Source organism: Thunnus thynnus, chromosome 17 (genome assembly GCF_963924715.1).
Source record: "Thunnus thynnus chromosome 17, fThuThy2.1, whole genome shotgun sequence".
Classification (NCBI taxonomy): domain Eukaryota; kingdom Metazoa; phylum Chordata; class Actinopteri; order Scombriformes; family Scombridae; genus Thunnus; species Thunnus thynnus.
The window spans coordinates 25,928,064-26,043,680 of record NC_089533.1 but is presented as its reverse complement, the minus strand read 5'-3'; the positions used below and the strand labels follow the sequence as shown (position 1 = coordinate 26,043,680).

General features: G+C 37.9%; 4 protein-coding genes and 1 long non-coding RNA gene across 6 annotated transcripts; all 5 read right to left on the bottom strand.

Annotated features, from left to right (window-relative positions):
• Positions 1 to 2,469: 2,469 nt before the first annotated feature.
• Positions 2,470 to 11,274, bottom strand: pyya (peptide YYa). The gene is made up of 4 exons (XM_067616007.1): positions 10,563 to 11,274; positions 7,614 to 7,801; positions 2,968 to 3,048; positions 2,470 to 2,856 (listed from the first exon to the last, which is right to left on the bottom strand). The coding sequence occupies exons 2-4, from the start codon at positions 7,799 to 7,801 to the stop codon at positions 2,832 to 2,834; spliced, it is 294 nt and encodes a 97-aa protein (XP_067472108.1). The 5' UTR covers positions 10,563 to 11,274; the 3' UTR covers positions 2,470 to 2,831.
• A 21,649-nt stretch (positions 11,275 to 32,923) lies between these two features.
• On the bottom strand, positions 32,924 to 34,105 carry hspb9 (heat shock protein, alpha-crystallin-related, 9). Its single transcript, XM_067616005.1, has 2 exons — positions 33,684 to 34,105; positions 32,924 to 33,573 (listed from the first exon to the last, which is right to left on the bottom strand). Exons 1-2 carry the CDS (start codon positions 33,905 to 33,907, stop codon positions 33,111 to 33,113), a joined length of 687 nt encoding a protein of 228 aa, XP_067472106.1. The 5' UTR covers positions 33,908 to 34,105; the 3' UTR covers positions 32,924 to 33,110.
• A 2,987-nt stretch (positions 34,106 to 37,092) lies between these two features.
• LOC137201098 (deleted in malignant brain tumors 1 protein-like) lies at positions 37,093 to 82,605 on the bottom strand. 2 transcript variants are annotated; one of them, XM_067615990.1, is made up of 12 exons: positions 82,342 to 82,605; positions 80,579 to 80,614; positions 80,173 to 80,484; positions 78,378 to 78,692; positions 76,572 to 76,886; positions 46,185 to 46,499; positions 44,588 to 44,902; positions 42,492 to 42,785; positions 42,061 to 42,354; positions 40,314 to 40,637; positions 38,186 to 38,320; positions 37,093 to 38,058 (listed from the first exon to the last, which is right to left on the bottom strand). In XM_067615990.1, exons 1-12 carry the CDS (start codon positions 82,370 to 82,372, stop codon positions 37,673 to 37,675), a joined length of 3,072 nt encoding a protein of 1,023 aa, XP_067472091.1. In that variant the 5' UTR covers positions 82,373 to 82,605; the 3' UTR covers positions 37,093 to 37,672. The 2 variants fall into 2 exon arrangements, with proteins under 2 accessions (XP_067472091.1, XP_067472093.1); XM_067615992.1 differs by lacking the exons at positions 76,572 to 76,886; positions 78,378 to 78,692; positions 80,173 to 80,484; positions 80,579 to 80,614; positions 82,342 to 82,605 and adding exons at positions 46,594 to 46,629; positions 48,463 to 48,601 and having other exon boundaries at positions 37,096 to 38,058.
• LOC137201118 (uncharacterized) lies at positions 53,473 to 55,758 on the bottom strand. The gene is made up of 3 exons (XR_010932127.1): positions 55,673 to 55,758; positions 54,268 to 54,402; positions 53,473 to 54,102 (listed from the first exon to the last, which is right to left on the bottom strand). It is a non-coding gene; the product is annotated as an uncharacterized lncRNA (long non-coding RNA).
• Positions 82,606 to 86,859: 4,254 nt separating the features above from the next.
• LOC137201103 (uncharacterized) lies at positions 86,860 to 95,793 on the bottom strand. Its single transcript, XM_067615997.1, has 5 exons — positions 95,422 to 95,793; positions 92,152 to 92,454; positions 89,765 to 90,085; positions 88,359 to 88,493; positions 86,860 to 88,193 (listed from the first exon to the last, which is right to left on the bottom strand). Exons 1-5 carry the CDS (start codon positions 95,789 to 95,791, stop codon positions 87,910 to 87,912), a joined length of 1,413 nt encoding a protein of 470 aa, XP_067472098.1. The 5' UTR covers positions 95,792 to 95,793; the 3' UTR covers positions 86,860 to 87,909.
• Between the last annotated feature and the right edge of the window lie 19,824 nt (positions 95,794 to 115,617).

Here is a 115,617-nt window from a genome sequence, read left to right as displayed (position 1 = left end):
TGCAGCATCATCAATTTAAAGCGGTATACTCCAGCAATTTAGTGTTATTTACCATTACCCTTGTGCTCCTGTGGTAAAATACTCCTTCTCATGTGTGCTTTTATGTTATTTACCCATTATTTCCTTATATGACCAGGAAAGTTTTCACGCAGCACTGTGGTTAGAAGGATGCTGTAGCAGCAGACATGCTGTATTTTTCCTGTATAAACAATGCAACAGCACGGTGCAGTGGAGAGATCGGAGTATTACATTTGAGTTGAGTCAACTTGTGATTTGATGGGGTGATGAGTGATGGGTTGCACTTTTTATTACAGCTCAGTAATAACAATTAATAAGGGGACAATGGGTTAATATCTTGGGAGCAATACTGGGAAATAATACCATGGTGAATACAGATATTTAAACTAGGTAATATCTTGGTAATAACAATGAGACTATTTGTAATACTGGGATTTTATTTCTGTAAATGGGACAATATAAAGTGGGATCTCACGGTGATAATGGGGCGGAACCTCTTAGTAATATCATGGAAATAATGAGGTGATAATGGTATTATCTTTGCAATTATTGAAACGTTCTTCTCATGTTTTTGCCTTTCTATTACCATATTACAGCAAATAGACCCTAATATTACCAAGGTGATAGTGCCACAATATTACCCAGTTATTACTACTGTAATTAATATGATATTATTCCACTATTACCCCTCACATGAGTTTTCAGTGCTCATAGACTAGGAAAGTGCACTCTATGAGAACATTTAATTATGATTCATTCTAATATAAAGGTGCAATGTGTAGCATTTTTGAATATGACCATAGAATTTAACCATTTGAATATAGTAATTATTGGAAAAACTATAGACCATGGTCTCAACATGTTTTAATTTCACAGCTCACAGCTTTTGCTCTGTTTGTTCTCAGAGGAGAGTGCCCTGTTTCATTAATGTGCTGGAAAATAACCTGGCAGATGTTCCTGTGAGTGGAACCCATTGGCTCACAATGTGAAATGCAGGTTAGATTACTGTAGAGGCTGCCAGTTTTCTTCAACAACATTTATGACTCTCAAACCTAATGCAGTGATGAAATCTTAAACCTCTAATGACTGATTTTTTGGCCACTTGGGCGCAGTGGAAAAAAGCTGTAAACAACACTTATGTTATCAACTTATCAACTTGCTATGTAAGTTGATATGGCAAACACTTGCCTTTTTACCCATCCAGCAGATATGGAGCAACATTATCATTCATTTGGAGTCATGTTTCTGACTGCCATCTTTTAGCTCTGTTTTTGCTCTCCAATAACTCCAGGGAAAAAATCTGGCTCTTTAGCTGCTAAATGCTCCACTATGTTCACCAGCTCTGCTGTTGTGTGCTGGGCAGATAGTGTACACTAGCTTTAGAGAGCTTCTTCACTGAAAGCAGCTGTCTGCCCCTGCCAAAAACTATTCTGTGAGAGCAATGACACTGAACAAAAACAGTAAAGGCCGGAAAACCAACACGATGAGCTGAAACACACTATAAAGCTACATTGAGCTGAAAGGAACTGCAGAGTCAAGTGAAAATTTCCTGCATTTCATCACTACGAACGACTCATTTTACATAAAAGTAAGTTATGTAATCCACTGTTGATCTACTATAAATACTGATTATAGCCACTTTAACAAAGAGGAATGTCCTTTACTTTTTTGCACTGTAAAGCAATATCCCTCTGTGCCATAAAGCGACACAGATGAGTTGTGCTATCCTCACTATAGAACATGTGTTCTATATTTTCCTCATTTTTAACAAATCTCATGAAGGGAGCCAAACTAACAATGTGTAGATCTACTAACAAGTATTGTATGTGTATCCAGAGCCTGATGCATCTTATTCTTCTGTCCTGTAGAACTCTGTTGTTGTCCAAAAGCTATTAAAAACACACCAATGAGCCACACGGTTGCACTGAGTGACATGTTCCTTCATTACCGTGAACATACACACTGACAAATGTATATTAATCCACAGCTGAAAACAGTCTCTAACAAATACACTATTTCCTCCTGATCTAGTGGTTGCTAAAAACTACAATGCCCAGCTGTTTTAGGAAATACTGAAGCTTTTTTTTTTTTTTTAATGATTGTATATTTCTGAGACAGACTAGCGTGTTGTTGATTTTTGTCTTTTTATGGGATTTGTTGACAGTAAGAAAAATATAGAATAAGACCAGCCTTATCATTTAATATGTAAAGTAATGCCTTGGTTCTCCCTTTCTTTTAAATTATACTTAAGTCCAAAAACTGCTGTGGTAATGCTCAGGTCATAACAAAGTATGCCATGTTGTAACTTTAATTATCTGTTATCCAGAGGGGTAAGGCTAGAATAGAAGATGAATGTGAACTCTGCACACTGACAACATCATTACATGAATCTTAAAAGAAAATTATTCCAGGTCATCCAGCAAATTTTAATCACACAGAAATTTTTTTATTCACTTATTCTGATGTTACTTTTTACAGTAGCAACAGTAAAACAAGAATTTCCTCCTCTAAACACTGTTGGACAGTAGATGCTCACTCACACACACACAGACACAGTTCCAGCTTCTGATTAGTAGCTCTGATCTCATATATATCTTTATTTCAATAATAAATTATGTACAATATTGTTGTCATGAGAGAGATGTGAGACAATGACAAGAGAGACAGAGGGAGCTTGTGTTCCGGTCAGTGATGGTCATTGGTTGGGGTCAGGTTCGGGGGTCAGAGATGAGAGGCACATGTTGGCCCCTCCACGTGCATTGTGGGACGCACCCAGAGGGAATGCCCGATGAGGAGGGAGAGAGGTGGTGGAGTCACCACATGTAAGAGTCGTCATATCTGTGGGAAGACACAAACAAAAATGTAAAACCACTTAAATGATCAAATCATTCCTGTGTGTTCATTACAGTTCACATGACTCATTCAGCTTATGTGTTTCATGGCCTCTACCTTGATCTCTGGTCTCTGTTGTTGTCACCACCAAAAAGCAGCTCTGCAACCACATCCTCCTGAGTTGAACGCTTTCCATACCTGCAAGAGAGATAAGAAGAGGAGTTCTTAAAATACATCTTACATCCTGTCTCAACTCAATTACATCTTAAAAAAACACAATACGATTTTAAAATTCCCTCATTATCATTTTACATATGCTGTAAATATATAGAGAGAAAAAAACCTAAAAGTCTACAGCCATGCTAGCAGCTCTGTAAGGCTGCACTTTGCTAAATGCTAACGTCAGCATGCTAACATGCTCATAATGACAATGCTAACGTGTTGATGTTTAGCAGGTGTCACGATTACCATGTTTGCCATCTTAGCTTAGCATGTTAACCTGCGAACATTTGCTAATTAGCACCAAACACTAAATACAACGGAAGCTGGAATAGGAATGTTATTAGATTTCCAGGTATCTGGTCATTGCAAAAATATTGGATAAATTCAAATTTTGAAATGATGTTGGCGCTAGAGGAAAGTTAAGGGGTTCACCAAAATTATTACAATACATCCTGAGGGGGACATGGATGTGTGTACAAAATGGCATAGCAATGCATCCAATAGTTGTTGACATATTTCAGTCTGGACCAAAGTGGTGGACCGACCACCATTGCCTTCCCTAAAGCCATGCTAGCGTGGCTAAAAATGGAACAGTAAACAGGGCAGGATTTTTACTAAATTACTAATTACCACTAAATTGGAGGACTTGAAAGAGATTAAAAAGAATAGTCAAAAGTGACACAGCAGATGTCGAGATATCCTGACTTTTAGTGCCTAGTATGGGTCAAGTTCCAAAAATCCCTAAGATCCTACATTTCCCATAATGCAAGCAATACCATCATTACTTGAGCCTTGCTGTCTGGTAAATGCCCCTCGTCTGTCAAACTCCCTACCTCCAATTAGTGAGGCAGGCTAATCTGTAGTCTCCATGCTAGAGCCAAGACAACCTTAATGACATCATCAGGGTTATTATCTCAGACTTGGCAGCTCCTCACACAGAGGACATTATGAAATAGTTTGCACAGTCTGAGTAGCACTAACCGTGACTAATAAACTGACCTTTATGTGTAGAATCAGCTGAGTTCCTCTTTAAACACATGAGTCTTTGGTTGACACAAATGAAAGCAACACTGTCATGTTATGTCCTGGTTGTGGTGGCTCCCAATGTGCACAGAGGCTATGTTATAAATTCAGAAACACCAACCATGTGCCTTTTTGCCTTCTTGTCTGTCCATCGTTTGGATTCTCTTAGTTCTGTCTGTCTGCCTTTCCAACATAGTACACTTGTTCCCCTTCCTTGTGCCTAATGGTTCAATTTCAGAGCCAGATTCAGACTGTGTGTGTGTGTTTTAATGTGTGTGAGTACAAATTGTCATTTCCAAGTCTGGATGATTCTTATCATTCTCTTGATAAGGAAACTAGCGGTCCAAGAGAGCCGCAATTGTAAAATCACAGAGCCAGAAAGTTTACTTGGTAAAGTGTGTTTGCTTATGTGTGTGTACGTACGTGAGATGACACTATTCAACACAACTCCCTCAGAGCTACCCACACACAGTTCCTCTGTTTCCCCATCAACCACCTGTTCCACCTCCCTCTAAGACCCCAGCACCTAATCTTATGCTTCGTTTCTCCTGAATGTGTGTGTGTGTGTGTGTATCTTACCCTGTAGGAAAGCAATCAAACAGCTGAAATGTTCAGTCTCAGCTGTCACACAGTGTGACACATCAGGATGTATAATGCTTTCCTGTCTGATAATGACCTGTTTCCACTCATATGTCTCCATTATTCTCCCTGGTCGGTCCTGCTCTTTATTTTCTCTCTGTCTGACTGTCTTTTACTATCTCTCCATCTCTGCATTTTTGGATTTATTTCTCTGTCTGATAATCTTTCTTTCTTTATTTCTTTCTTGTTTTCTCTGCAGTGGTCAGTTTGCCCTACTTGACTTTTGCTCTCTCATATGTAGGAATCTTCATCACAGTTAGAAATATAGCCCCCGGTTGTGCCTCTCCTCTACTACTATTACATTCAAGTCACAGAGCTTACATCAGATTTTCCAAAAAATAAATCTAACAATATTTACCAGTGTTCTGAAGGAATTTCCAGAATCCTTAAAGACTCTTCTAACCATACGGATGAAAAAATATTTCATCCACTGCATGATAGAAAATAATTTTTGACCCATTTGTCAAGATGTGACTGTATTTCCTAATTCAGGTGCCAAAAATGTATTTGCTCTTTTTGCCAAACACAAGCAAAATATTAGTACATTAGTTTGTATGTGCAATATAAAATATTGGAAAGTAACATCAATATACACTAATATAACAGATGATCGAACTTTAAAGAGTTACATCTTGGGAAAACTGGTTAAAAATCTTTCTTGTCATGCAGCAGACGGAATATTTTTTCATACCTTCAGAGCAGCAGCGAGTTTTCAAGATTACTGGGTTTTTATTTTTTGCAAAATCAGATGCTTAGCTGTGTGACTCGAATGTGAAGGTGGTACCATATATGAGAGGCACAAACTAGAGCTAAACTAAACTAAACTCTCCCTAAAATAACTGCCTCAGAACTTGGTCTCTATTTTTCTCCATAATTAGTATCAGATTACATACTTTAAATTATTAGGAAACGAGAAAGGCTAAATTCTCTAAAGGAAATGTAAGTGTGCTTGCTGAAAATTGTGGAAGATGACAGTGTAAATTGGTCTTAAAATTGTAAATGTTTGCATAAATCAGTTGAAGTGTTGCTCGAAGTTGAACCACTGAAAGGGTTTAAAGTGTCTTTTGAAGTGTAATTGCTGAAAGCATGTGGAATTTCAAGTTGGCAGGAATAAGATTCTGTTGGTGAAATACAGAATCCTGGTGAACAAATACTCCCTTCCAGGTTGCTTGAACCCTCAAATTCCCAGAAAAAATACAGTGGTCACAACCTCAATGATAGCTATAGTCCTGATTTCCAAGTCTTTAATAGACTCCAGTATATCTGTACACAATGCAATGAACTGCCATATATAGTTATGCACCAAAGGCACTAGACTGCCCAGATCCATCAATTATATCTGGAGTGCCCTGCCTAAAGCTGGCAGCCATCACATTCTCCAGCATTTTATTTGATACTGCCAAACCTTTATACATCCATTAGTTGTCTTTATCACATGTGTCTTCATCTGCATCTCTCCAGTGAAATGTAAAAAAAACTTTATTGACTTGTTACGGCACCAGGAGTCTTCTTTAAACCAAATATCTAAATATCAATGACCTATTTGACTTTCATGAATAACAACAGATAGCTCATGAGCCATGCTTCCCTTCCCCTATCAGCCAGACTGCTGCCAATTCCATACCAGTGTCTTTTATACCTGAGAGCAGCAGGCCTCAGCTCAGGCCACTAACTGGATTTGGGATTCTTTCTTGGGTCCATCTGTACCATTTTTATTGCTCTGGTCCTGTTGATTTGGAGGCCTGGAGGTTTTGGAAAGTGGCCAGTAATCTAATCTGCTGAGCTGCCATTGTGTGTGGGCAAAAGGTTGGGAGCTGAGGTAGATCAGGGGGGAGTGCATCACACATAGACAGAGCTCTGGGCTGAGGTATGAGCATGAAACTCATACAACAAAAAAGAAAAGAAATCTGGACTAAAAGAGAAAACGGGAAGAAGCAAATAAGGCTAGGTTTTCGGGGATCCATGTGGTTCATTACATAGAGGACAAATAGCTGAACAATGCAGTCTAGTCACAGAATTAGCTTCTATCTTCATGATGAACCTCCACTTAATACGTTCACTACTGATCGTTAACCTTAAGATTTAGGGACTGTATGAAAATTATTATTGAGGGAGGGGCAGTCAAAAAAGGGAGATTGTATTGTCATTTTACTTTTGGCCAAAGGGAGGTTAATCTTAATTTTATAGGGAGCAAGGGAGGGCCTTTTATTTTCATCAATCCATATAATATGTTTTATTTCTGCCTTTCCTTGCAAGATTTGTTAGGATAAAAAGAGATTGCAATGGGTCATTAAAGAACCCATTTTACTCAGGAGGCAGTAATAACCCTGTAATAGGCCTTTATTCAAAAATGTGGTTGGAATATTTTATAATGTTTGCAATGTTTGCCTTGAATTTGCCTTGATTTTGGCAATTTTTAGTTTCACTCGTAATGTGTGCATTGGTGGCTATTGCAAAAATTATTATTCAGTTTTGATGTTGAGATCTGATTAAGAGTCCATCAGCTTAAATTTGGTAATTGTTTCTGTATCAAGGTATGAGTCCAAACAAATATTCAGTAACTCTGGAGGGGGTCTTGCTTTATTAAAAAGTTAAATATAAACTTCTCCCCTCCTCTCCACCCCAATAATTTTCATGAAGTCCCTAATCTAAAACTAATCCTAGTCTTAAACTCGAACCTGAACCTCTTTTCAAGGCATTCACAGTTTCCTCATTATAGAAGATTGTCTGACTCATCTATATGAGGTTATTTGGCTGTCAAAAAACAGAAATACAAGACAAAACAAAACAAAGTGTATATATATGTATGTATATATATATATATATATATATATATATATATATATATATATATATATATATATGCTCTGTATTTGTACCTCTGCCTGGTGATCAGATTGATGTAGTGTCTCAGGGCGGTGTAGTACTTGGCCAGCTCTTCGGGTGGGGCGTCTTCACCGGGGTTCTCAGGTTTGGGGGGGTAGGCATCTGCCACCATTCCCAGACACACCAGCACACACAGCACAACAGCCACCAGCACTGTCCATGGCTTCAGCATCACGGCCATCTGGAACAGGGCGACAAAATGAGAGGAGTTATAGATGCTGAGGGTCCAATGTTGTGAATGAACACCTAATAAGATAATGAAGATCTGAATTTCTTTAAAATAAATATTTTTGTAAATTGATTTTTTTCTGTTGATGGTTGATTATGGTCATTGAACAGTCCCATTGGTAAGAATTATGAACAGGATAAAAAGTTGGAAATGACAAATGTATTTTGTTAAAAATCAATACGTAAAAGAAAATATCACCTCCTATTACAGATGTTTGATTGAATTAACCCCAGAAATTGAAAAAAGGAAAGAGAGAGTGATGGAGACATGAGGGCTGATAAAGACATTTTCTCTTTCTCCCCTAATGAGAAAATCATTTGGTGTGTGTCAAACCTCTTCTGAGGGGTGCAGAGGGAAAAAATTTGTTTTCCTAGGACATGTCTGCTCAGTCTAAGTTGTCCGATGAGTAAATAGAGGTGTGTGAAGCAGTGAAACAAATCAATATAATGTATATTGGGTAAAGAAAAAAAAAACCTTCAGCCTGTGGATTGACATATTGTCAGACTCCCCTGGCTGAGTGTTGTTTAGTTCCAGGGAAAGATGAAGAAAATGGATTGACTCCAGAGGAGGAAACTAATTTCACACATCATCAAGGAGGCAGAGGGCTTGATGGTTGGTATGAAATGGACATAATTTATGATAGCATGCTGCATGTGTAAGATGTGTTGATAATATTTGGTACGCTGTTGTGGTAGCTTGATTTCCATTCCAGTGTATGATGAAGCAGTTATATCTTTATAAGCTTTAGGGATATTATCATCATGACTACACAACTGCTACTAGTACTACTACTACTATTACTACTAGTAATAATAATAACAATATCAATAATGTTTAGGAATTGAATATTTGTCGCCTGTGTGAATCGGTAAAATCTTAGATGTGTTCACTAGCAGGGGCAGAATGGGTCTCACTTTCACCTTGGAAGTTAAACACCCAAGTGAGCAACCTCAATTGGATAATGGTTGTTGATGAGACAATAAAACCTCCATTATGACACAGCATTCATAAAAACACTCTAGTTTTTGAGATAATAAATAAATAAACAATAAACTCTACATTAACTCTTAAGTCACACCATCTGTATCCTAAAGAAAGCTGACAAATACCTAAATTGCCAATTTTATTTTGTGAAAACTGCCACAGTGATAAACTATATGTCCACGTTTCATTACTCAGTCCCTGCACTTTTTGATCATTTGCCATAATGTTAATTAACTTTTTAAAAAAATGTTTTAACTTAATTTCATGTGATAGGTAAGGAAGACGGCTAATAATAACATTTGAGAGTTGCTTGACTATTTGAAATGTAAGAACAATTATTTTAGCATTTAATTACATTGATTAACATTTGCACTTCTACTGCCCATCTGCCGTTATTTTAATACACTTGGCAGCACCCCGATCCAGTTGGTCCAGTTTTTTTTCTTTGTAGTGCGTTAACTATTCCCTTTCTACCGCGTTTTGCTCCCCGTTTGAGGACAGATACTGTCGAAATTCAGTAGTCTGGGCATGTCAGGTCATTGTAGGACTGTACTAATTTGGGGTGTGTCATCTTGCCACTGTTCACAAGCAAAACATCCTAAAATAATAACATGAACTGTATAAATATATAAATACTGTAATACTTCTTCCTATTTTTAAAAACTCTCAGGATATGTAACAAATAGAGCTGAAGGTGTAAAAATGTTAACACAGATTAAGTCTAGTTACGATTAGCAACAGGTCGACTTATCGTTTTCCTCAGTCACATCCCTGTATACGCTTCATGCGCTCTTCAAAACCCCTCTCATTCTTCTACAGAACTGTTACAGGTTGACCGAATAAATTACCTTTGCGCTTCGTTTTACTTAAAAAAGCGCAGGTCAGCTACTGTGTATGTCTGCAATAATGTTAGGACAATGTTAAAAATGCCAGATAAACTATCAACAGATGCCTTGCTGAAGTATTTGGTTCGGATGTAGTCTGTGTTTGGTTAAAATGCCAGCGGCGCTGTCCGCGGTGCTGAAAGCTGCCAGCATCACCTCATGAAGGTGATCTTACTTCAACTTAACGCACAAACACATTCTCTCAAAGAAGAAATATTATGTTTGTTTAAACAGTGAACACATTAATTTCACAAAAGAAGCTAAAGGTTACGGAGCCCTTTACATTTAGCCGCAGTGTTAACTCTTTTACAAAGTCGTTTTACAAATTGTGCATCCTAACAAATCATTTAGTCTCCTGCAGTTTGTTAGGGGACACTGGAATGCGTACTTGTGTCATGCCTTTGCAGAACGTTAGTCTGACCGCAAAGATGTGAGCTTTATGGAGTCAATGACAATAATATTACGATATGCATTTTCCTATATGTGCAAAAGTTGATTGAAAAAAAGGGAATCTGGTAAACAGAACATATCAACATCCTGTGTTATCTAAAGGCTTTAAATCAAAAAGGTTTTTCACACAAAAGTTGAAAATTGTCTTATATTATTCGTTCTGCATGAATTTCTGTATAAAGATAAACTTTCTTTCCAGTGCAGTTTAACTTTTTTAGGACCAGTGAACCCCCTTTTAAACAGAACACAGCAGATCAGCCTAAACATGATTGTCTCAGTAAAGTAAATTAATAAAATAAATGTGCCTGCCTCATCACAATGCATACAATTTTCTCTCGCTTAAAAATGTGTTGTTAAGATGTAAATCAATAACAATGAGAAGTGTGAAGACTTACTTTGAGAAGACTTTGGAGGTTACAGGTAGTAGTCGGAGCCACAGGGGGTTTCTGACAGCTGCAGGGTCCTGGCTCAGGTCTGTGTTCTGCCGTCAAGGATGTTTCTCGTCTTTCCTCTTCGATCAGTTTTTACTCTGCAGTTCGCTGCACCTTGGTCTCAAACTCCGACAGAGGTGATTTATATGGTTTACCAGCACTGGAGGAGGGAGGGGTTATACCACAGTGCGTGCACGATTGTGTGCGTGTGTGCGTGCGCTTGTGTGTGAAGGAAAAGGGTGGGTGAAGAAGCCGAATGCGTCAGATGGTGATGATGATGGAGACATTACTAACGCACTGGTCACGCAGTCAGCCCTCCGTTTTTGATAAAGTTAACAGATGACATTTTGGGCCATGACACTCATGACAGCTCCATCAGTGGAGAAAAAAGAACGTTTGCTGTGGATTTCCATCTGCCTCCTCCAACAAAACTACACATACCCCTAAGTAGGTTCCTGTCTCCATCCACCCTCACTGAATTGTCCCATACAGCAACACTGTGAATTCCTACGCCTCTAGCAACATCTTGACCTATGACCTCACCATTCAGAACAAAAAATGAGCAATATCTCCTTGGGAAAATCAATAAAATATTACTTTACATGTCGAAATCACTCAATCACTGAACTGGAAAATGTTTAAAGGAAGGATAATTATTTTTTGTTTGTCCATGTGCACTCTTGCATCTGCACTTAGTGTGTTTTTTTTGCAGTGAACATGTAAGACTGACTTGCACACGGGCAGCAGCTGTGTGGAATTACTCACTGACTAGAATCATTGTAATGTGTTTTTCTGATCAGCTCAACTGTGTCTTTAGTGAGAAAATGTATTTCATTTTCATTGGATTAGATATGTCTAGACATTAGCCACTGTATGCAAGTGTCCAAATCCTATATTTGATCTCAAAAACATGGAGCTGTCGCATAATTATGTAGAGGTGACACTTATTTTCTTTGCCATGCTCCTAATTGTGCAGACTGTTAAATTTGGCCGAGATTGGGTTGGAGATGATTAAACAAGATGTACCTGCTCTGGTACCCACCACTAGGTGGAGCTCTGGTCTATGTATGACAGTAGTGAGGCTGTCAGACATGCATACAGGTATTTCATTGGAAAGTAGTTGTTGTGACGCAAAGTCTCAGCTCTCCAAGGCTTTGACGCACAAACACATGTGTACTATGTTTTTACGCGTCACCTTGTTTCTATCCAGTCTCCCTTGACTAATCATCCACCTCCTCTGTCTCCTCCTCTCTGTGATTTTTCCCTTTGATATAATGACATCATCGCAGGAGTGTATATGATCATTCATTCTGTTTGTAGGCCTGCGGTGGCTTCATGTCCAGCCTGTGTCTGCAGCAACAAGCCATATCTGGTTCCACCATGTCATCTGTGAAGAATATTTAAAACTCTGTAACATTATTTTTATTTTTTTATTTTTATTATATATCAATTTAAATGTCTGAGGCATCCATCTTTTCTACCTGATACAGAACTAGTTGCCAGATGGTGTAAAAGTTGAGGGCACAGCATATTGTAGCATAACAAATTTTTTCTAGGGTCAGATAATCCATAAGATCTATAATCCATAGACTGAAGGTTGAAGGAAATCTTTCCTTACATTTAAGCAGTTTAAGTCTCCTAGCCAGGAGCGTAGCAAAGGCTATCATGTTTTTGCTGCATTGGTTGAGACGGAGATCCTGCGGTAACATGCCCAATATTGCTATTATGACAAGAAGTTCTATGGATATTGCTAGCATGTCAGAAAAGAATTTGAATACAGATTGACAAAAATCTGTTAATTTGGGGCAGAGCCAAACCATATGTGATAAAATGGCTGGTGTTGTTCTACAGCGATTAATATTTGGTGTCCATTTGGTCAATCTCGTTTTAGACCAATGCGATCTATGTACAATCTTGAATTATATAACTTTATGTTTTAAACAAATTGAAGATGAGTGTATCTTATCTAATGTAGACTGCCATATATCCTCAGAGAGTTCTGTATCTAATTCTTCTTCCCATTGGCTTTTTAAATGTGTCGAGGTTCTAAATTGTAAGAGTTGAGTAAAGTGTAGATTTTGCCAATAATCTCTTTAGGGTAGGAACTGAGCTCCAAAACAGATTGAAGGAGAGAGCTGGGCAGTAATAATGGAAAGTGAGCAGAGTATGAGGATACAAAGCTGCAAAGTTGCAAGTATGTGAAGCAGTGGGTTAGGAATTTTAAATTGTAATCTCTGCTGCTCAAATGATGCAAAATTATCATCAACATATAAGTCTTTTAATGTGACTAATCCATTCTTGGCCAGGTATTGAAGAATCCATCTACAATAGAGGGTTTAAACATGTTTCTTGCTATAGGGGCATTGATTGATTAATTATTAAGTGACAGGCTCATCTGATCTGCCCAAACCTGAACCAGTGCTTAACCATTGGGTTCATAGAGTGTCTGGGTACAGGTTCAGGCAGTGGGAACAAAGTTAAGCATGTGAGGAGGCAGGTCCACGTGACAAGTTCTCTAACTGTAACCAAATGTAACCACATTCATTTTAATGGTGTCAATTCTAGCTCCTAATGATAATGATACCAAGTTCTAATGTTCAAAATCTTGTTTCAGAGAATGTGGGGGGAAGTTAGCTTTGTAAAGGTGTTTAAAATTATGCGCGATCTGTTTAGCTGCAGGGTTAATAGGCATAAGTTCATTTTTTATAACCTGATAATTTTCCAAATGTATCTAGTAAGGTAAGTGTTTGTGGCAGGCTGCTTAAGGGTTCAGATAAGTACACGAACATATCATCCACATAAAGGGATACTGGTCCCACGACATAGTGAAAAGAAGGAGGATAGAGTATTACTCGTAGAGGGAAGGAGTAGAGAACCTGAATTCATGATGTAAACTTTACATCAAATCCAAATCTTTTTAGGGTATAGAAGAGATAATTCCACTCCACCCGATCAAATGCTTTCTCAGAATGTCAAGTGGAGTGGGATTTTAAAGGATATTCAGTAATCTACATAAATTAAAAAAGGAATGATCATTTTTAATAAATCCAGTCTGATCGTCAGAAACTGTCGGGGGTAAAAGTGTTTCTAAACAACAGACTAACATTTTAGCAAGCAATTTGCTATCAACATTCAGTAATGAACTGAGTCTACATGAACTCCATTCTAGGTTGCTTTTTTTAAAATCTTTTTCAGGAATTAATGATATAACCACTTGTCTCAGGTAGTCCTCCTAATATAAGGTGATGTGTATCTATATTGGGTAGACGTGAAAAAGAAGTAGTAAAAAATGTACTGGGACTTTTTTTCTGAAGATATCTGTAACCCACAAACTAATGTAGTAGATGAGACTGATGTGCTCCTCTGCTTTGGAAGTAACGATTGGTTACTGCTAGTGGGCTAGTTGGCCGGGCATGCTAATATATGCAGTTTATGTTATAGCAGAAAAACACATTGTTTAATCCATTCCTTAGATTTATTTTTCACTTTTGGTTTTGGCTAAAAAATAACACAACCACCCAAAATTGTGTTGCTAAGCTATGACTGGACAAATGCTGTTTAAGAGAGGGTTTTTGTGTGCAGCCAATTATGAAAAGAATAAGGAAATAGCTCTCTGACATCACTTTGTACCTTTCCACCTCTCTCAAAACTGTCTGTCTCCTCTTCCACCAATCCTCAACATTGTCCTTTTCCTCCACTTCTTCCCCTCACCTCCGCCATGTCTTTTTTGTTTTCCTTTCTCCTCTCTATTCTCAGACAAAAGCAACATGCAAATGGTAAATGGTTGCATTTCCATAGAGCTCTTATCCAAATTGCTTTCCAATTTGCATTCACCCATTCAGCAGAAAGTTACTGATACTGATAAACTCTAAACTCGCACCATACCATCAACACATACTTTTATTTTATCTAGCTGAACATTTGTTGTCCTTAGTTTTAGTGAAAAAGAATAAACATTGAGAAGATGTTTAAAGATCCCCTTAAGATATGTTTTAGGTCATCCTCTGCTTGGAATAATAAACTATGGCTGAAAACACAACATTTAACCAAACAACAAAACAAATACTACAACATATATTATATCAGACATTATGATCAAGTGGCTGCAGTGCATCAATTTAATCACTTCCTTTAACATTCAGTGTTTAGTCCACACAGGAACACTGAGACCTACTTAGGACCCAAACTCTGATTTAACAGTTTGACAGACTGAGTTGCCAAATATCTTACTTCAAGCTGTTTAGGAGAATAAATGTCACCCACATGCCAGTCCATATTGACCACATAGTGTGTCTATCTGTTGCACTTGCAACCACAGTCCACATAACAGAAAACCAATAATCCATGTGTGCATAAGTTCGACTGTGAGGAAAAACATATTTTCCAGTGTACACATAAGACAAAATGAATGCTAAACACAAAACATCACATCAAAACATAATGACTGAACATGGTTTGCATTGCAGCTTTACCGAAAAGTCCATATTCAGTGTTTGGCACTAGAGGTTTCAAATTCACGATTGGCTCTTAACTAGTTGTGATGTCACAAATCATGTTCATAGGCCCGCCCCTTAAAATTAGATTTTCAATGAGCACAGAGAAACTTTCAGCAGATGAATGTGAAAATAGTCATCTTGTATCAGACTCACATACTGCACATCATTCTGTACAGTGAAGCTCAAATATTCAACTGAAGGAACAAGAAGAAAAAAATATTTTTGCTTAGAGGGGACTTTAAATACAGATACTGCACTTATTTATGGTATTAAAATACAATACAATACAATACAATGCAATGTGCATAGCATTATATGGAAGAGTGATGAAGAGGGATAGCTCTGCTTCATGTGTGAACACATGACATTAAACAGACCAAACACTGCTGCGGCAGAGAGAAAGGTCCCATCCTCAAGATTCACTCCATTTGCACAAATGATTTAATTAGAATGGTCACTGGTGGGACATTTTTGTGTGAAATCATCTTGCCACACAGGAAGTGACAAATCATGCACAGCAGAAATCTTCTGCTGAATGAGGCCCATGATACCCATGGAACATCATCATCATCAACATCACATAATCAAGTTCTACTTATCTACATTCTCAGCTACAGCTACCTGACTTCATATCATTTTCAACCACTTCAGTCTAACACAGCCGCTCAGCTGCTCTACAAAATGAGTGTGAGAATGTAAAGGGGAGCCCTGTTACATGTACAGTACAACACAAATTGTACAGGATCTAATGGAAAAAAAGAAAGTGATTCTAAATCAAATAGACATGCTCAAGCTGAACACAGATCACTAACATATATTGATCCTCCCCTCTGCACAGAAGCTTGTGAGGAGTAATTATCATACCGATAAGTAGACAATGCAGAGACAATGCATGTGAGTGAGATTGGTGAAGAGAATGAAGTCAAAATGTTTAGAGAGCTACACACAGAATGAGGCTGAAAGGCTCATAGCTGTATGTCTGTGTTATGGTTTCATGCTGTACTCTTCCCAGCAGTGAACCAGGCTATGAGAGGACAGAGCCACATGAGCTTTCACTGCAATACATCACTGAGTGGGCTGACCCAGGCTGTCATCCAGGCTTGACTTATCTCTATATTCAAATCTTTGATAAGACCATGGACAACATGAAGTGAGAAAGCCTTTGCTTGTGCCTGAAGACTCATTTATATATATATAAAAAAATAGTTTTAGCATCCTTTTTTTCACTTTTTAAATGTCCCAAACCACATGTGCACTCCCATTCACCTGCTTCTATGCACATTTTCAGTTTGTGCACAAAAACTTGGAAATGCTGGAAAGGGGAAAAAATATCTTTAAAAAGTTTTATGCTTGGCTGAGGTGGAAAAGTTGGTGTATCGATAAAAAGAAAATGTGCAATGGAAACAGACTTAGCAAATAAAATCATGACATAGGCCTACATTAAGCATAACATCACGTGTACGGAGCGTTGAGGAGACTGTAATGTTCTTCAAATGAATACATGAAACGAACAGAAATGTCCATCATGTTTTCCAGATGGTTTTCCATCATTTGAGCTTTGACTGGCGCTCTTTCAATTACGTCATCTTGTTGCATGCTCTTCTTCGGCAATAGTTTAATGGCACCTGACTGGAAAATTAGTGTCAATATTAACATAATTGTTGTGGATCACAGTAGTAGTTATTTTATTTGATTAAATTTGGCACAACATTAGAATGGTAGCTTGGCTTATGACTACTTCCAGAGTTACCGTGGCTAGCAAGCTCACTGGTATCATGCTAGCGCTAGCCAGCCATAGAAGCCTGTCAAGCTAGCTGACTTTTTTTTTTTTAAATCAGATCATCTAGTTTGATAATATCTAGTAATTCCCTGTATCAGAGCTGATAGTTAAGCTGGTAGTTGGTAGCAACAAGTAGGTTAACAAAGTTGGTTGTGCATAAGTTGTGGGTTCAGATATTGTCTCCAACTGCTATAAGTTATTGTTTTGCTGTACTCAGTATTACAAAAGCACATATTTCTGCAATAGACATGTGGCATATGATAAACCACATGTGTCTTTATGTAAATTCATCACATGTGAAATGTTTTCACACATTGTTTCCCACATGTCACACATCAAATCACACTGGCATCCTGTTGGGATTGATGCCCACTGACACAAAATAAATATTATATGCAGGAATTGGAAGAATAACAGAATACATGATGCAATATTTTTAACACTACTTGCAGAAAGAAAAGAAAGAAAGAGACATTTGGTTTTAATGATTCTCAAATTGCTGTGAATTGTTGACAGTGACTCTGGCATTTGGACATTTTCTGTGACGGGACTGCTAAAGATAACAAACCGTCTGTCTTCTGCCTGTGTGCAGTTGCCGTATTCTTTCAGCAGTTTATGGGCAGCATGGTCTGAAAATGAGAGCAGTTGACGTTTCCAGATATCATTTTAATCTACTTCCATTTAACATTTAGCCAGTGAAGATAATGTTACACAGTCTGAAAACAACGTGCTGTGAGGGCTGGTCCAATATATTTTAATTACAATGAGGCATCACATATCAGATTGAAGAATGATGACAATCTGATATCATTAACACTCAACTAATATGAAAAAGGTATAAATAAACAAAACCTACCACTCATTTATTATGTCATAGGTAATCAACTTTCTTCCTCTTATTACTCTGTGGGAATAAATAAAACATTATAGTCTTTAAAAGCACACTCAGAGGGTAGATGTGTAAAACCTGACATATGTAATGCAACACCATTATTACTATAGTAGTGAAAAATGCAATCAGATATCAGTTTCCACTGCGAAGTGTGAAACTGAATCAAGTGAATGTAATTATTCTGCTGGATTATGACATACTGTAGCTTTCAAAATGAAAAAAGAAAACAAATAAAGGAGATAATTTGCTCACTGTGATGGAGTACCTGTAAGCAAGTTTACAAATTGTTTTTCATGCCGTATTTGTATGAAGTGAATCTAGTGGCTGACTGGAGGGCAAGAAGTTGAACTAAAACGTTCGGATGTGTTTTAGCCAATGTAGATGTAGGAAATGCCCACTTAGAACATGCAAAATCACGGTAGCCTCCTTTACAGAAAGGTGACTTTCCTCTGAAAAGCACAATGTAAGCATACCAGATCAGAGTGAAAGTTGCAGCGCTAAAATTTAAAAAATAGAGAGTGAGTCATTTTCTCTCATGCTGCATCTTTCTTATTCTCTCTCACTCACACACACAAGAATGACACATGTTTAATGTCAGTCTCTTTTTTACTAATAGTTTACCCTGAGAAACTGGATAAATAATTGTTTTCATCCCTTAATCACTCTCATTCTTTGTCTCAATCATCTTTTTCCAAACCTCACTTGATTAAAAAAACATATGTTATTCCTCAAATTTGGATACTTTTTCCATTCTCTCTCTCTCATTTTCTCTGTCTGTATTAGACACACAGAGTCAATAAAAGCAGTGCAAACATGTCAGAGATTAGCTCTCAGCCATAGTCTATTCCCTGAGCAAACACGGGAGCTACTGCTTTCCTTTGTGTGTTTGTGTGTGTGCGTGTGTTTCTGTGTGTGTGTGTGTGTGTGTGTGTGTGTGTGTGTGTGTGTGTGTGTGTGTGTGTGTGTGTGTGTGTTTGTGTGTGCGTGTGTGTGTGCTTGAAGGGGAATGTAGGTGTGTTTGGAGAAGCCAGAACACCATAGTTCCTTCCACAAATATTTTTACCTGTGATAATGCTTTGCTAAAAGGGCAATTACTGCGGATAGTGTGTGTGTATGTCTGTGTGTGTGCTTGATTGTCTACCCAAAGGCCACATTGAGGCTGCTAATGACCCTTTTTTCAAGAATCTAGCTTAATTTATGAAATGAGACAAATAAAAATGATGGAAAGGATTTCATCTCAGCGCCAGTAAAGAGAAGAGAATTGAATGACACTGAACAGAATAAAACTGAAATTGAATTGAGATGAAAACATGCAGACAGACTGGATGATATTCATTATGAAATAAATCGAATGGCCCATTAAGTATTGTATCGTGAGAGTAATATTGAGCCTGATGAACACATTGATCAAACTGAAGTGACCTTTTCCATAAGCTGATATTGATTGACAAGCTAATATCGAATGTTTGCATCTTCTTCACAATCATACTTATCAATACAGGGTTAGCTGGCTGCTAATCAATCCTCATTAAAAGTGGCTCCATAATTATGAAATTGGTGTTTTCCAGTTAAGTAATATTGTTAATATGCTTGTATGACACTTTGACGTGATACCATAGTCGACAGTCTGAATGGAAGTTATTCAGTCATAAGACACTAGGCTGACATCAGTTCAGACACAGGTTTTGGGAAAAAAATAACATTAATGTAGTGCTTCTGTACAGCCTTCACAGTGTGTGAGTTCAATGACTGTCTTGCGTCTGGTTAATCAGGGTTACTATGTTCACTTTCTTAGCTTAAAGTTTTATTACCATTTATTTTCACACAGCTGTTGTGTGTTACTGTTGGGGGCTTGGGAAATAATTTTTGCATATACATGAGGCTTTGTGTTTTACATGAGCTTGTTTTAGTGCATTAAAGAATAGGTTCCACTACTATTATGTTAATATTAGTAGTTTGGCACACCGAGATAAACATTTGGTGATGCTAATTTTCCAGTCAGGTGCCATTAAAGATATAGTTTGACAGTTTTTCAAGTTTGTCCTAAAACAAGAGTCAGGCGTCCATATGAACAGTGAGAAAGGTTTCCTCATTGTAATCATTCCTCCTGTTCACACTGACTACTAAAAGATCCCCCTCAAATGTGTGATGTCTGATGACTGATTGCAGACTGTGCTACATCTCATCCCATTTCATAGAACGCTTCATACTCCTGAAGTGCAGGGTTATATAAATTCGATGGTGTGACACAGCAAAGTTGAACTCCAAAATCCACTGATTGCAGCAGTTTCCTTGAGGTAAAATTGATTTTGGTTTGAAATTTTGCTGCTCTAAATATTGGTGTGACTGTTGGTGGCTCATGGATGGAAATTAGAGGTGACAGCTCTCTCTTTCTCTCTCTCTCTCACAGCCCTGGGCTGTCTGTCTATGTGTTGCAGCAGCACCTGCTGCAGGTCAGCCTCAAGGCAATCACACATGTGCACACATTGGTTTAGAGAACATCACAGACCCACGTCATCTAATCACAAACCATTTTACACTACATTATGAAGTGTACCTGAATTATTTAGGTGTTTGAGCCTGGGTTGGAGAGGGGAGCACATGAATGATTTAGTTATTAATTTGTATCATTTAAAAATGAAAGATCCTTTCTGGACATGTTTTAAGACATTTGTAATACTCTGCTGTCAAACTCTGCACACATCTTCATGAAGTAGCCCAAAGTGGTGCTACAAGCTTGGAGAGGAAGTGACAACTTGCACTTTTGGTACCTAGCTAGCTGCACATCAAGTTCAAACAATTATTTCATAGCCATACCATCGACTCATGTCTCATGACTGACTGTAAACTATGCAGCATCACTATTGTAGAACAGGTCATACTCTTGGAGAGCAAGATTATGTAAAATAGGATTGGGCGACTCAGTGGTGCTTTAAACTAAATGCTAACATCAGTATGCTAACATGCTGACAATGACTAAGCTAACATGCTTAGTCAATGCCAAATATAATGCTTACCATGTTCACCATCTTAGTTTTTACTAATTTGCACTAAACATAGAGTATTATATACTCTATATCAGGGGTTCTCAACTGGTCTCACCCTGAGACCCACATTTTCCCATGGTCATTAAGTCGAGACCCACTTTTATAGAATTCAAACCAAGCAAATTTATTTTTCAAAAATATCCTTCAAAAACACAAGTATGTCATCTTTTTTTCAACATAAATACATTTATTTACATGTATAGTGAATGTAAAGTGAATTTCAGAGTACATTATTAAGAAACTAAGGAGGACCATGACAACTGCATATACATTAAAATAAATATCAAAACTGCACAAAATAAATAAGGCCACAAAATTAGATATTTTCACTTATATACTTATATCGCTCAATCAAAGCTAAAACAGCCAGGATGTGCAATTGCTTCTTTCCACAAGCCATAAGACTTATAAACAGCCAAGCACCTTAAACCTGTGCATGCAAAAAAAAACGTCTCTGATGTATGCCTGTCAAAAAATGTTTTTTCAAAATAAAAGACAAGTCTAACATCAGATGAGCATTAAATATTATTTATTTATTTTTGACCAGCTGTCCACGACCCACCCAGAATGGGTCCGCGACCCAAAAATGGGTCACGACCCAGCAGTTGAGAATCACTGCTCTATACATGGAGTGTATAATAAAGGGAATATCATTAATTTTTCATTAACCAAAGTATTGGACAAATAAAAACTTTGACCTGATGATGCCGCTAGATGAATGATTATCTTGTTGGGGAATTTCTGTCCAAAATTTCATGGAGAGCCATCCAATAGTTGTTGAGGCATTTAACTGGACAATCTGGATTCGACTGATATCCTGAGGTTTTGTTGCTACTGGCTATAATTTACAGTCAACATAAACAGGACTGAATCATTGACAGAAGAAACCTGGACTTGACTGGTCTTGAAGTTCTGTTGCTGTGTGGGCCTATCAAGAAAACACCAAAGAAGGAGGGTGCCCACTTGACGACCCCAGTGAAGCATTTACTCCCTACCCCCACTCGAGGAATGATTGCCAATTACAATACAGGACTGTAAAGCCAAGTCTTATGAGCTCAACTCTGAACCAAAAATGTCAACCTCATGATGGTACAAGATTAAAAGTCAAGTGGTTTACCAAAACAATTAGGGTGCATTGCCTGGCAAATATAAATGTTTGTACCAAATTTCATGACATTCAAACCAATGGTTGTTGAGATATTTCAGTGTAGCTCTAAGTAGTGGACCAACTGACCGACCAACATTGCTATCCCTAAAGCCACACTGCTGCTGTGGCAAAAAATTACATAATAACAACAAATAACTTTTTAGCAACTTGCAAACCAGGGCAAATAAATCTGACATGAACAACAGCACATTGGCTGGTTTTGAGTAAGCTGCCTAATACTGGTCCTCCTGCAGAAGCAGACCGTGGTCATACCAGGAAGCTCCCAGCTGTGAATCTGAACATACAGTATGCATTAATAAGAAAAAAAAACATGTCTGAGAAAGAGCATGTCAATGCGTCAGTGTGTTTACGCATCTGTGTTTGTGCCTGATTGTATCAATAGCAGCCTTGTAAAGGTTAGCGTCGCTGAAAGCGCAGAGGAAGAGTGGCAGGAAACATTTAACCAGCGCTGATAAAACACACAGTGCTGTCGCTGTCACTGCATGTCACTCAGCATCATCTCACACACCTACACACACCTGCACACCCTCACATGTATACACTTGTATCTTAAAATATACAATATTTGTTCAAATTACTTTTAAAAATGGAAACTTTTTCGCTGCAAATCACATCCTGAGGAATGTTAACCAGTGCTATATATACAGATAACTAAGCACATCAATAGGCACATGTATATTCTCTCACTCGAACAAGCACAAAAACATGCACTCAAACACACACACATACACAAATGCTTTTAAAGCCCATATCCTGTCCTGATGTGTGGGAGCCTTTCAATGTTTATTTAAGTCTGTGATTCTTCTATCTGTATCTCCGCTCTGTCAGGACAATATGACAGCCAGACTGATAACCAGCCGTATCAGCACCAAGAACAACACATCACTCTAATGGACCCTGCTGCGAGTTTGTGTGTGTGTGTGTGTGTGTGTGTGTGTGTGTGTGTGTATATCCCTCACTTTGCCTCTTTTTATATATTTTTGTGTGCATGTGTTTGCTGAATGTGTGTATCTGTTTTACACTCAGTTCTCTTCTTCTCTACACCTCTCTGTTCCTCAGGAGAGCCGTTATGCTATTTATATAGGTTAGACTGCAAAGTCTAAATCCCAAAATGTGTCACAAAAAAAAACCAGTGCCTCAACCCCTGTATGAAATATAATTAGATATAATATAATGACTGAGATTAATGAGCTCAAGTTTCATAGCTATATCATTACACTGTTGTTTTCCTTTTCAATACCAAACAGTAAATGAAATTCTAACTAGCTGCTAACTCCATTACCTGCTGCTATTGATTAACAATGTAATGCTATCATAGTCTCTCATAGCCTCCTTTAAAATCAGCATCACATGCATGGAATGAAATGGTACGATACATAATAAAGAAGGATTGTGAAGGTTGGCTGAATAGCCAGGAGCAAGAAGTCAACAAGAATTCAGCAGTCCAAGTGAATTTTATTCAACCTCAGTGGAGTCCCGTGCAGATATTTACAGTGGACATAAAGAATATCTGGCCAAAGTGACAAAAATAAAAAAAATAAAATAATAAACTAAACAGAAATAACCCTTTTTCTCAAAAATAGGGGAATACAAATAAAAAAAGAAAAGAAATCAACTCTGAACTGCACTTTGGCTATGCCCCCTGAGATTGGGCCCAAGGCAGGAGCTGCAGAATGAAGCTTCTCTGAATGACTAGAAGTGTCGAGCCACCCCAGCCTCCTCCCTTTTATACAGGTGGACTCCACCTAGACAAGAGAAAAATATCTCTTACAAAACACTCACAGGGACAGCAGTATTGAATAACAATATATTATCAAATAGAAATTCATTTAACACAACTGCAATGTCTGTCCTTTTTTTCTTAACCACATTTTAAATGTGTGCATTGTACATGTCGATTTTAGCATCAACACCTACACAGTAGGTAAACAAGCTGTCAGATAAAAATCTCTGACCAACAACAAGATTGAGAGGAGAGTGCTGCTGATGCATGTATATGTGGTGTATGCACCTTACTTTAGGGCATGGGGCTTCATTTAAAGGACACATCTAAAGAAAATATTCTTCATGCACAGTCAACATTAATACACATGTAAGTAAAATGTGACCTTGAGAAGTAAGTTTTGATATAAAACATGAACTGTTTGTTTCTATCTTCAAGTAACTATTTAGACCTGTTAGACTTCTTTGAACCAAAATGCTGTATGTCAACATCATAATCATCATCTTTTTCTTGACATTACATGATAAATCTAGAGTCATTGTATACTGTTCTTATTGCATTGGACTGTAGCCGGCTAAACTGTTAGCAATGATAGCTTAGTAGTGACACCAAACTGGCGTATTCTCATGTTAGATAGCCAAAAGGTTTTATAGTTTATCGGTCTGATAGTCCTACAAACAGTGATAAGACCCAAGATAAGTTTTATGATCAATCCAACTTTTTTTCTGATCATGTCATACATGGACGGCTAAGTAACCATAGCCTCTATAAAACAAAACTTTAGGCTACTAGCTGAACTGATTATGTTAGTCAGTTTAAAAAGTTGGCTCTCATGAGAGATGTCAGATTAAACTAGGAAATAAACACTAAATCTCAATGATTTAGATGTGTCACACACATTACTGTAGGTCAGGTGTAATATACAGTATCCAGTGTAATCATTTATTGTGGTTCATGTCAAGTATATCCATCAGCAATGATTTCGCAACCAAATTATAAAAGTTTGCTCTGTCACTTTGAGTTTTTTGCTGTTTTTCAACTCTCATTTGTGAAATTACCATAGTATTATGGGTTTTGAAGATTTTCTTTCATGTGGGCCTAGTAATAATGGTTGTAGGTATCTGATATGACTCATTTTGATTTGAGACATTCGAGTGGCTGGAATATTCATGTGCAGATTATATGGTAAATCAAAGCCAAACCCTTCCTTCCTTTTCCAATTTTCACATTTTTATGCAAGAAAAAAAACCATGGAAACAGTCTATTTAGAAGTACATTCTTAAAAGTTTTTGGATGGAGAAGAATCTGGGCTCAGCCCCTGATGGTTAACAGTCTAGCCAACACCCCTGTATATCACATTCACAAATAGCATATGGAAGAGGGCCACTTCAGGCAATGATGCGGAAATGCTGGCCTTCTTCTGGCCTGGACAAAATGGATGTGAACCTGAAATGGCCCACATGTGAAATAGCAAATATGGCCCAAATGTCCCCAATCAAATGTGGGCCTTTTTTAGGTAAAGATGCGGTGCTCTTAGGCATGTGTATTCTGGATGTGGGCCAGTTCTTGTTTATCTGGTTTGTTCTTGGTTGACATACAGCTTGCTTGTGGCCCAGATCTGGGAAACACAAGTGGACCACCCAAGTGCCATCATTCCACGTGGTATGTGGGCCGGATGAAAGTGCAGCAAGTGTTGGTTGTGGTCTGGATCTGGGCCACAGCAATTTTGCTATCTGTGCTAACATTTTCAACTTTCAAACATACAAGTGAAACCAACATAAGGAACAACAAAAATCTGGTACAGACTGTTGAATCATTTTACCATGTTAGATATTTACAGGACATCCACCTTCTGCCCACCTACAGATTCCCCTTCAGTCTATCCATAAACATTGATAGAGGACAGATCAATATACACAGAGGACATCTATGGCAATGCAAGATCACAACACAGGATTAAACAGTCGGTTTATCTTAATATTCAAAGTATTTGTCTTTTTCCCACTTAGTCCAGACTTATAATCAAAGGGAAAAAAGCTGAGGGTCTGGTGGATAATGGCAGCTAAGGAACATAGAGCCAAACTGGGACAGAACCATAACAGCTTCCTCCATGACTGGGATCTGGATAAACAGCAGAAAATTGATGTACTATTATTAACTTAAAATGAAGTGTCCAGACAATCCTTTGATTTTCAAAATCACAAAGAGTGGTTGACATTTTTGCACTTGACAGTTACTGTTGGTTGGTTTGTCCAGATGGAAGGCCTTGTTTTTCCCCTGGGCACGGGGCTCTGCCCAGCATAATACAGGCTGCTCCTCATATTTATGACATGTCAGAAACAGCTTTAGTGCTGTCTTGTGTCCTGCTGTAACTCCTCTTATTCGATGCTGGAAAGCCAGGAGTGTGAATGTGTTTGTGTGTTTGCAAAAGATTTAAGTCAGAAGAATCCCAAGGGTCCATACAGGTTAGTTTTCATCATTGGAAAAGTGAGAAATATCTAGAAAATATCTATGCAGACACAAGGAGAGATCAAATAGACAGAGGAGAGGAGGGACGGATCTGAGAAAGGAAAAAAGTAAAAACACATAAAAAAAAATAAAATTCTCAAAAAAAGACAGAAACCAGAGAGAAATAAGAGAAGGGTTAAGAAGTGAACAAGGAGCCCCAGGGCTTCTCCATTTGATAGCTTATCATCCGATCAATAAAGCTCATTTCTACCATCGATCTCCCCACATCTTTCACACACCTGTTGGCCTCTTGGAGAATGGAGGCAGAAAAAATAAAGAGGCAGACAATCGAGAGAGCAACAACACCTTAAAGACAATGAAAGAAACATCTAAGTAGACCACAGGGAGGTAAAAGAGCGGATGGGGAAAAGAAAAGAGAGATATAAAAAGTAGAAATAGCATAAGATAAAAGAGACATCTACCTAATGCTTAGCCTTTTGTCAAAAATCCTCTACTCCTTGTCTTCAACTAGATGAAAATGCAGAAGCACAGACAGACTTTTTTATTCTTCAAGCTGGATGTTATTTGTTTCATGACTGATACTAATGATGAAGTTTGTTTCCATGATCTTATTATATTTTATGGCATTTTATTTTATTTTACTTGGTGTTTTATAATGTGCTTACTTTTTATGGCTTTCAGTTTGTTTTTACATTTAAAATGTGTTCTGTTTTTTATTGTAAAGCACTTTGTAACTGTGTTTTGAAAAGTGATATATAAATAAAGTTATTTTTATTGTTATTATTATGATAACAAATTGATTATGATCATTACCGTATCAAGGAGCTTGGTAATGGGATGGGTTGGATGGAGGGCAATGGACATTTTGGTTTCACTTTATTTTTAGTGTTTTAATTCCTGAAGTTTATGTTTCTTGGCCCTAGTACAAAAAGACTCATTGTTTTTAACTAGTGTGGTGTTGGGCAATCGCTCAGAAATTAAAATATGTTTTAACAAGGTTGGGAGGGATTCTTACTGACCTTTGACATCTAGAGCAGCTCCAGTGACTGCACACATGAAGCATCCTCATGAAGTTGCAGGGTTGAAAAAAAAATCCAAGTGATTCCTGAATGAAGTCTTATCAGTGGCTAAACTAGCCAGCTAAAATAAACACAACATGTAAATATTAGCCCATTTTCACTGCAGGAATTGTCCCAGGGGCCCAGAAACCTTTCTTAATGACTGAGGAAAATCCTACATTTTGACAGGAAAAACTAAGGTCTACATTTACCTTAGTTTCAGGGCTGGGGGTCTTACCTTCTAAAAAGTCCCTACCAGGGGGGCAGTACTTTCTGATGACCCAGAAGCTATTGGAATGGGTCTTGCAGTACCTGAATGTTGACAAACATAAACCTTTTTTTTGCTGTCAGTAAAGAGTTTATATCTTCCATTTTTTGCTATAAGCAACACTATCATTGGCTGTATGACTCTATTTACTATGTTTTTCTGCCTTCTACCTGTGACATTTTGAGAAAGACTCCAACCCACAAAGAGAATGCACAGTACTATTAATGAACTATGAATACCATGAATGGTTCTTGTTTTGCGGTGTAAAGCAGCCCAACATATTTTCTGCCACAAAATGTAAAATGCAGCTTCATGACCAGTAGAAGGCTTCTTTGTTTACATTTTTTTCTTCTAATATGTCAAAATTGTTAGTACATAATGCTACATTTGTCACCTTTTGATGAATCAGTTGTCACCATGTCATAACTCTAACGCCATTTGGTGGACATCTTGATCCAAAATGACTCACAATGGCTCACAAAAGCTCATCCACTTTTAGCTAGGATGGCCCAGTGGGAATCAAACAGCTAACCCTGGCTGTGTTAGAGTGTCTCACTCTTCCCACATAGTACTGCAAATAAAGCAGCATCTAACCATACCAGAAGAGTTGTCATTCATGAGAAATGAAATCTGTCAAAATTAAGGTTAATATCAGCTGTTTGTTTGATTGATTGATCAGGGAACAGAATTAGTCTGTAATAAGTTGTTTCACAGTGAGCTTGCCATGAAGTGCTTCCTCCAGGCCAGGTATGCTGATCTAATGTTTATTTAAGTCATCAATCAGATTTTGGCAGTTTGTAGGGGGAGCAGCACACACACTGATGTAAAAATTAGAGTGCTACCTGGAGAGACAGGAAAGGATCACAAAATTAAGCCTGCAGGATGAATTGCTCATCACTGCATACACTAATGCTGCTGTGATCTTAGTGCATTAGTCTGGTAGGATAGAGCTGTAGGCAGTGTTGTGGCATTAAAAAGAAACAGCCCAGAGATACACAACATGTGTAGCTGAGTTATTGTGCCATCCCTCTCTCTCCATTTTTTGAAACTGTATGTCCTTAATGTAATGTTATTGTTACTATTTTATACACTGGCCCTGAGATCTCAACACTTTGCAACTTAAAGGACCAGTATGTACGACTTAGTGGCATCCAGTAGTGAGGTTGCAGACTGCAACAAACTGGAAGGCCCTCTCTAGAGCCAGTGTTTGGTTTGTCAGTTCTGGGCTACAGTAGAAACATGGTGGTGTTACATGGTGGGCTCCATGGAAGAGGACCCATATAAAGGGCTCATATAAAGGGCTCATTCTAAGGTAATGAAAACACAACAATGAATGAAAAAACACTTATATTATTATATTCAATTTCTGCCAGTATATCCCCCTAAATCCTACACACTGCTCCTTTAAGAAAGCACATACAAATAGACAATAAACTGCAAACGCACAAAAATGCACAATCAAATACAGAAAATACAACCAAACACAGAGATGTGTAAACAGAATACAGACAACACAACTTGACTACAGATGCAGGTTATTTTGTCTGTATATGCAATGTGTTTCTGTATTCGGTTGTGTTTTCTGTATTTGCTGCATATTTTTTATGCTGCATTGTCTCAAATTAGAAAAGATGTTTTCTTCATTTGATTGTGTTTTTTTTTCTATTTGCATGTGTTTTAATAAGTTGCAGTGCCTTGAGCTCTCAAGATCACTGTCGTTTTTATATGTAACAGAAGCAGCCGGTAAGCAGCAAGTAAAAAAAATGGAATACCTCAACTTGACTTTGACTTCAACACCAAATCAGACTCCAAGGTCTATCCTAAACAAAGCACAAAGATCACAATTTATATCACAAAGTGCAGCAAACCAGCTCTTAATTTTCCTCACAATTAATATACTTTTAAGCAATCCAACTGTGGCCAATCATGTGCAAGTAGGATGGAATGGTGCATTTGACTTAGTCCTGATTTGGTATCTGGTATTTCTGTAAGCAGCAAAAGGATTTTTCACCTTTGGTGAGAAATCAACCGAAGGACCTCCCAGACTGCAGCACACAACAGCACAAATCAGATTATTGAGATGAGAGTTTTGTATGTTTAGAATGAACTGGCTGCCAGTGTAAACAGTGTCCTCCGCTGAGGAAGTCTGTCTCCAGGAGAAACAAAGTTTACCACCTCACTGGACTGGAGAATCCATCATCATTATGACCTCATATCTGTCACCATGGAAAATGTGCAGTCATTTCCCGCCAAGTGTGTGTGTGTGTGTTTGTGTGTTTGTATATGTGTGCTGGAGTCTTAAGTGTTGGGGTGGGGAGGGGGACAAAATATCATGCCAAGGGATTAATTATCATCTGCAAGTCTTGCACACTTTTCTCCACAATTGTGTGAACGTACACACACACACACACACACACACACACACACACACAAACACACACACATATACACTTGCATCTATATCACTTGTTTGTCAGCAAAATGCCTTCACTCTGGAGGACGTCATTCTACGTGCATGAGCACATTTGGTCCTTACGACTGTAGAAATGCAAGAACTTACGCACATGCACACACTCATATACAAATAACACAAACACATGCTCAGTCACAATCACATACACCTACACACAACAACCCCCTGTGGAGCCTGTGAAGACATTTCAGTCCGTGAGGACAATTACCAAGAATTTGACGAGAGGAGGACACAGTGTGAGAGGCATAAAAACAGATCATTGGAAAGAAAGAAAGGAAAACTTTGTGATAATAACCTACAAACTAAAGGGGTAACTGTAAGGCAATGGAAACACTGTATTCAAAAAAGAATCCTGTTTTATTTTAGTAGGGGCAGAAAACAGATTGACAAAAAACTAAATAAAATTTAAAAATTATATATATGATTATGCATTTGCATCTGAGAAAGAAAGTGATCATAAATATTTCCCTTTTTTAGGGCCCGGATCGTAGGGTCAAAGTGTGGAAAAGACACGGAGAACGCTATGCTGATTGCTGCACCGATAGAGTAGCATATTTGGTGGAGGCAGTGTGATGGTGTAGGGCGGCATCTCCCTCACTGGAAAAACTAAGCTTGTCATCATTGGAGGCAATCTCAATGAAGAGAGATATTGAGATGAGATTCTGCAACCAGTGGCAATCCCATATCTCCACAGTCTGGGACCGAACTCTATCCTCCAAGATGACAATGCTCGCCCCCACAGAGCGAGGTTTATCAGTGAGTACCTCCAGAATTTGGGAGTGGAGAGGATGGAATGGCCTGCCAGCAGTCCTGACCTCAACCCCATTGAACACTTGTGGGATCAGCTTGGGCATGCTGTTCATGCCAGAGTGACCAACACAACCACGTTGGCTGACTTGCAACAAATGCTGGTTGAAGAATGGGATGCCATCCAACAGCAGTGTGTGACCAGGCTGGTGACCAGCATGAGGAGGAGGTGCCAGGTTGTTGTGGCTGTGTATGGTTCTTCTACACACTACTGAGGCTCCTGTTTGTTAAATGAATAAATTGATAAATTGCCAATATGTCTTGTTTCTTCAAACTTCAATCATCCAATCCACAAAACACCAAATAATGTCAATGGCAGAATAAACTGTTTGGCATTGGCAAAAAAGATTTGGCAAATTTTTCATGGGCACAACCCACATACTCAGCTCTGCTGCTCATCCCACATATGCATGTTCCTTACAAATGTGGCACCATTTAAAAGGGAAATAAACAGGCTTTCCAACAGTATAAGATTTATTGCCAAGAAGCATTGTTACAACAAAGAAATGATCTACCAAACACAAATTTCCTTACTTTTTGTGCTATGTTTATGTAGCTATAAAGGGCTCATTCTAAGGTAATGAAAACACAACAATTCTTATTTTCAGGTGATTATACACTCTGCCAAGTCCATTCCACTAGATGCCACTAAATCTTACACACTGGTCCTTTAAATTTGATGTTGGCACTAGTTCCAACAGTAGAGGTGGTAAATTTATTGCATAACTGCCACAGTATGGTCCAATGATCATCATTTTGCAATGTAACCACTATGCTTTATGTTATAGAGTTGGGATATACAGTGAGTGTCTATAGGTGTCACTGTTTTTGTGTGTGTTTTGTCACAGTGGCTATCAGTACTCATGTGTTTCTTCCATGTTCTTCCCAGTCACTGTGTTTATAACAGCAAAATGGATGAACTTCCTTAAATGGTCAGTTCACCCAAATTACAAAAATAAATAAATAAAAAACTTATGTTCTTACCTACCTCTAGGGGTATTCAGCCATGCAGATAGCTTCTTCTTTTTTCTTTTTTTTTAGCCAGCTTTTGAATAATCTGTCTCAGAGATTTCTCCAGTGTAATAGAGGTCAATGGCATTCACAGCATTGAAAATTGATATAAAAATAAATTAATTAATAAACTGCTACATGGCTTTAAAAATCAGTGTTGCTGTTATTCTGGATAATTAACAAAACATACTTTTAAAGCTTTTATAGATCCCTACTAAAACTGTTAACAGCATGTTTCCGTCGACTATCCAGAGTAAAAGAAACACTGATTCTTGAAAAAGATGCTGCCGTTGGCATTTTTAAATGTACATTTTCTATATATTGCACATTACAAACAAAATTAAATTTACCTCCTTTGGGATGCAAGCAGATATCTCAGACACAGGTATCTCAAAATCTGAACAAATAACACCAAAACTATCCGCATGCCTAGATACCACTAGATGTAAGTAAGAACATGTTTTTATTTATTTCTATTTATAGATGTACTTATTGTAATTTGGGTGAACTGCCCCTTTAAATACTCATTCTAGGTTAAAGACTGAATCATAAGATGCAATAATATTACTTATAGCAGAAAATAGCAGGACAGACTATTATTTATATTAAAAGTTATAAATTTAATATATATATCAATTATATATATTGCTCTTCTCTTCTCTTCTCTTCTCTTCTCTTCTCTTCTCTTCTCTTCTCTTCTCTTCTCTTCTCTTCTCTTCTCTTCTCTTCTGGCATTTCCACTTCTTTTCTCCTAATGCCTTTATTTCTTCTCTCCTCTGTTGTGAGCCCCTCAGGGCAGGACTCATAAAACATTCAACTGCTGCTTTTCTTTGTCACCTGCTGCGGCGCGCCAACAAATAACTTCTCCCCATGAAACCAAATGTCACTGGAACCTTTTAAAGTTAGTAATTTAGTCACCTGAGGGGAGTTTAATGCACTGCTAGCAGTTAGGACTTTATCTTATTCTTCCCTCCACTTTCTGTCTCCCTCACTCCCTTCCTCCTGCGTGTCTGTCCTCTGTGTAAATAGAATGCTGGCGCCATCATATGGTCACACAAGGCCATTATATATTTATTTATCTATTTCTTTCATAAATCCCTGCCCCATGTACACAGTAATGTAGGCTACAAATATTATTTTCTGAAAATCAAAAACTTTATTTTGTTTCATCAAATTATACAAATTACAAACAATTATAAAATAAATAATCTCTTCATTTTGTTATCGTAAACGTTGCTCATTGTAGACAGTCTTTTAGTGGAAGCGTGTGTGTGTGTGAGCATAAAAACATATGCATGTTTATTTAAGGTCATGTGTGTATTAGTTTTTGTGGTCCTCCTCTGTCTTGTCCTTGGTGATGGGAAATTCCAACGATGTCCTGAACCGAATGGGCACCTCATGCTCTTCACTGATTGGCTGTTTGGCCACAGGGGCGTGGATACGCAGCTGTCCGTCATCCATCAGGGAGCAGGATAGGCCGGACAGATCCAGGTGAGGGGGCAAGTCGATCTTTTGGGCAAATCCCATCTGAGAGGAGGCCGAGGAGCAGAAGGAAGCGCTGGAGGAGGAGGAGGAGCAGGACTGAGTCTCCTCGGCTCCGGCCTGCTTCATGGCCACCACTGCCAGGCTGCGCCCCTCCAGTTTGACTGTGATGTCATTGGGAGCATAACCGCGTGCATCTAGGGTCACCAGGAGGTCACTGTTGTTTTCTGTATCCTGCAGGGCTTCCTTTTGCAGCTCTGAGCTGGGAGTTTCTTTCAGCTGCTCTTTACCGTCACTCAGCCTGAAAGAGAATCAGAATCTGGATCAAAATCAGCTCCCTGACTCTACTGGTCTAAAACATAAGCCAGGCAAGGTGTAGCTACTTCTGAGATAGCCAGTTACTGTACATACCTGGAGAAAGAGGAGGAAATGAAGGGCAAAGGGCTAAGTTTGAGCAGGTGGGGCCCACTGTGAAGCTCCCTCAGGAGGCTGTTGGCCAGCGTGACTCTGCGGTTGAAGAAGTCTTGCTGCAGCGAGGAGAGAGACTCATGATGCAGCGGCCACAACAGCCGCTCCTGGCTGAAGAAAGGGTCATTGCCGAACAGGCTGTTCAAGGCTGCGTGCTGGGACATCATGTCAGAAGACAGTTCTTGATAAAAACCTTGTTTATAAGGCAAGCTATGAGTGTTGCGTATCCTTGCCGCTTTGGCTTGAGATTCTTCAGATTCCCCTTCTCAGACTTGATATCTCCAGGCTCCAGTGAAGAGTAAGAGCTGAGAGTCTCTTAAGTTTCTTCTGTGTTGTTAGTCCTCTTTCAAGTAGTTTGGGACATCACACAAGACTTCTCTCCTTTATATACTCCAGCTGCCCTGCTTCGTCCCTCCCACTGAGCTATTTACAACCCATGAGCTCACTGCTGTTAGTTCGCATGTGCCAGCGAGGTCAGGAATGCCCTGCAACTCATCAAAAGGCTAAAGACAGCTCATGGTCATACTCCTGGCTGTTTGAGTTTGTGTGCATGTGGCCATGTTCACACTGCTATCCTAATTGTGTTCTTTTCTCTCTTAATATATGATGCAGATACAGATTTCTAAAGTGTGTGAATATAAAAATGGTTAGCTTGTTGGCCATTTTTAATTCTGCAGAATAAGAATATCTGGGATGATAGTGAAAAGAGTTAATTTGTGTGAAATAACTGAAACTGAAACACTTTATTGAAAGCAAAAAAACAAAACAAAACAAACAAACCCTCCAGCAAGTGTAAAAAAGGTTTATGTGATACTGACATTTAACTGGATATCATTGTTTCCTTCCAAATTTGTGTGTGTGATTTTAAATATTTGATGGCTACCAAAACTCTGTTTGTTTTCAGTTTTCATCCTGAACAGATGGGATATAACATATATACAGTATATATCATAACCTCTTTAGATCCAGCATCCACTGTAATAGGCAGTTCAGGTTCAGGCTTAAGCCAATAAAATTGTACTTTTTAAGATTTGACTTCTGCATAGTTACTAAGTAGACTCTAACCAACTATTAAATGTCAAGTTTTGTGTCACTGGATTAAAAAAAGAATGTACATCCCAATGGAAATTAGTATAACATAAAACAAAACAGAAGACTGAGAACAATATTATTCTGATGGTTAATGAAGAAAGGACAGCTGATTTTTTCTTGCAACAAAGAGTTATTTTAGATGATATCAAGATAATCTTCAAGTTATCAAGTTATTATAATATTTTACTTTTAGTTACAGAGGTTCTTAAGCTAAATGTACATTCTCTACTTGGATTTGGAGAACAAGGAGGAACATTCTGTCAAGACTGAGATAATTTTGTAAATGTGGACATTAGATAAATAGTTCCTGAAAATGGTAACAATGTATGACATGAGTCATTGAATTTAGGGTAAGACAATGACATGCATGTACAGGGACAAAATGGCTAATGAGAATAAAATAGTAGGCCTACAAATGTATGTAGTAAACACTTGGAGGGTCTAAAGAAAGATTGTAAAGTTTATAATAACATTTAATTCTACACCATCTCAATGACAGTGTCCATTGATGTTGACATAAAAGGTTTAATTTAGCCTGTATGGAAGTCCATTTCTACCAGGAAAAGGGAAAAAATAAATGTTTTGCATGATAAAAATATATATATACTTCTGTTGAGTCAAAATTACGGGTTAGTTAGTTAAAATTTTGTATTTCATTTTTACCGTGCAGAACTTTTCATCCAGGTAGACATTATGTTGCCTCTAAAGCTCAATAATTACTGCAAAACATTATATATTTTGTTTATTTAAAACATCTTGTCATATCTTATTTATTTAAAACAAGACATAACAGACACATAGTCGTTTTATGGGTTGGATGGTACGCAGATGTTGTTACTTTTGGACACAGCCAGGCGCTATTTCCTTGTTTGTGCTATGCTAAGCTAACCCAGCTGTTGGTGGTAGCTTCATATTTAGCCTACAGACACAAGAGTGGTATCAACTTCCTATCTAATTGTCAGCAGGAAAGTGAATAAGCATATTTCCCAAAATAGCAAACTATTCATTTACAGAATATATGCTGAAACTATAGTATGTCGGAGCTGCCATGACAAATGTTGTCATCCAAGCTAGTATTAGTTTGGACAACAAGACAAAAAAACTGAAATTCACTTTATTGCTGATGAGATGCCATTAATTGAAAAGTTTCACTTATCTAAAATATGTTCAAATCAAGTTGAAAGTGTAGGTATTAGAACAGATGTGTGGTCTTCTGCTGCTGTTACAGCTCACACACGTTTTCATTATGTATGTGTTATATGCTCTATTTACATTTTTCTCTGAACAGATGCAAACTGAAATGCAAAAATCAGACCTGAGCAGCTGTTCAGAAATGAGCCTGCAGACCAGCAGTGTGAGCGAAGCCTCTCTTGTCTCAGGTTACAAGGCTTCATCACTGGTTCTTCGAGGGATGAGCTCAGTGCACTAACATCCCCTAGAGAGTCTGTCTGCGTGTGTGTGTGTGTGTGCGTGTGTGTGTGTGTGTGTGTGTGTGAGGACAGTGTGCTAACATTACAAGGTGCCTGTGTCATATCTATTTGTGGCTGCCTAGGCATCATACCGTAAACCTGCCTCCACATCATTGGCTCAAACTGTGATGTAGCTCGCATGTGATTGGCTCATTGTGGTTTTTGCCACCTCTGCTTGTCACAGTGTGTTGAGGCAAAATAGACAAATTTATATCAATCTATCTATTGTTTCTATATATTTTTGTTTAATCAATTGAACATTTTGTCAACAGTGTTGGTGTGGATGAATTCAATGTAACCTAATACAACTGCTAAGCATTTAATATTACTAATGTAAAATGTGTTTAGTTTTTGTTGACAGGGTCACAGAGGTGTTGTCACTTTTATGGCTTTGTGTTTTAGTTGTACTGGAATGTGATATCTGTTTATGGTCATGATGTGGATACAAAGATTTTGACTAAAGTGGGACAGATTAAGACATCATCAGACTGAAGAAAAGACAGATAGTCAGCTTTGAGTCATCAAGAGGGCTACTGCAAAAATAAGGAAGTGTGTCAGTGAACCAAGGGATGCCAGGAACAGAAATAGAAAGGGAGGTTCAAGATGGCTGCCTTTTCCTCAGCTATAAATTACTGGACTATTATTACACCACCAGTCTGGTCAGTATTTATGGTTGTATGAGACCATCCTGCTTAAGACTCCCCATGGTTATATCTGGGTTATGTGTGTGTATGTGCATGTGCAAAGAGATGGACAAGAAAACAAATGACTTCATTAAGAATTTTTTTTTAAACAAAATAGGTATCTATAAGTAAGCTATGTTTTCAACATTAATCACTTTAGATGTAGCCTTTAAAACAATATTTCAAAATAAAAATGTACAATTTATGTATTTGAATTATTTCTTCAAATGATTTCATACAACAACAACAAAGATATTACCCAGCAAAAGAAAAACACTTTTTCATTACTGATCCACTTCTCCACACCTCAACCCGAAACTCTGATAACATTATGCCTGATCATAAAAAATGTCATTTGACACAATAATTATAGTATGTTTATATGTATATATATGTCAATAACACTAAGCAATTCGACATAAGATTAAAGATCCCCTCCGGACATGTTTTAAGAAATATAAAAACACGAATAAGCTTGAAATAATAACCATGTTTTGTTCAGAAAAATTGTTCAGTTACCATGTTAAAAAAATCCTCAAAATTACATCTACTCCTTCATTCTCATTGAAAAATCCACAATCAATGAATATACAAATATATTTTCATTTCAAAAAGTTTAACTGCTGCGCATAAGATGTCTCCTGCTTCACTATAAAGTCCAATCTCAGTGTCTAGCTAAATGACTAGCTTAGCCTACATTTACATAGTCATCTTCATCATCACTGGTTTCTTCTTCATCATCTTCTTCCTCTTCGTTGTCCTCTACACCGTGACAGAACTCTTCGGCATTTATGTAATTCACATCACTGTCCACGTCTTCATAATCATAACCTTCGTCCTCTACACTGTGACAGAACTCCTCGGCATTTATGTAATTCACATCCCTGTCCACGTCTTCATAATCATGACCTTCGTCACTCTCTGGCTGCTCATAATCATCACTCTCCTCTTCCTCCACTCCGCATGCTTGCTCTTTGAGTTTCATCTTGGTGCTCACTGGCTCAACGTTCTCATAGTCTTCCTCCTCCTCCTCATCCTCATCATCGCCGTAATGGTTCTCAACACTGACAGCCACTGGAAACCCGATCATTGGAACAAAAATGTGTCATGAATGTGAAATCAGTTTGTTAAAAGCACAAAATTCTTTGGATGACAGTGTGTATTGAAAACTGAGGAATTGTGTATCCTGGTGAGCACAGACCTGGAGTCAGAGCGAGGGCTACGGGCTGTTTGGCTTGTCGTCTTCTCCTGCGGACCAAACAGACCACCAACAAGACCAGCAGGAGCAGCAACAGACTCCCAGCGGCTACTGAAGACATCAGCAGCAACAGCGGCACTATCGGAGGAAAAAACATAGTCAAGGTTATGTTCGTTCTTCAAAACATACCTGATACTCTACAAGTATAATTTACTCCACAAGTAACTGCTGCAAGATCGTTTCACTGACAGAACTTCTACACTTTTTTATGAGAGTACTTCACTACTGTTTGGCTCACCTGCAGTTGTCTGTCAACATTCTCAGTCATCCAAACTCAACTGGACTTGCTTTACATTCTTGAAAACCAATCATCTCTCATCCTAAAGACTTTTTCAGTTCTGACTGACTGGGGGGAGTCCCAGGCATTAACCCTCTTCAGGATTAACACATTGGGTCATTCACACAGTTGTATATGAATAATTTTTTTTGTTGGTTTGTTTTTTGTTTTTTTGTAGAACTGAGTTTCTTTGTGTGTGAACACACCTTAACAACAATACATAGGCCTACGTTTAGAAAATTTTAATGTAATGTAGTGTTTGAGTGCAATGAGGAAGCAGTTAACCATTTAGAGATATTTTATATGGTATTTATTTGCTCTTTTTTCCGTCTTTCATGACTATACAAAACTGCATCCTCTGCATACACTTGCACTTTAGTTCCAGAACAGTCTGCAGACAGGTCCTCTATACCAGTGGTTCTCAAACTTCTTCCTGTCAAGCACCCCTAAACTGACACAAAATAGACCATGGACCTCCATTTGATAAGATTTTGTCCAAGGGTCCCCGATGTGATAGGATTTTTGCTTTTAGATATTTTATTACAGAAAGTCTATAAAACCCTTGACCAAAATAGTCAGACATTCTGTCATTGTGTTACTTATGGATGGAATTATAGCGAAAATAAATTATTCCATTTTTTGCTTGGGACCCCCTGGAACCCTCTTAAGGACCCCTGGGGGTCCCCAGACCCCACTTTGAGAATCACTGCTCTATACAGACCGTAAACGGATTGTGTAAGAATAAGGTAAATTGGTGGATCCCAGTGTTGTACAGGAGGGACTATTTGGTCGCTGTTAATGAAATAAAATTTAATCCAAGAAAGTGCTTCATTAACCTAACATCCAGTTTTTCCCTTTTTTAAAATTTCCATTTAAATAGCTTTTTAAGGTTAGATAGAATTTTAAGGTTAAGGTAGAATACTTCACTCTGTCTGACAGTATTGAATATATTGTGCCTCATCCTGTTTTATCTCTTCATTGAAACTATGTATGATGTTAAGACTCCCAGTCCCCCGCCCATGGACCAGTGGCAGACCATCAAACATTTGCAACCAGGTCACAAGGAAATAATATTTTGGGGTTTTGGGGCAAAAAACAATGAAAAACAATTATGTAACATTACAGTCAAGTAAACTAAAGTCAGCTCTCAAAGGGCTTTACAATCTGTACAGCACGACACCCTCTATCCTAGGTTCAGTGAACATGGCACAGTCCGTACTGCGTTTTTTCTCATCACTACTCAACCATTCACCTAACAACAATAACTGTCACCACCATCTTTACGCACGCAGCAGTACATGAAATCAGTATAAGGCCATTTGTTTGCTGAAAGGTCTATTTGTATTTTTTTTATTTAGTAAATAAACACAATAGAATACAGACCACACAAGTTCAGTTTCTGTTTCTTGTTTAGTTTCGTTTTTATGCTCGCCCACGCTCTGTTTTGTGTGTTCCTGTTTCTGTGTGTGTGTGTGTGTCTCTATGTTGTTCTCTAATTTATATCAAGGCTTTTCTGTGTGGTGGGAGGATAAATGGAAGGAGATCATGCCTGAACCAAAACTTCGGTGGTTGATAATTACAGTATGTATGCAAACCCACAAACTTTATCTTCCAGTGTGCATACTGAAAGGGTATGAGGAGTAGTTAGCACCAGTGGGTCAGTCAGCATATTTAGTTGTGTTTAAGTTAACAATATAAATAGGTTATGTGACTCTGGTACATTGGCAAATGTATCATTCAGCTATTGTTCATAAAATATAACAATGCGTAGTTTAAATTCTACAGTCTACTTACATTTAATGATGACAATAATCGGTGCTGTCTCTGTTGAACTGAACTTCTGCCCAGACAGAGTGACTTCATAAACACAGCTGTAGTTGCCCTGGTGTTCATACTCAGCCTCAGGGAAGTTAAAGGAGGCTGAGAGGTTGACTGCTGGCTTTGTGTAATTAACGTTGGAGCCAGAGAAGATGAGAGAGAAATGGCCTTCACGATAGATGGAGTTAATGGAGCAGGTGAAGACAAAGCTGGAACTCCTGGTGACCTCTGCACCCTCAGGACCCCAGACCAGCTCTCCATTAGGAGACGTCAGGGAGATGCTGGGCTGCTGCAGTCTCACTGGGTAGAAAAAAGGGTACACAGGATTTAAAAAATATACATTTTTTAAAAATGTAAATTTAAAAAATATACATTTTTAAATCAGCAAAGATGAGATTTATTCTGAATTCTGGATATTCGAGCTAAATTATTCTAAAAAAAACATTTCACAAGACTAATATCAATGCATTTTTCTAAAAATGAAAGAAAAATGAAGGTAAAAACAAAGAACCGAGGATAAGTGATGATACTATGATTTTCACTTGGAAAAGTGTGTGTAGCACTGGAATAATTATAGACTTTTTAGTTGATGATTATTATCATTCGATACACTGATTTGCTTTGAAAAACATAAATGTTAAATAAAATTAGTTTGCTTATGTATTAATAAATATTGGCAAAACATCTTAAAATTATCATTTAAATGCCAATTAAGAATTTTACAATACTATTATTCTAATAAAATAGTGAAAGGAGAAAAAATTGACAGAATTAATAAAAAAAAAACATACTTTTGAACATATCCAGAGGGCTTTTATATTTTTCTTGCTGTTCCATTTACTAACATGCCTTCTTCTAATAATAATTAAACAATCTGATCTGTTGTAATGTTTAGTTTTTTAAATAACTATGTGTTATAGGTATATAGCTGCTACCTTAGTGGCAGCTAATAGGGATCCAAATAAAGAATAAGAATTTTCCTTTTTATTGCTTTTCATAGAGCTTGACTGCTTCCAAGTCTTTGTACAGAGAGGTGAAAATGAGATCGGTCTTCTCATTAAACTCAAAACAGTAAAAAAAAAATATATAATTGTTGCCAGAATGCAGACAAAGACAATGCGATTTTGTGTGTGTGGTGTTTATGGACATTATTGTTCCATATTGCAATGTGCAACAGAAAGGGAACCACTTATCAATGGAAAACAGTGAAATCTCTGGGGTCACCTCAGAAAACAAAGCAATGAAGAATAACAATGAACCTTCTTGGAAACCATTTGACTGGTTATTTGTTAAGATTTCTATTTTGAAACTTAAGCGACATTCCAGTTGCAGTTTGACTTCTCACTTTATACTAAAACATGTCCATTTCCTCTTGTTCTTTAGGTTTTTATATCCTTAATGACATGTCACTTTAATTTTTCAGCAGCTATATAAAATATTTTGAAGGGAGATTTTAGGATTGTCTTCACTCTTACTAATACTAATTACTTCTAGTGCTGGTTATATAGTATTTTTGAGTTCTTTCAACAATAACTTTTTGAAACACAATTTTTAAACATGACAGCAAAAACACACCAAAATGCATCATAATTTGTTTTGTTATGACGCTAATGCCTTTTATCTTGTGATGTTTTCAGACAGATTTGATGGTGTTGCTGCACTACTGTTGTGTGATTCTTGTTTGTTTTATGAGTTAATGTATTGATTAATTTGCTTTTCTTACCAGTGACAGAGAGTCTGACAGAGTCACTTAGAGGGGAGTTGAAGTTTTGTCTTGAACCACTTATCTGATACTGACACTGGTACGATCCCTCATTATCAAAGTTCACATCAAGGATGTCGAAGGTTGCAGAGTTGGTACTTGATGTTTGAGTCTGTCTGTATGAACCTGAGGTCTTCTTCAGAATAAATGTTCCACCTAAAGCCTGAGTCGAGATCAAACAAGTGATGCCGACGTTCTGACCCCAGTTAACCTCACCAGCAGGATTCATGGAGATGCTGGGCTTTGGGAAGCTCACTGAAAAAGCAACACAATATAAGAGTATTAAATGTGTTGCCTTTGAGCTGAGCTTTATATTCTGCACTCTTATGAAGTTGCTTGATTTCCATTGATTATAAACACAAGTGAATAAAACATCAAGACTTAGATCTTACCAGTAACAGAGAGTGTGGTGGAGTCACTCGGGGAGGAGCTGAATGATTGACTTGAAATGCTTTTCTCATACTGACACTGGTATGATCCCTCATTATCAAAGTTCACATTAGGGATGTTGAAGGTAGCAGAGTTGGTACTTGATGTTTGAGTCTTTCTGTATGAACCTGAGGTCTTCTTCAGAATAAATGTTCCACCTGAAACTTGAGTTGAGACTGAACAAGTGATGCCGACGTTCTGACCCCAGCTAACCTCACCAGTAGGATTCATGGAGATGCTGGGCTTTGGGACATCCACTGAAAAAAATAGCACAGTAATCAATGTGAGTCAGAGTATTCAGTGTTATATCCTTGATTCACATTTGTTTTTCCTTTTATTTCAGAGCTCAGTGAGCATGTAGTGGTGAAACAACCACAACTAGCATGAGGCAACTATTGTGGGCAGAATTTGACACACATCAACTATCAAATAATCACCAAGTCACAAGCTTTGTTTAACCAATCCTTAAATTGGATTCATGATAAATTATGGAAAATAATAAAAAAATATATGTATAAGGCACTCCCTTCTCTTTTGGCTTTATTATATTTCAGCCTCTTAACAAGTTCTGAGGGGAGTCGTGATCATTTACTTTTTATATACAGTGACAATAAAAAGATATAAAACATAAATGTTCTGCATTGAAAATCCAACTTCAGTGAAACTAAACAAGTAGTACATGTACTTAAAGTATTATTAAAAAGTATTGCTTCTGCACTGATATATTCTGTATATTGTATTATTAGATTGTAATACGGTTGCGTCAATGTGTAAGCAGTTGATGTAATCTACTTTAAGTAATTTATTCTTGTGGTTGCAAACCTAGAGGTCAGGCCCCTCCAATAGGTCATCAGATAAATATGAGGGGTCATGGCATGATTAACGGGAGAGGAAAGAAGACAAAACAAAGTTCTGCCACACAAATTGATATTCTTTTCTTTCTTTTTTTAAAAGGGGACATATTACTACATACCATAATTATATTCTGGGGCTCTCCTAGAATATCTTTGCATGATTTATTTATCTCATACTGCCTTTATGCAGCCCCTCACTTCAGCCTCTGTCTGAAACAGGCTGTTTTAGCTTCTGTCTCTTTAAGGTCCCCTCTCAATGAGCCCACTCTGTTCTGATTGGTTAGATCCCCAAAACTGTGTCTTGACTGACTTCATGTGGTTCAAGAGGTTATACACATACTGCAGTAGTAGCAGTAGGATTTCATTTCTTTTTCTCCCTCTTTACTAGTGATGGAAACTTCTCAATTACATCCATACATGTTTGAGCTGGAATGTGATTCCAAGATATGAGAGAGGACAACGTAAACAACACATGAAAAGACCTTAGCAATAACCTTAGCAACCAAGGCTACAGAACAGACAGCGTTTGTGAGCATATCTGACCTCATCATGAGGAGGAAGTAGAATTAACTATGCAGACGAAGTGTTCAGGGTAGGTTGAAGCCCTGGCTTTTGACTTGCAGGGAGTATTTTTTACTTATGTTCACCTCAAGTTTTGGAACTTTGACCATGTTTAACATAAACATCCGACAGCAGTATATAAATAACAGAAAACCACAAAAAGCAGAATATGTACCTTTGAACTTTTATCAAATGTTTACTTTTTTTATGAAATTTTCCTCTTTGAGTCTCAAACTGTTAATTACTTTAAATTTTGTTTATTACTTTTAATGAAATTGCAGCACTGGAGAAAATGTTCTTTGGGTGATAGTTCAAGGATAGACTATCAGTGGAGAATTCCTTTAACAGTGTTTCTTAACAGTAACAATGAAAAACACTTTCTATATTGGTCCACTTTGGGGAACTGCTTGGTTTTCCTAAACGTCAGCTTAACATTGGGCAGACTTTATAAAAATCTTGTCAGTGTAGCTTTTCTGGTAAATTAGAAAAGAGTCATTTTGCAACTATGTGTCTCCTTGTATGTAACACTTTGAGATTAAAGTGATCAGTATTGTGTCACATGGCCCCTCAGACTGCCAATCAGTCTGTTTTTATATTATTATAACATACAGTATATCATGTAAGTGATTAAAATGTTTTCTCACCTGAACAGACGACACCAGCGTCCTCACCGTGTCCACAGTCGTGTGTCCCAAATCCTCTGTGTTGACACTCAGTTAGAGACCTTTCACTGCCTGAACAGCTCACATCATCAAGCCAGATTTGTCCTTTTCCTTGACCAAAAAGAGCAGATTGAGGGGCACTTACAGCTGTCCCACAGGTCAACTGTCTGCAGACCACCTTAGCATCATTTGTGTCCCAGTTGTCATCACAGACTGTTCCCCAGACGTTGTTGTGATAGATTTCAACTCTTCCAGAGCACCGAGTGGACCCAGGCCCAGCTAATCTGATCTGATCACCTAGGCACAGAACACAGAAGACAAACTATTAATGGATAGAACAAGTATCTCTTGTGTGTGTATCTTGGAGCAGTTTTACCAAAACCATTATTATTGATTCTATTAAATGACAGCAAACATTATTAGCAGTAAAAAGGGTGATACATGCAGATATCATCAACACTAAACCAACCACTAGTAATATGAACATGCACAAACGATTCCAATACATGATATTATATTATCCATTTCACAAGTAGGTTTTCTGAGACTTGTGGCAGAGTTTGGTGAATCTTGGAGGGAAACAGTGTCAGAGTTTCTGTTACTTGGTTTTTATGTCAGAAGCCTTGAACCAGCAGGGCTTTGAAAAGAGGCTCTAATGAAAAGCAAGGCAAGGCAGCTTTATTTGTATAGCACATTTCATACACTGGGACAAGTCAAAGTGCTTTACAGAGTAATAGAAATACAGTAAAGGTAAAAGATTTACAATCAAAATGTGGAAAAGTACATACAAGAGATACAAAAGATAAAATACTTAAAAAGTATAAAAGATAAAGCAAAAAAAGACAAAGTACTTAAAAACCAGCGCAGTTCAAATCAAGTGAAATAGAAAGATCACTGTGTTTTGTTCTAACTCTTGAGACAGCCAGTAGGCCAGCCCCAGATGTGCGGAGGCTCATATGGCACAAGCATGTCAGAGTTGAACAGTATTTGGGACCAGAGCCACAGATTTGTAGAGAAGTACTAAGGGAGTTTCCTTATATAGTCCTGTTTGTGCTATCAGATGCTCTTTTCACACACACTCACATCTTGTGCTACAGCCTTGATGCATGAAGAAAGCAGAAGAGGTGAAGAGGCCTGAGGTCTGGTTTGGTGGTAAGAGAGAGGCAGGTTGTATGTACTACATACATGACTGAAAATATTTTGGTTGAAAACATTTTGCAAAAGTTGTCATTAATATTCCTGCTTGGTATCACTCAAGTAGTAGTTTGTTTCTTCTGTTGAAGAAACAAACTACTATAGTTACAACTGCCAGTAAGATATAATGCTTTTCACAGTTATCAAATGCTCGATCCACACTTACAGTTTGATTAACAGTGGATTAAGAAACATTTCACACTTGCTACTGCACTTGCACTTGCTGCTATTCAATACTGAAAACACGCTGCAGAAAGTGGTTACCAGCTGTTTTTCACCACTGAATAGTATTAACACACATCAGAAGCCACACTGACTGGATGACATAACTGTTATAAATAAAGGTTTACAGTTATTATAAATACTTTATTCCAAAGTTTCTCACCTGAACAGACGACACCAGCGTCCTCACCGTGTCCACAGTTGTGTGTCCCAAATCCATTGTGTTGACACGCAGTTAGAGACCTTTCACTGCCTGAACAGCTCACATCATCAAGCCAGATTTGTCCTGTTCCTTGACCAAAGCGGGCTGATTGAGGGGCCTCCAGTGATGTCCCACAGCTCAGCTGCCTGCAAACCACCTCAGCATCATTTAAGTCCCAGTCATCATCACAGACTGTTCCCCAGGTATAGCTGTGATAGATTTCAACTCTTCCAGAGCACCGAGTGGACCCAGGCCCAGCTAATCTGATCTGATCACCTATAAGGCACAAAAGACATAACACACAAAATTTTACAAATGAAGTAAACACTTAAAAAAGGATTTTATGCATCACACAGAGGAATGTACTGACCTGAAGCAGTTGAAGTTGAGGTGAGGAGAAGATAGACTATAGGAAAGAAAAAACACAACATGGCTCATTATATAAGCTGAAAAGTGCTGAGATGAAAATTGCCCTTTTTCTGATTTAGGTTCCTATTTTAATGAAACAAAGTCAAGAATCTTTAAAGTGAATTCCAAAAGTCTTCCTTCTTCTAAAATCTGTATACAGAAAAACAGTTTTTTAGAACGACATTTTAGAAAATGCATCAGGCTCAAATAGCAACGGTTTCTCTGTTCTCTGTTGTACCGACGACAGAAAACTGAACTAAAAACCGCCTTGTACGGAAACATATCACACTGCTTGTCCTTCCTGGATCACTTCCTCTTTCTCTTTCTGGTAATTTGCTTCTTTTTTTTCTTCTTCTCACATTAAATATTCTGGAACCATAATGTGCAAGGAACAAAAGTTGCAACACTCAAGCAACACATTTGTGTACAAAACTCACTTTTAAGCAAGCACTATACTTCTGAGTTATTACCTATGTCTTGTGTATTATGTCATCCACATTTTTACTATACAGTATATTTACTTAAACTTTTAATGCTTAAGATTTTTGTAATGAAGTCAAACCTCATTTTTGATACTATTTGTGGACTGCATTTTTTCTGCAACAGCCATTCAATATATTTAAATTCAGAGATTTTCTCTCTATATAGTGGCTTTTATTGGTAGTGGTGGAGTCTGCCATGGCAGCGCTGGATTCAGAGGCAATATCATGAGGGATTCACAGTAAACAATGCATGTATGTAAGCACAAGTTTATCTAATTAATAACAGCCTCATTGTATATTTCTCACCATATCAGAGCTATATTAAGTTACTGCTAATGCAAAGTAAAGATTTCCTTCTGCTGCTGCTTCACATTAAAAGTGTTCAACTGTCAAAACACAGGGTGGCTTTTATTGTGAAGCAGCCACAGGAAACACAATGTGTTTGTCACCACAATTAGCACTGACAGCGATTGTTCATCAAAAGTGAGCTACAGAAGAAGAAGTCATTTTAGGCATTTTTGTCATTTTTGTCATTCAGATAACTTTCTGCATTTGTAACACTTTTCTGTTTTTAGCTGTGTTTTCTCAATTTGCAGCGTTTTGTTTTTTTTTTTGGTTCGTTTTTCTTTTTTTTCTAAATGTTATGTGTGTTGTCAAATTGGTGTTTTCTTCATTTGCTTTTTGTTTTGTCTATTTACATGTTTTCTATGTTGCAGCTCTCAGAGCCACCACAGGTTTCTTTTTTCATCCTTTCCAAAGGCAAAAACTGAAAGAGCAATGTAAGAGTTTGTTTGTCTGCTCTAACATAAACTGCAAATGTTAGCATATCTGGCTAACTGGCTTATGTACAGTAGTGACCCAGCGTTACTAACAAGTCCACGGCCATTTCATACCACACTTAGAAGTCTGCTCTTGTCTACCTCTTTCTACAGGTGCTGTGAAATCTGTTTTCTGTTTGCTGAACCAGCAAATGTACAGATATTTTAATCATTAATGTTGGAAACCTGCAGCTACAACCTGAATATCAGCAGCAAACTATCTGAAAGGCTGAATATGTATGATTAAATACACATACACAACTTTTACGTACAAGTTAACATTTTTAGTTATTTGTAAACTTTCCAGCTGGCTCCTACAGGTTGTAACAAAGCATTTAGTACAATTTAAGAACCTTCACAGTAGCATAATCTGATAGTTTATTGTTTAAGACCATCAGAGGTGGAACAGACTGAGGTTAGTAATTGTGCCCTTGATATACTGTAGCTATGACATAGCCAAAATAGAAGTAGAGGTCACATAGCCACACACAGCCAGTAACAGCAGATCATCTTTAAGCATGTTTTACTCACCACAAACCAGCAACATCCTGGTTCTTGCAAATAGTGCAGAGAAGCATCTGGTCTCAGGAGGGCTGGTACAGACACAGAAAGGCAGCACTACAGTGTACTGCTTGTGTTAGCAGTGACAGGATCTTTCTCACTGACACATTTCACTTTCATTTGCTGCACTGAAGCAAATCAAGAGGAATTGTAGGCTAGCATTTCACAGCCCATCCCCATGTTTTTAACACTGACATTTTTTTCCAGGCCACAAAGACAGCAGTTGCTTCTTTCCTACAGCTGGGAAAGTCAGACTGAAACCAGCACTAGTTCCTGCTCAGATATTACAAAATTATCATTAAGACAAAATTCAGCTCCTCAAAGACTGTGGACCTGGAGGAGTATTACTTCTTTAGAATTATTTATTTTCTTATTAGTTTGTGTGTAGCTCCCAGTTTGTAGCCCCAGGGCTGGCTAAAGCCATAGGCCATATAGGCATTCGCCTTGGGTGCCACCTTGTCTGGTGGGCACTGGTCACCCTCAAAGAAAAATAAATAATTAAATAAACAAATAAATAAATGAATGAATAAAAATTCACCAGTGGACGCCCTTCCTCATTTTCTTTCCTGAGGTAACAAATGAACAAATAAAGAAAAGAAGAAATTTTGCACCTCTGTTCCTCACAATTTTTCATCTGCCCTCCACCTGAACTATGCGCACTGAAAGAGAGTAGTGGGACACTGCTGATGTGCATCACAGCTCAAGTCCGTGAGGAGATGTCAAGAAGCAGATATTCACATTTTATTTCATAATGAAAAGGTCCAAACCTTCAGGTGCGCAAGGAAGAAAACAGAGAAAAGAGGAGGAGGAAAATAAAGCCCAATATAGAAGTATATTGTGTTATGTTAACGTTAGACGTTTCATTTGTAGTAGCCTGCTAGCTAAGTAGCAATAAAGCTAATGCTAGGTAATGATACTACGATAGCTGCTATACTCGGATAATGTTACAGATTGAAGGATATGAGACTGAATGGCAAGCCAGTAGCTAGTTATCTGGAACCTGGAAACTGTTCCTTCCTAGAACGTAAGACATTGTTCTGAAATTTCACTGACCAACACTATATCCATAAAAACATAGAATTCTGCACTGGGTTGCACCAGCTATATATAAGCTGGCATGAGGCACTTGGCATTGTTGCACATTGCAATAAGCTAGACCAATATTGACATATTATATCAATAAATTAGGTTTATACTGGATTACTGTGTTGTAAAATGGCAGCAATTAATGAAAAAAATGATGCTGTGAGGCAGAAAAACTGCTGTTTTACCATCAGTGAGTTCTGTGACATTTTATGATTGACACCTACCCTAGGAGCATGTGTGTAACTATTTAGTTGTTACTCAGAGTAATGTTGGAACTTCTCCGTGGTGCAAGCTTTTATTTTAGTAATGCAAATCCTGATCTCACCTAGGGCACCAAAATGGCTACAGCTGGCCCTGTGTAACCCTCTGCCAGCAAATAACCGCTGTTCTCTCTCTCTCTCTCTCTCTATCTCTCTATCTCTCTTTCATTTTTTCATTTCAGAAGACATGATATCTGAAAATCTAATTATGCACCCACATATGTATGCATATGTGTAAATGGATGTGTATATTCATATGCATTTGTGAGATGGATGACATTTTTTACTTTGGCTCCATTAATTGTGGTTTTTGACAGCAGAACAAGTTGGAAATATAACAGTTAAGATATTATCATCTTATAAAATTGATTTGGCTAATGTGTAATGAGTTGCCTATTTTCACATCCAACAGACACAGAGCAACACTAGCAATTATTTGGAGTCATGATTCTGGCAACCTGGGAATTGTTCAATGTTCACTCTCCTTTTAGCTCTGTTTTAGATTAATTGTTGTAGATTAGTAAGAGTTTTTTGCCTGCTGTGTCTGGAGAGTGAAGTTACAGGCCATGAAACCAAAAAGATTAGCTAAAAGGTGCTAAAAGTCTCCATAGCGCTGAGGGAAACTGTAGAGTTTTGGCATTTTTTCATTGTTTTTGGGGTAATCACGCCAAGCCATGCCGGGAGCACTCAGGTCGAGCTGGCAAGCTGCAAGTGTTCTATTACACAGCATGGCAGGTAAAAGAAGTTGTTTACCTGCTGGGGATGTGCTGTTCAAATATCTCACTGTGGCTGTTTGTGCAGTGCAGCTCACTAAAGTTATCCACTGAGTGAGGATGCAGTGGAGATGTGTTTCATTGTGCGTTGGCTTGGCTTGGTTTGGTTTGCTAAAGTGAACCAACCCAGTATAATGGAAAAACTGTCATTGTGATCATTCTAACAAGTTGACCAAATAAGTCATTTTTCCATGCACTCCAGGACTACACATATGGGCGCTTTCTACTCTGGCACCCCTATCGGCAGTAATCGGCAGGACAACATTTGTCTGTGCGTTCAAAAATGGTTACAACTCATTGTTAAAAAATAATGTTTTATGATGTGACAATACTACAGTTAAGGTCTTATTAGGTTTAGGCACAAAAACCACTTGTTATACTTTTTACTTTTTATTAAGGAATTTTTTTAATGTTTTGGGTTAAAATGATCAAATTGTTAAGGGTAGAGAAATGTGAATCAAAGTTACCTTCGTTGTCATGCCAACCATAATAACCACGGGGTTAAGGTTAGGGGACAATCGTAGTTAAGTTTTTTTTTAAAAACTTTCCTGACTCACAGTTGGACATGTGACAATTGTGGTTGGAAAAGGTAAAGGAAGAGTGGTCTCTTTTGGTAAAGCCCACAGTTGGGTTAATACCTCCATGCATGCCACGCTAGATGGCAACTGTCACATAAATTTAACTACATGTCATTTTTAGTAAGCCATTTCACATGATGCATTTTCATTTCTCCATTGTTAAAATGAAGAGATTAATAATATATGTATACATATACACTCACAGAGCAATTTATTAGGAACACCTATAGAATCTAAAGAATTCCAATATGACAGCTCTGCCATAAATTCTGCTTTGACATCGTCAGAATGGTGATTATTGTATTTTATGTTTATTATTGAGGTTGTAGTTGGTGGTGATGGTGTACTGGAATGCATTATATTGAAATGTGTTCCTAATATTTTGTCCACCCCATTAACATACATGAGGGCAATAAAACATTTTCAATGTTCGATGTTTTCTTTTTAGTAATGTATAGATCAGTATAGACTTTCTGTTTATGTTGTAGCTATTTTTGTCATTATATATATGTAGTTTTAAAACAAACCTCCATTTAATGGCTTGTTTCAAACCACGTTGAGACTTTTAATGTGAGGTTAATTGAGACTCATGTCATTAACTGCCCTACCAGCATGTGTACTGATGTGGTGTGAAGAGGTAAGTTTGGAAGAGTTTTTTCCGCTGCCCCCAAGTGGTCAGAGAAATCAGTTATTGCAGGTTTAAAGATCCCCCTCCAGACATGTTTTAAGGCAAATAAAAATACTCGTTTGAATTATTACTCGTATCTCGTGTTTTTTTTCACAAAAAGTTCAATTACCTAGTTTAAAATTCTTGAAAAATGTCTTAAAATGCCCTAAAACGACATTTATTCCTTTTGCCTCATTGAAAAGTTCAGAATCTATGAATATGGAAATTGTTTAATATCAAAAGTTTAACTGATGGACACAAGATGTCTCCTACTTCACTGAAAAGTCAGTGTGTATGTGCACTGGAGGCTTCAAGTTTCAATATCACACTTGTATTTGCATATTAGATCACGATTGTCTCCATACTCGTCATAAATCATGGTCTACTCCTCCTTCAGTAGGCAAAGGTGAAAACAGCTTTATAACTCTGCACATACAGTACATCATTCTACAAAGTGAAGCAACAAGAGGAAGAACTAACTGAAAATTAACTTTTAAAGTCAGTAACATATCTTGGAGGGTTTTCTATCACTTGCAAAAATATCAAAAGTTAGAAGATTTAAATATCAAGACGATTCAGAGAAACAGGCTCATGTATTCAAGTAAAACAGGTTTGACTATTGTAAAACTCTATGTGTGTGTGTGTGTGTGTGCGTGTGAGTGTGTGTGTGTGGGGGGGGGGGGGGGCTGTGCCTCTGCCACAGCTGCAGCTGTGTGCATGATATGAACCATATCATATACCAGCTATGTGCAGAAAATTTGACTGGCAAAAAACAGACAGATCTGCCAGTCACCGATGGCTGATCAGCTGAAAACAAACTGTTTTAGATCAGTGGATGATTGATCAGTGCGCCTCTAATTAATATAGCTAATATCTTATGCCAAATTAGAAGGGCCTATTACAAAAAACTAACAAAAACAAACAAACAAAAAAAAACTTTTACTTCTTTATCAATTAACGAGTCCGAGTCCGAGTCATCAGTGCACAAGTCCAAGTTGAGTCACGAGTCCTGAAAATTAGGACTTGAATTGGACTCGAGCACTACAACACTGGCTCAGAGTGCAATAAATTAACTCAGTTCAAACTTCTAATAATAGTCTCTAACACTTAATTTTTTCTTCCTCAGTACATTTCCTACCAGCTAACAGACTACAATTCATTAAGTGATGGTCTTCTAACTGTACACACTGTATAAGATTCACATATGGTGAGGATGCTTTTTGTTATTTTGCTTTTCTGTAGGAAACCTAATGACAAGCCTGAAGACCTGAGATCTATCACAACTCTCTGATGTCATGTAAAATGACATTCTTCTGTTTTCTGTTTGAGTGCAGGTGTGCTTCTGTGTTTTGTATGGAACGCCACCAGGATCACTATTTGCTATAAATGGCTGGCATTTTTAGGGGCTTGGGATGCTTGAAAACTCATGAAAATTGGCACACATGTCAGAACTGATGAAATTAGCAAAGTTCTGTAGTGATTGGACTCAGGGCATAGCCAGGGGCTCCATAGTGCCCCCAGAAAGCAAGGTCATGTTGGGATAAAGTTCTTTGGATGTTCATGAAATTCGGTGGGATCATTGCTCTCATCATTTTTGGACGTGATACATATTTTTTGAAATTTTTTTGCCAAACAGGAAGTCAGCCATTTTGGATTTTGTGTGTCAATTTTCATCTTAGGAACACGTTTGAGGCCTTTAGGATACACAAAAACTCACAAAACTTTGTACTCATGTTGCACCTTGTCTTGTCTTCAACATCATTCAGCATTTTAAAAACACAGAAATCTGCCTGATTCGTTTGACTGGTTAGTTGTCACTTATTTCTTTTGTCTTGGTATATTTCCAGATTATATCAAAAGGTTTTCATTCACTGAACACTATGTACTTGCTTAGTTGCTGATATGACCAAAGAATGTAAATAGATAACAGTGTAGAAAGGACGTAGCCTGACATGAAGACACCTAAGTCTTTTGATAAATATTCTGATGTTCTCCAAACATATCCACAGTTTGTTCAGCTAAAGGCTGGGTAACATTTACATAGTCACTTTCATCATTTTCTTCTGGTCTGTTGCCGTCTACAGTAACAAAAGCCTCCTCAGCTTCTACATAATTATTCTCACTCTCCTCTTCCTCTACTCCTCCTGCTTGCTCTTTCTGCTTCCTCCTGGTGTCCGCAGGCTCAATATTCTCACAGACTCCCTCGTCCTTGTCTTCCTCATCTTCACAATGGTTCCTGACAGTCACTGAAACACAAGCATCAAACCAAAGTATCAAATCACTTCTCCAAATATCCAGCAACTCCTTACATACTGTGAAAAACAAGCACTTAGATGAAAGTGTGTCTTAAAAATATGAAAAACAAACAGCCACACTTTTATGTAATGTACCGTGTCAATGTGAGCACAGACCTGGAGTCATGACGAGTGCTCTGGGCTGTCTGGCTCGTTGTCTTCTCCAGCGGGTCAGACAATCCACCAACAAGACCAGCAAGAGCAGCAGCAGACCCCAAGCAGCTACTAAGGACACCAGCAGCAACAACGGCACTGTAGGAGGAAGAACATTTGACAGTTTATCTATAATAACATCCGTTATCCCGTCATGCTTCAGATGATGTAAACAGGAAGTGCAATGGAGCAGGTGACGTAGGTGTGGGCCACACCTGAGCTGCTAGTTTTACACCTTTTAATTTTGGCAAATCTGCATCATAGAAAATTATGCTGCATGAGCTATTAGCACTTCCTGTTTGCACTGTAACCATGGATATACAAACTACAATCATCATATCACTAAATATGATGACTAGGACACTGCTCTCACTGGAGAGAATAAGTTGTGCTGATTCCAGCAGGCTGTGTATGATGTCTGTGTATTATAATGCCACCAGCTCTGAGCGTCTCCTCAACACTTTCAAAGCTCAGGTGATGAATATTAATACTCCACCTCCAGCACCAGTTTTAAAGGGGAGATCCACATTTTCAGCACTATATTTATATTTCGAGACTTTACTGGAATATCTTTCCATGATGTACAGTTCATAAATCTCCTTATTTATCTTACACTGGCCCTTTATGCAGCCCTTCAGTCCAGCCTCTGTCCGAAACAGGCTCCTGTCTCTTTAAGGCCCCCTCTACCGATGAGCCCACTCTGTTCTGATTGGTCGGCTTCTGGAAGCCGCCGCATCGCAGACTTCTGCCAGCTATGTAAACAAATAATAGTAGTAAGGTTTCACATCTTTTTCTTCTTTTTTACTCGAAATGTCAACTTCTCAGTACATGTTCAAGCCTGAATCAAAAGAGGAATATGTGAGTGGACAACATGAACAACCTCGAGACTACAGAATGGATGGTCATTTATGGGCATGCATGATGAGCTGACATCATCTTGTCAGAAAGGTAGAATTTTTTGTAATAAGTACAGGCCTACTTTAAAAAATCAGTTTTCACTCCTTCTATTCCCTACTGTTATTTAAAAGTGACAAAATTCATTCATTCATTTAGACGAGGGCCAGCTGATTCTGAAGTGAAACCGACAGCTGATAACAGCAGTGATGTGTTTTCACTCAGGTAACAAGAGTTCCTCTCTGAGTACTGTGTGGGAGCTGTATGCTCAGATAAATGTCAAATCTGGAGGCTGAAGAATCTCAGTGGTGAACTAAAACTTTACTGATCTGATATAACATTCAGCTAAGCTGTGTTCACAATACATCAGTACATTAGTAATTAGCATCAGATGTCTGGTTGTTAAGAACAGTAGAATTGAGCTGTTATTCATAAAATACAACAATGCTTAGCTTAAATTCTACAGTGTACTCACATTTAATGCTGACACTAATCAGTGTAGACTGTGTAGAAGTGTACTTCCGTGTGGACCATGTGACTTCATAGACACAACTGTAGTGTGGTACAGGGAAGTTAAAGGTGGCTGAGTGGTTGATGGCTGGCTTGGTTTCAATGATGTTGGAGCCAGAGAGGATGAGAAAGAAAACACCAGTGGGACAGTGGGAGGAAATGGAGCAGGTGATGAGAAAGTCATAACCCCTAGTGACCTCTACGCCTTCTGGACGCAAGACCACCCCTGTGTTGGATGTCACTGAGATGCTGGGCTGCTGCAGTCTCACTAGGTACAAAAGGGTACAAGATACAACAGTATAAAGGCAATATACAATTCCTTACTTCCAAACCAGAAACTATGAGATCATGATTTATTCTAAACATACTAAGGCTATACTGTTCTGAAAAGCAATGCACAACAAGACTGATCTTTATGCAAATATGTTGGATCTGTAAAATTAAAGAAAAGTATTTAATTTTTAAAGCATATAGAGAAAAAATATACAATATATGATACAATAGCCCTGCCCTGCTCCCTGTGTCCTCCCCAGCCAATCAGCTCCCAGCCTACCCTTGTATATTACCACCTGTTCCTAATTGTTTCATTAGATTAGTTTGTATTTAAGTCCTGTTTTTCAGTTCAGTTTTGTTGGATCTTTTGTTCTGTATTCTGTTCGCTCTGATCTGCCACTTTTGTTTTTGCCTGCATGAGCCTAAAATAAAGTTAATCTTCAGCCTCGCTCAGCCTGCATTTGGGTCCACTCCACTCCACATAAATTATAATTAGCCTATAATCTAATCTAATTATACAATCTATACCAAATCAAAAGTAACATTTTAAAATAATCTTTAAAATAACTAATTAAGAACATCTCAGAACTATCTCTGCATTGAAAGTGCAGATAATGGAGTTTGTCAGCTCTGTTACTGATTTAAATAGATTTTAAATAGAGTTTGGAATTTGTTTTATGTTTCCAGAACAGCTGCAATGTTTAACCCAACAGCCATTAATTCACATTTGGCACTGTTTGGGACGCCCAAGCTCTAAGGGACAGTACGAAAGTTATTGGGGTTGGGAGGGGTGAATCTTATATTGCGCTTTATTAAAAAATGCATGATCCTCCCCAGCTATATCTATATTTTTGTTGTATCCTGCAAAAAATGCAATACTCCTTCCCGCAACTTCTCAGAACAATAATGCCAATTTGAGCATTCCAACACTGGTTATTATTATTATTATTATTATTATTATTATTATTATTATTATTATAACTGAACTGAATTACATAATTATTAGTGTGTTTTGGAGGTGTGGAAATTTCTCAATTCTAAGATGCATCATGATGTGGACGTGGATTATTCTGCATTCACAAATTTCAAAAATCAATTTTCTAAATGTTAGTTAATTACGTGATGTTGACGGAACGAACAAGGCGGAACTCAACTGGGCAATGCAGCACCTGGACAGTCTACAGCGCACACATGCTTAACATATCTTGTAGTTCATCTTCAAAAAAGGCAGCGGTTGCAAGCATTTTTTGATTTAATGACTAAATAATTACTGTTGCGAGACGAACGTGAAGTATATTGTGAACTTTCTGTGCCGTCACTCAGAGATTCACGTTAGCAGAGCGGAGCAGCGATCAGTAGTAACAAATGAGACTGGCAGACCAACACACACTGCAGCATTAAAGAATTTAAACCAACTCTGAGGTGAAGAAAATAACTTGGTGCTCAGTCTGTTTCACCTCAAAAACCGTGTGCCCACTCAACGTCTTGGACATCAATGTCTTTCCCCAGAGCTAACGGTGCATCAGAAAGGCTGCTCTCCACTACTAGAGGCATGATGTTAATAACAACACAGCAGAGAACATTTTGTCATTCTCATACAGGCAGGAGACTGTAAGATGCTTTCAAATTAATTAATTCATTAACTAATACAGTTAACTTTTTAAAATAAAAAGGCTGCGGACCATTTATCTTAATCGCCAGTTATATTTCATATTGTACTTCAGTGGACTGATGACACCAGTGAATGGTTCAGCACACAGTATACTGGAGCAAGAGAGTGCATTCAATCGAGAATCGGTTTTGAACACATTTTCCCACAATTTAACACAGCATTAGCACAAAAAACTTAAGACCGTGGTGTAATTACACTTTTGTGCGTTTCTTGTTTTTTTTTTTTCTTTTTTGTTTTTTTCCTGTTTTATTTCCACCTTTAATTTACTTACCAGTAACAGAGAGCTTGACGGAGTCACTAATGGGAGAGCTAAAGTCTCGACCTGAAACACTTGTTTGAAACTGACACTGGTACAATCCCTCATAATCAAAATCCACTTTATTGATGCTGAAGGCAGCAAGGTTGGTACTTGGTGTTTGGTTCTGTCTGAATGAGCTTGAAGTCTTTGTCAATATGAAGTTTCCAGGTAAAGAATGTTGAATTTGTGTTGAAATAGAACAAATGATGTCAACGTTCTGACCCCAGGTCACCTCACCGACAGGATTCATGGAGATGTTGGGCTTTGTTAGGCCTTCTGGAGAAAGAACAAAATAATAAAATGTTAAATGTACTGTATCTTTGATTTGGATTGTTTTTACATTGTTTGAATTCTTTCTATTTCAAGACTCAATAAACATGTACTGGTGAAGCAGAATCAGAAATATGACTGATGGAGCAGCTAGTGAATATCAAATACACAGTCAAAAGCCACTTAATTTGGGCTTTTTATGTTGCCCCTATTTAATAAAATAGAATAAATGAATAGTCTATATATCATCATTTATCCCCATACAAGTGCATCACAGCAGCAAAACATGTTTGGCCTTTGTGTTTGTCAAATAAGCCAGGCTATGGTTAAATGAAGCACGCAGCAGGATACAGTAGTCATATTAAAAAACAGACGGGGCTCACTGTGTAGGATGAATCTGAACTCATAGTGATTTGGACAAGAGATGTGGTAACATCAGTGGCTGTATTCATATCTATGACTGAGATTTTGTTTCGTCTTCATTTACCTCTGCAACCTGGGAGGAAATGTTGGAAAGGGAAACAGATGTTGTATTGGTACAAGTTGCCCAGAAGCTACCTGGATACGGCTTGCAGGCAGGTAAAGGCAGTATAGGGACCTTAGAGGTCTTGAGGAGGCTTAATTGTTGATGAAGGTGACCCAGAGCTGCCAAGAATTCTTTATAGTTTGCAGAACTGGGTAAAGAATTGTAATGCACCAGAACAGCTTTGTTTATCTGTTCAAATGTGCTCCAAATACATGTAATCCCCTTTTCTTTTCACTGTCTCTCTCGAGCTCTTAAGAGCTCAGGTGAGATAGGTGGTCAGTGGTTGGTTGTTGCCCCATTTAACAACTGGTTGAAAAAATGATTGCTTATGAACCCAGTGCATTTCTCCCTCCCTTTAGAATGGCACAAAGCACTAAGATGGTGACATAAATGCAAGACCTCAAAGTTTCCTCGTTAAGGGAAGTTTACATTATAGTTTTCTTTGTCTCTCTGTGTTGTGTGTGTGCATGTGCACGTTTGTGTGCATAAACACTGAGGGTGTCACAATACCTGCCTCTGTTCTGTTTTGTTGTTGTTTCCCTCATGGAACTCTTCAACTGTTTTCAGCATTCTAATTGTATTGTATGACATTTTCACAGCATGTGAGTTATTACATAAAAATGTTTGGTTGATTTTCAAATTCTTCAGCAAAATGCAAAACTGTACTCATTCAGTAATGTATATGTTTGTCTGCGCTCTGCCTTTTGTTTCTTCCATTTTTTACATTCATTTGATACAGTGGGACTCTTTTTTCTTTTTACTTAGATCCTATAGTTGTTTTTATATTGTTTATTTTGGTAAAACTGTTCAAGATGTAATTCTTTGGCCCTAAAAGTTATAAAAGTAGTGTTAAAAATTAAAAGTATACAAACTCTGTATCTGCTTGAGCATTCATTCTGAAAAAATAAGCTATTGCCTACATTACCACAACTATACAGCATAGGCAATGAACTAATTTTCTTAACTATTTGTAGTTTTGCCATTTTGTAGTGGTGTTACAAATAATACTGACCACGCCTTTGTACCTATTGTAATGGCCTTTGCTCAACCATGGTGTTATCTCTCTCCCTGTGTGTGGCTTATGAACCTATTGTTAGGAGCAAGTTTATTTATGTGTATGTACTCTGTCACACACACACACACCTACCTACACACACACACACACAGATCTACAGACTATAATTGGTCCTCACAAAGATGGACACCCTCACATATACACTAACACACAGGTCTAAAACTCAAATTGGTCGTGTGTGTGTGTGTGTGTGTGTGTGTGTGTGTGTGTGTGTGTGTGTGTGTCCACAATGACCAAAAAGTTTAATCAAGATGTTAAAGCCCAGCTAAACTGATCAGGACACCCATCAGTGTTGATGCCTCGAAAAGGAGAATGGACTGACCTGCAGCAGGTGAAGATGAGGTCAAGAGGAGAGATACTATAGGAGATTTTTTTTTAAATGACATGGGTCATTATATCAGTGAAAACATGCTGAAATATACAGTAACTTGTCTTGTTTTAAATCATTATCTATATACAAAAAATCTCACCTATGGCCAAATAGAACCAGTTTCTCTGAGTACTCCCCATGGCATTGGTGGCAGAATAGATGATAGAAAACTGAACTAAAAGCTGTGAACAGAAAGATTTCACACTGCTGTTTTTTTTCCCCAAAACACTTACCTTTTTCTTGTTTTTTTTTCAAATGAAACTCAATAGAGGGTGGTGCAGTGGTTAGCACTGTCGCCTCATAGCAAGAAGGTTCTGGGTACCAACAAAGCGGCAACTACCATGACATGAGAGTGAAGCCAGTGTGGAAATACTTTAAAGTACAATACCACCGACGGCCCCTAGATGCTCCAATGACTGCCATTCAAACCATTCAACTTTTCTCTAGAAATACTAAGTCAGCCATTTTTTTTCAATGATTATTGTCTCATTCACTGAATTTGGGCCCTCTAATAAGTGTGCTCACAGTCATTTTGGAAATTATTGCTCCATTAACAAGATTTGAAGACTTGCAGTAGCTTTAATGTCTGTCATGTGGGTGTTGATTGAAAGCAGTGATTGACAATTTGCTCACCTGCTGCTCTCCCTGGCTCCAGGACTCAGTGAGTTGCAATATTTCAGTAAGTTTAATGTTACTTGATTATGACACCTGCCCTGTTAGCACAATTTAGCTTAAGTAGCTAACGTTAATGCACATACTCCTCTCAGTTTTCCCAGTAAGCTAGCCTTAGCTTGGGTTCTAGGTAGCAGGGTATGTTTCCACATCATGAAAGGCAACACCCTGGGCTCCTTATTTGGAAGGTCCTGGCTTCAAACAGAAAAAATAGTACCGACCATAAGCAGCAACTCTGGATTTCAAACTGGCTCTAATGCAAACCAATAGGTGACATCACACCTCACTCTATCTATCTTTATAAACAGTCTATGGGGCCTTTCTATGTGGAGTTTGCATGTTCTCCCTTTCCTCTGTGTAGGTTCCCTCTGGGTTCTCTGGCTTCCTCCCACCAATCAAAAACATGCAGGTTAGGTTAATTGGCGACTGTAAATCACCCATAGGTGTGAATGCTTTCCATTGGCCTGGGTTGGTCCGCTTTAGCCACGCTGTGCCAAACCAACCTGCGATGTAATGTGTTTCCACTTCAGCCTCACAGCAGGGATTAGCAGTGGCCAGCCGCATTGCTGTCGTCCTGCTTGCTGGCAGGGCCAACCGCAGTAACCTGTGACAACCTCCCTCATCTCCACTCCCCACACACAAGTGGTGTGTTACGAGAGAAAGCTATATTTAAAAGCTCTGTTTGTTCAGCTCTCAGTACTTTTGTAGCTTCTAAATGATTTTTTGTGGTTTGAAGTTGAGTGTCTCTCCTGCATTCATGTTTGCACTTTCAGATATCTACCTTATCTTCCTCAACAATTTCAGCCTTATTGGAGCCATGTTAAGTTACTGCTGATAAAAACCCATAATTTCTTGCTATTGCTGTGTCATATTAAAAGTTCTCCTGCATTCATGTTTGCACTTTCAGATATCTACCTTATTTTCCTCAACAATTTCAGCCTTATTGGAGTCATGTTAAGTTACTGCTGATAAAAACCCATAATTTCTTGCTATTGCTGTGTCATAAGCTTTCCAATTGACAAACTAACAGGAGCCTTTTATTATGAAGAAGATATAGGAAATGTGTTCTGAATCACTGTTTTAGAAGAGCTTAATCAATGGCATAAACAGCCACAGTGAGATGTTAGATGAAGAGCTGTAGATTAGCTATACTGCTAATTATTTTAAAGGGTCACGGGAGGGCTGGAGCTGATCCCAGCTGACATTGAGCACAAGGAGGGGAACACCTTGGTCACCAGACAATCACAGGGCTAACACAAATTTTTTTTCCACGGCACAACAAAGTAAAATAAGTTATGTTGGAGGTGCTGTTTGCAGAAAATGCAGTAAGAGCCTGTTGTGGATGGTTGAAACTCAGTAGTTCAGACAAATCAGCCAATCTGATCTATCAAATATGCATGGTTTTAGAAGTGTTGTACAACTTCAGTATGTTCAATACTGTGCCATTCTGTGCTTTAAAAAAAATTAGATGCAAAACTGTGCTTTTGCGATATCATGTTTGGAAATGTATATTTAATGTAATGTTATATAAACTGTGACTGGTGTGTGAATGGTTATGTGCTGGATGGAACTATAACTCATGCTAACCCAGTATGTATTTTCAAACACTGTAATTGGTCGATGATAATCTTTTCTACTTGAACACCTCAAGCCCAAAAGCATCCAAGGGTGAACCTTACATTCCATAATACGCTCAGATTTTATGAATCAGTCCTGCACTTTAAAAGCCATTGAGATTACACAGAATTTGGATAAAAATCTACGTAAAAATAGATCTTGGAAAAGAAAATTTAAATTTATTAGTCATACACTCACCTGGGGGATACAAGCCCGGTCTGACTTGTTCCCACAGTGATGGGCTTTATAGCTGCATCGTTACCTTGGATACAGTGTAGCCAAGTATTAAATATGAAATATAAGATAACAGCATACAAATATGAAAATAACACAAATATGCACACCTTACAACTATTAAATAAACGTAAAATTACTGACAAAATTATATTCTATATTACAAGATTTTGCTAATAGACATAGTGACCATTTAAAGCTCAAATGATGTATTTAATGTAACATGCAAGAGGTAAATGTTACAATAGCACATTCTGAACCCTGAATACATCACACAACTGTCATGTTTTACAGCAGAGAAAGTTGTTACTGTTCTTGAACAGAAATCGATAAATCCATTCAGCGAATCAGTGCACAGTATTCAGATCAGGTGACGCAATATGGCAGTGACTATGTTCAGCAGATGTGCTGTTTGAAAGCGAATTTCAGTGTAACTTTGGCTCAAAGTCATCTTTAAAGATAGATAATTTGGACAAAACTGAAGAGGCTGTCATGTTGTCTCCTTCAAAGCATAAAAAGAAGTTAAGTAAAACAGAGTTATTCTGGATCCAGAAAATACTGAAATGTTTAACACTGAAATACTAAAAAATGTGAAATACACTGAATACTGTGAAATATTAAAAACTGAAACACTGAGTCACACTGAATGCTGGTTTGATACTGAATACAGTGACATACTGGATACTGAGTTACACAGAGTAACATGGAGGACTGAGTTAAACTGAATACTGTGAAGCACTAAGTAATAATAAGTAACATGGAATATGGAGTTACACTAAATACTAAATGGAAAACTGTAAAACAGTTGTTTAGTTCAGTTCCCAAAGAGCTGATTGTAGACAAAAAAACTGTGGCAAACGTTAGGCTCAATGAGTCAGCTCTGCAATGAGATGGTCTGGTCACCACTGTGGTAGCTCTAAAAAAAAAGACAGCTGTGATCTTTAATAATACTTTACAGGTTAAAACACTGGCACATTCATGCTCTGGGGTTTTGTAGTCTGGCCGGGATTTCTAAGGTATGACCTTGTAAATATGTAATATTTGCCATTCATGTTATTATTTGTTTACATGTTTAGTTATTTGTTTTTGCAAGAACAACCAACAAAAGACCGGTGGAGTTATTTGCCTTTGCTAAAAAAAAAAAGAACTTTAAATTTGAAAAAAAAAAAACTATTTTCTCAAAGTTTTTGTACGTTACCTGTTTGCTTCCACATTGTGCGGCCCACTGAATGTGTGCAGTAATATTTCTCTCGCTGGACCATAGACTTTACATATCTTTGCTTTACATTGGGATGACATCACAGACTTTAAAATCATTTTTCTGGACTCTTTCTGAATTTTTATATAAAATTTTCATGAATTAAACATTCATGATACAAAGAGAAATTACTGCAGTTTGCAGTTGGAGGTGTCCTACTAATTGTTTTACAGACAGTCTTATTAAAATATGGGATCTAATATGCTTTAACTTTGTGTCACTCCCCTGCAGCCCAAAAGCCTTTTTCCCATAGGCTTTTGGGCTGCAGGGGAGTGACACAAAGTTCGCCCCCATTCATTTTATATGTGACACAAGCAAATTGCATTGCAAGGCATTGTGGGATTCCAGGCAATGAGGGAAGCTATGGGAAGATGTACATGGAGGTGAAAAGAATTGTTGCTGTTTGTTGTTACCGTTCTTAATTCCACTTTTATACAACCCTTCCCCTCCAGATGACATAAACAAAAGACATGCGGCTTGGCACAAAGTAGCACAAAGCAGGGAGTTTTTTATTTACACAGCACTTGCTAAGAAATGTGCAGGCTAAAACCTTGTTGATATTGTGACGTAAATATCTGCGCGTACTTGCCAGTGGTGTCGACTCACCCATAGTGATGAGTGAGTTATCCATGGAGCGTTTACTGAAATGTGGAAAATATTGCAGTTTCTCCAAGGTATGAAGGTGGAGACAGAAGCAAATTAATCTCAGATTAGCAGATGAAGTCTACTTTGTGGATCACTAATAATAAAATTATGGCTTTACCTTAACAATAAAGAATGAATTCATGAAATTAACTCATTCAATAAGTCTTTACAATGAAAGACTTTTTAGCATTTCAACACTTTTTAACACACTGCGTTTTTACTGTCTTCAAACAATTTTATGGTTTTAAACACATCTTCCAAATTGTTTCTCATAACTGTATGGTCTTTTTTACCGTATCAATGAAATCTTGCACCATTTTTGGAGAATTTACACAATTTGTGAAACTTGTACTAAACTAGATCTGAACCGACAAGAATGACTAAACAAACAAACAAACACAAACAAACATCAAAAACATAGACAAAAGTCAGATAACCTGAGGCAACGGAGAGGCTGTGTTTCTGCATCTAGCAGAAGACATCCCTAAATTTTAATCTCAAATGTAAAAAAGAAGAAGTTGAAAAGTTCCATGTAGTCTGTTGTAGGCGACAGATGAAGAAAATGCCACTATTTTGTGTCAAGTGTGTGTGTGTAATATCAGCATGTGACTGATAGATGTCTTGGTAGTGATAGATGATAGGTGGTAATACAAATAAGAGGAAGTTGTAGAGTTATAAAAACAAAAGCCAAGAGAGACTCAGGGTCCCTTTTCTTTTTGCAGGACCTCTTTTTTCCATAGGGCTTTAAGAGAGATCTCTTTGAGACTCTTTAGTCTTTTAGCTTTTTGTATTGTAGTTGTAGTTTTGTTTTTGTATTGTACTTTTTGCGCCTTATATTACTTCTTATTTAGTAAAACCATGATTTCAGAGTAGAATTAGGTTTATTATTTGGGGTTTTATTGGCTACATTGTTAGGGCCAGGGCTCTGAAGCTACCCTATAAAACCAGGCGAGTGTCCTTGACCATCAGAGTGGGCCTCCTCCAGAGATGACCTGTTAGAAGGCCGTCTTGGAGTACTTTCAAACCTCCAACACTTATTTGCACCAATACACTTCGTTGTGACCCAGGCTGTTAGGAATTCCTAAATAGGGCTGTTGGTAGTGGTTCAATGACAGCTGGTGATTATAGAAGCCAGGCTGAATCTAGTTCCCTAAGCAAGGCTTGGATGGTCTTGCGTGTAGATTTTGGGAACCCTGTTTGATACCTAGGTCAGAGGTAAAGGACAGCCGTCTGACAGTGCCTTATCCACATCAGCAGGGGGTATCAGTTATCTGTAGGCAGAAACCATTACACCCTTCATAATGCACTTACAATGTAAATGATGGGGCCCAAATCCACAGTCCTCCTGTGCAAAAATGTATTTAAAAGTTTATCTGAGGCTAATATTAAGCTTAATGAGTCAAATCAAGTAGATATCTTTCAACGTTACAGTCTTTTTAGTGCCAAAGTCCCTCTTTTTCTTACTATACTTCCACCACAGCTCAACAGGGAAACACTGTCCGAGGAAACACAAAGAGGGGATTTGATGCTCAAAAGACTGTAAATGTTGCAGATATCCACTTGATATGACTAACTCAGACTGCTGAAGCCTCACATAAGCTTCACATCAACTTTTAAATGCATTTTTGCACTAAATAACTGTGTGGACACACTGTGGATTTTAGCCCCCATCACTTACATTGAAAGCACATTTAAAGGAGATCTTTTAATAGCCAGTATGAGCAGGAGGAATGATTGCAGTGAGGAAAACCTCTTTCACTGATCATATGGACACCTGACTGTTGTTTTAAGACACACTTGAAAACTTGAGAGCCTGTCCTTCAACCTTATTATAGACCATGAATTTACTATCTTTGAAAACTTGTAACAGGCCATTTGTGTATTATATTTCAACTTGTCAAAACATCACAACCCTCAGAGGAGATTTAGCATTGACAGAGAGAAGTATGCACACTGTGGAGGTACTTTGAAGAAAATGGAACTTGTGGGCATTTAACACCCCAACCAAGTTTTACGAAGAGTCTCTGTAAGCCAGTCCTCAGAGCCACTAGTTGCTGTTGTCATACAGCTGAGAGAAGTACCCATACATAATTTAGACATAACAAAATGTTTGAGTTTAAAGTTTAAACTTTAATAACAAAATACAACCATATTTATAGATTTATATGTAGAGCAACATTTGCTGTTGTTACCATTTACTGTTCAGTCTCTTAACCCTGTATCAGAGCTGTATTTAGTTACTGCTAACGCAAATCAAATATTTCCTACTACTTCACACGAAAAGTACGCAAGTGGCCAAACACTGGGTAGCTATAATTCTGAAGCTCCACAATAAAAGCCAAAATGAAACACATTGTATTTGTCAACAAGTTATTGTGGATTGGGATAATTTATCAAAAATGTGTCATTTTTAGCATTTTTAATCGCTGGGTCATTTTTCAAAGGGAGGAATGGAACAAGAAGAAGCAGCCACAGTGAGCTGTTAGATGAAGAACTGCAGGCTGCACACCTCTGTCCTCTCAGCAAGGGAACAGCTACTTTTACAGTATCCTGCTGTTGTTGTGTGGAAAACTACTTGCGTTGTGTGCAGCATGAGATCAGATCACGTTTGCCATTAATATTGACTGACTTCGTTATTAAAACATTTGGCTACACTGTAAACATATACATCATTCTGCTATTTTGAGCAGCTGCTCAAAGAGCGTTAAACTTGAAGCATTAAACCTCATGCACTATTACCACCAGTAACCACAGATGTCACCAAATTAACAAGGACTGATATCTTAAGGATTACACTTTAACTTTGTGAAATGAAACAGAGTTGTCATGTGCACATCCACAAGACCTTAGTGGGATAGGTGCTGGTTACAGCACTCCTTGTATCTAGTCAACTTTGAACAATAAGGTTGGTGATTTTCTATGTTTTTCTTAATGTTAACAAATCTCATGTGCAGAGCCAAACCAACAATGAACTCATCCTATTACAAGTATTGTGTGTGTATTCAAAGCCTGATATATCATATTCCTCTGTGCCACAGACCTCCGTTGTCCAAAAACTATTAAAAACATGTTAATGAGTCACACCGTTGCACTGGTAGGGGAAAAAGACCTCCATGACTCACAGTGGGTTTCCGTAAATAAAGATAGTCTTACATATTTATATCACATCTTCCAGTCAAATATCTCCTATCACATTTCCCATAACCCATTTAATGCTTCTTCATATGAATAGCAAGGTGGTCTGCAAATCTGCTTTTTTAAACTCACATATGGTTTTACTCAGCCAATGATTTTCATTGTTATGTATTCAGATATAAGTTTTTTATTTTTTCAGAAAAGTACCAAGTGTAATGGCACAGGGATCAGTTGGATATGACATCAGAAAAAGCCACATTCTGACAAAACTAAAATATGAATGTTGTATGTCAAAAACATAATGACTCAGGCCATTTATTATAAATGTTATTATAAAGTACCTGGTTTATCCTCCTCAAGATTTCCCAGCATGCAACAGTACAGTAAGGAGCAATAAAATCGATGTCCGAGTGTTGGTTATTTGTCTTGTCTCATTTGCTTTTGGTGGACATTGTTAAACATATATGTCCTAGGTACATAATGGTAGTTATGTTTATTATGTTTTTTCAGATTAAGATTAAATAATAAAATTGTCATCACACCACACTGTCATCACGGATCAACTAAGTTCCGTTACACCACTAGCAATAGTCTACAACTGTTTTTAATTGTGAGTCAGGCCGTGGTCTTTACTGGTTTCCTTACTATTTGAAGGATAAGCTTCTATTATTTCAGGTAGTTTCAAATACGTTGAAATAAAAATTCCACAAAGGTCATTCCTTGCACCTTTGCTTTTTAATTATACTATACATGGTGCCATTATAAGGAAATATAATTTAGCCTTTTCATTCATATTCTAAGTTGTATCACTGGATATTGTAAATGCTTACTATACTTCACTTGCCTCTGTACTTGCCACTTGCCTCTTTGTCATAAATACTTAGGATCACTTAATGGTCTTGTGAATTTATGACAAATTGGATATTATAGTGAAATATTTAGATGCAGGTTAATATGCTCATTTATCAATATACAGTATTTTACAATGTTATAGATGATAGAGTATGTGTATTGTTCAAGCATTAAGAATATATATATATATATATATATATATATATATATATATATATATATATATATATATATATATATATATAAACATTAAAGAAAGTGTGATTTCTATCAATCAGGCAAATATGATTGTATTCAATCAAATTAAGCATTGTAATAGTGTATGGAACAGTGAAATGAAGATTGAAGTTAAAATCACTAATTAGGATGTAAAATGGGCTAATTGTACTGTAATAAAAAAGTCATGAGATTCAAATGAATTTTTGTTTGTAGTTAAGTCAGTTACTGACAAGGCAAAAACTCACTATTAAATAAACTAAAATATAAGCTACATGGAAATTTTATAATTGGAGTATACTGATGTTGGTAGATCTATTTATTTAGCGTTATTCACATCAGTGTCAATTACATGTGGTTGTGCCATAAACTCCAATGTTAAAACTCCTCTATAAATATTATTTCAAAAGTGGGACAGCTGTAAAACATCTTAGCAGCTACAATAAAACATCACCCATGTCTCAGTTATTTTTTCTTCTCATTGTTTTATAAATCAAGCTGTATCAGCAGAAAAGTCATTCTCTTTCATTCATTTTATATCATGAAAATTAGCAAAGCAAATTATTTGCTTACTGGTATAACTTAGTGATTTGATTTCAGTTTCAGTGGAGTTTTGGTTTCACAGGCAAGTTGAAAGTTAGCTCACAAGATTGGACTCAACTCCAACCAAATTCATGGACACAACTGATATATATGTCACTAAGACTGACCACACACTTTTCAAAGCAGTAAATCAAACTTCTAATGAGGAATTTTACTATGTACTATCTTACAAAATGTCAATGCTTTCTTTTTAGCGTCCATCTTGTTAGTTTGAATAATGAATTCTCGCAGATGAAAAAGATTATTTGATTATCTTGTGGGTCTGAAGAACTAATTCTCGCAGGTGTAAAAGATAATTTAATAATCTTGTGGGTCTGAACAGTAATTGTGTAAGAGTGTTTTTTCTTCATAATAAAGAAATATGAGAATGATGAACAGTACAAGGAAAAGAAAATTAAGTTTGGCAAAAAGAAATATACAAGTGATTAACATCACCAGAATAATGTCAGAGTATAGTGTAAATAGGTGCAAAACTGACAAATTTGATGCAGAAAATCCTCCTAATATTTTGCCCCCCTCATGTATGTTAATGGAGTGGACAAAATATTAGAAGCACCATTTAATGCACCCCAGTACACCACCACCACTCAGTATGACCTCAATAATAAACATAAAGTAAACAAAAACTGAAAACATATAAGTTTCATAAATGTAGAATTTATGGCAGAGATATTTGATTGCTTTAGATTGCACAGATGTACCTAATGAAGTGGCCAGTGAGTGTAAATGTTAATTGATTTTGCATATTTTGAAAAATATAGAGTGACAGATTTCTGAATTGACCATAGGTTGCAGTGAGGCAAACTTTTGTCACACATCAGTGGATGTGCTGAAAATGTTCAGCTCTCTAGGATGTACAGGTGATTTATTTTTTATTTATTTTATTTTTTAACTTCAGAATGGCGGAAAATATATGTAGGCACATATGGGTGTGGTTTATATGGATAGATTTGACTGGAACCACAAAGTCACAAAAAAAAGAATTTTGTTCTTTTTTTGTTTGTTGCTAGTGGCCTGTCATGGACCAAGCAAAAAGGCACAAGGACAAAGGTGTAAAAAGGAAATACTTCTTTTAATAAAGTTGAAAAATTGATAACAAATGACAACAGTTGCAGTTAATATAACATAGGAACTAGAAAACGTAGCAGACAAGAGGGTATATATACACACACACAGGCTAGCCTTAGACAGACACAGGGGGAAATTTACACAAAGAACATTAAACATCTAACAAACCAAAAGATACCCAAAAATAAACAACCTATCAAAATAAAGAAATCATTTACAGATCAGGAATTATTTTCAACAAACATAATTACAAAGCCAACAAAGAGGGATTTTTAAGAAGAATCCAAAATTAAGTCCCCCCCTTGCATTTCACTATTGGCCTCCTCCAGTTCCTGTGGGCTGTGCTTAAAAGGCCATCTTTCCCAGCTTTCAGGTCTTCTGCCAGAGGGGCTCAGTAAGAGAATAAAGGCAAGTATTAACTGAAAACAAAGGACCATGAGACAGAATGTCAACTAGAATGTGTGCACTAGTGATGGCGTAACTGGGCTTTCCTGAAGCAATGAAGCCTCGCAGCCAATTGTGTCACCAAAAGATTAATTACTCAAAACCTCATTTAACACAGTTTTTCTTCACTGTGTTTGGGCTCAATGAATTGTCTTTTTTGATATTACCTCCCCTGCTGTGGAGAAGACTCTCACAAGGGGAAGGGTATTATCAACCTTTGCAGTCTCATGAAGAGCTCAATATATTGTATTGGCTGTGTGTGAACTCTCTGAGGCACAGCAAGCACTTCACCTTCAAAATAAAATAGTATAAATAACAACAACAACAATAATAATAATAAGAAGAAGAAGAAGAAAAAACAAATCATAATGATTCTCAAAAATAATAACTAATAATTATAATTACACATATACTACTGGCTTTCTGTTGTTTGGAATATTAAACGTGCAGAGTTAAACCCAGTCAGTGCATATATTACATTATATTATATGCCATATACCCTTTACCTTACTGGGAGATATTAATTCAAAATGGTCCCAAGCAGGAGAATTTTTCCTGTTTCTTGCAGGCTCCATTTTTGCAAGACATACACTGAAAATAATCAACATGATGAATAATAAACATGATTGAAAAACTCCACCAAAACCTCTACCTCAATATTTGAATTTAGCCAAACTGAAACTCTAAAGCTCTCAGCATTTTCCGCAAAGCAACCAGCCAACCCCACCTGAAACAAAAGGTTCAGGTTTCACGGTCGTTATATCATATTATATAATCTCAAACCGAAACGTCACATTATTCTTCCAAAACCGAGGCCTCGTTTGTCATTGGATACATGATTCTCTGGAAATGATACAAGCCTTGCTTCGGAGCCTCGGTATCAAACGTAACATTACTAGTGTGCATCTAATCTTAAAAAACAAATTGTCATAAATTGAATTAAGTGAGTCCTTTAGGTAAAACAGGTTAGACTACTGTAAAACTCTGTTTGCTGGATTACTTAAACAAGCAATAGGTTCCAGTTTAATCAAAACGAGTCCTTCCATGTACAGGCCAACATCACTTTAACATAAGAAATCCTCTGTTATATTTAATGTTTTGGCTCTCCAAAACTATTACTGTAATATATATCTCATGTAACATGACATTTTTCAGTTTTCTCTTGCTTATAATTGGTTATTGTATGTGTGCATGTGTGCTTCTGTGTTTTGTGTGTGTGAACTTTTTAGCAAACATATTAAAAAGGAAAAACTGGGATATCACACTGACATGAATACTCAGACCCTTTGCTATGACACTTGAAATTTAGCTCAGGTGCCTTTGATTTCTCTTGATCATCTTTGAGATGTTTCTACACCTTGATTGGAGTCCATCTGTGGTAAATTCAATTGATTGGGCATGATTTGGAAAGGAACACACCTGTCTATATAAGGTCTCACAGCTGACAATACATATCAGAGCAAAAAACCAAGCCATGAGGTCGAAGGAACTGCCTGCAGAGCTCAGAGGCAGGATTCTGTCGAGGCACAGATCTGGGGAAGGCTACAAAAAAATCTGCCGCACTGAAGGTTCCTAAGAACACAGACTGAAAAAAGTGAAGGAGTCTGAATACTTTCTGAATGTACTATATATGTTATTTGTTTCTGTGTGCATTTGAATGTAAAGCATATAGTATTACTAGTAGTTAGTATTACTATATAAATAAAATGACTTTGCCTTGCCTTGTTTTCAACATCATTCAACATTTTAAAAACAGAAATCTGCCTGAGTCATTTGACTCGTCAGTTGTCACTGACGATGATGAGTGATATATTTCCAAATTGTATCAAAATGGTGTCACTTTCTGAACACTATTTACTTGCTAATATGACCTAATTTACATTAAATCAAAAACATTTGATTACAGGTTAATTTAAATAGATAACCCTGACATGTGGACACCTAAAAGTTTTGTTAAATATTTTCACATTCTCCATAAATGTCCACAGTTTGTTCAGCAAAAAACTGGGTTCCACTTAGTCACTTTCATCATTCTCTTCCAGTCCATTATCGTTTACAGTAACAAAAACCTCTGCAGCTTCTACATAATTATACTCACCCTCCTCTTCTTCTACTCTTCCTGCTTGCTCTTTCTGTTTCCTCTTGGTGTCCGTATTCACATAGTCTTGCTTCTCCTCCTTGTCTTCCTCATCTTCACAACTGGTCCTGACAGTCACTAGAGCCACAGCTTCTTGTAAAGTACTGTGTGTCTGTGTGAGCACAGAGCTTGAGTCAGGACGACAGCTCTGGGCTCGTCGTCTGTTCCAGCAGACCAGACAGACACCCGACAAAACCAGCAGGAGCAGCAGCAGCCTTCTAGCTAAGGATACCAGCAGCAACAAAGGCACTATAAGAAGAAAAAACATTGACAGTTTATCCTTAAAGGGGACATATTATGCTTTTTGTGATTGTTATTTATATATTGTTATGATGTTGGATATCTATGCTAAACATGGTCAAAGTTCCAAAACCTGAGGTGAACGTATGTAGAATGGCCCTCTGTTCTGTAGCCTTGTTTGCTACGATTGTTGCTAAGGTTTTTCCATGTGTTGTTCACATTGACCATATTTCAGATCGGATTTCGGCTCAAACGTGTACGGATGTATTTGAGAAGTTGACATTTTGAGTAAAGAATGAGAAATATTGAAATCCCACCACTGTAGTTTGTTGCATGGTTTGTTGATGTAGCCTTCAGAGCCGGTGGAAGTCTCCTGAAGGGCAGCTTCCAAGAGCTGGCCAATAAAAACACAGTGGGCTACTCGGGAGGGTGGCTGCATAAAGGGCCTGTATAAGTTAAATACGTTTTTTTTAACTGTAAATCATGCAAAGATATTCCAGTACCGCCCCAGATCAAAAATAAAGACTTGGAAATGTGCCTAATATGTCCCCTTTAAAGCAATATAATGCAACTATTTAAACTATTTTCAAGATCATTTTAATGGTACACTGACTTGTAATGGGGAGAATGCATGGCGTCTCTTTCATTCCCATTCTGCGCCCATGTTCTTGCACTATGTAACTTGGTTGAGGGGGTACGATCAACCGCAAGAAGTGCATAAATAGTAGTTACCTGGATGTAACTCCAGTTCCAGAGTAGGTGTACAGCCCTTACTTCAGACTGGTTCCTGAATGAGGGCCAGTACAAAGCAGGATTCTTTTGTTTTACTGTTTATTTAGCAGGTTAGTCTGTTTAACTCGGCATTACCATGTTGCATGGCTAGTATAGCTAGTGATTTTGAACTAATAATGTTGAAATAATATTGAGGATTGAAGCCAACTAAATAACAACAGTAGTAAGTTTGATAGTGGTAACTATTTCTTTGTTGTTACACAAAAGCCCCCTCTGCTCCGTGATCCTCACTGGTATGTGTGTCTGTTGCTGCCGTATGTAAATTTACCTGATAGACTCGTGGTACACATTTGAAAAACAAATGTTCAAACTGCAGGAATTCCTTCACTTGGCAATACTTTGTAACTTTGATTAGCACCCAGCAGCTAACTTGCTCAGACCATAACTCTGTAGTGGCCTGCTGGGCAGAGTGTGTAAAGTCAAGCCAAGGCTAATACAACCATTCTGATCCACAGATACACTTAGCATTACTGTAATACCAGTATTAGTGATGCTACTGCAGCTTCATTGTAGTTCCAGCATGAATATGAATCTGTCAACAGCCCTCGGTCTCTCCGGTTGCGATCATAAAATCTATATATGCACTGGTGTCCTGTAATTACCACTTGTTGCTCCAGTAGCTGCTGTTGCTGCTGCTCAGCTGAAGTTACCCAGTCTTGCTTTAATATCCCATCATGCTTTGGCTGATGTCATGCCATGGAGTGGGTGAGTTAAGTATGCACCACAAATCTTATTATAATGTCACCAGCTCAGACCGAGCGTCTCCATCAACACTTTAAAACTGGTGCTGGAGGCAGTGTATTAATGCTCATCACCTGAGTTTTGAAAGGGGACATTCACATTTTCAATTCTATGTTTATATTCTGAGGCTCTACTGGAATATCTTTGCATGATGTACAATTCAAAAAAACCTTATTTATCTTATGCTGACTCTTCTGGCAGCCCCTCAGTTCAGCCTCTTTCTGAGGCTTCTCCTTAATGCCCACTCTGGTATGGGCTTTAATTAGAGTCATAAGTATTGTAGCCATGTATCACCATATATGAACATGTGAAAACATTTCGTATGAATACATTCAAATGTGTGAATGTGTAAAAATGTTTTGATCAAATGAATTCAAATGTTTGAATGTGTAAAAAGTATCTGAACAAACAGATTTAATTTTTGAATCCACAGAGATCTACAGCTGTGCATGACATTCTGTGAACAAATGAAAAAGATTTGCACAAATAATTTCCAATGTGTGAGTGCATAAAGATTTCCAAAAAAGGTTTGCAACTACAAAAACGGTTTGCAGTTACACATCTATCTGTTTGTGGGTGAAAAAAGTTCATACAGAAATCAGTTTTATGTGTGAATCCCAAGTTCACATCTATGGATCAAATGGATCAAATACTTTTCTCCCGCATTTGACACTTCCTCCTGAATAGCCAATGAGGATCCTCATAAACGCTGGAGGCGTGCCCTCTGAAGTCACTGAAAGCACACCCCAACTGAACAGACTCTGAGCCTCAACAACTTAACAACACTCATGCTGAACTCCCATATAAAAATACACAGTTCAAAATGGGAAAGATCACTGTGTTTTGTTTTAACACGGGAGACAGCCAGTAGGCCAGCCCCAGATGTGCGGAGGCTCATATGGCACAAGCATGTCAGAGATGAACAGTATTTGGGACCAGAGCCACAGATTTGTAGACAAGCAGCAAGGGAGTTTCCTTATCTAGTCCTGTTTGTGCTATCAGATGTTCTTTTCACACACACTCACATCTTGTGCTACAGCCTTGATGTATGAAGAAAGCAGAAGAGAAGAAGAGGCCTGAGGTCTGGTTTGGTGGGAAAGGACAGAGGCAGGCTGTATGTACTACATACATGACTGAAAAAATTTTGGTGCAAAACATGACAACACATTTGTGTTGTCATTAATATTCCTGCTTGGTATCACTCAAACAGACTGTTGAAGAAACAAACTACTATAGTCACAACTGCCAGTAAGATATAATGCTTTTCACAGTTATCAAATGCTCGATCCACACTTACATCACAGTTTGATTAACAGTGGATTAAGAAACATTTCACTCTTGCTACTCTGCTATTCAATGCTGAAAACATGCTGCAGAAAGTGGTTACCAGCTGTTTTTCACCACTGAATGGTGTTGACACACATCACAAGTCACACTGACTGGATGACAGAACTGTTATAAATCAAGGTTTACATTTATTCTAAATACTTTATTCAAATGTTTTCTCACCTGAACAGACGACAGACTTTATAAATATCTTATCAGTGTAGCTTTTCTGCTAAATTAGAAAAGAGTCATTTTGCAACTGGGTTTCTCCTTGTATGTAACACTTTGAGTTTAAGGTGATCAACATTGTGTCACATGGCCCCTCAGACTGCCAATCAGTCTGTTTTTATATTATTATAACATGCAGTATATCATGTAAGTGATTAAAATGTTTTCTCACCTGAACAGACGACACCAGCGTCCTCACCGTGTCCACAGTTGTGTGTCCCAAATCCTCTGTGTCGACACGCAGTTAGAGACCTTTCACTGCCTGAACAGCTCACTTCATCAAGCCAGATTTGTCCTGTTCCTTGACCAAAAAGAGCAGATTTAGTGGCACTTACAGCTGTCCCACAGGTCAACTGTCTGCAAACCACCTCAGCATCATTTAAGTCCCAGCCGTCATCACAGACTGTTCCCCAGGCATTATTGTGATAGATTTCAACTCTTCCAGAGCACCGAGTGGACCCAGGCCCAGCTAATCTGATCTGAACACCTAGGCACAGAACACAGAAGACAAACTATTAATGGATAGAACAAGTATCTCTTGTGTGTGTATCTTGAGAGCAGTTTTACCAAAACCATTATTATTGATTCTATTAAATGACAGCAAACATTATTAGCAGTAAAAAAGGTGATACATGCAGATATCATCAACATATATCATCAACACTAAACCAACCACTAGTAATATGAACATGCTCAAACGATTCCAATACATGATATTATATTATCCATTTCACAAGTAGGTTTTCTGAGACTTGTGGCAGAGTTTGGTGAATCTTGGAGGGAAACAGTGTCAGAGTCACTGTTACTTGGTTTTTATGTCAGAAGCCTTGAACCAGCAGGGCTTTGAAAAGAGGCTCTAATGAAAAGCAAGGCAAGGCAGCTTTATTTGTACAGCACATTCATACACTGGGACAAGTCAAAGTGCTTTACAGAGTAATAGAAATACAGTAAAGGTAAAAGATTTACAATTAAAATGTGGAAATGCACATACAAGAGATACAAAAGATAAAATACTTAAAAAGTATAAAAGATAAAGCAAAAAAAGACAAAGTACTTAAAAACCAGTGCAGTTCAAATCAAATGAAATAGAAAGATCACCCTGTTTTGTTCTAACACATGAGACAGCCAGTAGGCCAGCCCCAGATGTGCGGAGGCTCATATGGCACAAGCATGTCAGAGTTGAACAGTATTTGGGACCAGAGCCACAGATTTGTAGACAAGCAGCAAGGGAGTTTCCTTATCTAATCCTGTTTGTGCTATCAGATGTTCTTTTCACACACACTCACATCTTGTGCTACAGCCTTGATGCATGAAGAAAGCAGAAGAGAAGAAGAGGCCTGAGGTCTGGTTTGGTGGGAAAGGACAGAGGCAGGCTGTATGTACTACATACATGACTGAAAATATTTTGGTGCAAAACATTTTGTGTTGTCATTAATATTCCTGCTTGGCATCACTCAAACAGACTGTTGAAGAAACAAACTACTATAGTCACAACTGCCAGTAAGATATAATGCTTTTCACAGTTATCAAATGCTCGATCCACACTTACATCACAGTTTGATTAACAGTGGATTAAGAAACATTTCACACTTGCTACTCTGCTATTCAATGCTGAAAACATGCTGCAGAAAGTGGTTACCAGCTATTTTTCACCACTGAATGGTGTTGACACACATCACAAGCCACACTGACTGGATGACAGAACTGTTATAAATCAAGGTTTACATTTATTCTAAATACTTTATTCAAATGTTTTCTCACCTGAACAGACGACAGACTTTATAAATATCTTATCAGTGTAGCTTTTCTGCTAAATTAGAAAAGAGTCATTTTGCAACTGGGTTTCTCCTTGTATGTAACACTTTGAGTTTAAGGTGATCAACATTGTGTCACATGGCCCCTCAGACTGCCAATCAGTCTGTTTTTATATTATTATAACATGCAGTATATCATGTAAGTGATTAAAATGTTTTCTCACCTGAACAGACGACACCAGCGTCCTCACCGTGTCCACAGTTGTGTGTCCCAAATCCTCTGTGTCGACACTCAGTTAGAGACCTTTCACTGCCTGAACAGCTCACTTCATCAAGCCAGATTTGTCCTGTTCCTTGACCAAAAAGAGCAGATTTAGTGGCACTTACAGCTGTCCCACAGGTCAACTGTCTGCAAACCACCTCAGCATCAACTAAGTCCCAGTTGTCATCACAGACTGTTCCCCAGGTGTTGTTGTGATAGATTTCAACTCTTCCAGAGCACCGAGTGGACCCAGGCCCAGCTAATCTGATCTGATCACCTAGGCACAGAACACAGAAGACAAACTATTAATGGATAGAACAAGTATCTCTTGTGTGTGTATCTTGGAGCAGTTTTACCAAAACCATTATTATTGATTCTATTAAATGACAGCAAACATTATTAGCAGTAAAAAGGGTGATACATGCAGATATATCATCAACACTAAACCAACCACTAGTAATATGAACATGCACAAACGATTCCAATACATGATATTATATTATCCATTTCACAAGTAGGTTTTCTGAGACTTGTGGCAGAGTTTGGTGAATCTTGGAGGGAAACAGTGTCAGAGTCACTGTTACTTGTTTTTTTATTTCAGAAGCCTTGAACCAGCAGGGCTTTGAAAACACACTCTAATGAAAAGCAAGGCAAGGCAGCTTTATTTGTATAGCACATTCATACACTGGGACAAGTCAAAGTGCTTTACAGAGTAATAAAAATACAGTAAAGGTAAAAGATTTACAATTAAAATGTGGAAAAGTACATACAAGAGATACAAAAGATAAAATACTTAAAAACTATAAAAGATAAAGCAAAAAAAGACAAAGTACTTAAAAACCAGTGCAGTTCAAATCAAATGAAATAGAAAGATCACCCTGTTTTGTTCTAACACGTGAGACAGCCAGTAGGCCAGCCCCAGATGTGCGGAGGCTCATATGGCACAAGCATGTCAGAGTTGAACAGTATTTGGGACCAGAGCCACAGATTAGTAGACAAGCAGCAAGGGAGTTTCCTTATCTAATCCTGTTTGTGCTATCAGATGTTCTTTTCACACACACTCACATCTTGTGCTACAGCCTTGATGCATGAAGAAAGCGGAAGAGGTGAAGAGGCCTGAGGTCTGGTTTGGTGGGAAAGGACAGAGGCAGGCTGTATGTACTACATACATGACTGAAAAAATTTTGGTGCAAAACATTTTGTGTTGTCATTAATATTCCTGCTTGGTATCACTTAAACAGACTGTTGAAGAAACAAACTACTATAGTCACAACTGCCAGTAAGATATAATGCTTTTCACAGTTATCAAATGCTCGATCCACACTTACATCACAGTTTGATTAACAGTGGATTAAGAAACATTTCACTCTTGCTACTCTGCTATTCAATGCTGAAAACATGCTGCAGAAAGTGGTTACCAGCTGTTTTTCACCACTGAATGGTGTTGACACACATCACAAGTCACACCGACTGGATGACAGAACTGTTATAAATCAAGGTTTACATTTATTCTAAATACTTTATTCAAATGTTTTCTCACCTGAACAGACGACAGACTTTATAAATATCTTATCAGTGTAGCTTTTCTGCTAAATTAGAAAAGAGTCATTTTGCAACTGGGTTTCTCCTTGTATGTAACACTTTGAGTTTAAGGTGATCAACATTGTGTCACATGGCCCCTCAGACTGCCAATCAGTCTGTTTTTATATTATTATAACATGCAGTATATCATGTAAGTGATTAAAATGTTTTCTCACCTGAACAGACGACACCAGCGTCCTCACCGTGTCCACAGTTGTGTCCAAATCCATTGTGTCGACATGCAGTTAGAGACCATTCACTGCCTGAACAGCTCACATCATCAAGCCAGATTTGTCCTGTTCCTTGACCAAAAAGAGCAGATTTAGTGGCACTTACAGCTGTCCCACAGGTCAACTGTCTGCAAACCACCTCAGCATCATTTAAGTCCCAGTTGTCATCACAGACTGTTCCCCAGGCGTTGTTGTGATAGATTTCAACTCTTCCAGAGCACCGAGTGGACCCAGGCCCAGCTAATCTGATCTGATCACCTATCAGGCACAAAAGACGTAACACACAAAATTTTACAAATGAAATAAACTCTTAAAAAAGGATTTTATGCATCACACAGAGGAATGTACTGACCTGAAGCAGTTGAAGTTGAGGTGAGGAGAAGATAGACTATCGGAAAGAAAAAACACGACATGGCTCTTTATATAAGCTGAAAAGTGCTGAGATGAAAATTGCCCTTTTTCTGATTTAGGTTCCTATTTTAATAAAACAAAGTCAAGAAACTTTAAAGTGAATTCCAAAAGTCCTCCTTCTAAAATCTGTATACAGAAAAACAGTTGTTTAGAACGACATTTTAGAAAATGCATCAGGCTCAAATAGCAACGGTTTCTCTGTTCTCTGTTGTACCGACGACAGAAAACTGAACTAAAAACCGCCTTGTACAGAAACATTCACACTGCTTGTCCTTCCTGGATCACCTCCTCTTTCTCTTTCTGGTAATTTCTTTCTTTTTTTTTTCTTCTTCTCTCATTAAATATTCTGGAACCATAATGTACAAGGAACAAAAGTTGCAGCACTCAAGCAACACATTTGTGTACAAAACTCACTTTTAAGCAAGCACTATACTTCTGAGTTATTACCTATGTCTTGTGTATTTTTTCTTCCACATTTTTACTAAACAGTATATTTACTTACTTACTTTACTTTTAATACTTAAGATTTTTGTAATGAAGTCAAACCTCATTTTTGATACTATTTGTGGACTGCATTTTTTCTGCAACAGCCATTCAATATATTTAAATTCAGAGATTTTCTCTCTATATAGTGGCTTTTATTGGTATTGGTGGAGTCTGCCATGGCAGCGCTGGATTCAGAGGCAATATCATGAGGGATTCACAGTAAACAATGCATGTATGTAAGCACAAGTTCATCTCATTAATAACAGCATTATTGTGTATGTCTCATATCAGAGCTATATTAATATAGTAATGATAATAATGTGTTTGTTACCACAATTAGCACTCACAGCGATTGTTCATCAAAAGTGAACTACAAAAAAAGAAGTCATTTTAGGCATTTTTGTCATTCAGATAACTTTCTGTATTTGTAACACTTTTCTGTTTTTGGCTGTGTTTTCTCAATTTGCAGCATTTTTTTGTTTGTTTCTCTTTTTTTCAGAATGTTATGTGTGTTGTCAAATTGGTGAAGATGTTTTCTTCATTTGCTTTTTGTTTTGTCTATTTGCATGTTTTCTATGTTGCAGCTCTCAGAGTCACCACAGGTTTCTTTTTTCAACCTTTCCAAAGGCAAAAACTGAAAGAGGAATGTAAGAGTTTGTTTGTCTGCTCTAACATAAACTGCAAATGTTAACATATCTGGCTAACTGGCTTATGTACAGTAGAAACCCAGTGTTACTAACAAGGCCACGGCCATTTCATACCACACTTAGAAGTCTGCTCTTGTCTACCTCTTTCTACAGGTGCTGTGAAATCTGTTTTCTGTTTTCTGAACCAGCAAATGTACAGATATTTTAATCAGTATTGTTGGAAACCTGCAGCTACAACCTGAATATCTCAGCAGCAAATAATCTGAAAGGCTGAATATGTATCATTAAATACACATACACAACTTTTACGCACAAGTTAACATTTTAAGAAATTATAAACTTTCCAGCTGGCTCCTACAGGTTGTAACAAATCATTTAGCACTATTTAAGAACCTTCACAGTAGCATAATCTGATAGTTTATTGTTTAAGACCATCAGAGGTGGAACAGACTGAGGTTAGTAATTGTGCCCTTGATATACTGTAGCTATGACATAGCCAAAATAGAAGTAGAGGTCACATAGCCACACACAGCCAGTAACAGCAGTTCACCTTTAAGCACGTTTTACTCACCACAAACCAGTCTAGGTGTTAGTTTCAACATCCTGGTTCATGCGAATAGTGCAGAGAAGCATCTGGGCTCAGGAGGGCTGGTACAGACACAGAAAGGCAGCACTACAGTGTACTGCTTGTGTTAGCAGTGATAGGATCTCTCTCACTGACACATTGCACTTTCATTTGCTGCACTGAAGCAAATTAAGAGGAATTGTAGGCTAGCATTTCACAGCCCATCCCCATGTTTTTAACACTGACATTTTTTTCCAGGCCACAAAGACAGCAGTTGCTTCTTTCCTACAGCTGGGAAAGTAAGACTGAAACCAGCACTAGTTCCTGCTCAGATATTACAAACTTATCATTAACACAAAATTCAGCTCCTCAAAGACTGTGGACCTGGAGGAGTATTACTTCTTTAGAATTATTTATTTTCTTATTAGTTTGTGTGTAGCTCCCAGTTTGTAGCCCCAGGGCTGGCTAAAGCCATAGGCCATATAGGCATTCGCCTTGGGTGCCACCTTGTCTGGTGGGCACTGGTCACCCTCAAAGAAAAATAAATAAATAAATAATTAAATAAACAAATAAATAAATGAATGAATAAAACTTCACCAGTGGACGCCCTTCCTCATTTTCTTTCCTGAGGTAACAAATGAAGAAATAAAGAAAAGAAGAAATTTTGCACCTCTGTTCCTCACAATTTTTCATCTGCCCTCCACCTGAACTATGCGCACTGAAAGTAGTGAGTAGTGGGACACTGCTGATGTGCATCACAGCCCAAGTCCATGAGGAGATGTCAAGAAGCAGATATTCACATTTTATTTCATAATGAAAAGGTCCAAACCTTCAGGTGCGCAAGGAAGAAAACAGAGAAAAGAGGAGGAGGAATATAAAGCCCAATATAGAAGTATATTGTGTTATGTTAACGTTAGACGTTTCATTTGCAGTAGCCTGCTAGCTAAGTAGCAATAAAGCTAGTGCTAGATAATGATACTACGATAGCTGCTATACTCAGATAATGTTACAGATTGAAGGATATGAGACTGAATGGCAAGCCAGTAGCTAGTTATCTGGAACCTGGAAACTGTTCCTTCCTAGAACGTAAGACATTGTTCTGAAATTTCAATGACCAACGCTATATCCATAAAAACATAGAATTCTGCACTGGATTGCACCAGCTATGTATAAGCTGGCATGAGGCACTTGGCATTGTTGCACATTGTAATAAACTAGATTGATATTGACATATTATATCAATAAATTAGGTTTATACTGGATTACTGTGTTGTAAAATGGCAGCAATTAATGAAAAAAAAATGATGCTGTTTTACCATCAGTGAGTTCTGTGACATTTTATGATTGACACCTACCCTAGGAGCATGTGTGTAACTATTTAGTTGTTACTCAGAGTAATGTTGGAACTTATCTCCATGGTGCAAGCTTTTATTTTAGTAATGCAAATCCTGATCTCACCTAGGGCACCAAAATGGCTACAGCTGGCCCTGTGTAACCCTGTGCCAGCAAATAACTGCTGCTCTCTCTCTCTCTCTCTCTCTCTCTCTCTCTCTCTCTCTCTCTCTCTCTCTCTCTATCTCTCTATCTCTCTTTCATTTTTTCATTTCAGAAGACATGATATCTGAAAATCTAATTATGCACCCACATATGTATGCATATGTGTAAATGGATGTGTATATTCATATGCATTTGTGAGATGGATGACATTTTTTACTTTGGCTCCATTAATTGTGGTTTTTGACAGCAGAACAAGTTGGAAATATAACAGTTAAGATATTATCATCTTATAAAATTGATTTGGCTAATGTGTAATGAGTTTCCTATTTTCACATCCAACAGACACAGAGCAACACTAGCAATTATTTGGAGTCATGATTCTGGCAACCTGGGAATTGTTCAATGTTCACTCTCCTTTTAGCTCTGCTTTAGATTAATTGTTGTAGATTAGTAAGAGTTTTTTGCCTGCTGTGTCTGGGGACATGGTTGATGAGAGTGAAGTTACAGGCCATGAAACCAAAAAAAATAGCTAAAAGGTGCTAAAAGTCTCCATAGCGCTGAGGGAAACTGTAGAGTTTTGGCATTTTTTCATTGTTTTTGGGGTAGTCACGCCAAGCCATGCCCGGAGCACTCAGGTCGAGCTGGCAAGCTGCAAGTGTTCCATTACACAGCATGGCAGGTAAAAGAAGTTGTTTACCTGCTGGGGATGTGCTGTTCAAATATCTCACTGTGGCTGTTTCTGCAGTGCAGCTCACTAAAGTTATCCACTGAGTGAGGATGCAGTGGAGATGAGTTTCATCGTGGGTTGGCTTGGCTTGGTTTGGTTTGCTAAAGTGAACCAACCCAGGCTAATGGAAAAACTGTCATTGTGATCATTCTAACAAGTTGACCAAATAAGTCATTTTTCCATGCACTCCAGGACTACACATATGGGCGTTTTCTAATCTGGCACCCCTATCGGCAGTAATCGGCAGGACAACATTTGTCTGTGCGTTCAAAAATGGTTACAACTCATTGTTAAAAAATAATGTTTTATGATGTGACAATACTACAGTTAAGGTCTTATTAGGTTTAGGCACAAAAACCACTTGTTATAGTTTTTACTTTTTATTGAGGAATTTTTTAAATGTTTTGGGTTAAAATGATCAAATTGTTAAGGGTAGAGAAATGTGAGTCAAAGTTACCTTAGTTGTCATGCCTACCATAATAACCACGGGGTTAAGGTTAGGGGACAATCGTAGTTAGGTTTTTTTTAAAAACTTTCCCGACTCACGGTTGGACATGTGACAATCGTGGTTGGAAAAGGTAAAGGAAGAGTGGTCTCTTTTGGTAAAGCCCACAGTTGGGTTAATACCTCCATGCATGCCACGCTAGATGGCATCTGTCACATAAATTTAACTACACGTCATTTTTAGGCAACTCTTGTCATTTCGTTTGGGAGGACAGTCTTGATCTTTCTCAGTGGATTTGTCAAGGAGCAAGCCATTTCACATGATGCATTTTCATTTCTCCATTGTTAAAATGAAGAGATTAATAATATATGTATACATATACACTCACAGAGCAATTTATTAGGAACACCTATAGAATCTAAAGAATTCCAATATGACAGCTCTGCCATAAATTCTGCTTTGACATTGTCAGAATGGTGATTATTGTATTTTATGTTTATTATTGAGGTTGTAGTTGGTGGTGATGGTGTACTGGAATGCATTATATTGAAATGTGTTCCTAATATTTTGTCCACCCCATTAACATACATGAGGGCAATAAAACATTTTCAATGTTCGATGTTTTCTTTTTAGTAATGTATAGATCAGTATAGACTTTCTGTTTATGTTGTAGCTATTTTTGTCATTATATATATGTAGTTTTAAAACAAACCTCCATTAATGGCTTGTTTCAAACCACGTTGAGACTTTTAATGTGAGGTTAATTGAGACTCATGTCATTAACTGCCCTACCAGCATGTGTACTGATGTGGTGTGAAGAGGTAAGTTTGGAAGAGTTTTTTTCCGCTGCCCCCAAGTGGTCAGAGAAATCAGTTATTGCAGGTTTAAAGATCCCCCTCCAGACATGTTTTAAGGCAAATAAAAATACTTGTTTAAATTATTACTCGTATCTCGTGTTTTTTTCACAAAAAGTTCAATTACCTAGTTTAAAATTCTTGGAAAATGTCTTAAAATGCCTTAAAACGACATTTATTCCTTTTGCCTCATTGAAAAGTTCAGAATCTACGAATATGGAAATTGTTTAATATCAAAAGTTTAACTGATGGACACAAGATGTCTCCTACTTCACTGAAAAGTCAGTGTGTATGTGCACTGGAGGCTTCAAGTTTCAATATCACACTTGCATATTAGATCACAATTGTCTCCATACTTGTCATAAATCATGCTCTACTCCTCCTTCAGTAGGCAAAGGTGAAAACAGCTTTATAACTCTGCATATACAGTACATCATTCTACAAAGTGAAGCAACAAGAGGAAGAACTAACTGAAAATTAACTTTTAAAGTCAGTAACATATCTTGGAGGGTTTTCTATCACTTGCAAAAATATCAAAAGTTAGAAGATTTAAATATCAAGACGATTCAGAGAAACAGGCTCCTGTATTCAAGTAAAACAGGTTTGACTATTGTAAAACTCTGTGTGTGTGTGTGTGTGTGTGTGTGGCTGTGGCTGCCTCTGCCACAGCTGCAGCTGTGTGCATGATATAAACCATATCATATACCAGCTATGTGCAGAAAATTTGACTGGCAAAAAACAGACAGATCTGCCAGTCACCGATGGCTGATCAGCTGAAAACAGACTGTTTTAGATCAGTGGATGATTGATCAGTGCGCCTCTAATTAATATAGCTAATATCTTATGCCAAATTAGAAGGGCCTATTACAAAAAACTAACAAAAACAAACAAACAAAAAAAACTTTTACTTCTTTATCAATTAACAAGTCCGAGTCTGAGTCACGAGTCCTGAAAATTAGGACTTGAATTGGACTGGAGCACTACAACACTGGTTCAGAGTGCAATAAATTAATTCAGTTCAAACTTCTAACAATAGTCTCTGGCACTTAATTTTTTCTTCCTCAGTACATTTCCTACCAGCTAACAGAGTACAATTCAGTAAGTGATGGTCTTCTAACTGTACACACTGTATAAGATTCACATCTGGTGAGGATGCTTTTTGTTATTTTGCTTTTCTGTAGCAAACCTAATGACAAGCCTGAAGACCTGAGATCTATCACAACTCTCTGATGTCATGTAAAATGATATTCTTCTGTTTTCTGTTTGAGTGCAGGTGTGCTTCTGTGTTTTGTATGGAACGCCACCAGGATCACTATTTGCTATAAATGGCTGATTGCGTAAAAGCATGTGACCAGGCGTTAATAGTGTTAATTAAGTGCTAAAGCAGGTGAATAGTGGGGCAAGGGCCCAACTGTCCCTGGTACTGATAGAGTGAGGAACCTATTGTTTTTGGTAAGATTATTATTATTCCTCTACGTCATTGCATTTTTAGGGGCTTGGGATGCTTGAAAACTCATGAAAATTGGCACACATGTCAGAACTGATGAAATTAGCAAAGTTCTGTAGTGATTGGACTCAGGGCATAGCCAGGGGCTCCATAGTGCCCCCAGAAAGCAGGGTCATGTTGGGATAAAGTTCTTTGGATGTTCATGAAATTCGGTGGGATCATTGCTCTCATCATTTTTGGACATTATACATATTTTTTGAATTTTTTTTGCCAAACAGGAAGTCAGCCATTTTGGATTTTGTGTGTCAATTTTCATCTTAGGAACACGTTTGAGGCCTTTAGGATACACAAAAACTCACAAAACTTTGTACTCATGTTGCACCTTGTCTTGTCTTCAACATCATTCAGCATTTCAAAAACACAGAAATCTGCCTGATTCGTTTGACTGGTTAGTTGTCACTCATTTCCTTTGTCTTGGTATATTTCCAGATTATATCAAAAGGTTTTCATTCACTGAACACTATGTACTTGCTTAGTTGCTGATATGACCAAAGAATGTAAATAGATAACAGTGTAGAAAGGACGTAGCCTGACATGAAGACACCTAAGTCTTTTGATAAATATTCTGATGTTCTCCAAAAATATCCACAGTTTGTTCAGCTAAAGGCTGGGTAACATCTACATAGTCACTTTCATCATTTTCTTCTGGTCTGTTGCCGTCTACAGTAACAAAAACCTCCTCAGCTTCTACATAATTATTCTCACTCTCCTCTTCCTCTACTCTTCCTGCTTGCTCTTTCTGCTTCCTCCTGGTGTCCACAGGCTCAATATTCTCACAGACTCCCTCGTCCTTGTCTTCCTCATCTTCACAATGGTTCCTGACAGTCACTGAAACACAAGCATCAAACCAAAGTATCAAATCACTTCTCCAAATATCCAGCAACTCCTTACATACTGTGAAAAACAAGCACTTAGATGAAAGTATGTCTTAAAAATATGAAAAACAAACAGCCACACTTTTATGTAATGTACTGTGTCAATGTGAGCACAGACCTGGAGTCATGACGAGTGCTCCGGGCTGTCTGGCTCGTTGTCTTCTCCGGCAGGTCAGACAATCCACCAACAAGACCAGCAAGAGCAGCAGCAGACCCCAAGCAGCTACTAAGGACACCAGCAGCAACAACGGCACTGTAGGAGGAAGAACATTTGACAGTTTATCTATAATAACATCCGTTATCCCGTCATGCTTCAGATGATGTAAACAGGAAGTGCAATGGAGCAGGTGACGTAGGTGTGGGCCACACCTGAGCTGCTAGTTTTACACCTTTTAATTTTGGCACATCTGCACCATAGAAAATGATGCTGCATGAGCTATTAGCACTTCCTGTTTGCACTGTAACCATGGATATACAAACTACAATCATCATATCACTAAATATGATGACTAGGACACTGCTCTCACTGGAGAGAATAAGTTGTGCTGATTCCAGCAGGCTGTGCATGATGTCTGTGTATTATAATGCCACCAGCTCTGAGCGTCTCCTCAACACTTTCAAAGCTCAGGTGATGAATATTAATACTCCACCTCCAGCACCAGTTTTAAAGGGGAGATCCACATTTTCAGCACTATATTTATATTTCGAGACTTTACTGGAATATCTTTCCATGATGTACAGTTCATAAATCTCCTTATTTATCTTACACTGGCCCTTTATGCAGCCCTTCAGTCCAGCCTCTGTCCGAAACAGGCTCCTGTCTCTTTAAGGCCCCCCCCTACCGATGAGCCCACTCTGTTCTGATTGGTCGGCTTCTGGAAGCCGCCGCATGGCAGACTTCTGCCAGCTATGTAAACAAATAATAGTAGTAAGGTTTCACATCTTTTTCTTGTTCTTTACTCGAAATGTCAACTTCTCAGTACATGTTCAAGCCTGAATCAAAAGAGGAATATGTGAGTGGACAACATGAACAACCTCGAGACTACAGAATGGATGGTCATTTATGGGCATGCATGATGAGCTGACATCATCTTGTCAGAAAGGTAGAATTTTTTGTAATAAGTATAGGCCTACTTTAAAAAATCAGTTTTCACTCCTTCTATTCCCTACTGTTATTTAAAAGTGACAAAATTCATTCATTCATTTAGACGAGGGCCAGCTGATTCTGAAGTGAAACTGACAGCTGATAACGGCAGTGATGTTTTTTCACTCAGGTAACAAGAGTTCCTCTCTGAGTACTGTGTGGGAGCTGTATGCTCAGATAAATGTCAAATCTGGAGGCTGAAGAATCTCAGTGGTGAACTAAAACTTTACTGATCTGATATAACATTCAGCTAAGCTGTGTTCACAATACATCAGTACATTAGTAATTAGCATCAGATGTCTGGTTGTTAAGAACAGTACCATTGAGTTGTTATTCATAAAATACAACAATGCTTAGCTTCAATTCTACAGTGTACTCACATTTAATGCTGACACTAATCAGTGTAGACTGTGTAGAAGTGTATTTCCGTGTGGACCATGTGACTTCATAGACACAACTGTAGTGTCCCTGGTGTTCATACTCAGCTACAGGGAAGTTAAAGGTGGCTGAGTGGTTGATGGCTGGCTTGGTTTCAATGATGTTGGAGCCAGAGAGATTGAGAAAGAAAACACCAGTGGGGCAGTGGGAGGAAATGGAGCAGGTGATGAGAAAGTCATAACCCCTAGTGACCTCTACGCCTTCTGGACGCAAGACCACCCCTGTGTTGGATGTCACTGAGATGCTGGGCTGCTGCAGTCTCACTAGGTACAAAAGGGTACAAGATACAACAGTATAAAGGCAATATACAATTCCTTACTTCCAAACCAGAAACTATGAGATCATGATTTATTCTAAACATACTAAGGCTATACTGTTCTGAAAAGCAATGCACAACAAGACTGATCTTTATGCAGATATGTTGCATCTGTGAAATTAAAGAAAAGTATTTAATTTTTAAAGCATATAGAGAAAAAATATACAATATATGATGCAATGGCCCTGCCCTGCTCCCTGTGTCCTCCCCAGCCAATCAGCTCCCAGCCTACCCTTGTATATTACCACCTGTTCCTAATTGTTTCATTAGATTAGTTTGTATTTAAGTCCTGTTTTTCAGTTCAGTTTTGTTGGATCTTTTGCTCTGTATTCTGTTCGCTCTGATCTGCCACTTTTGTTTTTGCCTGCATGAGCCTAAAATAAAGTTAATCTTCAGCCTCGCTCAGCCTGCATTTGGGTCCACTCCACATAACATAAATTATAATTAGCCTATAATCTAATCTAATTATACAATCTATACCAAATCAAAAGTAATATTTTAAAATAACTAATTAAGAACATCTCAGAACTATCTCTGCATTGAAAGTGCAGATAATGGAGTTTGTCAGCTCTGTTACTGATTTAAATAGATTTTAAATAGAGTTTGGAATTTGTTTTATGTTTCCAGAACAGCTGCAATGTTTAACCCAACAGCCCAAGACATTAATTCACATTTGGCACTGTTTGGGAAGCCCAAGCTCTAAGGGACAGTACGAAAGTTATTGGGGTTGGGAGGGGTGAATCTTATATTTCGCTTTATTAAAAAATGCATGATCCTCCCCAGCTATATCTATATTTTTGTTGTATCCTGCAAAAAATGCAATACTCCTTCCCGCAACTTCTCAGAACAATAATGCCAATTTGAGCATTCCAACACTGGTTATTATTATTATTATTATTATTATTATTATTATTATTATTATTATTATTATTATTATTATTATTATTATAACTGAACTGAATTACATAATTATTAGTGTGTTTTGGAGGTGTGGAAATTTCTTGATTCTAAGATGCATCATGATGTGGACGTGGATTATTCTGCATTCACAAATTTCAAAAATCAATTTTCTAAATGTTAGTTAATTACGTGATGTTGACGGAAGGAACAAGGCGGAACTCAACTGGGCAATGCAGCACCTGGACAGTCTACAGCGCACACATGCTTAACATATCTTGTAGTTCATCTTCAAAAAAGGCAGCGGTTGCAAGCATTTTTTGATTTAATGATTAAATAATTACTGTTGCGAGACGAACATGAAGTATATTGTGAACTTTCTGTGCCATCACTCAGAGATTCACGTTAGCAGAGCGAAGCAGCAATCAGTAGTAACAAATGAGACTGGCAGACCAACACACACTGCAGCATTAAAGAATTTAAACCAACTCTGAGGTGAAGAAAATAACTTGGTGCTCAGTCTGTTTCACCTCAAAAACCGTGTGCCCACACAACGTCTTGGACATCAATGTCTTTCCCCAGAGCTAACGGTGCATCAGAAAGGCTGCTCTCCACTACTAGAGGCATGATGTTAATAACAACACAGCGGAGAACATTTTGTCATTCTCATACAGGCAGGAGACTGTAAGATGCTTTTAAATTAATTAATTCATTAACTAATACAGTTAACTTTTTAAAATAAAAAGGCTGCGGACCATTTATCTTAATCGCCAGTTATATTTCATATTGTATTTCAGTGGACTGATGACACCAGTGAATGGTTCAGCACACAGTATACTGGAGCAAGAGAGTGAAAATAGTGCCCCCTTTTATATTCATTCAATCGAGAATCGGTTTTGAATCAAGAATTGATTCTGAATGGAATCTAACACCTAAGAAACCAGTATCAAATGGATTCACACCTCAGTTCCTTAATAAACCACATTTTCCCACAATTTAACACAGCATTAGCACAAAAAACTTAAGACCGTGGTGTAATTACACTTTTGTGCGTTTCTTGTTTTTTTTTTCTTTTTTGTTTTTTTCCTGTTTTATTTCCACCTTTAATTTACTTACCAGTAACAGAGAGCTTGACGGAGTCACTAATGGGAGAGCTAAAGTCTCGACCTGAAACACTTGTTTGAAACTGACACTGGTACAATCCCTCATAATCAAAATCCACTTTATTGATGCTGAAGGCAGCAAGGTTGGTACTTGGTGTTTGGTTCTGTCTGAATGAGCTTGAAGTCTTTGTCAATATGAAGTTTCCAGGTAAAGAATGTTGAATTTGTGTTGAAATAGAACAAGTGATGTCAACGTTCTGACCCCAGGTCACCTCACCGACAGGATTCATGGAGATGTTGGGCTTTGTTAGGCCTTCTGGAGAAAGAACAAAATAATAAAATGTTAAATGTACTGTATCTCTGATTTGGATTGTTTTTACATTGTTTGAATTCTTTCTATTTCAAGACTCAATAAACATGTACTGGTGAAGCAGAATCAGAAATATGACTGATGGAGCAGCTAGTGAATATCAAATACACAGTCAAAAGCCACTTAATTTGGGCTTTTTATGTTGCCCACCTCTTTAATAAAATAGAATAAATGAATAGTCTATATATCATCATTTATCCCCATACAAGTGCATCACAGCAGCAAAACATGTTTGGCCTTTGTGTTTGTCAAATAAGCCAGGCTATGGTTAAATGAAGCACGCAGCAGGATACAGTAGTCATATTAAAAAACAGACGGGGCTCACTGTGTAGGATGAATCTGAACTCATAGTGATTTGGACAAGAGATGTGGTAACATCAGTGGCTGTATTCATATCTATAACTGAGATTTTATTTCGTCTTCATTTACCTCTGCAACCTGGGAGGAAATGTTGGAAAGGGAAACAGATGTTGTATTGGTACAAGTTGCCCAGAAGCTACCTAGATACCGCTTGCAGGCAGGTAAAGGCAGTATAGGGACCTTAGAGGTCTTGAGGAGGCTTAATTGTTGATGAAGGTGACCCAGAGCTGCCAAGAATTCTTTATAGTTTGCAGAACTGGGTAAAGAATTGTAATGCACCAGAACAGCTTTGTTTATCTGTTCAAATGTGCTCCAAATACATGTAATCCCCTTTTCTTTTCACTGTCTCTCTCGAGCTCAGGTGAGATAGGTGGTCAGTGGTTGGTTGTTGCCCCATTTAACAACTGGTTGAAAAAATGATTGCTTATGAACCCAGTGCATTTCTCCCTCCCTTTAGAATGGCACAAAGCACTAAGATGGTGACATAAATGCAAGACCTCAAAGTTTCCTCGTTAAGGGAAGTTTACATTATAGTTCTCTTTGTCTCTCTGTGTTGTGTGTGTGCATGTGCACGTTTGTGTGCATAAACACTGAGGGTGTCACAATACCTGCCTCTGTTCTGTTTTGTTGTTGTTTCCCTCATGGAACTCTTCAACTGTTTTCAGCATTCTAATTGTATTGTATGACATTTTCACAGCATGTGAGTTATTACATAAAAATGTTTGGTTGATTTTCAAATTCTTCAGCAAAATGCAAAACTGTACTCATTCAGTAATGTATATGTTTGTCTGCGCTCTGCCTTTTGTTTCTTCCATCCAGCAAGCAGGTGAAAGTTTTGTGAGCAGGAGAGCATTCAGATTCTGTGTGCACTCAAAGCATGCTTTTCTCCTTGCAGCCTACAATATTGCTCACGTAAGCAGAGATATTCTGCGCATTACTGCTGTAAAATTGCTTGCGAAAATAATATACGTGGACTGTTGTTTGGGTGGCGTGTGCAGCTCTTCTACATTCACATGTGGGGATCTCATTTGCGCTTGCAGATTTTGGCAGAGAGATGCTGATATATTCTCGCCATTTCTGCTGTCCTAGCTTTCAGTCCCACACTCTCTTCTCTTGGCTTTGCCATTCTCGACCTGTCCACCAGATTTCCCCAGACTTTCCTGCCTGGTTCCCACACCCACCTATTAACCTGTTGCCACTCATCAATTATCTCCACCTGCTGCTCATTGTCTCATCAGCCCCAGAAGCTTATATACCGGTCCTCTGCCATCCATTCCCAGCCAATTTGTCAGTTATTTTCTTGTAGACTTCCAGCCATTATGTTACCTGTTACCTGTTTCCCTGTTCCTGATTTTCCCTGCCTGATTTCCCACCGCCTATTGTTTTGACCTTGTTTGCCTGTTTTGATTTGCCTTCCTGTTACTGACCTGTAAGCCTGCATTTTGGGATTTTTGATCTTTAAAGCCCCTTTTCATTCTACATGTCTGCCTTGGTGTCGGCAATTGGGTTCTCCTCCAGCTACCTTGTACCCACACCCGTGACAGAGGGTGTGTTTGCCAGTGTACCATTAGCGTAAAATAAGCAAGTTTACAGAGAACACCAGTTGATATTGCAAATAATACTTTAGAACTACAATTGTGCTAGCACGATGGCACTGTGGATGGCTGACTTGGTTGTTCGTTCTCTCATGCTTTCATTGTTTTTGTTTATTTGTTCTGCCTTTTGTAACCCTCATAAAATTGCTTTTACCAGGGAGGAACTGCTGAACATTTGGCAGTTTGCTCCAAACAGTTTTTCTCCAATCTTCATAAATGCAGAAAGTTTTATGGAGATTTTGGTCAGAGGAGCAGCAGCTCTCCGTTGGGCTGAGGGAGAGCTGCAGGTGGTAAAAGCACGCCGGTGTGCTGTTTAAGTGAAAACAGCAGGGATTTTGAACACCGTTCTCTGTTCCCTAGCCAATAAAATGGATGCTGCTGCTCATCAACAGGACAGTTCATTACAGCTGCCTGGCTTCCATTTCCTCCAAGTGGACCATGTAACAGAGTTATTGAGGAAAACAGGGGGAGTTGCAATCTGCGTTCCCATTTCCCATTAATGAAAGTTGGTAAAATGGTCCAAATCTAGAGACTCTTTCCATGAACTGCAAACCATGTGAGTTTTCCTCCTTTATTCTGGTCGGCGTTTACATCCCACCTCAGGCCTGTGTTCGTGAGGCATTACATACATAAATCACTGTCTCGTTCTTTTTCCCCTGACTCATAGGCAGAAATTTAAAATCTGCAAAGGCTGGGGTTAAAACTGTGAAGAGATGGACCAACAAGTCCAAGATGGAGCTATAGGCCTGCTTTGACTTTCTCCACACACATTAACAATAGATCCTGATTCACAGCAAAAGGGTTGGGGTTTCCCAAGCTGTTCTGACGAGCAGTTGATATATTGTCGCCTTAATGTGTGAGTTGTTCATGGTTTTCTTTGACTTTGGGCAATGGTGCCAACACAGATTCATTTAACTTACTACAAATTAAAAAGATAGTGATCCAAAATTATTCTCACCTGAACAGACAACACCAGCGTCCTCACTGTGTTTACAGTTGTGTGTCCCAAATCCTCTGTGCTGACACTCAGCTAGAGACGCCTCACTTCCTGAACAACGCACATCATCAAGCCAGATTTGGCCAGTTCTTCTACCAAAGATGGCCTCTTTAGGGGCACTTAGAGCCGCCCCACAGTCCAGCTGTTTGCAGACCACCTTAGCATTATTTAAGTCCCAGTAATCATCACATACTGTTCCCCAGGTGTTGTTGTAATAGATTTCAACTCTTCCAGAGCACCAAGTAGATGCCGATAATCTGACTGGGACACCTGGGCACAGAACAGAAAACAAACAATTCATGGATAGACCATGTGTTTTGTTGGTTGTCATTAGTTCATGATAGTGTCTTGTCTATATTGTTGCAAGACACATTAGGCAGAAATTATCATTAACATTACTTTGCATTGGACAAAATATTTGAAACACCTCAGTATGACACACACACATATATGTATATGTATATGTATATGTGTGTATAATATATATATATATATACAGCACCACAAACCGCATCCTCCACAATGACCAAAAAGTTTAATCAAGATGTTAAAGCCCAGCTAAACTGATCAGGACACCCATCAGGTACAAAAGACAATTTACACAGAATGCAAATGTAAAACTACAAGTATTGTATGCCTCGAAAAGGAGAATGGACTGACCTGCAGCAGGTGAAGATGAGGTCAAGAGGAGAGATACTATAGGAGATTTTTTTTTAAATGACATGGGTCATTATATCAGTGAAAACATGCTGAAATATACAGTAACTTGTCTTGTTTTAAATCAGTATCTATATATAAAAAATCTCACCTATGGCCAAATAGAACCAGTTTCTCTGAGTACTCCCCATGGCATTGGTGGCAGAATAGATGATAGAAAACTGAACTAAAAGCTGTGAACAGAAACATTTCACACTGCTGTTTTTTTCCCCAAAACACTTCCCTTTTTCTTGTTTTTTTTCAAATGAAACTCAATAGAGGGTGGTGCAGTGGTTAGCACTGTCGCCTCATAGCAAGAAGGTTCTGGGTACCAACAAAGCGGCAACTACCATGACATGAGAGTGAAGCCAGTGTGGAAATACTTTAAAGTACAATACCACCGACGGCCCCTAGATGCTCCAATGACTGCCATTCAAACCATTCAACTTTTCTCTAGAAATACTAAGTCAGCCATTTTTTTTCAATGATTATTGTCTCATTCACTGAATTTGGGCCCTCTAATAAGTGTGCTCACAGTCATTTTGGAAATTATTGCTCCATTAACAAGATTTGAAGACTTACAGTAGCTTTAATGTCTGTCATGTGGGTGTTGATTGAAAGCAGTGATTGACAATTTGCTCACCTGCTGCTCTCCCTGGCTCCAGGACTCAGTGAGTTGCAATATTTCAGTAAGTTTAATGTTACTTAAATTAAAAAATGATTGACACCTGCCCTGTTAGCACAATTTAGCTTAAGTAGCTAACGTTAATGCACATACTCCTCTCAGTTTTCCCAGTAAGCTAGCCTTAGCGTGGGTTCCAGGTAGCAGGGTATGTTTCCACATCATGAAAGGCAACACCCTGGGCTCCTTATTTGGAAGGTCCTGGCTTCAAACAGAAAAAATAGTACCGACCATAAGCAGCAACTCTGGATTTCAAACTGGCTCTAATGCAAACCAATAGGTGACATCACACCTCACTCTATCTATCTTTATAAACAGTCTATGGGGCCTTTCTATGTGGAGTTTGCATGTTCTCCCTTTCCTCTGTGTAGGTTCCCTCTGGGTTCTCTGGCTTCCTCCCACCAATCAAAAACATGCAGGTTAGGTTAATTGGCGACTGTAAATCACCTATAGGTGTGAATGCTTTCCATTGGCCTGGGTTGGTCCGCTTTAGCCACGCTGTGCCAAACCAACCTGCGATATAATGTGTTTCCACTTCAGCCTCACAGCAGGGATTAGCAGTGGCGAGCCGCATTGCTGTCGTCCTGCTTGCTGGCAGGGCCAACCACAGTAACCTGTGACAACCCCCCTCATCTCCACTCCCCACACACAAGTGGTGTGTTACGAGAGAAAGCTATATTTAAAAGCTCTGTTTGTTCAGCTCTCAGTACTTTTGTAGCTTCTAAATGATTTTTTGTGGTTTGAAGTTGAGTGTCTCTCCTGCATTCATGTTTGCACTTTCAGATATCTACCTTATTTTCCTCAACAATTTCAGCCTTATTGGAGTCATGTTAAGTTACTGCTGATAAAAACCCATAATTTCTTGCTATTGCTGTGTCATATTAAAAGCTTTCCAATTGACAAACTAACAGGAGATTTTTATTATGAAGAAGATATAGGAAATGTGTTCTGAATCACTGTTTTAGAAGAGCTTAATCAATGGCATAAACAGCCACAGTGAGATGTTAGATGAAGAGCTGTAGATTAGCTATACTGCTAATTATTTTAAAGGGTCATGGGAGGGCTGGAGCTGATCCCAGCTGACATTGAGTACAAGGAGGGGAACACCTTGGTCACCAGACAATCACAGGGCTAACACAAATTTTTTTCCACGGCACAACAAAGTAAAATAAGTTATGTTGGAGGTGCTGTTTGCAGAAAATGCAGTAAGAGCCTGTTGTGGATGGATGAAACTCAGTAGTTTAGACAAATCAGCCAATCTGATCTATCAAATATGCAGGGTTTTAGAAGTGTTGTACAACTTCAGTATGTTCGATACTGTGCCATTCTGTGCTTTAAAAAAAATTAGATGCAAAACTGTGCTTTTGCGATATCATGTTTGGAAATGTATATTTAATGTAATGTTATATAAACTGTGACTGGTGTGTGAATGGTTATGTGCTGGATGGAACTATAACTCATGCTAACCCAGTATGTATTTTCAAACACTGTAATTGGTTGATGATAATCTTTTCTACTTGAACACCTCAACCCCAAAAGCATCCAAGGGTGAACCTTACATTCCATAATACGCTCAGATTTTATGAATCAGTCTTGCACTTTAAAAGCCATTGAGATTACACAGAATTTGGATAAAAATCTACGTAAAAATAGATCTTGGAAAAGAAAATTTAAATTTATTAGTCACACACTCACCTGGGGGATACAAGCCCGGTCTGACTTGTTCCCACAGTGATGGGCTTTATAGCTGTATCGTTACCTTGGATACAGTGTAGCCAAGTATTAAATATGAAATATAAGATAACAGCATAAAAATACGAAAATAACACAAATATGTACCCCTTACAACTATTCAATAAAGGTAAAATTACTGACAAAATTATATTCTATATTACAAGATTTTGCTATTAGACATAGTGACCATTTAAAGCTCAAATGATGTATTTAATGTAACATGCAAGAGGTAAATGTTACAATAGCACATTCTGAACCCTGAATACATCACACAACTGTCATGTTTTACAGCAGAGAAAGTTGTTACTGTTCTTGAACAGAAATCGATAAATCCATTCAGCGAATCAGTGCACAGTATTCAGATCAGGTGACGCAATATGGCAGTGACTATGTTCAGCAGATGTGCTGTTTGAAAGCGAATTTCAGTGTAACTTTGGCTCAAAGTCATCTTTAAAGATAGATAATTTGGACAAAACTGAAGAGGCTGTCATGTTGTCTCCTTCAAAGCATAAAAAGAAGTTAAGTAAAACAGAGTTATTCTGGATCCAGAAAATACTGAAATGTTTAACACTGAAATACTAAAAAATGTGAAATACACTGAATACTGTGAAATATTAAAAACTGAAACACTGAGTCACACTGAATGCTGGTTTGATACTGAATACAGTGACATACTGGATACTGAGTTACACAGAGTAACATGGAGGACTGAGTTAAACTGAATACTGTGAAGCACTAAGTAATAATAAGTAACATGGAATATGGAGTTACACTGAATACTAAATGGAAAACTGTAAAACAGTTGTTTAGTTCAGTTCCCAAAGAGCTGATTGTAGACAAAAAAACTGTGGCAAACTTTAGGCTCAATGAGTCAGCTCTGCAATGAGATGGTCTGGTCACCACTGTGGTAGCTCTAAAAAAAAAGACAGCTGTGATCTTTAATAATACTTTACAGGTTAAAACACTGGCACATTCATGCTCTGGGGTTTTGTAGTCTGGCCGGGATTTCTAAGGTATGACCTTGTAAATATGCAATATTTGCCATTCATGTTATTATTTGTTTATATGTTTAGTTATTTGTTTTTGCAAGAACAACCAACAAAAGACCGGTGGAGTTATTTGCCTTTGCTAAAAAAATTAAAAAAAACTTTAAATTTGAAAAAAAAAAACTATTTCTCAATAAAGTTTTTGTACGTTACCTGTTTGCTTCCACATTGTGCGGCCCACTGAATGTGTGCAGTAATATTTCTCTCGCTGGACCATAGACTTTACATATCTTTGCTTTACATTGGGATGACATCACAGACTTTAAAATCATTTTTCTGGACTCTTTCTGAATTTTTATATAAAACTTTCATGAATTAAACATTCATGATACAAAGAGAAATTACTGCAGTTTGCAGTTGGAGGTGTCCTACTAATTGTTTTACAGACAGTCTTATTAAAATATGGGATCTAATATGCTATAACTTTGTGTCACTCCCCTGCAGCCCAAAAGCCTTTTTCCCATAGGCTTTTGGGCTGCAGGGGAGTGACACAAAGTTCGCCCCCATTCATTTTATATGTGACACAAGCAAATTGCATTGCAAGGCATTGTGGGATTCCAGGCAATGAGGGAAGCTATGGGAAGATGTACATGGAGGTGAAAAGAATTGTTGCTGTTTGTTGTTACTGTTCTTAATTCCACTTTTATACAACCCTTCCCCTCCAGATGACATAAACAAAAGACATGCGGCTTGGCACAAAGTAGCACAAAGCAGGGAGTTTTTTATTTACACAGCACTTGCTAAGAAATGTACAGGCTAAAACCTTGTTGATATTGTGACGTAAATATCTGCGCGTACTTGCCAGTGGTGTCAACTCGCCCATAGTGATGAGTGAGAAGTGGTGCAAACTATACTGTGTGATTTGTTCACCTACTGCGGGTCTTCACCTTAATACATCCATGGAGCGTTTACTGAAATGTGGAAAATATTGCAGTTTCTCCAAGGTATGAAGGTGGAGACAGAAGCAAATTAATCTCAGATTAGCAGATGAAGTCTACTTTGTGGATCACTAATAATAAAATTATGGCTTTACCTTAACAATAAAGAATGAATTTATGAAATGAACTCATTCAATAAGTCTTTACAATGAAAGACTTTTTAGCATTTCAACGCTTTTATGGTTTTATGGTTTTAAACACATCTTCCAAATTGTTTCTCATAACTGTATGGTCTTTTTTACCGTATCATGGAATTTTAAAGGACGGGTTCACAATTTTTCAAGTGTGTCTTAAAACAACAGTCAGGAGCCCAAATGAACACTGAAACAGGTTTTTCTTGCCATAATCATTCCTCCTGTTCATATTAAGTATTAGAAGATCCCTTGTTGAAAGCTCCACTGTATGTGGCTGAGAGAATTAAAATTACACCTACTTCTGACTAATTTATTTAATTTTAATTGATGGCAAATTAAACATAGTTAAATGTCTTGCACCATTTGTGGAGAATTTACACAATTTGTGAAACTTGTACTAAACTAGATCTGAACCGACAAGAATGACTAAACAAACACAAACAAACATCAAAAACATAGACAAAAGTCAGATAACCTGAGGCAACGGAGAGGCTGTGTTTCTGCATCTAGCAGAAGACATCCCTAAATTTTAATCTCAAATGTAAAAAAGTTGAAAAGTTCCACGTAGTCTGTTGTAGGCAACAGATGAAGAAAAGGCCACTATTTTGTGTCAAGTGTGTGTGTGTAATATCAGCATGTGACTGATAGATGTCTTGGTAGTGATAGATGATAGGTGGTAATACAAATAAGAGGAAGTTGTAGAGTTATAAAAAGAAAAGCCAAGAGAGACTCAGGGTCCCTTTTCTTTTTGCAGGACCTCTTTTTTCCATAGGGCTTTAAGAGAGATCTCTTTGAGACTCTTTGGTCGTTTTAGCTTTTTGTATTTTAGTTGTAGTTTAGTTTTTGTATTGTACTTTTTGCACCTTATATTACTTCTTATTTTGTAAAACCAAATAAAACTGGTTTGTATTTTCATACATTCCAACCAAAGTTCCTGACTTGTGCTCATCTCTTGGGATAGACTGACATTAGTTTTAAATTTATTTAGATTAAAAATGATGATGAAATTTGTTAAGGATAAATTAGTAGTGTTTATTGAATAACAGGATGGCAGATTTAATGACTGAGGTCAACATGCTGCTGTACATGTGGTAGATGTATGATTTCAGAATAGAATTAGGTTGAAAGATTTATTATTTGGGGTTTTATTGGCTACATTGTTAGGGCCAGGGCTCCGAAACTACCCTATAAAACCAGGAGAGTGTCCTTAACCATCAGAGTGGGCTTCCTCCAGAGATGACCTGTTAGAAGGCCGTCTTGGAGTACTTTCAAACCTCCAACACCTATTTGCACCAATACACTTCATTGTGACCCAGGCTGTTGGGAATTCCTAAATAGGGCTGTTGGTAGTGGTTCAACGACAGCTGGTGATTATAGAAGCCAGGCTGAATCTAGTTCCCTAAGCAAGGCTTGGGTGGTCTTGCGTGTAGATTTTGGGAACCCTGTTTGATACCTAGGTCAGAGGTAGAGGACAGCCATCTGATGGTGCCTTATCCACATCAGCAGGGGGTATCGGTCATCTGTAGGCAGAAACCATTACACCCTTCATAATGCACTTACAATGTAAATGATGGGGCCCAAATCCACAGTCCTCCTGTGCAAAAATGTATTTAAAAGTTTATCTGAGGCTAATATTAAGCTTAATGAGTCAAATCAGGTAGATATCTTTCAACATTACAGTCTTTTTAGTGCCAAAGTCCCTCTTTTTCTTACTATACTTCCACCACAGCTCAACAGGGAAGGAAACACAAAGTCCGAGGAAACACAAAGAGGGGATTTGATGCTCAAAAGACTGTAAATGTGGCAGATATCCACTTGATATGACTAACTCAGACTGCTGAAGCCTCATATAAGCTTCACATCAACTTTTAAATGCATTTTTGCACTAAATAACTGTGTGGACACACTGTGGATTTTAGCCCCCATCACTTACATTGAAAGCACATTTAAAGGAGATCTTTTAATAGCCAGTATGAGCAGGAGGAATGATTGCAGTGAGGAAAACCTCTTTCACTGATCATATGGACACCTGACTGTTGTTTTAAGACACACTTGAAAACTTGAGAGCCTGTCCTTCAACCTTATTATAGACCATGAATTTACTATCTTTGAAAACTTGTAACAGGCCATTTGTGTATTATATTTCAACTTGTCAAAACATCACAACCCTCAGAGGAGATTTAGCATTGACAGAGAGAAGTATGCACACTGTGGAGGTACTTTGAAGAAAATGAAGAGGAACTTGTGGTCATTAAACACCCCAACCCAGTTTTACGAAGAGTCTCTGACAGCCAGTTCTCAGAGCCACTAGTTGCTGTTGTCATACAGCTGAGAGAAGTACCCATACATAATTTAGACATAACAAAATGTGTGAGAAAGGGAAACAAATTCACAGACAGCAGATGGTCATGGTGCCAGAAAAGAGTTTAAACTTTAATAACAAAATACAACCATATTTATAGATTTATATGTAGAGTAACCATTTTTTGAGTTTGAGTTTTGAGTTTTGTGTCATTTTGTCTGATGTCAAATGCTAATTAGATTATATAACATGAGAGTCTCTACTAGGGGGAAACTAGCTGCTACCATTTACATTTAGAGGAAAGTTGATATTTTTTTCATTCCTTCAATAGTAGCCTCTAACCAAACAAAAGTGCTGCTTGTATCCAGTCAGAATCATATTTTCAGTAGTATCCACTCAATGTATGTAATTGTCTCTTAATATGTTGTTTTTATTGTTTGTGGCGGACTCCACCATTCCTGTGCTGGATAGAAATTGCGTGCCTAGATTTCAGGGATTGACATGAAGCAATGCATACATGTAATCCAGTGTTACTGTTTTTAATTTTCTGTCAGCCTCACCATTTACTGTTCAGTCTCCTAACCCTGTATCAGAGCTGTATTTAGTTACTGCTAATGCAAACCAAATATTTCCTACTACTTCACACGAAAAGTACGCAAGTGGCCAAACACTGGGTCGCTATAATTCTGAAGCTCCACAATGAAAGCCAAGATGAAACACATTGTATTTGTCACCAAATTTATTATATATCAGCCTCTTAACAAATTCTGACTGGGGGAGTCAGAGTCATGGTCTTTTACTTGTTATATACCATGGCAATAAAAATATATAAAATATGAAAGTCCTGCATTGAAAATCCAACTTCAGTGAAACTAAACAAGTAGTACATGTACTTAAAGTATTATTTAAAAGTATTGCTTGTGCACTGATATATTCTGTATATTGTATTATTAGATTGTTATACGGTTGCATTGTATTGTATTGCATTTATTGGGACAATGTACAGATTTGAACATAAATGTTAACATTTGATACACTACACCAGAGTTAGCTTTAAAGCTAATTTTCATCTGCTGTCCCCTACATTTAAAACATGTAACAGCACAATAACAAACAGAACAAAGCAAAAAAAACACAAAGGACACACTACACAAAATAAAAAGGCACACACAACAGCACATCACATACAACCACAATGTCAACCAGAAATCAATAATGCAAGCATGTCGAACCAAAAGCAAGATTATTTAGACCATGAGATCAAATCCAGACTCAGTGGCCACAGAGCTGAGCAGCCTTCAGCAGATTATTCAACCCGGTTCTGAATGCACCAATTGAACTGCAGCTCTTCATATCATCAGGCAGGACATTCCACTGAGTTGTGGCTTTCACGGAGAAAGCGGACTGTCCAGTCCAGTAAGTTGTACTTTATTATTTTTTTAACCATTTTTTAAACATGTTTCTTAAAGTTCAAATTTGGATCCAGTGTCACACGGAGATATTTAAAATCAATGACTATGTCAATCTTTTCACCTTTGTTGAGAATATCAGTGTTAGGAGGTTTGTACCATGGCTTTAGAGAAAAACATACTCAGACATGATTGATCAAGCCAGTGTGTGATCCTTTTCAATGCAATTGTTAGTTTAGCAGCAGCCAACTCAGCTGTTTTTGCATGTGTGTACACAATGGTGTCATCTGCATACATTTGTAGTTTCTACATCATGACACTGTTGAGGGAGATCATTAATATATAGACTAAATAATAGGGGATCTAACACTGACCTTTGTGGAACACCTATTGTGCACTTCATGTTACTGGACAGTGCATCACAAACTTTAACACATTGTATCCTATCAGATAAATATTAAAACATCCATGCCAGTGCTCTAGATGAGAAGTTAAAGTTAGAGAGCTTCGATATTAAAACATCATGATTGACTGTGCCGAATGCTTTATGCAGATCTAAAAATACAGCACCAACTACTCCTCCTTTATCAAGTCTTGATTTAATTTGCTCTATTAATTGCAGGGTAGCAGTTTTGCTCTAAAGCCAAATTGCATACAATGTAGACCAAAATTGCTTGTATTAAGAAATGTTGTCAGTTGTTTAATGACATCTTTCTCAGCAACCTTTGAGAGTACTGGCAGAATACTTATTGGTCTGTAGTACTTATTGTACTGGAGCATTTTGCAATCCTAGTTGAGCCTTTTACTAGTTGTTGTAGTTGGAATTTCTCTGTGATCATTTTTAGTTTCCAGTTCACATTAAAATCATTGTCATCAATGTTTACACATCAATGTGTAAGCAGTTAATTTTACCTACTTTATACACATTTAAGTAATTTATTCTTGTGGTTCCAAACCTAGGGGTCGGGCCCCTCCAATAGGTCATCAGATAAATCTGAGCGGTCTTGGCATGATTAATGGGAGAGGAAAAAAGAAAGAAAAAAAGGTTCTGCCACACAAATTGATATTCTTTTTTTTTTCTTTTTTTAAAAGGGGACATATTACTACATACTATATTTATATTCTAGGGCTCTCCTAGAATATCTTTGCATGATTTACAGTTTAAAAAGGTATTACACTGACCCTTTTTTGGAAGCATTTGTACATATTCTTTTTTGTACATATTCTTTTTTTAAAATTTATCTTATACTGACCCTTTATGCAGCCCCTCACTTCAGCCTCTGTCTGAAACAGGCTGTTTTAGCTTCTGTCTCTTTAAGGTCCCCTCCAAATGAGCCCACGCTGTTCTGATTGGTTAGCTCCCAAAAACTGTGCCATGACTGACTTCATGTGGCTCAAGAGGTTATACACATACTGTGGTAGTAGTAGGATTTCACTTCTTTTTCTCGTTCTTTACTCAAAATGGAAACTTCTCAATTACATCCATACATGTTTGAGCTGGAATGTGATTCCAAAATATGAGAGAGGACAACATAAACAACACATGAAAAGACCCTAGCAGTAACCTTAGCAACCAAGGCTACAGAACAGACAGCCATTTGTGGGCAAGTCTGACCTCATCATGAGGAGGAAGTAGAATTAACTATGCAGACGAAGTGTTCAGGGCAGGTTGAAGCCCTGGCTTTTGACTTACAGGGAGTATTTTTTACTTATGTTCATCTCAAGTTTTGGAACTCTGACCATGTTTACAGTGTCTCTTAACAGTAACAATGAAAAACACTTTCTATATTGGTCCACTTCGGGAAACTGCTTGGTTTCCCAAACATCAGCTTAAAATTGTGCAGACTTTATAAAAATCTTGTCAGTGTAGCTTTTCTGGTAAATTAGAAAAGAGTCATTTTACAACTGGGTGTCTCCTTGTATGTAACACTTTGAGATTAAAGTGATCAGTATTGTGTCACATGGCCCCTCAGACTGCCAATCAGTCTGTTTTTATATTATTATAACATACAGTATATCATGTAAGTGATTAACATGTTTTCTCACCTGAACAGACGACACCAGCGTCCTCACCGTGTCCACAGTTGTGTGTCCCAAATCCACTGTGTTGACACTCAGTTAGAGACCTTTCACTGCCTGAACAGCTCACATCATCAAGCCAGATTTGTCCGGTTCCTTCACCAAAAAGAGCAGATTTAGGGGCATTTACAGCTGTCCCACAGGTCAACTGTCTGCAGACCACCTCAGCATCAACTAAGTCCCAGCTGGCATCACAGACTGTTCCCCAGGTGTTATTGTGATAGATTTCAACTCTTCCAGAGCACAAAGTAGACCCAGCTAATCTGATCTGATCACCTAGGCACAGAGCACAGAAGACAAACTATTAATGGATAGAACAAGTATCTCTTGTGTGTGTATCTTGAGAGCAGTTTTACCAAAACCATTATTATTGATTCTATTAAATAACAGCAAACATTATTAGCAGTAAAAAAAAAGGTGATACATGCAGATATATCATCAACACTAAACCAACCACTAGTAATATGAACATGCACAAATGATTCCAATACATGGTATTATATTATCCATTTCACAAGTTGGTTTTCTGAGACTTGTGGCAGAGTTTGGTGAATCTTGGAGGGAAACAGTGTCAGAGTTTCTGTTACTTGTTTTTTATTTCAGAAGCCTTGAACCAGCAGGGCTTTGAAAACACACTCTAATGAAAAGCCAGGCAAGGCAACTTTATTTGTATAGCACATTCATACACTGGGACAAGTCAAAGTGCTTTACAGAGTAATAAAAATACAGTAAAGGTAAAAGATTTACAATTAAAATGTGGAAAAGTACAGACAAGAGACACTCAAGAAAAAAATACTTTAAAAGTATAAAAGATAAAGTAAAAAAGACAAAGTACTTAAAAACCAGTGCAGTTCAAATCAAGTGAAATAGAAAGATCACTGTGTTTTGTTCTAACTCTTGAGACAGCCAGTAGGCCAGCCCCAGATGTGCGGAGGCTCATATGGCACAAGCATGTCAGAGATGAACAGTATTTGGGACCAGAGCCACAGATTTGTAGACAAGCAGCAAGGGAGTTTCCTTATATAGTCCTGTTTGTGCTATCAGATGTTCTTTTCACACACACTCACATCTTGTGCTACAGCCTTGATGCATGAAGAAAGCAGAAGAGAAGAAGAGGCCTGAGGTCTGGTTTGGTGGTAAGAGAGAGACAGCCTGTATGTACTACATTGAGCCATACTTACACAGTTTGATTAACAGTGGATTAAGCAACATTTCGCACTTGCTACTCTGCTATTTAAAGCTGAAAACATGCTGCAGAAAGTGGTTGCCAAGTAGTCAAGACTCTTTAAAGTGAATTCCGAAAGTCCTCCTTCCTCTAACATCTGTATACAGAAAACTGGATTTTAGAAGATTTTAGGATTTTAGAGACAGAAAACTGAACTAAAAACCACATTATACAGAAACACTTCATACTGCTTGTCCTTCCTGGATCACTTCCTCTTTCTCCTTCTGGTGTTTTGGGTTTTTTTCTTTCTCACATTAAATATTCTGGAACCATAATGTGCAAGGAACAAAAGTTGCAGCACTCAAGCAACACATTTATGTATAAAACTCACTTTTAAGCAAGCCCTATACTTCTCAGTTATTACCTATGTCTTGTGTATTATGTCATCCACATTTTTACTATACAGTATATTTACTTAAACTTTTAATGCTTAAGATCTTTTTAATGAAGTCAAACCCCATTTTTGGTACTATTTGTGGACTGCATTTTTTCTGCAACAGCCATTCAATATATTTAAATTCAGAGATTTTCTCTCTATATAGTGGCTTTTATTGGTAGTGGCAGAGTCCGTCAAGGCAGTGCTGGATTCAGAGGCAATGTGAATCATAACATCAAAAAATGCTGTTTATGTCTCACCATATCAGAGCTAAATTTTATGTGTGTTGTCAAATTAGTGAAGATTCTTTCTTCATTTGCTTTTTGTTTTGTCTATCTGCATGTTTTCTATGTTGCAGCTCTCAGAGCCACCACAGGTTTCTTTTTTCATCCTTTCCAAAGGCAAAAACTGAAAGAGGAATGTAAGAGTTTGTTTGTCTGCTCTAACATAAACTGCAAATGTTAACATATCTGGCTAACTGGCTTATGTACAGTAGAAACCCAGCGTTACTAACAAGGCCACGGCCATTTCATACCACACTTAGAAGTCTGCTCTTGTCTACCTCTTTCTGAAACTGCATATGTACTGTCTTAAAACTACGGTGCAAGAAAGGAAACCTCGACAGGATATAGCAACAGTAACTAAGGGGGCTTTGTTTTGGTCTCCACCAAACTCCTGAGGAAAATATATGGCTCTTTACTTGCTACAGATTCTGCAAAATCTGTTGTCTGTTTGCTGAACCAGCAAATGTACAGATATTTTAATCAGTAATGTTGGAAACCTGCAGCTACAATGTGAATATATCAGCAGCAAAAAAACTGAAAGGCTGAATATGTATGATTAAATACACATACACCATTTTTACATACAAGTTAACATTTTTAGTAAATTGTAAACTTTCCATGAATATTACTGATGTAGCTGGCTCCTACAGGATGTAACAAAGCATTTAGCACAATTTTAGAACCTTCACAGTAGCATAATCTGATAGTTTATTGTCTAAAACCATCAGAAGTGGAACAGAGTGAGGTTAGTAATTGTGCCCTTGATGTACTGTAGCTATGACATAGCCAAAAGAGAAGAGAACAGCAGTTCACCTGTAAGCACATTTTACTTACCACAAACCAAGTCTAGGTGATAGTTTCAACATCCTGGTCAGTGCAGGTAACACAGAGAAGCATCTGGTCTCAGGAGGGCTGGTACAGACATAGACAGGCAGCACTACAGTGTACTGCTTGTGTTAGCAGTGACAGGATCTCTCACATACTTTCATATACTGCACTGAAGCAAATTAAGAGGAATTGTAAGCTAGCATTTCACAGCCCAACCCCATGTTTTTAACATCGACATTTGTTTTCGACACAAAGACAGCAGTTGCTTCTCTCTTACAACTGGGAAAGTTAGACTGAAACCAGCACTCGTTCCTGCTCAGATAATACAAACTCATCATTAACAGAAATGTCAGCTCCTCAAAGTCTGTGCCTGGAGGAGTATTACTTCTTTAAAATGCAGTTTTTTTAAAAAGAATATTATGCAGGATTTTCCTTAAAAAACAATTAATAAACTCATACAAAAATAATCCCTCTCAATCATCACTTATAACCCACTAGAAGCTTGTGGTGGTGTATGTATCTACAGAGACTCTGCCCTCTGCCTATATTTTCTTATTTTCTCATCCGTTTGCTGTTCGGGATGCTTCTGGGCATCAACCTTTGGGCAGTGAGTGTGTAGCCCCCAGTGTGTAGCCTCCAACCAATAACTGTTGCTCTCTCTCTCTCTGTCTCTCTCTCTCTCTCTCTCCCTCTCTCTCTCTCCCTCTCTCTCTCTCTCCCTCTCTCTCTCTCTCTCTGCTCTCAGCTCGCTAGTTGATCTGGGGAGGAGGGGTAAACTTTGAATGCTGTGTTTGCAAACACCAACTGACAAATCCTGCATAGAATACCTTTAACAATTAAACACTTTTGACTTGAAAAATTATCAGCACTTTCAATTTTTGAAAAATACTGAAAAGAGCATGAGTTTCAGTTTTCCATATTACAAACAGACTGACTGACAGAGAGGAGAAGGTCAGGGGCACCGGATTCATTTCAGAAGTGCAGTGGCCAAAAAGTGTGTGTGTGTATGTGTGTGTGTGTGTGTGTGTGTGTGTGTATGTGTAGCATTAGATAGACCTGAGACTCTAAACTTTTGCAGAGTACCTGTAGCTTGCTTGCACCACAGGGTGGCAGTATAATTCCAAACACAAAGCAGCTAACAAGGGCTTGTGGGATTAGATACAAGCTTTCTTGTGAATATGCCAATGGCCTTGGGCCCCCTGCTTCCGGCCCCCTTGGAGATAGTATGTTACCAGAAAAGGCCAACATGATATCTGAGAATCTAATTATGCATCCACAGTTCATATGCATTTGTGAGATGGATGACATTTTTAAATGTGGCTCCATTAATTGAGGTTTTTGACAGCAGAACAAGTTGAAAATATAGCAGTTAAGTTTACTTATAAAGTTGATTTGGCTAATGTGTAATGAGTTGCCTATCTTCACATCCAGCAGACACAGAGCAACACTAGCAATTATTTGGAGTCATGATTGTGGCAACCTGGGAAATGTCCAATGTTCACTCTCCTTGTAGCTCTGTTTTGGTCTCCACCACCTCCTGAGAGTAATATCTGACTCTGCAGCTGCTAAATACTTGACTACGTTCAAGCTTGTTGATAACTTATGCTGTCTTCTGTTTGGTGCTGGGTAGGTAACGTGCAATAGATTAATAAGAGCTTTTTGCCTGCTGAGTCTGGAAACAAAGTTGATGAGAGTGAAGTTATAGGTCATAAAACCAAGAAAATGAGCTGAAAGGTGCTAAAAGGCTTCATAGCATTGAGGGAAACTGTAGAGTTTGGGCGTTTTTTCATAGTTTTTGGGGTCGTCGCACTGAGGGTAGAGCTGGCAAGCTGCAAGTGTTGTTCTATCACACAGCATGGCAGGTAAAAGAAGTTGTTTACCTGCTGGGGATGTGCTGTTTGCAGAAAATGCAGTAAGAGCCTGTTGTCTACAGCTCTTCATCAAATATCTCACTGTGGCTGTTTCTGCAGTGCAGCTCAGCAAGGTTATCAGCTGATGTGAGGCTGCAGTGGAGACACGTTTCATTGCAGGTTGACTTGGCAAGGCTCGGCTAAAGCGAACCAACCTGGGCTAATGTAAAAACTGTCATTGTGATCATTCCAACAAGTCGACCAAATAAGTCATTTTTCCATGCACTCCAGGATGAAACATAGGACGTTTTCTAGTCTATAAAAACACATATTCTTCTTCTTTTTCTTCTTCTTTTAAAATGCCTATAAAAAAAGTTACATCTGTTGTGTTATGGGTCAAATTTGACCTGGTTGTAATTATGGACTGTTTATGCAGAGAAATACACAGTAAATGTTGCCAAACCATCATGAATGAACAAAAATTACAACAAAACAAAAATAATAGTAATAAAATCCTAATACAATAGCACAATAATATTTTGTAATAATATCAAAATTATGTTTCATGCCAAGAAAGCATATTGACTTGAATTCAGTTGTAGAGTGGCACGCAGCAAATGTGATCCCCCGCATATATATCCCCCGCATATATATATATATATATATATATATATATATATATATATATATATATATATATATATATATATATATATATATATGCGGGGGATATGCGGGGGATATGTGTGTATATATACACACACACATATATATATATATATATGTGTGTGTGTGTATAAAAAAAACTTCATTCATTGTTTTGTTTTTTTAACATGATCTGTCATTTCTACTTTTAACACGTATCTTTGATAATATTATACTCAGGAAGAGGAGGAGAAGCTGTTTCATCAATAAACATATTTTACCTATCTATTAGTATCATGTCCATTCATGATGATGTCATGACAGTTCAGAGGAAAGGAAGTCTCATTTCAATAAAACTGTGTTTACTCGTTTCCCCTCCTCGCATCTTTTCCTGCAGTTCTGTTCTCGTCTTCAGTGAGAGTGACTAAGATGAAAGGAAAAGATGCAAGTGAGGGAAACATGGATGCATTTAAGCCACTTCTTACTTCGCCCAGGGTGCCTTCATTTCTATGGAACTTTCCAGACCACCTGTCCACCAGATGCTCTCTACTTTCTGCCATATCTTGTGGCCTTCCTCAGCAGACAGAGTTTGCTCAGCTGTTGTGGAGACAGTATGGTCGCCGTTTTAATCATCAGGAAATTTCAGGACACTGAGCAGTAAAAAGCCAAGAGAGAAAACCAAAAGCTTCATGGGGAGAAGATGTGAATTTAAGTTAAAAATTGTACTCCTCAGACTCATAAATTTTCACACACAGATTGGCTTACACTTCTCACGGATCTCATTATCTCCAATGTCTGTCACCAATGATCCTCCATAATTCTGCATAGAAATAATGTTAAAAACAGTATTTGCCTGAAAATCATCACATCTTCAAGTTTTCTTCAGTATCAAAGTAATCCACTGATAGTCAGGTACATTGCAAACAGGAACTGCTAATAGCTTATTCAGGATACTATTAATGGAGACTATTTACCAAAATGTAAACAAATATATACTAAAAATGGGGCTCAAAAGGGAATAGCAGTACCTACCTGTAGCTGAAATTACAACAAACTATTTCGTGAGCATTTATGGGGTCTTGCTCTCCTGATGATTTTATTTTTTTCTGTTGTCATATTGGTTCCCAAATAGGCTTATATGTTGGTGTTAGCATGCTTTCATCTACCAAACTAGCACAAACATTCCTCCTGCATTTTCACACAAAATCAAATTTCACACCAATGCCTGACAAAAACGTAATATATCTTTTAGGTGAAAACATTTTTTTAAAAAACTGTTATTGCTGTTTGCCTTGGTAGGCCGGTATCAAATTTACAAAGTATTTCATGAACTTTGACATAACGTAGAGTTGGTAGACAGAGAAGGGCACACACCGTACACATACACTGAACATTGCAGTAAATGAAAAGGAAGTTGAAGGCACCAGCATTTAACACCCCAACCTCAATGTCTGTTACACTGACTGTCTGTTTAAAGCCACAAAGCCACTTGCTGCTGCTGTCACACAGCTGAAAAAATGTATGATTGGCACTTACACTGGTCCCTGATCAAGTATTACAAATACATCTATAGATAGAGGCAACACAAATCTCAACCCTTGAAAACAAAAAAAAATAACTGCAATGAACATATGCAGTGCATGTTTCTGATCCACATATTACTATTGAAACATGTTGAAATTTTGATTCCAAATATCAAGTATACAAAATACAGTTCCCCTGTAAAGAGAAATACATAATTCAAACAAAATAAAAGAGAAAAGTAGACAAAACAGGAGGTTACTATATGAATGTTAATACATGTGTTTTCATCTGTGCCTGGGTATGTATGTTCACACACAAGCTGAATGGGTATATTCATCATGGTTAAATGTTAAACAGGAAGGGCCCTTGAGCAACCATTTGCAATCTAGGTAGGTATCTCTTATCTCTCTGATATGCCAGCCTCTTAAATGAAGTCACTTATCTACGGCAACCGAGTAGTATGAAAAAAGCCGGCAATGAGACCCTTGTTTCTGCACCAGGATGTCTGTAGCACAGCCATCCCTCTCATGTACATGCATATGAGACAGCTGAAAATAATCCAGCAGGCCCAAGGCAGGGGCTACAGAGAGTTTCAGTTCATGGAAAACTTTGTAGATTTTCTAAGTCCAGAACACAGTTGGAGGAGCAGATTGGACTGTGGCTGCCTGCAAAACTGAGTCCATAGCAGCGTAAATCCAGTGCCTGCAGTAGTTTGCCATCCCCATAAACAAGAGCATCTCTTTCTTTGTCTTGGGTGGAGGCATGTGGTTTGAAAATCTCAGGTGAGAGGAAGCAATGTCCATTCTTTAGAACATGACATATAAGTATGTCCCTACCAGCTGACAAAACTGCAGCTTAAACAAAGAGTCTCTGTGACTTCACTCAGCCAGTCTTAGCAGGAGCAAGATGGATTTTTAGACATGGGCTCTACAATAGGAATGTCCACAACTCCTACTGTGGTAACAAACTTAGAAGCTAGTGAGCACACTTGTTCATTCATCTTTAGGAAGCTCCACTATCAATCAGAAATATGAACCTCTATTGGCATAGTTAGATTGTACATGGGACAAGCAGAAAGTTGAATTATTGCTGCTTTATAATTTAGGTAGCTGCTTTGCTCCTGTGCCTCTATGGCCTAAGCCTGATTGTAATTTGTTATCTGTATGTTTCTTGTTCTCAGATCTCTTCTTGGAAAAAAAGATCTTCATCTCAGTGAGGATGCCTGATTAAATAAAGATTTTTAAAAAAGTTAAAAATTGTGTCTGGTAATAGTTTACTATTAAAATCATGATTAATGATAATTGATCATAAACCCTGTTGGAAACCACACATCAATCATGTTAAATGAGAAATATGTCTGAATTCACTGGATTATTTATATAAAACTAGACTGGACATTTGCTCCTTTGCATCCCTGTGCTCTTAAATAGCATTTGTATATTACATTACATGAATATATTATATTTCAATCCCTTAGTATTTGCTGTTTGTTATTTTTATTCTCTTGAACTCTCCTAATGTATTTTTAATTGCACCCAACTGTCCCCCCACAATGTGCCTCCCCTGCACCCCAACTAAATACTTTCAATGTTCCATGCAGAGCTTTTATTAAAAGCTGATTCTCGACTTGCCTTTCTCTCACACACATACACCAACCACACAAACAACTTTGCTTGTTCCTTTATCCATCTTCCTTAGGCTGCATCGGATGAGCCATCGGCTTTCGTTTCTTTCTTTACTACAATTCATCTTGTAGTGTCTGTATATGTTTCACATTCAACACATGTTTTATCATTGTAATACAGCCAAATTGAAAGTCATTAGTGTTGGGAATGATTTACTTCTGAAATGCAGTTACTGTGTTACAAAATGTAATAGTTGGTGTTTTAATCACTTTGTCAAAGCAAGGTAACTTATTATATTTGATTCCCCTTTAATTATTTTTCTAACAAATATTTTAAACTTGTCAAAAGAAAAGCTAGAAAGTCCTAAAGGCATGAATGTAAACCAGGCAGTGTAAACCTCACAAAAATCCTCAACACTTATCACTGTCAGACTTTCAAGTTCTTCAGTATAACCCAAATTAAGATTGGAATGTTTGGATTTTACATTTATAATTAGAATAACATTTATATTGTAATTTGATTATGCAATGCCATTACATGTAACTAGTTACTCCCTATGCTAGTCATGACGTTGCTGCTATCCTGAAACCAGCGTCCTCTGTGTCCCGCCGCTGCGCTGTGTGCGTGTCATCCTTCCCAAAGCTCCACCCCCTCAGACTGCTTAACAAGTCAACTGTTTTTACAGCTTTATTTTAAAGAACGTCTCCACCTGCGTTCCTTTCTGGGTTTGAGTTGGTGAAACGCCCACTCAGCTGTTAACAAAAAGCAGTGACATGGGTT

What these genes read in the sequence shown, in the direction of transcription:
- pyya (XM_067616007.1), bottom strand. Translation starts at nt 7,801, where the DNA reads ATGGCCGTGATGCTGAAGCCATGGACAGTGCTGGTGGCTGTTGTGCTG. An exon ending in AATCTGATCACCAGGCAGAG is followed by an intron (nt 3,049 to 7,613) that starts GTACAAATACAG and finishes TCTCTCTTGCAG; the next exon opens with GTATGGAAAGCGTTCAACTC. An exon ending in AACAGAGACCAGAGATCAAG is followed by an intron (nt 2,857 to 2,967) that starts GTAGAGGCCATG and finishes GTCTTCCCACAG; the next exon opens with ATATGACGACTCTTACATGT.
- hspb9 (XM_067616005.1), bottom strand. Translation starts at nt 33,907, where the DNA reads ATGATGTCCCAGCACGCAGCCTTGAACAGCCTGTTCGGCAATGACCCT. An exon ending in ATTTCCTCCTCTTTCTCCAG is followed by an intron (nt 33,574 to 33,683) that starts GTATGTACAGTA and finishes ATTCTCTTTCAG; the next exon opens with GCTGAGTGACGGTAAAGAGC.
- LOC137201098 (XM_067615990.1), bottom strand. Translation starts at nt 82,372, where the DNA reads ATGTTGAAACTAACACCTAGACTGGTTTGTG. An exon ending in CGCTGGTGTCGTCTGTTCAG is followed by an intron (nt 42,786 to 44,587) that starts GTGAGAAAACAT and finishes TATTTTTTTCAG; the next exon opens with TGGATGTCCCAAAGCCCAGC. An exon ending in GATTATTGTCATCATTAAAT is followed by an intron (nt 38,321 to 40,313) that starts GTAAGTAGACTG and finishes TTCCTCCGATAG; the next exon opens with TGCCGCTGTTGCTGCTGATG.
- LOC137201103 (XM_067615997.1), bottom strand. Translation starts at nt 95,791, where the DNA reads ATGACAACCAACAAAACACATGGTCTATCCATGAATTGTTTGTTTTCT. An exon ending in CGTCAAGCTCTCTGTTACTG is followed by an intron (nt 90,086 to 92,151) that starts GTAAGTAAATTA and finishes TTTTGTACCTAG; the next exon opens with TGAGACTGCAGCAGCCCAGC. An exon ending in AGCACTCGTCATGACTCCAG is followed by an intron (nt 88,194 to 88,358) that starts GTCTGTGCTCAC and finishes CTTGTGTTTCAG; the next exon opens with TGACTGTCAGGAACCATTGT.